Source organism: Canis aureus, chromosome 13, assembly GCF_053574225.1.
Source record: "Canis aureus isolate CA01 chromosome 13, VMU_Caureus_v.1.0, whole genome shotgun sequence".
Taxonomy (NCBI): Eukaryota; Metazoa; Chordata; class Mammalia; order Carnivora; family Canidae; genus Canis; species Canis aureus.
In genome coordinates, this window is record NC_135623.1 from 59,930,842 (window position 1) to 60,072,631 (window position 141,790).

The 141,790-nt window shown below is 37.4% G+C and overlaps 2 protein-coding genes and 1 pseudogene across 3 annotated transcripts; 1 reads left to right on the forward strand and 2 right to left on the reverse strand.

Annotated features, from left to right (window-relative positions):
* Positions 1 to 2,123: 2,123 nt before the first annotated feature.
* GUCY1B1 (guanylate cyclase 1 soluble subunit beta 1) lies at positions 2,124 to 49,272 on the forward strand. 2 transcript variants are annotated; one of them, XM_077846485.1, is made up of 14 exons: positions 2,124 to 2,219; positions 2,597 to 2,670; positions 18,700 to 18,800; positions 20,279 to 20,397; positions 32,470 to 32,667; positions 36,090 to 36,320; positions 37,794 to 37,910; positions 38,830 to 38,963; positions 42,298 to 42,495; positions 44,327 to 44,564; positions 45,581 to 45,721; positions 46,270 to 46,424; positions 46,768 to 46,894; positions 48,085 to 49,272. In XM_077846485.1, the coding sequence occupies exons 1-14, from the start codon at positions 2,217 to 2,219 to the stop codon at positions 48,106 to 48,108; spliced, it is 1,860 nt and encodes a 619-aa protein (XP_077702611.1). In that variant the 5' UTR covers positions 2,124 to 2,216; the 3' UTR covers positions 48,109 to 49,272. The 2 variants fall into 2 exon arrangements, with proteins under 2 accessions (XP_077702611.1, XP_077702613.1); XM_077846487.1 differs by lacking the exon at positions 2,124 to 2,219 and adding an exon at positions 2,398 to 2,415.
* Positions 49,273 to 59,790: 10,518 nt separating this feature from the next.
* LOC144281729 (trifunctional enzyme subunit beta, mitochondrial pseudogene) lies at positions 59,791 to 64,931 on the reverse strand (annotated as a pseudogene).
* Positions 64,932 to 79,262: 14,331 nt separating this feature from the next.
* ASIC5 (acid sensing ion channel subunit family member 5) lies at positions 79,263 to 112,916 on the reverse strand. The gene is made up of 10 exons (XM_077844407.1): positions 112,496 to 112,916; positions 109,400 to 109,706; positions 99,089 to 99,326; positions 96,922 to 97,047; positions 94,219 to 94,368; positions 92,473 to 92,620; positions 91,268 to 91,324; positions 89,090 to 89,258; positions 83,178 to 83,269; positions 79,263 to 81,094 (listed from the first exon to the last, which is right to left on the reverse strand). The coding sequence occupies exons 1-10, from the start codon at positions 112,533 to 112,535 to the stop codon at positions 80,904 to 80,906; spliced, it is 1,518 nt and encodes a 505-aa protein (XP_077700533.1). The 5' UTR covers positions 112,536 to 112,916; the 3' UTR covers positions 79,263 to 80,903.
* Between the last annotated feature and the right edge of the window lie 28,874 nt (positions 112,917 to 141,790).

Genomic DNA, 141,790 nt, shown 5'->3' on the forward strand with positions numbered 1-141,790 from the left:
CAAGGAACAGCAGTAGCAACAATGGGTAGGGGGTTGCAGAAACAGAGTGACCCCCTTTTGGGATCCTCCCTGGCTGGCGGGCACCCACTGTCTCCCTAAACATCTGTATCCTTTGTAGTAGCATCTTCTGGGCCAAACAAAAGCTGGCAAAGATGGAGTGAAGAGGTCTTCTTTTGGACTCCGAGTGAATAGGGGACAATTAGAAAACAGAACAATAAAATATACTTACAACCGCAAATAGAAGTGTTGGACGGAAGGGGAACCAGTGCACAAAGTTACCAGACAGAAAGAGCAATGATGGGGGCATTTTGAATTTTGGAGAGAGAGAGAGAACAGAATTTGACAGGGTGGCTCATCCTCCACTTCCTCTCATATCTCTCTCCAGGTAAACTTTTCTCATTTTTCATCATCAGAGAGCAGTTTCCTCTCCTTATCTTTTCCTAGGAAAAGTCCAGGGTAGTGCACCCTAGACTGAGGCACCGCAAGTATCTACTGCTGGTCAAAAGAAGATAGGTTGAGATATGATAAACGTTCTTTTTAACAAGTCAGAGAATTATCACATCCTCATAGAAAAATATCAAAAGGTATGGAAGGTCATAATTCAAAACGTAAAAGTCTCGGTCTCTCCAGCCACCGGTTCGAATTAGAGACAATAGGCATATCGAGACTTCCTGTGCATCTCCCCAAAGGTCATGCTTACAGCAATGTGTGTGTGTCTTGTCAGCATCCAAATAGCATTTTATCCTATGAAACCATTAAAAACCATTAAAAAAAAACCATTAAAAAATCAAGGATAATTACATTCATGTGCCATTTGCTTATTTAATAACAAATTTTTCTGTACCGTTATGTATCTATCTTTACAGAGCTGCATAGAGCAACAGGCTATTTTAATGGTTAAAAATTAATAGTTAATACTATATAATGGTTTAGCCTTTCATACATTGTATAAAGCGTTCCTTTGTACGGATCTAATTTATTCGATCATTTTGTCATTGCCAGAATTAGTGTTTTTAGAAGTTATATGTTGTTTTATTTTCTAGACCATTATTTCTTTAACAATTAGGCCTCAGCATAGACCTCAGTACAGTTTTCTGGCTTTGACATTTTCTCTGCCAATTGTTGTCCCAGTAAACTATTCATATTATAGAAGAGAATCCGGGCTTCTCAGCCCACTTGAGACTTAGAAGCAATACTTGCTTTTCCTTCCTCACTTTTGACCTAACCTTCGTCAATCATGTCCCTCAGGGCAGAGTTTTAATCCACAGAAAGTTCCAGTTCCCCTCACCTTCTCCAGGTGGTGGGGCTCAGAGCACTAACGGAAGTGCCCGGAGGATGCAGGCTGGGAGGCAGGTTAGTTAAAAGGTTGCTCATTTTGAGCTGGGTGCCTCCCAGTTCGGCTGTTACCTCGGGGAAGGGGGGACCCGCGTCCCTTCTGGACAGGTGCAAGCCCCCCTGGAGTCACGGCTCGCGGCTATGGGGCGGGGTCAGGCGAGCAGGCTCCAGGTGGACCTCGCAGGGAAGTGCAGCGACGGGGACAGTCGGGGTGGGCAGGAGGCTCGGTAGCCACCGATTCAGGGGCCTCCCTCGCGCAGTCCCGAAGTGCGGGGCCTAAGTGCCAAGCTTGCAGGTTCCCGGAGCTGTTGAGGGGTCAAGCCACGGAGGAAGGCGACGAGGAGGAGCAGGAGGATGCGGGCCACGAGGGCGTGCGCCTTTTTAGGACTTGTCCGGTTGCAACACGCGCGCGCACATATGCACACACACGCACATGCACACGCGCGCACACACGCGCGCACACTCCTCGCAGCCCCGGCTCCCCCTGCAGCCAGCGCCCCGGCCGCAGCGCATTGGGTTAGCGCCGCGACAGCTGCGGTCTCCCTCCCGCAGGAGGGTTAGGACCGCGCTCGGGGTGGGCCCCGCACTGGCCTCAGGTGCAAGCCCGGCCCCGGGGCGGGGGCGGGGGCGGGGGCGGGGAGGCCCGGAGCGCCGCGGCGCCGCGAGCACCCGAATTCCCGGGTTCAAAATCCCGAGGCCGCGACCAGCCTCCGGCGGCGCGAGCCCTCATTGGCTGAGCCGAGGTGGCAATCAGGGGCCGGGCCGCCGCGCCGCTCCCCGCCCCCGCCCCCGGGCCCCAGGCGCTGTCGCCGCCGCAGCCGCCGCCCGGTCCCTCGGCCGCGCTCGCGTGGGGGCCGCCTCCCGGCTCGGGCGCACGCACCATGGTGAGCCCCCGCCCGAGGCCCCGGCCGCGCCGCCAGCCGTTCTGCCCGAGTCCCGGCGGGCTGGGGGGGCCGCGCCCTGCACCGACCCGCGAGCGCCCGGGCTCGGGAAGGGGACGTGCGGCGGGGGCGCGCGGGGGTGTGGGAGGCGCGGGGGGCGGGGGGCGGGGGCGCCCCACTTTCCCGGGCGCGGCGACAGGTGAGCGGAGGGGAAGGCGGCGGCCCGGCGAGGGGGCGGACGGCGACCGGGAGGCTCAGTCCTTTACCGGGGTGCGGGGGGGCGCCCCGAGGCCCCTCTGGACGGAGCGGAGCCAGGGGGCAGGGGCGGGGATGCTGCAGCCCGCCGGCCCCTGACGCCCGGGTGTCCCCTGTCCCTGCAGTACGGATTCGTGAATCACGCGCTGGAGCTGCTGGTGATCCGCAACTACGGCCCCGAGGTGTGGGAAGACATCAAGTAAGTGTGCGCGCGCGTGTGTGTGTGCATGTGCGTGTGTGCGCGCCTGTGTGTGCATACGTGTGTGTGCGCGCCTGTGTGCATGTGAGTGCGCGTGTGCGCGTGTGTGCACGTGTGCGTGTGTCCACGCGGGGGTGGGGGGTCCCAGGGCGGCCCCGGCGCTGCCCCCCGCGCCGCGCCGCTTCCCCCGCTTCCTGCCGGGGCGCCCTGCCCGCGCGCGCATCCCCGGAGATGCCTCCCCCCGCCGCGCCCCAGCTGCGCTCCCACGCTCCGGAGCGGGCCCGGGGGGCGGGGGCCGGGGCGGGGCCGCCGGGGCGAACGGCAGGGGCAGGATCCCCGGGGGTCACGGCGGCCTGGCGCCCCGGCCCGGGCGTGGGAACGCTCTGCCCGCCCCGGCGGCTCCCACGCGGAGGGGCCCGGGGGACCGCGGAGGCCTCCGCGACGTTCAAAGAGCCGGAGCCTGAGAGCGGCAGGAAGCCTCGGCTCCTCGGTCACCTCGCACCTCGGGACACGGGAAACAGTGGAGCCCGGAGCCTGTCCGTGTGCCCAGGCTCACTGCTCGGGAGGGGAATTCTTGAGCAACTGGATCAAGTGCATTTACTCATCTGAAATAGTAAAATGGGAATGTTTATTGTCTTTTTTTTCCTTTCATTTTCTCAAAACCTATCCCCTCCCCCCCTTTTTTTGGCTTCCCCTGGGGCGAAGGCTGCCTCGCCCGGGAGCATCCTAGCTCCAACCCGGCGCTGGGGCCCCGCTCTTCGCACGGAGGGGGAGATAAGCACAGTCACTTGAGACCTTAAGGCCGCTGCAGTGATGGATGGGTCCTCTCTGCCGGCGCGTTGAACATTTCGATGGAACAAAATTCCCTTTTTCTTCCCTGTTACTATGCTGAAATTTGCATTTAACGTGAGCACAACCAGCTAGCTGCACCAGAACGACATATATGGGTTTTCAGGCTGGAACAACAAGCTGTCACACTGAAACGGGGGTAGAGGGACTTAGAGGGATGACCTGGGTGGGCAGAGGAGAGCACATTGGTATCTTTTACTTTCATTTCCTGACCTCATCGATTCCATTTTGTTGTAACAAGTGGGTGATGTTTTCATGCTATTTTTCCCCCCAAATATATTGCAGTTATTAGCAATCAATTCTAACAGGTCTTATTCTGCAGTTCCAGGATAATGATTTCTTTTAAACATCTGTTTCCATGGAGATGGCCTGGGTTAAATATTAAGCACTTAGGATGTGACTTTTCCCTTCCTAGGGTCGGTATGGCTGAGCATGATTTCATGTTCCAGGAGCGATTTATGTTACCCACAGGGCATATCTACATATTATAAAGAGAAGAAGGGATTTGGAAATTATGGATTGAATCAAATGAGTGTTGAGGCGCTAAAACTTACTTTAGGGCTTGAATCTATTAATACCTTCATAATTTGTATTTTGCTTGTTAGAGTTACAGAGAAGGCGGGCATCAAAAGCATGATTTTAGACAGTGTATTTTAAGTATAGGATTATTCTTAAGCCACTTTGAGAATTTATGAAAGCATCATGCATACCCCCCACATGTTTTCTCATCCGTAATGTAGAAATCCTCAAATTTCTGGGTGAATATGCTATGACAATATGTTTAAAATTTTGAGAGCACAACAAAAGATACCTATGATGGCTAAATACATGTTTTGACCAGATGTAGAGTGAATGTCCTGCGCATTACCATCTTAAACCAGTTAAATAGAAAGATGAAAAATTATACTTTACAGAGAAATGTATCAGAAATCTTCAAAAATTAAATCATCAAGTGATCTGTTTGTATTGGCCATATTTTCCCCAGAGAAGGTCAGACTATCTAAAAATATTCAAATTCCAGTGGTATGAGAACTTAATTCTGTTGAAGTAAGCTAAGAATATTGTTACATTGTATTTTTAAAAACAATATATTAATTTTTAATTAAACACCCATATCTTTTAACTCATTAATTTTATCTTTATTTCTGAACAGTGTTCTTTTTTTTTTTTTTTTTCTGAACAGTGTCCTTAATCTGTTAAAGTGTTAATAGCTCAAATCATTCAAAATCGTTTTTTCTGGTAAAGGAAACAAATCATATGGGTCTATTTTAAAGGTACCCCTGAAACAATTATGTAGCCCTGCAGAAGGAATACCATTAGTTAAACTAGTGTTGTAATGCAGGTGTTAACTTTGATCCTTTTTTGTCTGAGCATCCTTTTTGGCGGAGCCCATATTGTCTTGGGCACCACTTAGTATCTGGAATAGAGGTCATTGTTCAGTTTTCTGTGTTGAGAGGGATGAATGCAATTCATTAGTTTCCAAACCCAGTCAGAACCCTGGAGGGGTTACTTCGCACTCCCTGGAGGATCATTTGCTTAGCACAGCCAAGCAGTTCTCACTGGCTATGGGAAGGAGAGGAGAATTTGGAGGAGCTTCATTTTAAAATGTTCCTTGGAAGATTCTGATACCTCCTCTCGACTTCATCCTCTGCTCCAGGGAAAGTCACTGCAACCAATGGTTCAACATACAGTATACTTTCTGTTTTAACTTTTTATGAAAAAACAAATGTGTGATTTGGGGGGCGGGGTGCAGGGGCAAGGGTGCAGAAGTTTTAGTGAGTATCAAACGTCTGTGAGAAACTATATAAATTGATGTTTATAAAACTTTATATAATGCTTTTTTCGGTTTAGTAGGAAATGGCCATCCATTCTTCCTGAGAAAGGATGCCAAACATTTAATGACAAATAAAACCGTAAGTAACAGATTCCAGACAGAAAATTCTGAGTGGTAGGAGCCAAAAATGCTTCATTGTAAACTTTGTATCCACTTACACTCTTACCAATCATATAACCATTTCACACAAGCCTTAAATTCCTTTTTAAGAAAAAAAAAATCGTCTAGACTGAGGCTCTGCAAACATTCTCTTAAAGGGCTAGATAGTAAATAATCCAGGTGTTGCAGGCTGAAAGTCAATATTGAGGATATTGTGGAGAGTCACTCATAACTTAAAATGTAACTATCTAAAATGAAAATGATTCTTTGCTCTCAGAGCAAACAATCCCGCCAGTGGGCTGGATCTAACCCATGGGCTGTAGTTTGCTAACCTCTGATCTAGGCCATAAATACATATGAACAAGCAAAAGAGACCTCTGAATCTACTTTAAATCTTGGTTTTGTTGGCTTCTTTTCAATTTTCAGATAGTACAGTCCTTTCTTGGGATCATCACCATGGTCCCAAGGTGATGATCAAAACCAATCATCATTTTAGAGAAAACATGAAGTCAGGATCTACATATTAGAAAAGCACCTAACTGCTATTTAATCATTTCTATTATTCTTCTGTCATCCTTGGTGAAACTAATCACTGCATCAAGTTAATGGGTTTAATTTTAGATTGGTTTAACTTCACGAAAACATAAAGATGGATTCAAAAAACTAAAACCTCAGATGGTTAAAATTGTATCAAAAACAAAGAGACAAAATATTTCTCTAAAACCTAATTATTTTGCCTAGAGTTGAACAGGCCAAGGAATAGATTAAAAATAGATTTAACACTCCCTAGTGCTATACAGTACATGGCTTAGCCCTTCTCTGTCTTACTAAAAGGTATGAGATAAATACTTGAATCAAAATATTAGTATGTGATTTGAAAATGATATAATCCCACTGTTAGTTGATACATGTTGGAGCAAATTCCTCTAGAAGGTTATTCAATCGTCTTCCTTGAATAAAGAATTCATATTTATTTAGTAGGGTAGCATATTTTTTCACTCATTGATTTAGTCCTTTTTTCATACTCTGGTTAAGCTTATGATTATTATTGTTATTATTATATTTTATTTATTTGTTTGACAGAGGGAAAGAGAGTGTGCTAGCACAAGCAGGGGAACATCAGGAGTAGGGAAAAGCCAGAGCAGAGAGTTAATGGACTGAGCCACCCAGATGTCCCTAGAAGCTTATTTTTAATGAGCGTAGTGTAGTGCTTTAGGCATCGGAGGGTAGAAAAGTAATATATACTCCTTGCCTCCAAATAAAATCTTATCATGCTACTAACTCTTACCAGAGTTATCAGGATTTTTTTTAGTCCTATTGTTCCTTGATTTTTCTCCCTGTAGCTCATACATGAAAACATTTCTGCCTGTAACTCAAGCATAGAAATATGCTGATCATCCAGTTTTGAAGTAAATACATCTAGTTGAATTTGCTAGTCACAAATTAATCGTTCATTAATGGTTCAAAAAGGCGAATGCTTTGCTATAAGCTGGCTGTGTGACTTCCCCAAGTTGCCTAAGCTTTCTAAGCCTCCCTGTGTAAGGAATACATAATACCTATTGTGTAGAGTTGTCGTAATACGTTGGAAAATGTCTGAAAATGCTTAACACAGGTTTTTTAAAGAAACTCTTAATAAATGGTAGCTATTCTTAATTTTACCCTAGATCCCAATTTTTTTTTTTTGACTTTTCTCTTCCCTAGCTCACCTAAGAGGTACGAAAGCAGCAGTAGCTCATTCAAGTCTACATAGACTAAATGTCCTCCCATCACTCTACAAGAAGTAGTAACTTCCTTTTCATTTTCACCTTTTTTTCTCTTTGGTCCGTTCTATGCAACTAGTACCAGTTCTTTGAATTTGAAGTGCCCCTTAGATTCTCGTCTTCTTCCGTTCTGGCTCCTAGCACTTACCTTTGTGCTAATCTGACAGCACTGTGGCTGGCTTCTCTGTGTCTGACTTGTTCCTCCCTCTCCATTCTGCAGATTATGGGAAGATTGTTACTCTCCTGATGCTGGTTCTGCTTTGGAATCAATCTTACATTTTTCTAGCCCCCCCCCCCATCCCCTAATCCCTGTTTATTATTTGAAAATGTAGCATATGCTCCTCATATTCATTTTATCAAAACAAATTAAAACAAAGTAATGCACCATGGTTGGCCATATTTTCATCAGATTTTCATATTCATGAGGTTATAGAATTAAATTTCTATACTTTTCCATACACTTGTTCAAGTAGATTTTTATAGGTTACTGGTACACTATATTATAAAAACTATTTAAAATTTTAAAAATCCTTTCCTCTGTGCAGTTTCAGTTGAGTGCAACAATACCCATTTGAAATTGAAAAGGCCCTTCCAGCTCAATTTTTTTTTCTTCTTTATTGAGATATAATAGGCACATAGCATTGTGTAAGTTTAAGGGGTACAATGTGTTGATCAGATGCATTTATTAAGCTGTCCTAATAGTTGCCACCATAGTATTGGCTACCACTTCTAACACATAGTTAGCATTTTTGTGTGTGTGTGGGGGGTAAGCACATTTAAGATCTACTCTCTTAGCAACGTTCAAGTATATGATACATTGTTATTAGTTATACTCAATTTGTTAATCTTCTAACTGGCTGTCTTACCCCTTGCACAACAGCTCCCCATTTCCTCCTACCCCCACCCCCTGGTACCACCACTCTACTCATTTCTCTGAGTTTGTCGTTGGTAGATTCCACACGTAACTGAACACAATGTTTGTTGTTTTTAGTGATAAAGCTGAGTTTCCAAGAGATTAAATGACTGTCCTAGGGGATTATATCCAGGAAACTGAAAGGTCAGGACTCCAACCCTTCTCTTCTGGTGCCAGGTTAAATGCTTAAGATAGAAGTAGGAGCTAATGTAATAGACATACAAAAATGAAACCGAAAAAAATAAAAATAAAAATGAAACCGTATTGGACACCTAGGTGGCTCAGTAGGTTTAGCATCTGCCTTCCGTTCAGGTCATGATCCCAGGGTCCTGGGATCGAGCCCCACCTTGGGCTGCCTGCTTGGTGGAGAGTCTGCTGCTCCCTTTGTCCCTCCATCATCACTTGTGTATGTGCTTTCTCTGTGTCTCTCATAAATAAATAAAATCTTGAAAAAAATGAAACCGTATTCATTGTCATACCCAGAAACTTCTTCAGCAAAAATAAAAAAAAATAATATGTAAGATAAAAATTAGGTAAATTAGATAATTGTTAGGATTGAGACCTTTTCCTGTAGAAAGACCTGCCAGTTAGCCTGACAGATAGAGGCAGGCACAGCATGTTAGCTGATAAGCTCACCAGCATTTGAAATTATTCCTGCAGGTAGAAGTAGGTGTCTGTATGCAAACCCCTTCACATGGCTCCCAGGGAGGTCTTCACATAGGCTGTCCTGGAACTGGAACCAAGTCTGGTGAGCAGCATGATGTGTAGGTGATAGACCAGGTCACAGCTCTACCTCAAGGTTTTTCTTTGATGTTTTGAAGTATCCCCCTGAAACTAAGCTAGGTCTTTGTACTTGCAAATACTTTCTGCATTTTTTGAGAATGAAGCAAAAATCATAGAAACATATTATTTAATTAGCCATTTCAGCAGAGGAGCTTTGCACATTAAAATCAGAGCCAGAGGAGAAATTCAAAAATCTGTATTCTCCCCTTTGACCTCCTCAACATATCTGTGGCAGATGTTCACTAGACGTTGCTACTGTTCACAAGGAAAAATGTCCTTCTGACTCTCTCACCTCTCTGCTGGATGAGGGGCTTGAGCACATGTTTCTCCTCAGTGTGTTGGAAAGCAATAGTTATGGGCCGATAGTGTGAAGACATTAACGGGAAAACACACTTGGAGAAATCTGTATAACTGGCCCAGTTCAGAAGGTGACAACTTAGGAGACATGAGTACTAGCAGCTTTTCCATCTGTTTCTTTGCCTCTTCATTCATTAACAGTGGGAAAATGATGTTTTTGTGTCTAGTGAAAAGGAGCACCTTTTTTTTTTATGTCAAAAGATATTGAGGTTAAAGAAGTTTCTATCCCAGGTAAAAGGCAAATATTCTGTAGTATTTTTTGTACCTCTTTGATACCGTGACTTTGGATCCAATTCATATTCTTTTTTTTTTTTTTTTTTTTAATATTTTATTCCTGAGAGACACAGAGAGAGAGGCAGAGACACAGGCAGAGGGAGAAGCAGGCTCCATGCGGGGATCCCAACATGGGACTCGATCCCAGGACCCCGGGATCACGACCTGAGCCAAAAGCAGACACTCAAAACCACTGAACCACCCAGAGGCCCCACCATCTCATACTCTGATCCACTTGCCATTCATTGTCGAATCATGAAATATTAAATTGTTACTTTACTGAAATTCCTTGGGATCAGTTTTCAGATTCACTCAAACAACCTGGGACCCTTTCAGTCCACCTGCGCTGCTTTCTCTTTGCACTCCAGCCTCGTGGGCCATGCTCAGTCCCCGAAGGCTTCAAATTTTATGTGTCAGGATAACACCTGTGCTTAGCATTCTCCTTCTCTCCATTCTCCCCATCCCTTACCCAGAAATGGAAACGGGTCTCAGCTTCGAGATGGCAAAACAAATGTGACTTCTTCAGGGAAGAAAACCTCCAAAACTGATTTTTCTTCAAAGTCCATACCAGAGTTTATAATTATGCTTTTCTACTATTGATTAATGTGTGTTTTGTCTTAGTAGATTCTAGCCTTTGTAACAATTACCTAGGAAAGGGTCTGCTAGATTGTTGTCTTTTTCTTCTCTTTTTCCCGTGTGTGTGTGTGTGTGTGTGTGTAAAATCCTTCACATTTTTAATTTCCAGAGAGTAGAACACATGCATATTCACAGATTTTTTTTTTTCTGTAACCAGGACAGAAAAAAAATGTCATCATTTGACATGACATGTGTCTAGTGAAGGGGAGCACCTTTTTTTATGTCAAAAGATATTGAGGTTAAAAAAGTTTCTATCCCAGGTAAAAGAATGATGACATTCACGACCACTATATAACACATTATAAGCTCTGTTGAGATGGCCTCTCTCTCTCTCTCTCTTTTTTTTTTTTTTAATCACCAGAGGCAGAAGATAGAGCACTGTGTTATAGCATCTCCTTTTAGAGGAGCCCCAGTTCATTTACGTCATCTCCGTATGTGTACGGATATATAAAAGGATTAAAAAACCCTACTGTTGGATTACCAATTGCATGTACCAAAAGCCAGTTACTGGATTGGATTCAGGACAAGATCAAATCCCTTAGCAAGTGTCCAAAAGTCGAGTCGATATGGTGCTGCTTAAAGTCAGTGTTATAAACTGTGGATAAGTGTTTGTAATATTGAAATTAAATGTAAAAACCAGATGAGAATGCTCATCATGTCATTCAGTTTGAATGTTACAGCTCATCTCTGCTGCACGCTGACCTTAAGGTTGCTCAGTCCCAGTCCTAAGTGCTCTGTACCCATTGTCTCCCCAGTCCTCACAGCCACCATTGAAAATAGGGTTGTTCATTGTCCTCATTCTATAAGTGAGGGAACCGAGGCTTCAAGATTTTAAAACCTTGTCTCAAATCACTCAGCTGTTAATCATCACAGTAGGGATTTGAATAGTGGGGATTTCGAATGATCATATTATGTGCTTTTCCTCAAAGAGAAGGACTTATGACCTTCCTTCCGAAGGCGGCCAGGTTAGCGTGGACCTGGGGCAACGTGGGTGTGCATTGTTACTACTCATTTTTTGTTTTTGTTTTCCTGGACTTTTCAAGCACTGATACAGGTGATTTTGGCTATGACATTTTTAGAGGTAGTTTTATATTCACCAACTAAGACATCTACTAAAGAAAACCAGAGCCCCAGAAATTTTGAGCAACCTATTTATTTTTAGAAGAGCTGTGACTCAGCACACTCACAAGGTGAGTTCATGATGAAGTGCACCCACAAAGGTCTAAGTGAGTGCATTTGTCTGATGAAGCTACTGAAAATGGTCCGTGTGAGATGTTTATGGATGTGTCCTCAGAATTTGGGCAGTTACTGATGAGACTCTTGTGGCAACCTGTACAAAGGGAAAAAAAATCATTATAAATCAAGAGTGATGTCACTTTGCCTCAATCTGTGTCACTCTTGACAGCATTTACTGTTACTGTTTACAGTACTTGGATGAGTGAACACATTGACTTAAGGAGGGACTGTAGGAACCCAAGGAGACTCCAAGCAGGAAGCTGTCGCTGCGTTTCAAAGGCCTGTCTCCTCTCCTCTCTTCCCTCCGCAGCTGCCTCAAAGCAGAGTTTCTCCTTTGCAGATTCAGACTTTAGTGGGAATCCACTACTGACGATTGAGATGTCATTAATACTTCACAACCACACAGAAAAAAAAATAGGAATTTTTAACGTTTTAATATTATATATAGTTATCTGTGGTTTATAAGTGGGGGCTTTAATTTTAGTACTGGTTGGGCACAACTCAGCATTTATGATGTCCCTACAGTACACTAAAATAGACCATTCTGTCTTTTAATTAAACATGGTTTTTAAAGATAATTGGTCAGGTTGATTTTTTGACGTGTGCCGACTTTTTCTTTCTGAGATCAGACCCCGTTTTGAGACTTTATTTTTAAGATTCCTATATTCAGGATCTAGCATCACAAAGCACCTGTTTTCATACCTCGATAAGAAACCTCTTTACCTAAAAGCCAAGTCCTTCTAGTATACTAAACTTTTGAAAATTGTATAATGACAGGGATTCAGTGTCAGAATATGAATTCAGTTTTTGTGCATTCACATTTCTTTTTTTTTTTTTTTTAAGATTTCATTTTTTTATTCATGCGAGACACACAGAGAGAGGTAGAGACACAGGCGGAGGGAGAAGCAGGCTCCCTGCGGGACTCAATCTTCAGGATCCAGGATCATGACCTGGGCCGAAGGCAGATGCTCAACCACTGAGCCACCCAGGCATTCCAGTACATTCACATTTCACAGTTAAGGAATAAATATCTCCTTAAGTATGGAGTTATGAGAAATGTAGCCTGGATATTTGTGACAAATTATGTACCTAATCCTTAAAAATTAAATAGTTTGAAAACAAGCTGCTCACTTTCACAACAATGTTGGATTGTTCGATTTTTAGTAGGCAGTTTAGAAACACATGAGGGAAATATGTTTAATTAATACATTCACTTCTTTTAAAAACATAGATACATTGATTGAGCGAGCACATGTTCTGTTCCAGCTCTTGGGTTAGGCATCAGAGATTGAAAAAGCAAAAGGCAAAAACCAAAACCACAAAATACCACAATATAAATAAATACCTGCTACTCTTTTGGGGAAAAGCAATTGGTGTAATTAAATGATCAATTCAAATTCTAACAAATAGCCGGTCTTTAAAAGTAAGTAAGTAGGGAATTGCTACTAGGAAAATTTTTCACGTATGCCTACTTAATTTTTAAACACTTATTGTGGCTCCAAATACATGGAATGTGAGAGCTTGGTCTGTATTCTTGAAGCCCTTAGGGGAGATAGGCTTTATTTGTTTTTGGCTATTTGAACATAGAACACTTATCATTTAATCAACAAATTAAGTGCATCTTTAGTATGACTCTTCTGATGCTAAATAAAAATTCCCAATATTTGATTGTCATTTCTTTCCTTCTCTTCTTCCACTTGCCATTTTGTCTTCCTCCTCTTGCCCTCCTCTTGCCCGATCCTGGGGTCAAGTCCCACATCGGGCTCCTTCATCTTCTTCAACAAGTAGACTATTACCATTTGGATGTACTGAGCAGTAAGTGGGTGGGGAACACTATTCTGACCCCTTCACGTAGACTCACTCTGCCAACCAACATGGCTCCAGGTAATACTGCTGTTCCTCTATTTTACAGATAAAGATACTGAAACACTTAGAGATGAACTTGCCCAAGCTTAGTGCGACTCCATATGGAAGTAGCCTAGCTGCTTCTTTGGCATAGTGAGGGGGAAAACACTATGACTTGTGATACAGATGAAACCAGATGGGTTTTTCTCTATCTAGGTTTACTTGTTAACCAAAGAAAGTGCCTTCTTTTCCCACTTCATCCAGTGTCATTTAAGCCACTTTAAAAATAAATCTCTCAATATGTCTTACCGTCTGCTGACTTCTTTTATTGAGTAATGCACCAAGTAGAAAAATGTAATTCTTAACCCAAAATACAGTTTTTGAGTATATGTAAAGATAACACAGACTACTGCAAAGGGGTACTATTTGGGAAGGATGGAAGACTGAGCACTATTGAATATATTTTAATCCAATTTACCTCTGGTGTCATATGATATTTGCTGTCATCTGAAATTTATTGGAAAACAAAGTATGTCCAAAGTCTTTCATTTTTGAGAAAATTTAAAATTGTTTCCTAGAGGAACCTGTGGCTTTTTTTACATGTAAACTAAATATGATTTAAATAATAGGGAATTACATACTTGCTTTGTGTGTGCAACAATTTAAACAAAGTTAATACTTAGAAAATATATTCTGAAAGATGAGTGAGTCTGGAAAATTTGGTTAGTGTACTTGGCTGAATTCGATAATTTAAGCACGAAAGAAACTCTATCAAGAATATAAACCTTAAATATTGTTAGAAATGTTATATCTATGCATTTGATGCATCCTTTACTTTTGCTTTTGAGAAAAAAGCTGGAGGGACATGAGGGTGCCTCAGTGGTCAAGCGTCTGCCTTTGGCTCAGGTTGTGACCCCGGGGTCCTGGGATCGAGTCCCGCATCGGGCTCCCCGCAGGGAACTGCTTCTCCCTCTGCCTATGTCTCTGCCTCTCTCTCTGTCTCTCATGAATGAATAAATACAATCTTAAAAAAAAAGAAAAATCTACAAGCTTACAGAGAATTATGAAGTAAGCTACTATTGCCTGAATTATATAAATCATTTATTTAATCTGAATATCAGCTTACTTCCCAGCGTTTCTTTGCTGATCACCCTCTGTGGTTTTAAGTAACTAGTGAAAAAAAAAATCTCCAAATGGAGAAAAAGAAGAATGTAATGTCAGAAGGGATCTCACTGAAGTTTCCCTCGAAAAAATAGTGGCAGATATATCTTGAAGGTCTATCTGAAAGATTATTATCATGTCTCTGCACCACCTGGAGGCCAAACTGTTTGACAGCATAAAGTCTGAACAAATAGAAATTTGACCAGAAGTTATAAGAAGAGTTGTATTGAGATTTGAGACACATGAAAAAAAGCACTTCTAGTAGCTTCATTGAGCATATTTCATGAAATTAATTCTTTAGCATACTATTCCTTTTGCACTGTAAATACCCTGCTCAGTTGAATGTATTAAATCATCTCCTACTAAAGTGTCTGTAATCTCTCCAATTCACTTTTCCCTTGAAAAGAGAAGATAAATGATTTACAGAAGAAAGGAAAATGGGTCCAGAAAGATTAGGTCATGGAGATCAATTGTATCCCTTAAAATCTCGCTGGGAAATTAATTAACTTCTCCAAGGAAGTCTCTATAATCCGTATATTTAAGATCGCATCCTTCACCTTCTGCCTACATCCCTAATCTCATCCCTTAGCCTCATCTACCTTGTTCTGTAGCGTTCATCGCCTCATGAATGATTATAAAACTGATTATATATTTATTGCTCATTGTTTCTTCTAGTTAAAATGTAAGCTCTTTGAGGGCAGAGATCTTTATTTCCTTCACTGATATATTAAAAGTACTTAGAAAAGTGCCTGGGGCGTAAAAGGTACGCAAATATTGATGGCAAACTACCACCTTTCCAGGGTGAGTTGGGGGGGGGCAGTAATTAAAGGGCCACTCAAAATTCCGAAATATTTCTAAGATAAATGTAAATAAGGAATCCTAAGTATTTTAAATAATTCATTAGAATTTAATGTGACATTTTTCAAAGAAGATGATTATTTCCTTCCATGTACTACTGTTTAATTTATATTTCAGCCTCCCTCCAGGGAGCATGTTGGGCTGATAATTTCAGGAAGTAAAGCTTAAACGATAAGGGAGCTTATTTTATTAAAGCAGAAAGGAAAGAAGGAATGCATTGACTCATGGTTAGGGGATTTCTAGGGAAATGGCCATTCTTCTATTTTATGCACAGGGATTGAGTACTCTCTACTTCACTCGTTTAACTATTGTTACGGTTTGGTGAGTGTTTCTGAGGAACTGAGTTTATTATAAGAATTTATGTCACTTGATTTCTTCCAGTTAGAAGAGAGAGGATAGGGTATGGTGAGAACATAAGTTAATTTACACTTTATTATATATTTAATTAAAATGTATCTATATTTTATTAGAATGCCCTAAATTAGAAGCTTCAAAATTCTAATTGTTGACCAATGCTATTTTGTAAGAAAATGTTAGCGGCAAAATGAGAAAAAAAAAATAGGCTATCTGTATCCTTCAAATCAGAAATCCCATTTCTAGGAATTTATTGTTTTTACATAGAAATACAATTATTACCTACAAAGATACTCATCACAACACTGTTTATACTTGAAAAAAATAAAAGCAATCTAAATATCCACTAAACCTTCAATATGTTTATAACAGTGCAATTTTATGCAAAGTATAGAAATGTATTTATTGACATGAAGAGATCCCCCTCAAATGCTAAAGTCAAAAAAGGAGGCTTTTAAGGCAATATAATCTGGTGTATGTCATACATACGAATATATTTAACCATGAACTACTTAAATATACTTGACTATAGCATTAGCAGTGGTTATCAAGGTAGTGGAGGATTCTTTAAATGTTTTCCCTTCCTATATTTTATATTTTTATACAATTAGAAATTAGAATGTGTGAGACACATAACAACATTTATCAAGAGATAAGTCAGTGTTTGTACATTATTTCTTCATAATTTGGGAATATTTCATTGACCTCTTGTATTAAAAAGGCTTGAGGTCTGGAACATGTGTTCCCCTCATTTAATAGTTGTGTATGTTCACCAAAAGGGAGACTTCCACATCTGTATATATACAGCTCTTTCATTTTTTGAATATGTAGACATGGGAAGCACTATGGCCATTAGTAATTAATTCATATATATAATTAAACCATATATATTAGTCATTAGTAATTAATTCATATATATATATATATATATACACACTCCTCAACAACTTAGAACATACTTTGGCACACTGTATCTCTTACAGTGTGGAAACTGGGTTATATTATTGCTCTTGGTTTTAAAAAGTAGAGCTTTAATTCTCATAGGCTTTGTGTGAGTTGTCCAAGTTCATTCAACCGATAAATTCTGGGCTCTGAAATTCAGATCTCTGTGCCTACCATAATCAGGCTTTTTTTTTTTTTAATGCACTGTTATGCATAACTGCAGGCAAAGTATGTTCTTAAGAACACAGGGTATTTTTTTTAAGAATATCTCATCCCACCTGGACCTAATACATACCACCATTTGGAGTTTTTCCCTTGAGCAGACACTGGTATTCCAGCCATGGACAGCAGCTGTGATACACAGCTTCAGAGAGAGAGAAAGGGATCATGACCTGCCTTGGCAGCATTTCATAAGTAGCTATTCCAGCTACTGTGTTCCAAGTTCACCTGATGACAGTGGCTAGTTTGTCTTGCATTCTCCTGGCACCCTACGGGGATTTAGATGAATTGGACTGAGTCAGATTGATTTCCAAGCTCCATGTATTTTTGTGAATTTAACATTGGAAAAGATCTCTGCAAACTTGTCAGTTTTTTTCTACAACTGGCAATATTTTGAATAATAGATTTCTCCTTTGGACACTTGTTTGAGAGAAATAATCCAAATCCTATCAAAATTAATATATTTATATGATCATGACAACTATTAAAAATGGTAACTATAATTTCCTTTTATGAATACTGTAAATATTTTGACCTACTGTATTTAATAAGCTAATGATATATTAGGAGGTTTAATCAGTCCACTTGGAAACTCAAACGTAATATGTTTAAAACATAACCATTTTTTTTAAGTAGGCTCCATGCTGGGTGTGGAGCCCAATGCAGGGCCTGAACTCACGACCCTGAGATCAAGACCTGAGCTGAACCCAAGAGTTGGCCACTTACCTAACTGAGTCACCCAGATGCTCCTAAAACATAACCCTTGATCTAACCCACCCCCCAACCCCTACCCTCCTGCTTCAGTCCACTTCCAACAGCCTCTCCTAGCTCAGCCATTGGTGACAACATCCTTCCAGTTTCTAAGGCCAAAACCTCAGTGCCAACTCTGTGTCCTCTCCTTCTCTGACATCCTGTATTCAATCTATCAGCATATCATGTTGAATTTGCCTGCATTGCCTGCAGAATATATTCCTTTTGGACCAGTTCTCTCTCGGAATCAAGTTACCAGGCTTCCTCACCTGAGAGTTGATGGTAGCCTCCTAACTGGTCTCTTTGCTCTGCCCGAGATCAGCCTTAATGCAACAGCAGGATTGATTCCTTTAACCCAAGTCAGTTCCTCTCTCGCTGCTCATATCACAAAGGCCAAAGCTATCCATCTCTTTCAAGTAAATGCCACAGTCATCCTAAAGTCCACCCGACCCTTGTTACCACTCTTACCCATTCCTTTACGGCTACGCTGCCCCCTCTCTGTTCCGCTCTGACTTCTGCTGGTCCCCCAGGGCCCCAGGCCTCTCCTGCCTAGCCCTCTTCCCCACACTGCTCATGGCTCACTCCCAGAGCTTCCTTTAGATTCTATTCAATGCCCATATCTCAGGGAGGCTTCCTGGCTTTTGTACTCAAGCTCTCTACCTCACTACCTGTCTTTATTTTTCTTCAAACTACTTACCATTATATGTTACTTATTAGTTTTATTCCCGATCTATCTCCCCTCCTAGAACGTGTATGTTGGAAGAGGTCAAGTATTTTTGTTTATCTTGCTAAAGGCTCCATCCCTAATGCCCGGAACAATGACTGGCACGTATAGGGACTCAACCAATGTTTGCTGATTATTTGTTAAACCCAAAGTTATTTCTTGATTATATTTAATATCAGGCATTGCATTGGGCATTAGAGTACTCTATAAATGGCAGTCTTGCTAAAATATGCTTAAACATATCATTTTAACTTGAAGAGGGGAAAGTGAAATGATTTAAATCTCCTTAATCATTAGACTTTTAGGCACATGGCAGTGATTTAAACAAACATCCCATTTCAGGTGTAAAACCATTGTTTATACAGTAGTTTTAACCATACTAGCTATTCTTTTATTTCAGCATTTTCCCCCTGTTTCTTGTTTTTTTGTTTTCCAGAAAAGAGGCACAGTTAGATGAAGAAGGACAATTTCTTGTCAGAATAATATATGATGATTCCAAAACTTATGATTTGGTGGCTGCTGCAAGCAAAGTCCTCAGTAAGTTGAATGTGACTTTCCTTCTTTGGCTAAGTTACACAGAGAAGCCCAGAGGAATAATAAACCAAGATCCCATTGTATCGTTATGCAGGGTGCACGCTGCACGATGGTGGAGGGAAGGCTCAGGCTGTCCTGAGGCCTAGTTTTCCTTTACAAGCTCTTTAGAGAGTGGAGAGGCTCTCAGCATTCCTTCACAGAAAACCATGTGTCAGGGTGGGAAAAAATTGTTGACACTTAATGTGATGATAACTTCAGTTGTGATGTCCAATATGGTAATTATGAAAGTGTAGTGTGCAGAAACTATTGTTTTTGAATCTCTCTTGCAATCACGAATTCTGTTAACTATTGGTGAAAGGAACAAGAAATGGAGGTATACATTAGGGAAAGCTCATGCAAAGTAGGCAGGGTTCAAAACCAGCTTCATGGAAAAAAAAAGTTGTTCTCAAAGTTAATCTCATGTGCTTAATTTGCAGCTAGGCTACAGTTTGGGTAGAACAGAAAGCAGCTTTTTAGCTTTGCCAAGTATAATTAGATGAGTAAATATCTATTATAGAATACAAGGATCACAAAGAAAGAATGGTAAATTGTTAATAATAAAAATATTTAGCCTCATTAGTAATCAAAACTGAAACAAATATGAATTTTTTTCATAGAAATGTACGAATTTTTAAAAGCTAAATGTCTAGTGTTGTCAAAAGTAGAGTTAAAGAGGAAATCACAGATATTGTTAATCTGATGCTAAATAAAGACAACATTGTAGAGAATAATTTTGCTTCATTAGTCAAAGTCTCTTAAAAAATGTACAAAACCTTTAGGAATTTTTCTTAAAAGAATTATTAGATCTACTTAGGTTAAGATTTCTGAATATATATATTTTTGATTTATGTATATTTTTATCTCAAGATTACTTGTACTATCAAAAATTGGAAAAGTCTACATTTTTGAGAGGAGTGGATTGGTTAAATAAATTATTGTGTCCCTATGTTAATGAGGTTATTAAAATTGATATTACAGAAAACATGTAAAGATTTTAGGAAATATTAATAATTGAACAGTAAGTAAAAAGCATGATATTGGGGTACACGTTATATGTAACCAACTTGTTAAATATGCATATTTACATGGAGAAAACCATTTTTCATGAAAATATGGTCATGTGCATTCTTGATGATTTTTTCTGTGTTTTTCAGAAAAAGTAAGTTAGTACATTAAATACAGGTGTCAAAATTAGTTAAGTAGTTTGCTGTGAAAGCTGAGAAACTGATTGTTTTGCATATAAGTACCAGTCTATGCTGCTGACATGTCACTGTGTTGTCTTCACAGATTTCCCTATGAATTTTTCTTGTGGATCTATGTCCACTTGCACAAAAGTTGGGGATATTTTAATTTTTTAAATTATGCACCTATTTTCATTCTTCCCATTAACAATATTCTAGCTATAATATGTTCTGTTGTTGTTCTCTCAAATCTATAAATAGATCTCAATGCTGGGGAAATCCTCCAAATGTTCGGGAAGATGTTTTTTGTCTTTTGCCAAGAGTCTGGTTATGATACAATCTTGCGTGTCCTGGGATCTAATGTCAGAGAATTTCTACAGGTAAGCAATTTGAAGTTCTGTAGTTAAAAATTCTGAATTAGTAATTCTTAAACGGAGGCTCTAGAATACTTTTGCACAGCCAGCTAGATGACAGTGTCTTGCTACTGAAATGAAATCACAGTGACTTTTACTTTCTTTTTCTTTTTTACAGTGACTTTTTCTAATTCACATAAAATAACGGTTATAGGGTGGTCTCGAATACATTTTAACATTTTTTGTTTCTTTTTTTTTTTCCCTTAACTTTTGGTTGCCCACCTTGAACATCCAAGTTGGAAATTAACATCCTCTGAACATCTCAACATGGCCTATTGTGATGTTTAACTGCCCTCCTTTTAATGGTTTATATGTGCTAATAGTGGTGGGTTTATGTCTTAGCTATATAAGGTGGTCCTATTTTCTCTTTTAAGGTATTCCTAGTTTGTATAGTGTAATTAAATGATATGTCAGTATTGAGATTCTACTGGGCTCAAAGTTGGGGGAAAGCACCATGGCTTTCAGGTGCTCTGCCACCAAAACAAATTCGAGAAGCATCACTCCCAGTTCCATATTAATCAAGCTGCTGTACAAAAGGAAACCGGAGAGCCCTCCCAAAGGCATTTTCAGGTGAAGTGAAAGAAATAAGGCCCCCAAACACCCTTGTCTTCTATTCTTGTCTAAATTACCTTAAAAGTTTTTTACTAGTAAATTACACATTCGATGAGAGACTATTTTTGGATTGACTGCCCTATTTTAAGCACAGGCATTTGTAAGACCCTCTTCTTGAAATGTGTGAAGGTTGAAAAATTATGTGGCTGTTTGTAAAGGACATTTCTAAACTGGCTGCTTAAAGCGGCCAGATCTTGCTGGTAAATGATGTCAGCGCAATACTAGCTGAACCCAAGCCCAGTTTTGAGGGAATGTAAACTACTTTCAATCCAGCTGCATTATTGATTTAACAGCCAAAATAAGAACTATAGTGTTTAATCAAAATGTCTGTTGTTTACATAGTGACATTTTTCTTATAAACTTAAAACAGCATTAAATCAAGATGGAAACTGGTCTGCAATGCCCTGCCGTGGGTTTATAGAACTACTGGTGTCAAAAAAAAAAAAAAAAAAAAAAGCTGCCAATTCCCAATGAAGGAGCTGCCAGGCGATTTTTAAATTAAGCTTTAACAGGCTGTATTTAAATGAGTTATTTTAAATGGATTAAAGTTTGATATTTGAAGTTTATTGGGATTTTGGATTTTTGAATACATACTCCATTTTTTAATACTTTTATTAACTTGCATTATTTTATGGGCAAAGTTGCGATTTGAAGTCCCTCTGTATTAATTTTAACTTTTATTCTCAATGGCCACGTCTACATAACAAAACAACCATCCAAATGTTTTTACAAAAATTTTTGTCAATCTTTACTCATTGTTTCCCTTTGCTAAATTTGTAATGGCACAGGAAGAGAGCAAGCGGCCTCCCCGTGTTTCTCTACGTTCCTGAGCCCCATCCTCAATAGGATAGCCACTAGCCCCCTTGGCTACTAAGTATTTGAAATTCGATGTGCTATGGGTAAAATACACAACAGATTTCAAAAGCAGTACAAGAAGAATACAAATAACTGATATTTTATATTAATTACTTGTTGAGATGGTAATATTTTTGATATATTGAGTTCTATAAAAATGTATCATGAACATTAATTTCACCTGTTTCCTTTTTTCGGTTTTTAACCATCACTACTAGAAAATTTAGCATTACTTATGTGGCTAGCGTTTGTGGCTTGCTCTAGTGGCTTTTATTGCCTTTTGTTTCCATTGGGCAGCATTACTTTAAGTAGCTCTAAGTCCTTTTTCCTCAAAGTCAATACGCAACTTTAGTTAATATATCTTTAAATTACATATGATTTTATTTTTCTTTCAGTGTGAACAATGAAGAAACTAGAAAGTTAGAATTTTGTGAAGTTTTCACCAATATTATTATTTTTTATCCAATTCCTTTTTGTCCTGTTTTTCAAATTGCATGTCTTACCAGCAAATTGAATGGATTAAAATACCGTAGGCATTTATCTTATGATTAGGCTATTTACATAGACATTAAAAGAATATTTTTTTCTGTATAAGTGATTATAAAATAAAGCGACTGATTTTCATAAACTGTCTTTTTTTTCAAAGATTTTATTTATTTATTCATGAGAGACACACACAGAGAGAGGCAGAGACATAGGCAGAGGGAGAAGCAGGCTCCCTGTGGGGAACCCAACACAGGACTCGATCCCAGGACCCTGGGATCCCGCCCTGAACCAAGACAGACACTCAACCACTGGGCCTCCCAAGTACCCCATGAATTGTCTTAAGATCCTCATTCCCATATAAAAATTTACATTTTTCATTATATAAATAAATAAAACATTATTTTTCGTAGACTTTAATCCTTCATTAAGGAGTAAGGTAAGCTGGGTCTTATTTTAAAGAGAATTTAAAAACTTTTCTTTTTCATTCTGATTTCAAACAAGCATCAATCCTTAGAGTCTATTTCCTAAATTTTGAGAATTCTATCACTTTTCTTTATTTTCTCTATACTTTTGTGGGAGCTATCATTCTCTAGAGATTGGATGGTTTCCCAGCCTCCCTTCAAGACTCTTCCAATCTTTTCTCCATTCTATAACCCTACTGTTTTTTTTCTGAAAGTTCAAATATATCTCATTAGACATTTTCTTGCTTAAACCCTTTTAATGATTCCCAATTCCTCACTGGAAAAAGTAGAAAGTAATTAAAATTAGTGAAACTACTTACATCCCCTATCCATCCTTATTCTTCCTCTACCAAAGTCTGACCAAAGAGAACTTCTTTTACAGTCTTTATTATCCTGCTCTCTCTATCCTCTGAACTTTTGCACCTGTTCTTCCCTTTATCTAGAACACTGTTACTGCTGCTTTCCAGCTAAATAAATCCTATTTATCCTGTTGGTCAAATTACTCCTTCCAGGAGGACATCACTCCCCTCTCCAATCTCTGCCCTTTCTGAGTCAGAGAAATTGGCATTTCTCAGTTTTTCACAGTACACTCTATTTCCCCAGCCCTCATATTTCTCACACTGTACTATCATTTCCTGTTTATTGGGCTGGAATGTAAACTTCATGGAACCAGAGACCATGTGTAATCTCTTAATGATGGTATCTCCACAGATACATATATGGGAATGAATAAATACCATTTTTGAGGACTGAAGAATGAAGATTTGTTGTTTGTACAAAAGTAAAAAGCAAATACACCAACAGCTCAAGATTAATTCTTTTATTAAAGATAACACTTATTTTATTTTCATGTTATTATTCTTTTGATGAAACTATATAACTTTATTTAGAGATGAATTACAGTTTGAAATGTATAATAATAGGCAATTTCCACCTAGAAATTTCCATCTAATGTGGACATGGCAAATTACTATTTATTAATGAATATACAAGTTACATTATTTGTATCTAGAAACTTTCAAAATGATCATTCTAATATCTCCATTTGGAATTTCCAGGCAACAATAAAGTAGCTACTGGAATTATAACATGGGAAATCATTTGATTATGCCTTAGGCTGGGCAGCTCTGACCACTTACCATGCTTCCAAGGAGAAATTCCTTGGAAGTTGTCTTTCTTCAGCCTCTCAGTTGGATACATCATTAAGAATGGCTCAGGGGGCGCCTCAGTGGCTCAGTTGGTTAAGCATCCGACTCTTGATTTTGGCTCAGGTCATAAGATCGAGCCCTGTGTTGGGCTCCATTTGGGACATGAAGGCCTCTTAGGATTCTCTCTCTCTCTCCTTCTGCCCTCCACCTCGCATACTTGTGCTCTGTTTCTCTTTCTCAAATGAATGAATGAATGAATGATGAATGAATTAATAAATAAATACATACAAGAATGGCTTTCTATTAAACATACATTTTTGCTTTTCTTGAAATAATTTCCAAAAGTTCTGAATACCAGGCACAGCCTATAATAGACAATCTATAGAGAATCTTTGAATGTTAGAATTAACTAATTCTGAATTATATGTTGTATATATATGTGGCTAGTATAATAATATGTATATATTATATTTTTGGCCCAGGATATTTTATTGATTTAGTAATATTTTTATTATATATATATATACACACACACACACACACACACACACACTTAATTTGGCCCACGTGATTTTATTGAGATAATATTCCTGTTCCATTTTTAGAAATCTAATATTCAAGGACACACTGAATAGAAATTATCTGTAGTTTAGTTTCAGAAAAATATTTCTCATGTAAAGTTTTTCATTTCCCTGGATCAGTCAATGTAAACAATTTAATGACCTAAATTTAACAATTTGAACAGTTTAAATAATGGACAATTCCCCTTTAAGAGGCTTTGCCACTAATATTAAATTCAAGGCCCTGCTTATCCAAACTCTCTTGTACTTCCAAATTCAATTTAAAAAGTTTCACATTATGCTTATTTTTAATCTACCTCAAGACTTTAACAAAAAATAGCTAAAAATACTAAATAGATTAAGTATTAATAAAGTATGGGAAACATTTTTAGAGGAAACTTCTTAGAAACATTGTGCTTCTAAACATTACATAGTTTGGGATTGTTTTTCTTAAATCTCCTGTGAAACCATCAATTTGTAGACTGCTGATGAAAGTAGATAAACCTTGGGGTGCCTGGGTGGCTCAGTCAGTTAAGCGTCCAACTCTTGATTTCAGCTCAGGTCTCAATCTCACAGTCATGACATCAAGCCCCGAGTGGGTCTCTGTGCTGGGCATGGAGCCTGCTTCAGATTCTCTCTCTCCCTCTCCCTCTCCCTGTGGTCCTCCCAGCTTCCTCCACTCTTGCTTTCTTAAAAAAAAAAAAAAATATATATATATATATATATATATATATATGTGTGTGTGTGTATATATATATATATAATATTAAACCTTGGAATTAAACCTTTAGTTAGGTTTGTAATGGAATATGATTTATCAAAAAGAGATAAAGAAAAAAACAGGACATTTTTAGTTTTGAATTTTGTATATTTTACTTGCATATATCATCTTACAGATAAGACCATGTTTCAGCAAGAATTTTTCTTCTATTCTGTCATTTTCTTAATTGTAAATTTAGGAATAAAATGTGGGGTTTCATGCTGTCACTGTAGTAAATTTCTTTTTTTTATTTTATTTTTATTTTTTTATTTTTTATGTAAATTTCTATTTGAAGCTTCTAGTGTATAGATTAAAACACTGCAGAAAACGTATAGGATTTGAAAGCTTCATTTAAAAAAAAGAAAAAAACCTAGCTAGTAAGGAATGGCCAACTTGACAGTACTTCCACCTTAATCCATGATCATCTTACTTCCATTGTCCTGTTTGCATTATTGCCGATTTTATCTTCCAAAAATCATTGCATTAGTATCTCCTATGCTGCTCCGCATTGTGACATTGCCTTCTCTTGAATCTGCGTTGGCTTTTGTGATTATCTGCATAATAGAACAGGTGGAACATTTTGATACTTCCCTGGCTTGATCATAGTAAGTCTTCAAGTCTCCACCTGAGTATCTTGGAATAGTTGCCTTTGGGATGCTCCCTGCAGGAGCCCAGCATCATGAAGTGAGAAGCCCAAGCCACATGGAGAGGTCCTGTGTAAGCTTTCAGACAGCAGCGCTAGCTGAACTCCCATTGAAGGGCCAACTACTACCGGCCTTTTGGGTGACCTGTCCTGGGAAAACAGCCCGGTAGAGCATTATGATGACACCGTCCCCAGCTTCGTCTACTCCAACCCAAGAATTTCCTGAGTCCAGAAAATTCACAGAATCACAAAAGATAATAATATCTTACTGTTATAAGCCAATAAGTCCGGGGCACTTTGATATGCAGTAACACATAATTGGGACAGCACTCTGTATTGTTTTCCTCTTCATTTTTTATGTCTATGTTAGTGTGTCCACGTACACTTATATACGTATTTATGGATGAGTCAGGAGCTTTGGGCAGATCAGGTTTGATAAGAATGATATGTAGCCTCGAGGAATGAAACCCAAGTCAATCTACAGTGGAGCTACCAATTCATTCTCAGGGGTGTGATATTCCTTTACATTGTATATTCTCTACTTCTCAATAATTTATAGTGGTAAAGTGAAAATTAAATAAGCATGGGAAGCTACCAGGTTGAATAATGACAACTAAGTGAGCAATGCACAATCTTAGAGGTTAGTTAGAATTTAAGTGATGAGCCTGCTTAAATATGCGTAGGAATCTCAGTTGGATATCAAGCAAATATTCTGTTATCTTTTTTTTCTTTTTCTGTTATCTTTTGCTTGGAAACACTGGTTCCTTCCACTAACCTTGATATGGTGGTGATTTCACTCCTTCATTCAGTTCTCATACATGAATGTCCCTCTACCAGCACCTCTGTGCAAACCTCAGTGGGATTTTCTTCAAATTCAGGTTGACCCGAGGTTTTGGCCTTTAAAGCACAGCAGTGATTTGGCCAGCCCACCAGGAGCACTCTGGGATTGATGACAGATCTAAAATTCTTAAATGTTTGTGCAAAGTGTTATTTTGGGAAATATGAAGATTTTCCTGAACAGCTGTGAAATTCTGATACTTCTCTAAATTATTTATAATATTTCTTAGACAAAAATGCACCATTCATTTTATTTTTAACTTTTGAACTTCAAAAGGAAAACTTTTTCTCAACATCCAAAATGCCAGTTTCGGGCAGCCCCGGTGGCTCAGCGGTTTAGCGCCGCCTTCAGCCCAGAGCCTGATCCTGGAGACCTAGGATCGAGTCCCACGTCGGGCTCCCTGCATGGCGCCTGCTTCTCCCTCTGCCTGTGTCTCTGCCTCTCTCTCTCTCTCTCATGAATAAATAAATAAAATCTTAAAAAAAAACAAAATGCCAGTTTCTATAACCTGCAATTTTAAAATTGACAAGTAAAGACTTATAAGGGAAGATGAGTATTTTAGAATTGTAAGATTGTTTTCTGCTTGGGTAAATGATATATATGTTCACAATTTTACAAAATATTGTCAGTTGCAGTATATAAATTTTTTAGACATGCATTTAAAAGCAGTATAGTAGGTAAAATATTTTACTCAGGTAATGCTATGACTTTTTGCCTCTTTTTTCTTTAATTAAAATATTTTTCTTGAGAAGATGGTGTTGATAATTATATTGTAGTTTTAACAATATTAAGTGAAATAATTTTAGTGACACCAATACAATTTCTTTTGAAATAAGATATTTATATTTTTTCTTCCTAAAAAGATTCTCTTTTCAGTTGAAAGGCTATTTCCTACAAAGTAGCTCCAAGAATAAGAGGCAGGAGTATCATTAAAGCATTAACCTTACTTGTTCTGATCTCATGCTATTCATACCTCAACCTTGGTGCTTCCCGTTATATGGGTTTTCCACCTTTATTTAATCCTAGTTGTTTAAAAGTTTTTATCCTCAAATTCTAAAATGACTTACTTCTTACAAAACTTGACAAAATATGTTTCAGATTGCATGCTGCTTGTAAACAAATGCCGGTGTTGGCCGTATTTTTCAGAAGTATAAGAAATAAAAGGAAAGGAAATGCTTTATCTCATCCTCCTTCCTAATAAAAGAGAGGTTTGAAATGACTGATTTTTTAAAAATATTTTATTTATTCATGAGAGATGGAGAGAGAGAGAAAGAGAGAGAGAGAGAGAGAGAGAGGCAGAAACAGAGGGAGAAGTAGGCTCCCCACAGGGCATGGAGCCCGCCCGATGCAGGACTTGGTCCCAGAACCCTGGGATCACAACCTGAGCCAAGGGCAGATGCTTTGCCACTTAGTTACCCAGGTGCCCTGAAATGACTAATTTTTTAAGATTTCTTCTCAGTCTAAACTTCAGTAATGTTCTCCAGTAACACAGGCAACTCCCTTCTCCCCATTCAGTAAGATAAGGGTCCTTGGAGACCAAAAAATCTCTCTTAAAACTTTCAAGTCAAGGACTCCACCCATGTAACATGTGCATCATTTAGAGATTTTTTCATCAGATGCTGAGAAAGCAGGGGAATGAGGTAGTTAATTCCTGGAAACTCTGCCTCTATAATTATGTGTGAACTTATTTTTACTGTGCATATTACAGAGACAACTTGCATTTAGTTTGAACCATTCCAAGATCCTTGAAAATAGGGAACTTCAAAGTTTCTCAAAGGAATAATAAATTCTCATTTGTTTCCTGAATCTGTGGATTGTACTAAATCCAGAACTCCAGCACAGTTTCCCAGGATGCCAGCACTAATTTTTCTTCTGCAAATAATAAATGCTAGGTGACAAGATGCATTGGAGTTATGGATAGCAGGATTCCTGAGTAGAAAAAGTGTATTCATTTCACTTGTAGAAAAAGCAGTAAAATGATATCAGAACATAAGAAGTGAAATGAAAACCTGACTACCCTTTTTGGCATCTTCAGAGAAAATAGATGAATGGACCTGCTATCTATCCCTTTCTTGTATTCTAACTTTATAAAGCTAAGAAGAATGAAGTCAAAGCATATTTAAGGTTTGCTTTATTGTTTGCTGGGAATCTACTGTGCTGAAATATATATGTTTACATTTTTTATGTCTCTTTTATGTATGTATACTTCTTTGTAAACTGGCCATTCGGGTCTTTTTTTGTATATCTATTCCCATGGTATATTTAGAAATAAAACAGAATACCAGTTTTAATATGAAATTCTTATTCTCCAGGTACATTGCCACACGCATGTGGATGAATAATTAGCTTTATGTCGATCATATTATAAAAGGTGGACCGAGTTTTCTTCCCTTGGCTTTTTGAGAATCTTTTTTTATGGTCTTCCAGGTTGCTGCAAACAAGCACAGTCTAACAATGAAGAAGCACACTTTTAGCAATATAAATGTGCTCAAATGAAATCAACTTAATTTTTAATCATGAAGTCTATTTCTAATAATAGATAAGTTGTGGACATCACTTTAATTTTAGGAGAATAAAACCAAGTAAGAAAAGCTGTAACTAAAGAAATCCCAAGAGTATTTTGTATGTTAGATGCTCTCTACAGAAAATCAATATTACATTAAGTGGTGTTAAATCTTTTATGCCAGGAAAGCACTTTACTTGTCCTTTTAATTAATTCAAATTCAATAAAACAGTAAGCCCCTGGAGAGTTGGTTACCACAAAAACTTAAAAGACAAACATTCTGAGTTGGTGTGTTTTGGTATCCCACTTGCTTTGCAGTGATCAATTTAAGCAGTATTTTTGTTATCAATTGTAATACCTCATATCATTATTTTTATTTAAATTAAAATGGGTCCCCATGTAAGGTACCGTGTCTACCTTTGTGTGACTCATGGCAAAGTGGTCTTGGGCTATCCTGGCCAATCTCTGGCCTGCATTAGCATCAATGATGCTGCTAATGTAAATGTTACCAGTTACTACTGCCTCATGCCATCTGTGTAGCTACATATAGAAATGTGCTAATGGCACAATATGATTCGAGATGAAAATAGGTGGAAATGGAAGTGATGTTGGCATATTGATTTATGATATATTTGAACATTTTGTAGAGGAAAAGTGGGAAGAAATTAAGATACGTATTTCAAGTTATGGTTAGACTCAATTTCTTTTTTTCTTTGAAATCAGTCACAGCCTAGTACCTGGGACTACCTACATTAGGAAGTTTCCTAAATGCTGCAACAAGCTCAATTCTTACTTGTGAGAAATGGAAATAAGTATTAAAACTTTTTTCGTGATTTTTCTCACCAGATTTTTCTATCATTTTTTTTTTTTCCAACACCAGTAGTTGTACAAGGGACCTGGACGGGTTATAAAGGAACAGTCTTCATGTCTTCCCTTTCCAGGGAAGAATTTACATGAGGAAAACTTATAGGAAGAACTTCCTACCCCTGAACCAAGTAAAATAGTTTTAGGTCTTCATTTCATTGGCTGTCTGCCATATTGGATTCCTTTTACGTGGCAATAGCAACCTCTAGAGGCAATTAGGATGAATTGAAATTTTTGTTAAGAGCTGGCCTGATGGGATTATAACAGGTGTAATTTTCAGGAAGAAAACAAAAATCACTAGGCATGAAGGCAATTAACAAAGAAACCAGATTCACCCAATTAAGAAGACTGTTGAAACATTTATTTGAGTCATAAGTCAACCTTTCATGACCTAGTTTCAGGGCTTCTTTTCACTTTGAAGCCTTTGAACCCTATTCTTTCAGTCTGAGTTATTGGCTCCCATATTTATTCATCAAAAGTCACTCTACACATTTGTTTGTGGTATGAACTATGAGCTATTTAAAGTCAAGTTCCATGTCATGCAGATTTGTGTCGGATCCTCTACCCTGTCCCCGGCCTATACCGCAGACAGCTCATAATATGTATTGCATGTGACTTAGCTATAGAATAAATGAATCATTGAATGGAGGGGACATAAAACTAAACCACAGTGCCATTGGTGCCCTGGTCGACCATTTCTTGAATTTGGGCACCCATGGAGTCACCTTGTACTCACTTCCTAATAACTTACTGGATACTTCTGTTTCCCTAAATTGGCTTCTTTGAGACATTTGGAACCAGAGCCATAGTTCAGTTTTGGCCTATATCCAGCATCTTCTTTTTTTGATGCATTCTTTTATGCTATTGCATTCTGAAACCATTTTATCCATTTGTTTTTAGTGATAATCACCAGTTACTGATAGATTACTATTTGCTTGGCGTATTAGCTTTTATTGCTACCATAACAAATTACCACAAATGTAAGTGCCTTGAACAACATAGGTTTATTATCTCTCTCTCTCTTTTTTTTTTTTTTTTTTTTAGATCAAAGTCCATTAAGGTCTTGCCAGACTATGATGAAGGTGCCAGCAAGACTACGTTCCTTTATGTAGTCTCTAGGGGATAATTGTTCCCATGCTCATTCAGGTGTTGACAGCTCAGTTCCATGCTGTTACAGGGCTCAGGACAATGTCATGTTTTAAATCAAAGTCGGCTTAATTCTAAAGCTACTTCACTCTTCATTCATATACCGTGCTATGCCGTGTGTATCCTACGCATATGTGTAACACACACCCGCTAACACATTATGAGCTATTATTTGAAAAACCATGTTGGACCAAATGAAACACATCGTTTGCACCATTTCTCCTGGTCATCTTTATACAAATAAGTTTTGTGTATTAGTGAGTAATGCAGGATGCTGGGAAGTTTGGTATGTTCTACGTTAATGACAAAACTACAAGTACAGAAAGTATTTATTGGTAAATTTATTAGTTTTCCAAGATTTGGTTCCAAAAGATAATTATTTCACATGTCAGCTGTGAAGCTGTATCTTGATTGGCGGCTACTAATAAATATGAAACAATCCTGCTACTTTAATTTATAAAAAGGTTTTCAGTCCTAAAACATTACCTCACAAAATAATATGCTTATGTTTTCGTATGTTTATCACTGATACAATGTTTTGAATTAATAATTGTTAGGACTGTAAACAGTAACAGTCCTAACAATTTATATAGGGTAAATTGTGATCACTTTAGGCATTCATATTTTTCTAACATAACATGCATATATACCTTCTCCAAACTCCTATAAATATGCATATCTTTGCTTTAGCCCATAATTATGTTTTTCTTGCTTCAGTCATTCTTTTTACAACCCGCTTGTTTATTTATCCTTCTTTAAAATATATTAACTGTTAATAGCCTCAGATTATTTTTCTTTTTTTCTTTTTTAAAATTTTTTTATTGGAGTTCAATTTGCCAGCATAAATCATAACACCCAGAGCTCATCCCATCAAGTGCCCCCCTCAGTGCCCGTCACCCGGTCAACGCAACCACCCACTCTCTTTTTTCTTTTTATATTTTTAAAATATTTTTTCTTAATTATACTACTTTAGCTTTAAGTTCTCTATGGTCCTTACCTTCAGTTGTCTTGGTGCACAAGGGAAGATTGTGCTATGTGAGTCCTCACTCAGTCATTCTGCCAACTAACCACAGATTTGAGCCCTGCTTCCCTACCTTGTTTTCTCAATGTTAGCTGCCATTGTGGAAGCATCGTTTATTCATCCCATCTCCCCTTTATTGCAGAACCTTGATGCTCTACATGATCACCTTGCTACCATCTACCCAGGCATGCGTGCTCCTTCGTTTAGGTGCACGGATGCAGAAAAGGGCAAAGGACTCATTCTGCACTACTACTCCGAGAGAGAGGGACTTCAGGATATTGTCATCGGAATCATCAAAACTGTTGCTCAACAAATACATGGCACCGAAATAGACATGAAGGTAATGGCTGGTGATGGAGACCCTTCTGAACACATCAGATATATAGAATATTAAACATGATACTCTGTGAATTTACCTTTAATTATCACTCCTAGTGGACCTCATCAGAGGTATACTTGAACCAAAACAGTGCTGCACGAGCAATATTCTATATTTGACCGTGGAAGTCATTATACAGGATATTTTGTCCTTGTGACAGCAGATAATCTCTTTCCATAAGGTCACATGAAATCTAGTTTGCATCTCCTGTGAGCACACAAGAACTGGGGAGCAAAAGGATATGTAACTGGCTAGGTTGTAGCCTCCAGAATACAAAAAACCTCATTATGTGGGTAGTCAGATTCTAAGATAATATAAACTTAGATATTGTTTTGCTGTTCATTATTTCTTTGTAGATTTTTTTTTTGCCTGTCCCCGAAATATAGTTGGAATCTCTCACTTTGTGACCTAAATGTTTTGCTTTTTTTTTTTTTAAATTAGATTACTAGGTGAAAGAAACCAGGTTTTATACTTTAAAAGTTGTGTTGCTCTTGATAACACTTGCTCTTAGCTCTGAGTGATATCAGAGTACTCTTACGACAGCCAGGCAATAAAGAGAACCATCGTTTTACTCTTTGTAACCCACGTAGTCTCTCCTGTTCAGCTGTTTGTTGTGCGCTCAGCATGTTCGGCCTCAAGAGCCATTTTTCAGCGGCCCTGAGTCTGAGAAAATTAGTGAGAGGGATATCTTATTTCAGCTTTTTTTCTTTGTGCATATTTCTTAGGCATCAAAGTTATGTTCTAGCACATATGGAAAGCCCAAACTTTGGGGCACCTGGGTGGCTCAGTGGTTCAGCGTCTGTATTCGCTCAAGTCATGATCCCGGGGTCCTGGGATCGAGTCCTGCATTGGGTTCCCCACAAGGAGCCTGCTTCTCCCTCTGCCTATGTCTCTGCCTCTCTCTGTGTGTCTCTCATGAATAAATAAATAAACTCTTAAGAAAAACAAAGGAAAGCCCAAACTTTAAGTACAGCATTATGGCAAATAAAAATTGTAACATTTAAATTGATTATATTGGGAAAGCGTCCCATATATTTGATCTAGTAATGTCATGTTAGGTTTTGTGGTTTTCTTTCTTTTCAGGAGTTGATGTCAATACTTTCTGTGGCACTTGTTGGTGATTCCCAGGTGCAACCTTAGTTTTTCCACAACTACAAAGTGGGATTCTATGTAACTTGACATTATCAAATCCAGAGACATTTTAAAGTTAAATTAAAACCTTCGGTAAAGAATCAAAATGTATCAATGATTAAGAATCTCACTGGAATTTAATAGTCAAACTATTTTATGCCTTTCATTTCTGATCTTTGATCATGACACCAAACTAACACTACATCTATACTAAGTGAGCCTTTATGAGGGGCTATCTGCACACTGTGTCTATCTACTCTTGGTTTTATTTTTTTATTTAGGCAAGTTGAGCAAGAGACAAATACATAGACACTTTAGGAAACAAACTCAAATTAGGGCATACTTAGATACTGCAGTTGCTATGGTTATTAATGTATTTGTCATGGAAGGTTGACAGCCATTAGCAGACTCTATATAAAATTCAAGTTTTTGCTTAATTACATGGTTTACTTTATACAATATTTAAGTTGCCTTGTGGTCTCTATTTATTCAAGTACTCCATTACGAATTCTGAAATATTTTCATTTTTAGTTATGTTTTATATATTTAATTCTTGTCAAAGATACTGTTTTAATTTCCTTAAGTATTCTTAAGTTGGATCTGTAAGTTTAACAGGTCCAGAGCTACCAGACGATTTAACTACTTAAGGAATATTATACCATGTAAAGAAGTAATATACCAAGAAGAGATTAAAAATATGATCAGAGAGCAGTTCATTTTGACATTTTAATCAAAGCAAAAGAGCAGAATTGAGGAATTAAATAGTAAATTGAAGTTGCATATAATTCAGTTCCTATAGCTAAAATCAGAGCAGAACATCAAAATTAGGCTTGAATTTTAAGGTTGACCTTATTTTGTTGATGAAACTTTAGAGAAATCAGCCTTAGTGGGGCACAATGTTTAAATCATAAATAAGAATACTACTATTTAGCCAGTGTAGTAGATTAGTATGACACTGATGGTAGTAATACCCTAATTCCATCAGGAAACCGTTTTTGAAAGAATATATACAATAGCATCTGTGTTAACTGTGATTTGTTCCGCAGTCTCAAAGTGTGCTGCAGTGAACTCCTGAACAAACAAAAAAAGTGAGAAAGAGCAATATTCTGCTTTCATTTATAGCTTTAACTGAGGAACTATTGCCCCAACTACTTCCATTTGGATTTGGCCACAGTTGAGATATAGTACTTCCCTTTCTAAGAGGATGTGTTGCTTGTAGTTTCTTGAACTCAAAAGAAAAAACATCTTTTCTATATCTTAGTAATGTATTTGCCTATGAATAATATTTTAGAAATGTTTTACTTATATGTATGTAATAAATATTTATTTGTATTATTCTATATTTATTATATATATTATTTAGAGTATTTTAGAAATGTAGTTATTTCTTTAAATTATAGAGCTTTACCCAGTATTATGATAACTTCCTTAGATGAGTTCCTAGATTTTTAATTAAACCAGAGTATATATAACTTTTTAAAGGTTACTTGTATATTATCAATCTAATAACCTAACAATCAGCAAGTTTAATCAAGATCCCCTCACACTAGTGGTATTTGAGATGACTCTTTTTCTGTGTTTTACCCAATTTGGTATTTTTTTAAATTGCCATTTGATGGATAAAAATGACAGTGCATGTATTTTTTTTTAAGATTTTATTTATTTGTTTGTTTAGTGGGGGGGGGGCAGAAGGCGAAGAAGAGAGCCTCTCAAGCAGACTCCTCGCTGAGCTTGGAGCCCAACATAAGGCTTGATTTCATGACCCAGAGATGATTACTTGAGCCTAAATCAGGAGTCAGGCACTTAAACCAATTGAGCCATTTAGGCAGCCTGATATTGAATGTATTTTAAAATATATGTCTCTATTATTTCATTTCCCTCTGTTTGTGAATATCATTTTTTATCATATTAAATAAAGCCACTTTGTATGCTTTATAGATCACTCACTGCACAAGTATACCTGGCTGAGTAGGCTAAGCCTACCTGGACAAGATGGTACTTTTCTAATTCTACCCAAGAGGCCATCTGGGCTACTAAGGGACTGATACTAGGTTTGCAATTTTATTATAAATAATTATTCAGTCTTCAAATTGCATAAGACAATGTCCAAGGCATGCATAGTATTTGCATATATTCCTATTTTTAAATTAACCCTCTAAACGCAATTCTCATACCCAGTTTCTTAGGTATTTAGATATCTTAACCAAACTGAAATGCAAACAATCAACACCATCTCCCCTTTTGAAATCCAGGTTATTCAGCAAAGAAATGAAGAATGTGATCATACTCAATTTCTAATTGAGGAAAAAGAGTCAAAAGAAGAAGATTTTTATGAAGATCTTGATAGATTTGAAGAAAATGGTACCCAGGAATCACGCATCAGCCCATATACCTTCTGCAAAGCTTTTCCTTTTCACATAATATTTGACCGGGACCTAGTGGTTACTCAGTGTGGCAACGCCATATACAGAGTGCTTCCCCAGGTAAAATGACCTCGCACTTTCTTGAGGCCTGAAACTAAAGGCCATGGGGGGATATTGTTACCAAAAAAATGACCATTTATTCATTCAACACATTGACTGTGTATTAGGTAATGTGCATCATATATATCACATGAATTCTTCACAAGTGAGTTACATATATTTGAACATACTACAACTTTCCCTAGGACGGCTGGCTATTTACTTATTTGTTTTTGTTTGTTTGTTTGTTTGTTTTAGTCACTTACAGGATGGAAAACTAAGTGGGAATGCTGGTTTTTTTTTTTAATGAAAACATGGGTGATTTTCTAGTAATAAGCATCTTTCACTTATTCATTCATTCATTCATTCATTCATTCTATGCTGATTGGAATAGCTTCCAAAGTCAGCCATAGACATTTTCAGGGAAAAGAAGGGAATTTCACAAACGCTAAAGAGGTAAATGATAGATTCTCAGGGGGTTGAGCAGACAAAGCATCAAAGGACAACATTTGGGCTGATGATGAGAATCTACATTTGACTTGCATTATCCAAACCCATTTGGAAAATCCTTTTTACTTCTCCCCTTGCCTGCTAACTTTTGAACTAGTATTCAACACATTTTGAGATACTTTCCACTTATAGTTAAAGAGACTTATTCATTGAGCATTTGCCCGGATGGGCTCTGTTGTGAACCTCTACATCCAGAAGCAGGGTAGGGTACAGCATGCCTCCTCTGCTGGCTCTGCCTCTCTCTCATTGTATGACCATGAGCACATTACTTCATCTTTCTTGGCCTATTTTCCCTGTATTTCAGTGTGAGCATACAGAGTGCATAAAGAATATTCAGTCCAGTGTCTAAGCAATTATTAACTATTACCTGTTATTATTATTAGTCGTCTCTTAACAAACTATGAGTGTTTGCTGGTGGTTTTGCTATTTAAATCTCATTTTAAGCCACAGGCATTTGAGATACCTCATACTACATTTTTAAAAGATCAATTTCTGGGGATCCCTGGGTGGCTTGGCGGTTTGGCACCTGCCTTTGGCCCCAGGCACGGTCCTGGAGTCCTGGGATCGAGTCCCGCATCGGGCTCCCTGCATGGAGCTTCTTTCTCCCTCTGCCTGTGTCTCTGCCATTCTCTCTCTCTCTCTCTCTCCTCTCTCTGTCTATCATGAATAAATAAATAAATCTTTTTAAAAAAGGATCAATTTCTATTCTTTCTTCTTTGAAAATGCTTCCCTTACTTACATTAGCTTATACTTGAATGTGTGAATACTCTGAGACCATATTAGGTTTTATGTTCATGCAGCATGGGACACCCATTCCATCGCTGAGCGACATGGGTCAAGTAGGAGTCCATGGTTGAGGCAATTGCCCTACCAAATGATAACACTTTTCTATTTTTAAGTCTTCTTGAGTCGGCTGAATCTAATCTCAAATCCTAAGAATTATTTTGGCTAATCACATGTTCTCTCCTTTCATTGGCATTGTAGCTCCAGCCTGGGAACTGCAGCCTTTTGTCTGTCTTCTCTCTCGTCCGTCCTCATATCGACATTAGTTTCCATGGGATCCTTTCACACATCAATACGGTTTTCGTATTGAGAAGCAAGGTAATCTAGCTATTATTCCTTTCAATGTGAGTAAGGAAGGTTACTTAGAAGCATCCCTGTGGGAAAGTTAGCTAGTCCACCATTCTATGACATGGAGAAGGTGTAGACAGATCCCAACTGAAACCTCAGAGGGAGCCCTATTTCAAAGGCAATGCTAGTAGTTTCTTATTTGCCTGAGGGGCGGTGGAACTCCTAGCAACTGATCATAATTAACAAAAATAAGTTTTGAGACTGTCTTACTGGGATGGCTCAGTTTCACATAATAAAACAAACATCTTTTACTCCCTAAAGCTGCCATCTGCTATTTTAGAAATCAGAACAGATAAGGAATTTTTTTTCTAACTTCAACCAGATCCCTAATTTAATTCTTCCTTAAACTGTTGTTCTGAATGTCATTTTTGTGGGAGAATAAAAGTGATAAAATATTCATTTAGTTGATTACTTAGGTAGTCCCCAGACCTCAGACTTGCTGTTCTTTTGACTGAGACAGCAGAAGTGTCCTACAGTACACCTGTTGTCCTTGCAGCCCTCGCAAAGGTCTTACCAACACATACATTAGTGTTTGAAGCCACTCCCCATTGTTCTGTGAATGCAGGTGTGGGGAATGGAGATGCTTGGTTTATTTTTCCATATAAATTAGTATTAGATATTCCAGCCATACTAGAAAATCAGAAATAAGATTCCTGGAGGCTTTAAACCAATACGCAAACAGTAGTGTGGCTCTCGTCTTTCTGGGTTCAGAAGCTACTTTGCTTATGACCCGTTAGCATTTTGGTGAAATGCTTTTCCTGATCTTCTTGGTGCATTTATTCTCCCTTACGGTTTGGTGGAAAAGGAAGCCCGTGTGTCCTTGTTTTTTTGTTGAATTGCTAGGTAGGGAGAAAGGTACTAGTTAACGGTTATGTCTTGCCTTTTCAAGGAAGGATTGTTGGACGTAGAGAAATTAGAATGTGAGGATGAGCTGACTGGAACTGAGATCAGCTGCTTACGTCTCAAGGGTCAGATGATCTACTTACCTGAAGCAGATAGCATCCTTTTTCTGTGTTCACCAAGGTAATCATTTTTAGATTAATTACAATGGTTATAAGTACCCTCAGCTCACAGAGAAATTCAATAACATTCTATTTAATCATGTCTACATGTTCTAAGCATAATTAGATTTTACAGCCCTTGTCTATACACTTCTCTATAACAAGGATAATTTCATTTGACATTTGTAATAAGCTCAGAAGAAATCAGGTATTCTGCTTGATTTGTCCTGTCTGAATCAGTTTGCGAGTGTTTATACCGTTAAATCATGGAAAAATCTAATCTGCAGGTAGCTAATTCTATAGTTTGATACCTTCCAAAGAGGTGTCACATAGCAAAGCAATTCCGTAGAGCATCTACTATGATGTCATGGATACATGGATATTTGGTACCGAGAAATTAGTTTTTAAAATTATTTGTGGATTTGAACTATTTTATATTGCACATATTTAGCTATTTTAATCTGGATTCACCGTTCAATACATATTATTACATTGAAATTTATGTAGATTATGTTATTTATAATATACATCAGAGGGAAGTAAAACTGGAGGATGCTGTTTTTTCTAATTTGACAGAACACTTTACTGAAGGAAAACTCAGTACAGGGGAACTCAGAATAACAAAATTATATCTAAATTTACTTAGAAATATAGAAAAAGACAACTGGAACTTGTTAGGTGATATTTTGTATATTTATAACTTTGTATAACTGAAAGCCATGCATGTTATTTAGTAACATACTCCATAAAGCATGTTTTGGTGAGCTTTTGGCTAAAAATTTAAAGTCCACCATGAACCATGATCAGTTTTCCTTTAAAGATAATGCCTCGATGGGATCCCTGGGTGGCTCAGCGATTTGGTGCCTGCCTTTGGCCCAGGGCGCGATCTTGGAGACCCGGGATCGAATCCCACGTCGGGCTCCCGGTGCATGGAGCCTGCTTCTCCCTCTGCCTGTGTCTTTGCCTCTCTCTCTCTCTGTGTAACTATCATAAGTAAATAAAAATTAAAAAAAAAAAGATAATGCCTCGAAGCACCTGGGTGGCTCAATGGTTGAGCCTCTGCCTTCAGCTCAGGGCGTGATCCCAGGACCCTGGGATCGAGTCCCACCTCAGGACCCCGCAGGGAGCCTGCTTGTCCCTCTGTGTCTCTGCCTCTCTCTGTGTGTCCCTCATGAATAGAATCTAAAAAAAAAAATAGAAAAATAAAGATAGTGGCTTAAAATTTCTGAAAAACATAACCTTGTAACAACTTCTTTTAATGCACTATTAAAAACTATAAGACAATTTTTTTCTGAGACTATGTATCATGAAAATAGAAGAGACAAAATTAGAGAATATAAACAAACTATATTTTCTAATTCATCACTTGTACTGATCTGACTATATCTTCATGTGCTGTCATAAGTGTTTGTTTCTTCTGTCTCATTTCAAGTTGAGCTTTAGTGGAATGACAGCTTTTCAGTAGTGACAACTTCTATTCACAGAAATAAGGTCTCTTTGGAAGCAGAAGCAGAAAATTTGGAGTCTTTTTGTTCATTGCCATATGTGGAAATTGGTCACGTAGTAACACACTCACAGTTTATCCTATGGTACCTGTTCATGTGCATAGAAAGATTTGTACTCACATGAAAATGACATCTCCTAAAAGCAGTTTTACCTGTAATGTAAATAATTTCAAAATGAGTAGTTAACTTTAGAAAAAAATGTTAATAGTTCATTAAAATCATAAGTAACATTTTTAAAAAGTGAGACATAATTTGATTATTTCCTAACTCAGTGTCAGTATTTTTAGCCACTTTCATTTTTGGCTCATAATCTTTTTTTTCTCTGCTCAAGGGCAGGTCTTGTGTACCATGTGGCGGAGGACTTGGCCTCTTTTCAAATGGGTCTATTCTGAAAGTGAGCTGTAACGTACATATGCATTTTAACAAAATCTAAAGAGACCATAGTGGTTCATTAGTAAACTCTTTGATTATTTTATTTTTCAGTATTGATATGCTAATTTTTGCCTTGATTTGTGGACATTTCTCCTGAGAACGTATAACAAGGAGACATTTTATCAATCCAAAACTCTTCTGTGAAGTCACAACTCATTATGTCATTTTAGAGAAATTCTTATGGTGCATGCCCAGAAGTAATTACCTTGTATTTAAAGAATCCAAACCAATAGCGTAACCTTAGGACATTTTAACCAAAAGGTAAACTTAAAAAGCAATCACTTACCAGATTATTGCTGAATCAATAAATATTAGTGTGCTATTCTAAAAATAATTTAGGTAAAAAAAATAGGTTATAGAGGCACATAAAATCTAGCAAGTTTAAATAATGTTTCAAAAATGAGAAAAGTGGAACACCTGGGTGGCTCAGCGGTTGAGCATCTGCCTTTGGCTCAGGGTGTGATCCTGGAGACCCGGGATCAAGTCCCACATCGGGCTCCCTGCTTCTCCTTCTGCCTGTGTCTCTGCCTCTCTCTCTGTGTCTCTCATGAATAAATAAATAAAATCTTTAAAAGAAAAATGAGAAAAGTTTTAATGAAAACAAGAGTAGTAGAAGAAATTAGAACCAGAAGGAAGAGTAGCAAATAAAATACACATCAAAAAGTCAAAAATACAAGGCGCCTGGGTGGCTCAGTTGATTAAGTGTCTGCCTTCAGCTCAGGTCATGATCCCTGGGTCCTGGGATGGAGCCCTGCTTTGGGCTTCTTGCAGCGGGCAGCCTGCTTCTCCCTTTCCCTTTGCCCCTCCCCCTGCTGTGCCCTCTCAGGATCTCTTTCAAATAAATAAAATCTTATTCTTAAAAAAAGTCATAAATACATAAAATACATGTGAAAGAAAGGTCATAAATCTGATTGTACACTTTTAGTCTAAAAGAGGAAAGTAACCAGTTACAAAAGTCAAAGAATCCACAAGGCAAAAATGAACTGGTTTCTCAAAAGAAGCACTATTATCCCTGTTACAGAGGGTAAAAAAAATTTTTTTGTTCTTCATCTCTTTATAATGAGGGGAAAATGTGATAGCAGTGTATAACAGCCTTGTGTTACAGACCAGGTTGCACAGGACAGGTTTCTATCTTATCTTTCAGTTTAGGATGATGGCATCAAAAAGTGTGATTTTTGATGGCATAGGCAATACCTATGTCGAATTCAATGCTATTTGATAGATTTTTAAATACATAAAAGAATAAAGTAATATTTTTCATGTGACTCTCCAAATTTTCTTGTCTTTAGCCTGACCTATTGAATGGTAGGAACTGAATGGTAGGAGATGACAGGCTTCTGCTCCTTGACAGTTACTGGGCTCGGGATTATCGTGTAGACAAGCTGGCACTGATTTTTGCCTCACTTCCCTGTGTAACAGTGTGATGAATCTGGATGATCTGACAAGGAGAGGTCTGTATCTGAGCGACATCCCCCTGCACGATGCCACGCGTGACCTCGTTCTTTTGGGAGAGCAATTCAGAGAGGAATACAAACTGACTCAAGAACTGGAAATCCTCACAGACCGGCTGCAGCTCACGTTAAGAGCCTTGGAAGATGAAAAGAAAAAGACAGACACGTAAGAATGTAACCTTGTGGTGAAGGAAGGGCATCGTGTGGTGTGTGTCCACTGTAGTTAAGTCTGATAAGCAGACTAAAAAGGCACGGGGCCTGTAGAAGCTCTGGAGTAGTCAATAAAATCTACATCCCTTAAAAAGAAATCATGCGTACAGAAATAAATCCGTCTTAATGATAGTGGAAATCTGTCTTCTGTTTTTACAAACCAAGTTGAATGAACAGATGCTGAAATATCTCTCTCTGAAAATCAGCGTCTTTAAAGTTGAACAATCCATTCCTTCCCTCCTTCATATGAAGGCCGTGTGCTGGGGCTGGCTGGATTCTCAGGGTTACATTGGCCCTTGCCTTTTAAAAGATATCTCGGAATTGGATTATTATTATTCTAGGGCTTGACAGATATGAACCGGACAATTTTGATGTCATCTGTAATCACAATTACATCTATAATGACCCAGGTTAACACAAATAGCAAAATCTGAGACACCTGGTTGGTGCAGGCAGTTAAGTGTTGGGACTCATGGTTTCAGCTCAGGTTGTGATCTCAGGTTCATGAGAGGGAGCCCTGCATCAGGCTCTGTGCTCAGCATGGAATCTGCTTCAAAGACTCTCTTTCTCCTTCTGCCCCTCACCTTTTACTCGGTTGAGTCATAGGAAGTTCTTCCTATACGTTTTCCTCATGGAAAGGGAAGATGTGAAGGGTGTGTGGTCTCTCTCGCGCTCTCAAATATATAAATAAACCTTTAAAAAAACACATCAGTTAACTATTTATTAACAATGGGGATGACATAGAAAAGGCCGTTTAATGCCTATCTTTATCCATAGCTTCTTAATTCACTTGTCTTGACTTTTGTATAAAGAAGCTCAAAGCTATGTTTAGCTGCTCTCATCCCTTTCCTTGTGGCCCTAAATGGACCCCTTAATCTATCCAGGCATTTTGCAGATTTCAGAAAGCGTAGAGGGCAGCCAACTCAAATTCCTCCCTCTGCTTGAAAAACAATTCAAATGCTATGTTTTACTGGTAGGTGGTACAACTTCATCCCTGAAAATAACACATTGTATGAAGCCTGCAAGGTTAAACTTTGCGGGTATACACTGTGGCTGTGGGGAAGAAAAAGGCAGAGAGGCATCACTTGTTCCCCTGGGTCCTCACCCCAAGAGACATCGATCGGCCTCATTTCTGCTTCTCGCTTGTCAGTTCCTCAGCCATCATCCCCTTCCTGTTGTGCTTAGCACCCTTGCCCTTCAGTGTAATCCCTGAAGCCATCAGAGTAATCTCTGTAGTGTCTATAGAAATACACTCTTTCCTTGCCTAGCCCAGTCTTCGTCCGTTTTATCAATTTCTTCCATGGAAGAATGAGGTTGAATGAGACTAGAGAAAAATCTACTTCTTTTAATATAATTTACACAAATTCAGGTAGTCTTCTTACTCCTAAGAGATAAACAAGGTCCTGATATTAGGCTACGCAGACAGTGTTTTAGGTGCTAATGATGACAGCTTTCCTACTGTGAGGCCATAATAGTGGGTCAGAATCAGGACCACAGATGAAAGACTTTGACTTCCAATTGCCAGGCTTCCCCCAATGCCTATTTGTTTGTTTGGCTTATTTCCGTTTGGCTTGGTTTGGATTTGGAGATGTTGTATGTCATTAAAACAAATAAATGATGGTATTTTTGATACCTGCCTCACACATATGGGTAATAATGGGTGTCCCGTACGAAAACCAGGTTTTTGAAGTGTGTATCACTTCAAAGCTCTGTGAAGTGGGCAGTAGGAGCCCTGAGGCGATGCCCAGCATTTCTTACTGTGGCTTTTCCCCCTTCCCACCGAATAGGTTGCTTTATTCTGTCCTCCCTCCATCTGTTGCCAATGAGCTGAGACACAAACGCCCCGTGCCTGCCAAAAGATACGACAATGTGACCATCCTCTTCAGTGGCATTGTGGGCTTCAATGCTTTCTGCAGCAAGCATGCATCCGGAGAAGGGGCCATGAAGATTGTAAACCTCCTCAATGACCTCTACACCAGATTTGACACACTGACCGACTCTCGGAAAAATCCATTCGTTTATAAGGCAAGTCCAGGTCATACCCTAAGGCGGTGCTCTTCAGAGTCTGAATTTTGAGATCCTAGGCTCAGAGGGTCCGTTCTCTGATGGTAGCCCTACAGCCTCCACGCAGTCACTGTTTATCATTTGCTTAAGTAATTAGCTCTTGTTATAAAACTTTCCCTTGCTTGTAACCAAAAGAAAGAGAACCAATGATTCCCTAGTTAAAATGAGATGTTCAGCAAATGTTATTTGCACTTACATTAATGAATTTGCACCCGTTGTTTATCACACATAATATAAACATAGTATTCATTTTAGTGCTCTGCAGGAGACAGTTTTACCGAAATATATAAATGCTTTGCATAGTAAAAAGTCAGAGAGCATGAGAAGGGTGCTGGGGACTCAGATTTGCTTTTAGATAACACTGACTTGAAGATAAACATTTATAAGGCATTTCTGCTCTTTGTTTCAATTAAAAAACAAATATTACATTGGAAAAATGGAGTCAGAGCATTCTTGCTTCATAAAAGCAAGAATGTTAACTACACCATCTCCAGGCATCTGGAGTAACAGGCGTGCCGCAAGGACTATTTATAGTGGTCTTCTGAGATACAATATAATGCTTTGTGAGCACATCAAAATATAAATGGTTAATGAGCATGACAAATCACTGGACTTTGGGCAGTGGCTCTTGTGCCGTAAATCATCATTATTTTAGGGAGATTTTGATAATCAATTGTTCTATTGAATGATAAGGGTATCTGAGGTGAGAAACCAGGCGTTACTAGGGAGAAAATAATGCTGTGTCTGTACCTGCCTGTAATCAAAGACCTCAAGTGCCATGTGTGTAAATTTCAAATAATCACAAGATTTCACCTTGTTGGAGTTGAATGTGTTAGAATTTTAAAAGAATTCAGAGAAGGAAAGTTGAAAGCTACTTGTAGCTTTGCAAGAATATTTTATTTATATATATGGGTAGCAAATGAAATGGCAATGTTTATTCTAAACAATGAACACGTAAATTGTATGTGCTGTGTTAGGTGGAGACAGTTGGTGACAAGTACATGACAGTGAGTGGTTTACCAGAGCCATGCATCCACCATGCACGATCCATTTGCCACCTGGCCTTGGACATGATGGAAATTGCTGGCCAGGTTCAAGTAGATGGCGAATCTGTTCAGGTTAGTAAATAAAACAGATATTATAATAGTAGTAGGAGACCTCTGTGGACAACTGACTCACATTTTCTACCCAGCAATCACTAATTATGTATAAGGAAAGACACCTTGAGGGCAAAGACAATAATCTTTTTCAAACCCATTGTTTTACATTTTTTTTCATAGAAATGGGAAATCTGTCCACCTGTTTGAAATTAACCTCTCTGTTCTATATACTGAAGTCATGAGGATGAGATAAAACTTCCTGTCCTTTCTGATTTATTTTTTAAAATCTGTTCCCTGTGTCTCATTTAAGTTGCCAGATCCACATCTTTGAGATCTTCAGACTGAGAAAAATGTTTCCTTGGAAAACAGATTTTGTGAGGGTTTTTTTTTTATTTTCACAAATATACTTGGAGTTCTATTTTATAAGTATGCTGCAATACACTTGGAGTTCTTTTAGCGAATCCTTATGATTTTTATATGGTGACTCTACATTCTGTAATATAAAGTAATCAAAAATAATTATTTTGGTGATCGAACTTACTGAAACAAAGTTTTGATTTCTGCAGATAACAATAGGGATACACACTGGAGAGGTAGTTACTGGTGTCATAGGGCAGAGGATGCCTCGGTATTGCCTTTTTGGAAATACCGTTAACCTCACAAGCAGAACGGAAACCACTGGAGAAAAAGGAAAAATAAATGTATCTGAATATACATACAGGTAAGAAAACATGTCTGATTTGCAAGAAAAATGTGTTGTTACGTGTGGTTTAATTCTCAGTGTTTTTAAACAGCCATCACTTATGCTCTTAGGATTGTTTCTTTCTTATTTGAGAAGAATGGACCATTATTCCCACTTTTAATGATTTCAGATCACCTTAGGAATTCCCTGTATGACCGTTCTTACTAAAACCTTGCATTACCTTTAAATACAACTTTACTGTGGGTCGATCATTATTGTGTTGAGCTCTAATTTCATGCTCATGTCACTTTCTCCATATGTCCATATTCCATATGGACATATTCCATACGTCTCTCCCTGTTCTCTGTCCCCTGTTTTTCAGATGTCTTATGACACCAGAAAATTCAGATCCGCAGTTCCATTTGGAGCATAGAGGCCCCGTGTCCATGAAGGGCAAAAAAGAACCGATGCAAGTTTGGTTTCTATCCAGAAAAAATACGGGAACAGAGGTATGACTAATCAGCATGTAATTCCTCTTTTTTAAAGACAGAATATGAATAGAGAGACTAAAGATAAATAAATAAATAAATAAATAAATAAATAAATAAATAAAGCTAAATTATGATCGCTGAAAATATGTTTCATTTGAAAAGAATTCTTGCTTACAAACATGAACTCTCCAGTAAAGCAGCGGAAATACTGAAACATTAATGAGCCAGTTAGAACAATAAAAAGTTCTTAGGGGATACTTTATGGTTGCCAGCTTTTGTCCTCTAATGAAATTAAAGCCAAAAGCACCAGATGGAGAAGACCTGTTGTTTGCTCTTCCTCCATGATCTGGCTTGAACACAGCTGAGGCGAGAGGGCTGTGAGGGCCTCCGCGGCCTCTTCCCTTAGCTCCTTAAGCTGTTCCAAGATCACCATCTGGGCAGAGTCAGGACCACAATTTATGAGAAGTTTCTTAATCATGGAGCTTCAGATCCTCTGAAGGGCCACGCGAGCTCCCTGTGGGATGTTTGGCAATTTTTAGATGCCCTAGTCCCTCGTGCATTTTTCCTAGAAAGGAGTGACTTAGAATGTTCCTGAACCTAAAGGATTGCATAGGGGAGCTTCCGGTTCGTGCTAATGCCATGGTCATGCTCCAGCTGGGACGCATGTGCTAGAGTAGACCTCAGACACTGGTCCTCTGCATCGGATCCCCACTCGCACTGGCTTGTCCACACCAAGGTTATGCCCACTGGGATCCCAAGCACAGTGCTCTGCTTCAGGAGCCAGTTTGATACTGTGTCCCCCTATTGATGTGCTGGTTCCTTAGAGGGGTGAGACTAACTGATTATATTTCTTTTTTCCGTATGTATACATGCCCTGAAAATGCCGGTACAGCATAAGTCCTAAAAGGAATGGAATGCCAAGTTTTAAAATATTTATCTTTATCTTCCTTCTGCTCTTTTTAAATAATTTACTTGTGGGGTTGGCATGCTTACAGATGTTCTTTGAATAAGTTAAACTCTACCTCAAGTGTTGCTCATTTTAGATGGGTGGCCCTGTTTCACCCAGAATTATGGTGGGAAGACAGAAAAACAGATATGAATGCCGATCACATTTTTGTGTAAAAAGAAAAAAAAAGAGAATATTTGGGGGGATATTACAAACTTTATTACCCCTGAAAATGAATCCCTGTTTATTCCACTCTTCAAAGGAAACAACACAGGATGATAATTGAATGTTAGACTGTGGGACGAAGAGGACTGCAGAATGGGCTCCAGTTGTCCCCTGTCACACACCAAGCCTGGGAGCAATTAGTCCCTGTGGATAGATTTCGCTTTGTCCTTCGCGGTTACCCCAAGCCTTTCTCCTAGGTATAGCTTTCATGATTCATTACTCAACCTTAGCACTTCTTCTGATTATTTTCAAGGTTTCGTATGTTACCTGAAATTTGGCTTTAGATGTGAATGATGTGAGCTTCATGCGTCTTAAGATCTGCCACAAGCGTTGCCAAGCATGGTAATCTGCAAGTGGTAGGCACCCAATAAGTATTTGTTGAATTTAATTAAATGACACAGAACAGTATTTGGTCCTGTGTATATATCATATCATGGCTTACCAAGTCTGTTTAGTGTTCGATGTATATGTACATGTATATTTTAATGACTATAATGACACATAACAAAATTTATATCGTGTTGGTGTACTTCATTATAGAAATCGTTTTCTACAGGAGTGAATTCTGTTTTAGGAAAAAATGCAATTTATTTTCAGATTCCCAAAATAAGAATGAATATACCATACTAAGAAAATAGTGACTATTTTGAATTGTGCTAGTTTTCCTTCAAAAATGTAGGGTGCATATTTCTGTTACTAAAATCTTTGGTGGCTCACTCAAATTATGTGGCATTATAATATCCTCTACAATTCTGTTGTTTGTATTAAATCTTATTAACCACATGCAGCTGTTATAAAAAGCTGTACTGTTTCACACTGAGCTATTACATTAGCTTGGGATAAATGTTAGGCGCTCTGACCACATCCAAGAATAAAATTGAAGACACTGCTGGGATACTCCTGAAAGAGCCATTTCTGGCTTTTTATTTCCAGTAATGAGCTTCTTTTTCTTTGCTTGGAAGAATGTGATTATAACCAGGCCATCATGTTCAGAAAAGTTACTTTAATTTTGATGTAGACTGCATTCCTATTGGAATAATTGGCCTATCGCTCTTAAATATATCTGATAATTTATTTATACCTACCTTTATAAAATATAGTGCAACTACTTTTGTGTAAAAATGTCTTTAAATTTAGCATTTCGTATCAGCACATCTGTATATGTATAAATGTTCCACGTTCATGTGTAAGAGAGTCTTCAATAAATTATTTTTTCCACTTGTCATCAGTTTGTATTTCAACAAAAATAATATTAATGTTATTATTGGCCATATTATTACTGTCATTTTTAGAAGCACATTGCATAATCTCCCCGATTCTGCACTTTAGTATTATTTTTTTTGATTCTGCACTTTAAATTAATTTTGATTCACTCTTGTTAATACCGTTGATTGGCTCCTCTTGGATAGGCTTATCCTCAAACACTGTTTTTCTTTAGTACCAACAAGGTGGCAGAAGCAAGACTAGACCTGGAGGGACAGATTCACAGATCAAGAGGAAATGACATCAGCCCTTGAGGACCTGTCTTTTAGGAGTGAAAGACACATAAGCAAGTCATTAAAATACATGATATTTGTAGTGATAAAAAGCATAGCTAATGGGGCACCTGGTGGCTCAGTGGTTGAGCGTCTGCTTTTGGCTCAGGTCGTGATCCCGGGGTCCTAGGATCGAGTCCCACATGGGGCTCCCTGTAAAGACCTTGCTTCTCCCTCTATGTCTCTGCCTCTCTCTGTGTCTCTCATGAATAAATAAACAAAATCTTTTAAAAAACAACATCGTTAAGATACTGAAAGAATAACTTAGAAAATGAGAAAGGAGTGGATGAAGGTAGGATGGGAATAAGGAGTCAGCAGCCAGATCGGGGACCGTTTTATGGGGGTCTCGTTTGAAGATGAATTAATACCATGGAAACAAGGCTCCAGGCCAAGTTCAGCAGCCTGTGCTCAGGGTCTCCAGCCTCTCCCCTGTCTAATCCTCATGCATAGCACGGAGTCTGTGCATTGAGTCTGCTTTGCAAAAAGTTCTCTTCCTAATTTTAAATTCCTTGAAGTCTCTCTGTGGCACTGACCCTGTTGAACAACTTCAAGTTTATTTTCATTCTATATTATTATTATTATTATTATTAATTATTATTATTATTATTATTTCTGTTCAATTACTTCACAAACATTTTCTGGTAAGAATTTTAAAACATAAAGAAAAGGTGAAAGGTCTTGTAGAGGGTACAACCATTCACCTACCACCTGGATTCTAGAGTTATTAAAAATTCACTAAATTTTTGACAATTCTCTTTTAATCCTTTTTCCAGCTTTTTGTGGTCTGCTGGATTTCATTTATTTTGTTGAGCTATAACCTACATACTATGAAATTCCATTTTTATAAATGTACAATTCAGTGTTTTTGGTATATCCGCAAAGCTGTACAACTAATTTCAGAATACTTTCATTACCCCTCAAAGACATCCCATAACCATTAGTAGTCAATCCCAATTAACCGCTTCCTCGAGCTCCCGGCAACACTGATCTACTTTCTGTTTCTAAGGATTGACTCATTCTGGGTGTTTCATATAAGCCGAATCCTACCATAGGTGGCCTTTGGGGTCTGGCTTCTTTCACTTAGAGTAATGTTTTTGAGGTTTGCCTATGTTGTAACAGATCAGTATTTCCTTACTTATGATGGTTGAATAAGATTCGGTTGTCTGGCTAGACCACATTTTCTTTATCCATTCATAAGCTGATGGACGCTTGAGTTGTTTCCACCTTTGGTTAATATGAATAATACTGTTGTGACCATATGTGTACAGGCTTTTGTGCACATATGTCTTCAGTTCTCTTGTGTGTATATCTAGAAAGTTAATTTCTGTGCCATATGGAACTCTAGGTTTAACTCTGTGAGGAACTGCTAAATGTTTTCCAAAATGCCTACACCAACTTTCTTTCCCACCAGCAGTGTATGAAGGTTGAGATTTCTCTACGTCTTCCGCAGCACTTGCTATTGCCCATCTTTTTGGTCTAAGGCATTCTGGTGGGCGAGAAGTGCCATCCGTCGTGGTTTGGGTTGGTGAATCCCTAATGACTAATTACGTTGACTGTCTTTTCATGTGCTCAGTAGTCATTTTGGAGTAGACCAAATCAGTAGACCTGATTTGGAGAAACTCCTGTTCAAGTTATTTGCCCCTTGGGTGAGTGGGGGATGACACCAGACCACTCACTGGGGTCCCTGTTGATCTCCTGCCCACTACCCTCTTCCCTGAAGGCGTGGAGCCAAGGGGCTGATCCAGAGCTGGAGGGGGAGTGCCCAGATGCTGGCTGGGATGCCCAGATGTGCTTCCCAACTCACTCCATCCCCACATTCCTACCACAGCTGGGCACATCTCTGACCCTGGCACCGTAGTGGGCCTCCCACAGCTTTCACAGCTGCTGGGTGCCCAGGACAGGAGGCTGATGCAAGAGGGGCCCACAGAGCACAGGAGCGGTGGTGATGGTGGGGAAAGTGGAGCTGAAGTGCGCTGGGCTTTGTTGAGGTGTGACAGTTTATCATGACTGCGGTCAGGCAGGAAAGCATGGATGGCACCCATGGGCGAGGAACTTGGCAGGGGCCCAAATCAGAAGGCCTGGAGAGACCTTGACATCATCATCTGTAGTGCAGGAGGGATCATTTTCTCCCTGTGGATTTTTTCACAGGGAATGAATGGGTGGGAGGGTCCTGACATATTGTTTTCTCTCACTATTTTGTGGAATTTTTCCTATTCTTGTGTCTATTCTGCAAATTATAAGCTTGATAATAGTACCAATAAAAGATATTTGGCTATTGAGAAGTTGGGGGAAAAAATTATTTGCCCCTTTATACATTGAGTTATTTTTTTTAATTGTAGAGTTGAAGGTGTTTTTATATTCTGTACACTAGACCTAACAGATCATGATTTGCAAATATTTTCACCTAAGATGTGGGTTTTTTCACTTTCTTGGTAGTGCACTTTGAAGCTCAAGTTTTGTTTGTTTATTTCGATTGTATTTTATTTTTTATTATTATTTTTTTAAGATTTTACTTATTTATTCATGAGAGACACACAGAGAGAGGCAGAGACATAGGCAGAGGGAGAAGCAGGCTCCTCGAAGGGAGCTGTGTGCAGGACTCGATCCTGGGACCCTGGGATCACGACCCGAGCAGAAGGCAGATGCTCAACCACTGAACCACCCGGTATCCTAAAGCTCAAATTTTTAAATTTTGACCTAGTTAAATTTCTCTGTTTTTCTTTGGTAGCTTATGCTTTGGATATCTTTAAGAAACCATTGCCTGATCCAAGGTCACGAAGATTTATAACTGTGTTTTCTACCAAAAGCTTTATAGTTTTAGCTCCTTACATTTAGGTATTTGGTACATCCTGAGTCGGTTTTTGTATATAGTGGCCCTAGGGGACAAACTTCTTTCTTCTGCTTGTGGAAGTCCACCTTTCCCAGCGTCATTTGTCAGGAAGAACATTCTTTCCTCATTGGATTGTCTTGGTATCCCTCTTGAAAGTAAATTGACCATAAATGTAAGGGTTCATTTTCAGACTCTCAATTCTCTCTCATCGATTTATGTCTATCCTTATGCCAGTACCACACAGACCTGTTTACTGTAGCTTTGTAGTGACTTTTGAGGTTGGGAAATACGAATTTTCCAACTTTGTTCTCTAGTGGCTGGTTAAGCATTGATATTCCTTGATTCTTCCTCACCTTCTTTAATAAACTCACTTGTCAAATCTGTGACTACTAAGAGTCATGACTCACAGTGGTTGCACATTTACTTTGTGCGAGATTTTATTCTTGCCACTTTATATGGTTTATTTTACCAACATCCTAATAACCTAAATAAGTGTGTTTGGGCAGTTCCAGTGGCTCAGCGGTTTAGCGCCGCCTTCAGCCCAGGGTGTGATCCTGGGGACCCGGGATCGAGGCCCACGTCGGGCTCCCTGCATGGAGCCTGCTTCTCCCTCGGCCTGGGTCTCTGCCCCTCTCTCTCTCTCTCTCTCCTCCCGTGTCTCTCATGAATAAATAAACAAAATCTTTAAAAAATAAAAGTGTTGTTTAAAAAAAGTATGTTTTATTTTTTACTATGCCACTGTATTTAGTTTGCTAACATTTCACTTTGATTGTTACGTCGTTTTTATAAGCAAGAACAGTCTGTAGTTTTGTATGTTTTGATGCTGTCTTGGTCAGGTTTGGAGAACAGATCATAGATTTCCCCATATAACAAATATGAAAGTTTGCTTAATTTTTTCTGGAATAGTTTAACTAACATTTTCATTACCTGAGAAACAACTTCCTGTGAACATCTTCAGATTTAGCGCCTTTGGGTTTTTTTGTTTGTTTGTTTGTTTGTTTTTTTCCTATGGAATAGCTCTCTACTCCACAATTCTCTCTGTCGCTTTTCTGGGAACTGATCTCTTTAAGTTTTTAACTTATTAGACTTACTATTAGTTTTTTTATAAAAGAAAAACCCATCCATTTCATTCAGATTTTTAAAAGTATTTTATAGACGTACAAAGTAAACTTATGATATTGAAGTTTTTTCTCACTTTTGAAGATTGTTTTGCCTCGAAGAGTGTTTGTTCTCTTCACTTTAGGCCTGTTAATTAGTGACTTTTTTCTGTTTCATACAACTGGCTTTTGGATTGGTGAGTTTTACTATTTTCCAACTTTCAAATTTCTTTTTTAATCACTAATTTCTTCTGTTTTATTTAATTCAGGGTTATTTTTTTTGGTACCACTTTTTTTGAGTTATATGTTTTGTCTTCAAAATCAAATGCTATAAAATGTCCTCTGATAAAAACATTTGGACCAAGTATTCTGATAGATCATATTTTAGCTATTAATATTTTTTCATTATTATTATTTTTTAATTCTCCAATTTTACTTGGTATTTTCCTTTTGTTCCAGGACTTGTTTAATCATGTGTTTTAAGTTTTCTGTATCTTCTCTTTCCTTTGCCCCAACTGTTTTGTCCTGCTCAATATGGATTCTGTCTCTAGTGCTTTCTTTTCTGTACTGGTATTTGTCCTGGGAAGGAGAATTTGTAGGTTATTTTTAGTTTCATAGATTCCCGTCCCACCCCATCATCATCAGACCTTCCCCTGGTCTCCTTATACTCAACTCAGTAATTGGTTTCTGTAGATTGCTGTTCTGTTTTGGTTGCTATAGCCTCAGGTGGGTCAACTGGGCTTTCCAATAAGTATGTATTTGTGATATCCAGATTCTCTGAGTTGGAGCACCAGGTCCTTCCTCCTATTTCTTGCCTCATAGATAATAACACCATCTGATGGTTTTAGCTATCATTGGTTCCCAACCTGTAGGTTTGGGGTACATTTGGGTTGCAATTAAGTGTTTGTGTTTTGGTATAGGCATCTGTGAGTTTTTGACTTTGTAATTTTAATTGATATGCCTGTTTTGAAGGGACATTCAGGAAGAATCAAAAACTACAGCAAGCTGCCATCTTTCCAGAACCCAACATGCATTTTCAGAGCATCTACTTGTGACAGGCGCTGTTCTTGGTATTGGGGATGCATCAGTGAACAATCTTCCCTGCGTTTGAAACACTTAAATTCCAGTTTTTTTGATCTTGAATATTTTAAAAATCTATTCTACCTACACCATCCTACTTCAGGCATTCATCATCTCTAACCCGGACAAATACAAGATCTTCTTTATATGTCTTTCTACTTCCTGTCTTTCCCCTCTCCATTCGTCACTCCCAGAGGCTGCCAGAGCAGTCTTTCTCAAATCAAAATTACTCTCTTGCCTAGATCACTTGTTAGTCATTGTCTAGACACCCTAGGAGCATACACAATTATCACCGTTACCAGATTTATCTGTTAGTCTCTGCCTTTGTAATTTTCTACTTAGCTCTTTCTGGAATGTCTTGTACCCATACTCTTCCAGCAAATTCCTAATTTTCTTGGCACTCAGTTCAGCCATTAGAGATTTCCTAGACAAATTTAGTTCTTCCTTAGCTTAGTACTTCACAGTACTTACCATGGTTAGCACATGTTTATATGTCTGTTTCTATATTAGGCTTCAAGTTTTTTGAAGGCTAAAATAGTTCCTCCTTTCTTAGATTTATTACTTGAGCCCACCACAAAATGGGCATTCAGTATTTGTCGAGTGAAGGAAGGGAGGGAGCAGTCTCTTTGAGTGGTGGGGGCAAAAACCAGAATACAAGGGCATGACAAATGAGGACTGGACAAAAAAGGAAGCCAAAAAAGACTTCAAAAAATGCCATTATTCAATTTGTACTTGAATTGTACCAAATGACATTTGCACCATAATGTCATTGGTGTAGGGGCTGATTTAGATAGAGAAGAATCAGGATTGGAACTAGGGAAGCTCTCATACAGGAGTGTATGGGTCTGCTTTAATGTGGTGGCAGGATCGAAGGTTTATTGAGGACCGATCAAAGTTCAGTGAAACAAATCCAATGAAAACCACCTCAAAAAAATTAAAGCGGAATGCTTGATTGAAGATAGAAGTACATGCTTTGAATTGAAGATGTAAATACATGTTTTAAAACTTTCACAGTAGAGTGCCAATTTTTATACACACACAAATATCTTTCAGAACTAATTCTTTATTTCATTTAGATATATGAAATGATTCATCAAATGACATGTTATGTTTTCTTTGTCATTGAAGTATGAGATATTGAAATCGATAATAAGAATATATATTTCATCTCTGAATTTCCTATGTGATGAGACTGAAGAAGGTGTCTTTTCTACATTAATGAGGTGACTTTTAGACCACAGCCACAGATGAAGACCAGTTGCCAGTGGAACCAACCACTGCTTAAAGGGTTCCACTTTCAGGGATCCCTGGGTGGCGCAGCGGTTTGGCGCCTGCCTTTGGCCCAGGGCGCGATCCTGGAGACCCGGGATCGAATCCCACCTCGGGCTTCCGGTGCATGGAGCCTGCTTCTCCCTCTGCCTATGTCTCTGCCTCTCTCTCTTTCTCTCTCTGTGACTATCATAAATAAATAAAAATTAAAAAAAAATTAAAGGGTTCCACTTTCAGTACCACACCTGTGCTCCGAACTCCAGGGAAGACAGAAGGGCTGGAGGTTGAATCGAATTGCCAAATGGCCAATGATTTAATCAATCATGCCTATGTAATGAAGCCTCCATAAAACCCCGAAAGGACAGGGTTCAGAGAGCTCCTGAGTTGGTGAACGCATGAAGATAAAGGGTTAGTGGTGCCCTGGGAGAGGGCATGGAAGCTCTGCCCTTCCCCCTCCACCATCTTGCCCTATTCATCTCTTTCATTTGACTGTTCCTGAGTTAATCTCCTTTTATAATAAACTGATAATCTAGTAAGGAAATATTTCTCTGGGGACAGTCTTGTAGGACTGAGCCCTTGTCCTGTGGATTCTGATGCTGTCTCTGAGTAGATAGTGTCAGAGTTGAGTTGAATTGTGTAAGACACTCAGTTGATTCCCTGAGAATTACTTGGTGGTATGGGGGGAAAAAACAAAAACAAAACCCAGATTGTGAATGAGTGCAGAATTCTTAAAGGGGAAAAGTCATTTATCTGCTTACCCCTAAATAGGTTTCTTTTTGCTGTCCTCACTAATGACTCTTAGAAACTCTAGAGGGCAGCAGAGAATGCTATTTAGAATAGAAGTCTGGAAAAATGGGAGGGACACAGGGTATCTCTCAAAAGTGCAGTCCACTGCCTTGGCTCCCACCTGACTGTCACTTCCTGTGTACAGCCTTGAATCCATCCCTTCCACCCATCCGTCCTCTCCCAGGTTTAAAGAATGTCATAAAAATAATTATTTCTATTTCATCATAACCATTTGTGTAGCATGGAACCTATTCACACATATCTTGTTCTAAAATTTCACCCAAGTATTTCCTGCTAATTCTGTAGGAAGCTGTCCAAATTTATTAAAACAGACAATTATGACAGAAGCTATAATTTTGTACAGAATTATTATAGACAAACTAGGCTGTATTTGTCTCATGTTAAATACAACTACAAATAAGAAAGTGCTATTTACTTACAGGGAGAAAATTAGAAAACTACTTTTGTATTAATTAAGGGTATATTTAAGTGATTCTTCCTTGCTACCTCTACCAAATGGAGAGAGGATATAGCCTAGGGTAGATTTAAAACAAACAACAACAACAACAAAAAATACTGGACAGAAAGTTAAGAATTTGAGTCTAGTTCTTGCAAGGTGAGGCCTGTGGTCTTGAAAAATCATTTACCTTCTTAGGAATCATTTTCCTAATCTCCAAAAAAAGAAGTTGGATAAGATGATATCTAAAGTTAATTATTACTCTAAAATTCCACTATTTCTTTGTTAAAAATTCCGGTGCAGTGATGCTGTGACTTTGGCCTGGTCCTTTTGAAAATACAATCTGTCCTTAACTGTACTCACTTTAATAGTTAAGGAATATTGAGTAAACCAGCTGAGAGATTTTATTTTTTGTTTTTAAAGATTTCATTTATTCATGAGAGACACACAGAGAGAGGCAGAGACATAGGCAGAGGGAGAAGTAGGCTCCCTGCAGGGAGCCCAATACGGACTCGATCCTAGGACCTGGGGATCATGACCTGAGCCAAAGGCAGATGTTCAACTACTGAGGTACACAGGTGCCCCTCACTGAGAGATTTTAAAGGTAATTAAAACAAATCCAAGGCATAAGCCTGGTGTGGACTTTTGGCTGCAAGCTAAAATCAGAATGACTATATCCTGATCAGTGTATAAAAATATTAACGTATGTGCATCTGTTAAAAATTGGCCTCATGTTATTTACCTAATTATGTTACATAAGTATACATTTTTAAATTAAGAGTTGTGTTTTTGATTCTCTAAAAAATAAGGAGAGTAAATGTACCTCTATTTCAAGCAGTGATCCTTTGAATAGAAAATTACCCCTTAAAAGTTAAAGACAGGAACTACCAGTTTTACATGTAAGATTTTTTAAATTATTACTAGTGAAACTTATTGCTCATTTTGTCTTAAGAAGCACTTCCCCTAAAAAAAGGAGAACTCTATAACTGAAACATGGAAACAATCTGTGACCCTCAGTGGATGAATGGATAAATAAAATGCAATACATGCATATAAAGTGGAATATTATCAGTCTTTAAAAAAGAGAAATCTACCATTTGTGACAACATGGATAGACTTTGAAGGCATTAAGGTCATTATGTAAGTGAAATAAGCCAGACACAGAAAGGCAAATAATGCATTATTCAGCTTACATACAGAATCTAAGGAAGGTGAACTCCGAGAAACAGGGAGTAGAAGGTTGGTTACCAGGGAACAGGGACTGGAGGAAACGGGGAGATGTTTACAGATATAAACTTGGGACACCAGGGTGGCTCAGTTGGTTAAGCATCTCACTTTTGATTTTTGGTTTAGGTTATGGTCTCTGGATCTGGGGGGATCAAGCTCAGTGTTGGTAACTGAGCTCAGGAGGTTGTCTGCTTGAGATTCTCACTCTCTCTCTACCCCCCATCCCCGCTCACTCTCTTTCTCTGTCTCTCTCTCTCTCTAAAATAAATAAAAACTAAAAAAAACACAAAGGTAAGATGAATAAATTCTAGAGACCTAAGGCACAGCATAATAACAATAACGATGTATTGTATACGTGAAATTTGCCAAGATCTTAAGGGTTGCTACACACACACACACACACACACACACAAGGTAAATATTAGAAGTGATAGGTATGTCAATTAGCTTGATTGTGGTAATCATTTCATAATCTATGCATACATACATCAAAAAGTCATGTTGCATGCCTTAAATGTGTACAATTTTAATTTATCATTTATATCTCAATAAACTGGGGAGATATGGTTTTGTCAACTTAAAAAAATAAGTTAAAAAAATTCTTAAATACTTTCCCTATTGTGGTTTCCTGAGTCACATGAATAAGGTTCAATATAATTTATATACACTCATGAATACTATACAATTATAAAGTTCTGGGCAACCACAGCACTAAAATCTGGTATTGTAGTTCAAACATAACCAAAGGGATTTGGGTTACTTTTGTGGAAAAATCATTACAGTGAGAGGCAAGGCTGAGCCAGCTCCTGGGCAATTGGCATTCTGAATGGGAGTGATTATGGTGCTTCTCTAGGAATGAGGGGTTTGTTTCCTGGAATCTGGGACCAGGTGAAGACAGGGTCTGGAGAAAATATCAGTGTCGGGAAGTATGTAGAAATCAAATTTAGGATCTGACAAGAAAGCCTAGTGTCTTACAGATAGAAGCCAGTAACCTAGAGAGTTTGAGACAGGAAAGATTTGGGAGTTAAGTGTGTTTGGAATCAAAACCTTTTAAAAGCACTGTGCCAGTGTGTACGTGCATTGATATTTTTGAAACATATATGTTTAGTGATTTTATAACCTCAATTTTAAACATACAGCAGGCTGTAAGATAACAGGGTGTTCATAATTCCTTGATGCATTAGTATAACTATTTCTTCCACCAAGGCACCATTTTTTGGATACTTCCTTACTTTATTAAGGTTAACAGTGCACTTATATATCGAAATGTTTACAAGTTTTCAGTGACATTTAAATTCTGAATTATCTTTCCATAATTAAGTTTCTTTAGGCCCAGTGCTTTGCGTTTTATAGAAAACACTTATCCTCAGGTCACAAACAGGAAAGAGGATAATTTGCAAGTGGTTCAAAGATGATTCCAAACCTCAGCTGGCCGGTTTCCCAAATTGCAACCACTCTTATTATTTAATGAAAATAGAGACCAAAAACAATTGCTTAAACGTTATCACTGTGTGATTCCGGTGACTAAGAAATCCCTAACATTCAAGCAGTAAGCTGTGATTCGGCAACCTCAGAACACTAGCAAGGCTTCGTTGTGAAGTATTTTAGCAGAAGGCCACAAATCGTGTTTTCCTAAGAGGAACAAGGAACTATGAATGTCATTTAGTAATGCATCGGAATGGCATTGCCTAGTGCGAGAGCTGCACAGAAACTCCTGGTCACCTCTTCTTCATCTATTATTTTGGATAAGCTTTCACAATCCTGCCGTGGCCCTGCCCACCAGCTACACAGGCAGCCACCAAGCCATACTGGCCCCCCTCCTTCTGTAATCTTTAGGCAGCTGCCATGGCCACCTGGCAGCCGGTAGCTCCAGATGGGTGTCCCAGGGACAGCGATCCACTCCAGCTGTTAAACTTTTCCAGAAGAGGTGATCCAACCTTGGTTTTTCTACCAATGTAGTTTTGTGCAGACCAGTTAGAATCCATGGCTTTAAAATTAGCCAAAATCAGACCTGAGAATGCTTCATGAAATTCAAAGGCATCAATATCATTCATCCTTAATCCTGCCCTTTCCAGAACTTTTGGAGCAGCATATGTTGGCCCAAGTAAAAGTTGATCTTTTCGATTCTGAGACGCATACACAAAATCCCTCAGATACGCCTTCAGCTTACAACCCATGGCCAGAGCTTTTTCCTCTGCCGCAATCAGCATTGCAGGTGGACCATCAGATAGAAAGCAGAATTTGCAGTTGTCCCAGTGCCAGAGGGCTTGAGGAATGCAGGTTTTAGTTTGACCATCTGTTCCCAGGAGGAAGGACCAATACCATTATCTTTGGTAACTGTATCTTTTCCTGGTACTTTGAAGGGTGCAATACCAGACAGGAATCCTTCACCCTGTGCCTTCTTGGCCAGCCTGCGTGAGCATGTACTTATCCTGGTCCAGTCGAGAAACAGTCAAGGCAACACGAGTTGGTCTGTAGAGTGGCCCCTGGTCTCACTAGTGGAAAACTCAGCCACTGTGGGGAGCTCAAGCCATAGACAGGAAATTCAGTCTGAATTTCGAGATTAAAGACAGTCACTGACCCAAAGTCTTGGTCTTACTGAACTCAAGTACCATTTTCCTTGAATGATAAATAGGGATGTCACATATTAACTCTACACCACCTACCATGACCACATCACACTGCCCAGAAATGATCAAGCCAACAGCTATGTGGGCTTGGTTGGCAGAGAGCAGGAGTCTTGTCAGGGGAGCCAGCTCCAAAGGCAGCCTCTCTAGCCACATTGCTAGTTTTCACTTCTTGTATAACTGTGCCAAAGATGTTATAATCAGCAACATCCTTTGGAACATTGGTCCAACGCAACAAACTGAAAAGTACCACTCTAGCCAAATTAGGTGGCATCAGATCCATATATGATGTGCATGACTGCAAAAAATGGAATGCAAACACCATCCACCACTATATTCCTTATGTTGGGTTTGGCTAAGGTGTTCTTTGATTTGGTCTGGATGACTGGGGCAGCTCCTAGCTGGGAGGAACAGCTCAGGGTCTAACAGAAAATCAGAAGGCCCATTTTGATGCATTGGGAAGACTTTTAAATGTGTAAATCAAGATGGAAATCACTCTGAAATCTTAGCTTTGTTCTCTCAGGCTCCTCCTGCTACAGGCACCAAAGGTTCAGCCTCAAGTCCCAGAACTAGGCATCCAAAGCACCATATTTTTAAAGTTTGTTTAGAAATTGCAAGAGTTGGTCTCTATCAGCATAGTCAAAAATAAATATAAGGTCAGATGTAAATTTGAGTCGCATTAGATATGTGAAATTTTAAATTAGAAAATGTCTGGTGGGGATCCCTGGCACAGCGGTTTGGCGCCTGCCTTTGGCTCAGGGCGCGATCCTGGAGACCCGGGATCGAATCCCACGTCGGGCTTCTGGTGCATGGAGCCTGCTTCTCTCTCTGCCTCTCTCTCTCTCTCTCTCTGTGACTATCATAAATAAATAAAAATTAAAAAAAAAGAAAGAAAATGTCTGGTGACCACACTTTAAAAAGTAGAAAGAAACAGGTGCAAGTGATTTGAATAATATGTTTTATTTAACCCAATCTATACACGTAATCCATATATGATATGCCTTATCTCAACCTAAAACTTTGAAATCCAGTGTGTATTTTATATGTGCAATACATCTCAATTCAGACTAGTGTTAAAAGGTAAACTAAGGTTTATTAAATATTTTGAGAATTTATTTAAACAAAAATCTATTCCAAATGGGTAGCACCATTCTGAGAGTGGTTAGGAGCTCTCCACTGATAGGAGGCTTTTCTAGAGAGACAGTGGAGGCAAAGTAAGGAAATTATTGATTGGGTATAGTTTAAAGCCTACATAGCTGTTTGTGATTGGTTGTCTTTGGGTTTCAATTTCATAACCTAGAGGCATTTAAAGGATTAGAATCTTGGGTCGTTCATGCAAGCTTCTATGGCATTCTAGCCACATCAGTCTATGGCCTCCTCATTTAATTAACTTAACACCAGCCACTTTTCAAGCACTCAGTGGTTACTAGAAGCTGATGGCCATTATTGCACAATTCAGGTCTAACTACACAGGATATTGATGGATCTTCTGTACAAAGTGAATATTCACCTGAAATATTTGGTTGTTTTGTTTCTTCCTTGCCAGCACATTGAATAATACCTTGTTATTTATGAAAACAAAACAAAAAAAATTGCTGAATTGTTGAAAGCGAAAGGGGTCATGGGATAAAGAAAAAAAGTATATACATGCTTATGTTTTTTAATTTAATTTATAATATTCAGTTTTGAATAGAGCCTTTGAACTTTAACACTCCACGTATTATAACATAATATAAATGGTGATAAGAGTAATAAAGGAAAATGAGCTCTAGCTGAGAGATTCTTAGAAAAATATTTAAGGAAAGAGAAATTGGACCTTTTCATAAGTTGCTAACAGAAGCAACTTAATGTTCTAATATTATAAAAATTATAAAGAATGTTGCATTTTCACTTGACAATTCTCTTGCAAGGTTTGCAAGAAGAAATTATAAAGCACCAAGCAGCACCTATTGTCTTCTGACAAAGCTAAGACTATGAAGACCTAGTTTCTCATTGAGTAACCACCCACATTCCATTTCCCTTTTCATTTGTATTCCTGTTAAAAGTTGCTCTTTCCCTGTCGACTGAGCCTATTTTTACACTTGACAAGAATATTACCAAAGTACTAACTGAAAATGAATTATGCAACAGATAACTACTAACCATTTTGCACACTTGTGGAAGCAATTTTTACTTCACTTGGGCTCAATAAAATATCCCTGAAATGTAGGAGCTCTTCAGACATTTGTGGGATAAAATGTGCCTATCATACTGACCACATGCTCTTCTCTCTCATGCTAAAAAGTTGTTCCTGATTTATAAATTTTTAGAGATTCGCAGCTCTTATAGATAACTCATTGCATCTGTTAAAATGTTAATCTCTTTTAAAAGTTCTTTTAAAAATAGTGTTAAAACTGGAATAAAAGATACAAACCTTGGGACACCTGGGGGGCTCTGTGGTTGAGCATCTCCCTTTGGCTCAGGTTGTGATCTTAGGGTCCTGGGATCGAGTCCCACATCAGGCTCCCCACGAGGAGCCTTCTTCTCCCTCTGCCTATGTCTGTGCCTCTCTCTCTCTCTGTTTCTCATAAATAAATAAATTAATTAAAATCTCTAAAAATAAAAAAAAAATTAAAAACCTATGCTACTGATGACAGTGAGGGGTAATACCACCTACCATGCCTGTCACTGGTTCCCTTATGAGCCCAACAGTATTTTGGACATTACACATGTGCTGATCCTTACAGTAACCCATTGGTCAATACTGTTATTCTCACCTCCAGTGTATTTTATTTCATTTTTTTCAAATGGTATCCAGCTTTATTAAAGATACTTGTCGTAAACAATCATGGTACTTCAGGCAGGACACGAGCAGACAATCCTTAATAGTATACAACAACTTTCGCACTCCCTTCTTCAGTGGGCTACCGAAATCAGTGAGCCACTAGAAAGCCCAGTGAAGTCTTCATCGGATGCTTTGAACATCAGAATGAGGGTTCACAGTTTCACATTTAGCATGTTGTTGAACAACTTTCCACAAGACAACCCTGCCTTTGGGGAAATGAAAGTAGCAGAATCATCAATTTGAAGATCCACAAGCTAAAAAAGGAAATCCTTCGAGGGAATGACATCTCTGTGGTGACACTGCAAAGTCCAGATTGCCTGACATACTGGGAACCATGTCTGGGGGTCAGGTTCCATCAGGCCTCTGGGTTTAAGGGAGTCAAGTCTGTGGTGAAGGCAGAGAAGAAGAAGAGAACATAAATAATGAATTTTGGTTTTTCACACTATAATACGTTTGTGCCAACGTGGCTAATGTGTGTCAATATTAAGGAATCCCTCCTCCTGGAAACCCAAAAGAAGTTTCTCAAAACTAGAAGGGAAAAGGAGTTTCCCCCCATATCAATCTAGCTTGGGGGATATGGTATTAGTGACATATGCCTTTCCTCCAAAACAGCAATGAAATGCTCTGTGTGCTAAAAAAAAAAAAAAAAAAAAAAAAAAAAAAAAAAAAAATCCCACATAGCTTAAAACAATCCCACATTTTTATATAATTTGATAAAAAAACAGTATTTCAAACTATACAGTCACCAGAGGTACACCGTTATCAAAAGTGCATACATTTTACGTGGCACGGCCTGCGCGCTTAGCTTTCTGTGTCTGGTCTGTTTGGCCACCCTCATTTTCTGTAGGGTTATTTCCTCTTGCCAGCATCAACTTTCACCTTTTTTCCCCTTGAGCACCTTCTCTCCTTTCTTTGCAGGGGGTTTTTAGGCTTGGGCTCGGGCTTTGGAGGTGCAGGATAAGGCAACCTTGCAGATCTCTCATCCTTCACTCTGACTTTATGTCCTTTAGCATCCCCTTCAGCCTTCGGGCTGAGATTGGTGACAGTGGCAGCAGAACCTTGGCACTGGACATGGGGAGGCAGTGGCACATGGCATTTTGGCTGCCCTGGGCTCATTCTTGCCTCTTGCTCTTCACACTGCTGTACCTCCATTCTACTTAAAAGGAAATGCAGCACATCAAGTTTGCATAACTTGCCAGAAGTCAAGCAAAGTGAGTGGAAGAGCAAATAATTACACATGGCAACTAGACGCCAGAACCCAGGCTGCCAACCAGCATGCTCTGGTGACTGCCAAATTATAGAGAAGCAGAGCAGTTGGCGAGAGGTCAGCTTCTGATGGGAGTTTTAACATTAGATTATTATCTGTCAGGTGATAGAGTTCTCGTTGGACAAGTGAGCATGGAGTGTAGGGAGATATGACAGGTGGTTTTAGCCTCAAATCTTCAGACTAACACTGAATGGCAGGATTTGGAGGCACTGGGGACACTGGCAAAGGGCAAAAGCAGGTCCAGAGAAGGGACACATGATGAAACTCAGAGTAGGTCACAAGACAATGATCACACATATAGACCGAGAGGATCATCTGCTTTGCAGCAGGAGATTGGTTGGAAGAGCACCATGGCCCATTTAAGGACAATAGGCTTATGTTTTGCCTGCAAACCAGATTTGCCCAAGACTTTTCAGGTTGTAGGAGTGTTTTATGCCAGTACTACGCTCTGATGGGCCGTACAGGTAGGGATAGAAAGTCATTTACTGTATTCCCCATTAAGGCACTTTCTAGGAGTGCGGGCTCCTTGGATGTTGAGTGAATGCTCTGTGAACGCATCCAACTCACTCTCATGCACCTTGCCTACATCTAGGAGCATTTTTTGTTTTATTTGTAGGGGTTGCTGACCCAAAGAACTCATATTTATAAAAAAAAATAACTCATATTTATTTTCCTCCTTATGTCCTCTAGCAAAGTGTCTCAGAAATACAGAAGAAATTGTCCTGATTTCCCATACCCTAATTTAGGGCTTTGCTTCCATCGTACTTGGGCATAATCCATGGCCATTCTTCCATTTGCTAAAATTTTGTTGACTTGCTTTCTTGTCAAATAGACTGAGAGAATGCAGGTCCAAGGCTGCGTATCCAGTCTAGTCCCCACAGCCAGGCTAGAGCTTTGCCGCACAGTAGGAGTTCCGGATTGTTGTGTGTCCTTCTTCCAAATACTGGAGAATCCACTGGGAAGGAAGTATGATATTTGCATAATTTCTAAAACATCTGTGTTTTCCACTTAGCACTTTGTTCTTTGAGTGATTGTGGATTTATTTATTACAGCCTTTTCTCCACATACAGATTCTACAATCTGTTGTTATTCATTTAAATTCACCTAGATTTCCCTATAAATACCTTCCACTTTCCCCACTAGTGCAAGTGTGTACATATGTGAATATATGTATCTTAAAAAATTTATAAGATGTTATTAATCACATTTTTATTTGCTTTGTTTTTTAAATTTAAATTCAATTAGCTAATATATATACATTATTAGTTATAGATATAGTTTTCCATAATTCATCACTTGCATATAAGTGCTCATCATATCACATGCCCTCCTTAATGCCCATCATCCAGTTACTCCATCCCTCCACCCACCTCCCGCTAGATTTAAAATTGTAATTGTATGTACTAAAGAAATTGAATCACAGACACAAAGATTTGAATTTTATTTTATTTTTTAAAAGATTTTGTTTATTTATTTGAGAGAGTGCATGTGCACCTGAGTGGGGGAGGAGGGCCAGAAAGAGAGGTAGAGGGAGAAGCAGACTCCCTGCACAGCAGGAAGCCCCAGGAGGGGCTTGATCCCAGGATCCTGAGATCTTGACCCAAGCCAAAGGCAGTTGTTTAACTGACTGAGCCAACCAGGCACTCCCATAAATCTATATTTAACATAGAGAGCAAAGGACAAAAAGGCAAAGTCTTAACAAGTTCCTAAAACTTTTAAATATATGAGCTCCCAACAGACAATTTGCTAATGGATTAGCACTTTAATTAATATTTTGTATACTTAAAATATTTTATTGTATTCAACATTTTCTTTTGTCAAAAAAAAATCAAAATTATGCTGACCTTCATTCTAGAACTAAAACATCTATTAGGTTATCTCAGAAATTTAATCACCCATGGTTTTTCTCAAAAATTTTTAAATGTGATGAACTGGGTTTGCCAATGCACTTGTCTTTTTTCCCCTGGCAATTTTTTTCAGGTGTTTGCCGTAAACAACAACTACTTTAAGTGTGAAGATGAAGCATATTGTCCTCCTGGTTCTTATGCAGAAATTTACTTAGGAATTACACATTGTTTACATGGGATTATATATCTTCATCCACATTTTAATGACACAATTTAAGTAGATTTTTCAATTGTTTTCTACTATATTATGTTAATAATTCAAAAATCATCAAATTGTTAAAAATCATTTTTGAAACGTTACTCCTTATTAAATTAAAGAATGAATAAAGCTAAATAGCAACAAAAACAAAAGTATCAACATTAATTTAATATCACTAACATGGAGTAATATATTTCCATAACAAAAAAGTACCATTTCCCAGGCATAAGTTATTTATGTGGCCAAACTTGACTAAAAACAAATATCTCTATGACACTGAAATATGAAATCCTTACTCATTCTTCTGGTGTTGAGCAGGTTCCAAGTGAAGAAAGGACCTGATTTCTTTAGTGATTCATATTATGACTCTGACTTGAGCAGCAAAGTAAATAATGATATTAGATTATAACCAAGGCTATAAGAACAAACTTCCTGAATCCATATTCATATAAATAAATGACTGAAAAAATCAAATAAATGAGGGAGAAGAGACAGCTCTTCCTCCCAGAGTAATGTCAGTAGAAATAATTATTAATGGATCAACTACTTAGGGAGAGAAAGGAAGAATCTAGAGTCTAAGTACTAGATCTAAAATGAAATCAAATTAACCAACAGGTACCTGGAGCAAAACTATTCCATATTTTTGGCTAGGAGATTCCTTTAACTGTAAAAAGTAATTTAAATACTTAAAAACAGCTTACTGTGTTATGCTCTACTTAGTTTAATAAAAAAATTTATTTCTCAGAAAATACGCTCGCTATATATATATATTAGTAGTATTTTTCTGTTTATATTTTTTGTATTAAGAATTACAGGGGGGATCCCTGGGTGGCGCAGCGGTTTAGCGCCTGCCTTTGGCCCAGGGCACGATCCTGGAGACCCGGGATCGAATCCCACGTCGGGCTCCCGGTGCATGGAGCCTGCTTCTCCCTCTGCCTGTGTCTCTGCCTCTCTCTCTCTCTCTCTCCCTCTGTGTGACTATCATAAAAAAAAAAAAAGAATTACAGGGGGAGCGTTGTACAGGGTGGCTCAGTAGTTTAGCGCTGTCTTCAGCCCAGGGCCCGATCCTGGGGTCCTGGGATCGAGTCCCACATCGGGCTCCCTGCATGGAGCCTGCTTCTCCCTCTGCCTGTGTCTCTGCCTCTCTCTCTCTCTGTCTCTCTCTCTGTCTCTCATGAATAAATAAATAAAATCTTTTTTTTAAAGAATTACATAATTTTGTACCTACCCTTTTTACTCAATGTAAAATATGCAAGCATTTTTCCTTGTCTTTAACATTTTTCATAAAGTGGATATATAATGTTTACATAAAATTTCATCTAATGGATGGACTATGATTTTTCTCAACTGGATTAGCAGAGCCAGGCCTCAGCACTAAGACACTGGAGACAGAGTGAGTAGTGAGATCCGGCCCATTTTTTCTGGTGTATGTGGGTTACCCTACTACACTACCTGCTCCCTCACTCAGCACATGTTAACTGAGCTCCCACAATAAGCCAGACTATAGTCTAAGAGGAAGGGATAGATCAATGGAAAACGGGCAATGTTCCTTGTACCCTGGGAGACTACATTCTGGGAAAAGGTGACAGACAAGAAGTAGAGCATTTACTAATACAAAAGTATACTAAAGAATAGAAGGTGATATGTTTAATGGGTAAAAAAAAAAAAAATAACAGAATAAAGGAGATCAGGAGTACAGGGGCTGGGGCTGTTTGCAATTTGAAAATGGGAGTTGAGATTGGCCTCAGTGAGAGGCACATGAGCAAATACTTGAATGGTATGAGGTAATCATTGCAAATTTTTGAAGGAAGAACACCCCAGTGCTTGACCTATGGCAGGTTCAAGTGACATGCATTCCAGAAATCAGAAGGATAGTGTACCTGGAGCAACCAGGCCTTCTAGGTCTTTCTAGTTTCCTTAAGTATGAGAAAGAAGTATGAGAAAGAATGTATATGCCAGGGTGTCTGACACAGTTCATAATTATCCCTTGATCCAGTGTAAGAGATTTTTAAGATACCCAGCATACACTGCTACCCTCGGCATGGAAACTGCATGCTTTTGGCAACTACCTGTCCCCTAGCTCCTGGTCATGGTTTTTATTTTTAATTAATTAATTAATGTATTTATTTGTTTATTATTGGAGTTCAATTTGCCAACATATAGCATATCTGGTCATGGTTTTTAATGACTAGTTATTTTTTCATTATATAGCTGATCCATAATTTATTCATAGTTGGTCACTTGCTGGGTATTGGAATTCCAACTTTTACATTATTGTGAATGATGCTACAATGATGTCCTTGCTTATAAAGCATTGGCTTCTTCGTCATAGTTGTGGCAAATATTTTTCTCAGTTGCTTGGTTGTTGTTGAATACACTTCATCATATATCTCATATACAGGATTTTTATGTTGTTAAATATACCATTTTTACCTCTATGATGTTTCTTTGCCTCTACATGTAGGAAGTTTTTAACCATCTGAAGAGTGTATACTTGTAGTCTTTTACATTTTATGGTTTTCCCTCTTGTATTCATCTTGATTGATATTGAGTTTATGAAGGTATATAAGAAATAAGAATTGAAATTGTAAAATCCAATTAGCTGGCTGCAAATTCAAATATGCTTCTTTCCCCTAATGTGTTGTAACGCTGATTTATTAGGTACTGAACTTTTACTGGGTTTTGTTTTAGGGTTATCCAGCTGTGCCATGTACCTGCTGGTCATCTCTCCAACAGTACTATGGTGTTCTTTCCACAAATTCTTTTTAAAAAAATATTTTATCTTATTATTTATTCAAGAGAGACAAAGAAGCAGAGACTTAGACAGAGGGAGGAGCCTGTTGTGGGACTCGATTGCAGGACCCTGGAATCATGACCTGAGCCAAAGGCAGATGCTCAACCACTGAGCAACCCAGGTGCCCCCTCTCTATGTAAATTCTTAAAATACTTTTAAACATCTGGTAAGAAATATTCACTATCCCTTACCTCAAAACTTACTGCTTTTTTTTTCCTCTGAAATATAACTATGTTTATATTATTAAATAAAGATCAATCTTAGTATTATTAAGTTTCTAAACAAAACAAAACAAAACCATGAGCCCAACAGGCTACTGATTAGAATAATAAACCTATTTAATAATTTAGCAAAACGCATTTTTCAATTCCTTTGTCTCATTCAATATGTGTTTATTTTACATCTTTCAATATATTTTCATAACTTTCATCATAAAAATCCTGAATATTTTTGAAGTTAGTTTCTGTACATTCTGTATGTTAGTTTTCATAATTTGCACTAGATTATTTTTTTTCTAGGTAATCATTACCTTTACAAATAATATTGTTTTTTTCCTGTTTCCAATCGCTATATCTAATAATTATCTTTTTAGTGACTCACTGAATTAGTCAGGACTTCCCACACATGGTGAAACATTAATGTGCTTCTCTGTTATGTCCCAATTTTAATGGCAAAGCTTCTGGACTTTCAGCAAGAAGTGTAACCCTGGCCAGCAGCTCAAGTTTGTTTTTTTCTACAATGTTATGAAAATTTCCTTCTTAGTTTTTTTAAGCCCTTTGTATATCCAGGCAAAGATGCTGACATTTATCAAATAACTTGTTTAGCATTGATTAAGATAATAAGCTGTTTATATGCTTTGAAATCTTATACCGTATCAATGAATTACTACATATTAAACTACTCTTGCCTTCTTAAGATAAAAATCTACTTGGCCACAGTTGATTAATCTTTTAATTAGGTAATTAATGTGATAATACTTATAATTTTATTAATTTTTTAATGATTTTTCTTATATTTAATCAATATATAGCATACTGTATATTTGTTCTGGAGGCTTCTCTAGCTTGTATGCCTAAACTACCATTCAGTTCCTGTTTTCTATTCTCCATATTTTATATGTTTTAACAAATATTGAAATTTGTCTTCTAATTAAGCCTCACATATAATCAAATTTTATATAGTCTTTCATAAAATTTGAATAATATTATATATACCATTTATAATCTGTGAGAATTTTCCAATATCATTCCAAAATATCTCTGGATAATCATTAGTTTAATTTAACAAATTTTTTAAAATTAAATTTGTTTCCATTTTTTTAACCATTACAAATAATGCTACCATAAGCCTCCTTAATCATAAATTTTGGTGCCCATTTCTTCTTGGTTTCAGAGAATAAATTTCAAGAAGAGAAATTTCTTGACAATGCTTAATGTGTTTCCAAATTACCTTCATAATGAGATGAATTAGTAGTTTAAAAATAGGTCTGTGTTCCTGTACTGTCGGTAACTTCAAGTAGTGTTGTTAGTATTTTTATATTTATTAAATCTCTAAGGCCCTCATTAATTGTCTGTGTCTCTGTGAGGATTAGTGAAGCTGAGTACATTTGCATGTATTTCCAGATCATTCTTATTCCTTCTCGGGGGTATGACAAGGCCCCAATGAGTGGAATGTTTGTTTTTACAAACTCTTTAGAACATACTACGTAATAGAGATATGAGTACTCTGTTAATATGGACATTTTTCTCTAATTTTTATTTCTATTTCTTTCATAATTTTTATTTGCAGTTGAGCATTTACTACTAGTATGTATCCTGAATTGGATTTCTCTTCCTTGTCTTTTACTTATTTTTTTCTTCTTATTATTTTTTCTTCCTTGTCATTTAGATTTTCTGACAACCTCTGACCTGTGGAGAGTCATACTCTGTGTAGTAGAAGTATTTTACATTCAGTTCTTTGTCTCCAGCATGCCCAGATCACAGAGATGGATTTCTTCTACAGTTGTCTGCATCATATTTATGAGACCATGTGTCCCACCGTGCAGCATGCAACTTCGTGTCCTTTCCTTCTCTAAATCATGTTTAAAAAATGAGTGCTGTAGACAGCTTTTAAAGAATCCTGAATGATAACAATCATGCAGTTCCCATGTAGTAGAGGTAGCCATCTAGTTTTCCTCCTTCCTCCCTTTCATTCCTCCTTCCTTACTTCCTTCTTTCCTTCTTCTTCCCTTCCTTTGTCTCTCTCACTTTCTTTCTTCTCTCTTGTTCTCTGATTATTCACACGTATCTACATAAATTTAATCCTCTTTTTTTAAACTTTAGGGCTTAAAACAACATATTAATCTTTGTGCTTCTCCTACTCCATGTGGCTCTTAGCTGGACACTATCTAAGAAGAGTTTATTCATTTATTAGGTATCTTGGTCCTCCTCTATGACTTTTTTCTCTCTGTGTGTCCTACACATGGCAGCTGGACTCTCAGTGTTCCAAAGGGACAAGCCCCAACATACAAGGTTTTAAAAGACTTCTATTTATATTACACTTTGACTCAGTCAAAGCAAATCATATAGTAAGCCCGGTGTGGGAGAAGACTACCCATGGGTATGACTACTTTGAAGGATGGTTTATTGGGGGTCATGAATATGAGCCCACAAAATAATATTTCTTTACTAATGGACTTCCAAAATATCCCCAACTCCCACTGTTATATATAATACATATTTATGTCTCTAAGAGTAAAATTGTTGGGTCATAATTATGTGTATATTTAATCTGCCTAAGTACTTGCATATTGATCTCCAGAATTTTATCTGTTAACAGTACTGTTGGCAGTGCATGGAGATTTCAATTCTTTTCTGCTCATTCTGTCTCCAACCACAATCTAACCATTCCATTTGAGAAACAATAGTGGCTCTTTCTCAATTTCTATAGGGTGAAGATCAATGACCTTAGATAAGAATTCAAGGAGCCCTATAATCTAACCACTCCAACCACTCTTTTTATTCAAAACGATCTCCAGTTGAACTTGATTTGCCTTCCACTCTCTCTAAACTAATCTTGATATTTGGCAAACACACTGTAAAAATCTGCAGCTGTAAGCTTTTGTTCCAAGCCTCTATGCTGAAGGCCTTGCCTTCTCTCTGTTACCCAAGTTCTACCAATCTGATCCACAGGATTCAGCTCTGTTTTGATATCACCAACAATGCAAAGTTATTTCTTCTCACCTTCTCTGAACTATTTTCTTTCAGTAAGCATTCTGAAACTTAACCACGTATTAGTATATTTATGCATATAATCATAGTATTAGAATATATGTATATATGTACATATATCATCATGTACTTTTTTCTCTGTCTTTCAAAACAAATGATTTCGTGCATTTTTTGAAGATTTTATTTATTTATTTGACACACATAGAGAGACCGTGTAGAGGGGGTGGCAAGGAGAGAAGGAAAAGCAGGCTGCCAGCAGGGAGCCCAATGTGGGTCTTGATCCCAAACTCCTGGGACCATTATCTGAGCCAAAGGCAGATGCCTAACAGCCTGAGCCACTCAGGCACCCCGATTTAGTGCATTTTGTTTTAGGAAATCTCCTTTTGGTTCAGGAGAATAAAGAAAATAATCTGAAGGTGATTTTAATTTACTTCTAATAGAGAGAGAAATTATGCCAGTGCCTTAGAAGAGTGTACTAATTTATTCAACACATCCAGGTCACCAACAGAATTCATATTGAACTGAATGGTTTACTGTGATTTGTCAGCATATGAAACATTTAAATGACATTTAATACTCAATTTCCATGAGTATGACATCACTGGGGAATTTTCAGTTAACTTCTGAAAATACAGCCTCATCCTGGGATCATTGCCTGTCAAGTTTCATGTACCTTTAAATCCATAATTAAAACTCTAAATCTTTTATTATAACATATAGCTGTGGTGAGAGATTAAAAATCGGCTTTCTTTACCATATCTCCCTCAAGATTACCATGTTATTCTTCAAATCTTCCCCCAAAGATTTCCTGTATAAAAATGCATTTCCTATTACAAACACAGATACCAGAGGCCACTGCTCACTAAACTTCAGGCCCCATCTGGGATAAGGGGAGCAAAATTTAAGAAGCACTTTTTAACAACACAGGATTCCAGGTAACACTTTGAAAGGCTGACCCTCTGCCTGCTGACCAACCTGACACCTGGATGCATTTGGATGCACCATAGGGAAAGTTCTTGGTTGATTCATGGCATTATGGCCAGGAAGTAGCAATGATATGTCGTGCATTCTTACCTACCAGGAACACATCTCATTTTAGCCTATACATAGTGTTTCCACAAATACATCCCTCTAGCCTGAGTCCAGCACCCCTAGCCATGGCCCCTTAAAAAAATAATCCACTTTATTTATTTATTCTTAGCTGTTTTATGTATCCAGAAAAATTGAGTGGGAAGTACAAAATTCCCCTATACACCTCCTCCCAGCACTTCCCCTTCCCCCTATTGTTGATACTTTGCGTTAATCTGGTACATTTGTTACAATGGATGACCCAATACCAATGTATTATTATTAACTAAAGTCTGGAGTTTACTTTGGGGTTCACTCTTTGTTTGACACATGCTATGGATTTTGACAAATGTCTAATAACATATGCCCATCAGCACAGTATCACACAAAATAGTTCCATTGCCTTGAAAATCTCTCAGGCATCACCTACCTCTCTCTCTCTCTCTCTCTCTCTCTCTCTCCCTCTCTCTCTCCTGGAGCCCCTGTCAACCACTGATTTTTCTTTTTACTGTTTTCAGGGTTTTGCCTTTTCCAGAAGGTCATATGGTTGGAATCACACACAGTATGTTGTCTTTTCAGACTGGCTCCTTTTACTTAACAATATGCACTTGAGTTTCCGTCATGCCTTTTGATGGCTTGATAGCTCATTTCTTTTCATGCCACTGAACTTTTAATACACGAGGTTTCCTTATAGCTAAATCCTTCCTGATTAAGGATACAAGCCCTTTCTCAGAATGGTTAGCCAGTATTATGCTCCATCGGTTTAGAAATCTCTGTAGTCTTTCGTTTCTATACATTACCTCTCCAAGCCAGGCAGCCTCTGGTAACACCTAAATCACTTGGCTCCACACACCAAATCCTGTTTCTCAGGCACCTAGTCTCAGGAGAGTGAGACAACGCTGGCTAAACTCCATAAGTGCTGTTGCTACTTTCTACCTGCTGTATTTTATGCACCTCCATGAATAGTGCCCCTAGAGAATGGGAATTCAAAATACTCTGCTTCCAGTTTCAGTCCTTCCTGAAGATTCTTTGGGTGAATCATTACTGATTTATGGCTATACAAAAGTATGAATAGGATAAACATGACTCAAAACACAAAACCCAAACTTGGATAATTCCAACTTGCTCGAAAAACAGGCAGGCCTCCAAGGGACCCCAGTTCATATCTTTCTCTTCAAGTACCTCAAATAGCATTATTGGGTCAACTTTATAGTTTGGCACCAGGCCACTTTTCTCTCTCAGAGGAAAGCAAATGAGCATAGGACCCTTGTTTTGAAGCTGCCTCTCAGGAATAAAATGGTGATAATCTTTCCCAATGTTACTTGTCATTTATGTGCTGTTTTCCCATCTTGCACGGTTTCTACCTATCCATTTTTTTTTTACCTGTAACACAGACTTGGCCTCTCTAGGTGAGAGTTTCAGATTCCCCCATAATATCCCCTCACAGGCAAGTAGAAGAAATAGCCTTCCAATAGTGTTCCCTTTTGTCCATTTCCAAGAAAAATGTACCATTAGGAATGTAAAGATTATGGAATTATCGCTACTACAGGCAGTGGGCCAGCACTTCCAGGTAGTCCCAGGTGAGCCGCATAATGTGGAATGGGTCCATTTGTCCCTGTAGGAAAATTCATACTTTCAGAGTAATTGGCATTATGGTATCAATTGTTTGCATAGTGGCTCTTCCCTCTTCCAGCACATACAAGTACAATCCTCGACCTGGTACAGCTAGATCCAGTGAAATGAGGAAATTATTTTTGAGATAAGAAAATAGATATGCTTGCATCGTCCTCCAACATTCATTCTAATCCCCATATTCTTTCAAAAGAATCCTTTCCAGAGGTGTTCCTCCTCCACTATCCCTCACATTCTGATAAGGTGTGCATTTACCCATAAGTCAGATCGGCTTTTTGCACCGCTATCACACTCTCCTCATTTTTAGTAAGTTGTTTTGATGCCAGTTTGAGGGTGGCAGGAGATTAACTAAATTTCTCACCTCATCTTGGTACATTGATAGCAGTGATGTGTCTCCTTGATCTATGAAATGTAGTTGGTAGAATCAAACAGGAACACAATCTGTTGTTTCAAAGCCTTGAGGGGATTGGCTTCAGTCAAGGGTAATAAAGCCCAAAGTAGGAATCATGCCTGTTCTGATCAGAACCCATTTGAAGTCACCTGGTATTACTGGTAAGGGTTCTATCTGGGGTTACTGGTAATCTACCTACCAGCTCTTGTCCTTGAGAATGGATTGGTTCATTGAGGGCCTATTTGATTGGCTATACAGCTTGGCTATGAACCAATCCATTAATTTATAAATATTTAAATATTATTCTGGGGATGAGAGTCCCAAGCTTTAGTATTTCTTTTTTTTTTTTAAAGATTTTACATATTCATGAGAGAGGGAGAGAGAGAGAGAGAGAGAGGCAGAGAGACAGGCAGAGGGAGAAGCAGGTCCCATGCAGGGAGCCTGACACAGGACTCAATCCAGGGTCTCCAGGATCACACCCTGGGCCAAAGGCAGGTGCTAAACCACTGAGCCACCCAGGAATCCCCTCACGCTTCAGTATTTCTAATTATAATGCCTCCTGTTATGTCCATTTTATGGACTTACCCTGCCTTCTTCAACCAAAGATTCACCGTTCATAGGGTGAATGGGGTTGATTTCCAAACTGACTCATATCTATCAGTAAAGAGTTTTCCGTCAGTGTATCAGGCTGCTAAAACAGAGAGGAAACAATGATATCTGAAACATTCAGCAATAAGAGATCACTATTTGGGGGATTTTTGTCATTGGCCCTAAAACGCACAGTTACGACCTATTCTTAGATGCAACATACTCCCACGCTTCCCTTCCTTCATTGCTGCCATCAAACATGCTTTTGTGTGCACCATTTCCATTTTATCAGTGAGTTGTTCTGTCTTCATTGGACAGAATTGCAACTGTACTAGGGTTTAGAATTATTTGATGTCTCAGTGGCAGGATCTGTCTCCACCAAAGCCTGGTAACAGACAATGTTAAGGATGGTCTGTAGTTGCTGCAGTCAGTGATTTGCAGGCCTAAATTTCTACTCTTTTGTGCTGAGGTGCAATACTAGACCTCTGTCAGGAAGATGAGTCTTCAAACACCCATTTGACAATACTTCCAAAATCATCTGTGCTTTATTTAAAATTAAAATATTAACTATGGGTAAAAATTGGGTAATCCTAAAGTTCTTATTTAGCATGATGAATTAAAATTGAGCAAAAGGTGAAACTGACTTATTTAGGCTATAAGCCAGTAATGGGAAAACCGTGTATTTTATATAATAAGTGCATTCCCTTATGGGTTCAAGTATAGATAAGGCCACACAAAATTTTTTTTTTTTCTTTTTAGCTCTCCAATCTGCAGTTTCTTGTTAGCACTAATGTCATCCCCTGCAGCACCGATGCACACTCCCAGTGGTTCTTTCAGGTTTTTGGGTATTCACCTTCACAGCTTCAGTTGAGTTCCTATATGACCCTGTCCCCTCTTAACAGGAGGGCTATGTAAGGGGCCCAAACCTTTATTGACTTCCACTATTATTTACCCCAGGGTTGTATCACTGGAGGATGGTTCATTATCGGTTATCGTGTTACAAGCCTAGGGTTGCTCATACCCATATTTCAAATGCTTCAGAATAACTCCATTTTTTTCTGTAGGTGACAGAGCTGTAACTTTGTCTTTCAAAGCACAGACTCTTTGTATCCCCACCTTCATCCATTCCCAAAGAAGTAATACTTGTATATTTAAAATTCTAGTAAATTGTTCAGATGCTGACCGTGGCAACTAACCAAAGATTAATGCTCATCCCAAATAGTCTCCTCCGTTCCATTGTGTTTTCTACTCAGTTATTTTCCCCTTGATCATTTAAGCAAAAAAAATGAAGATAGCAAAGATCCATATGGAATTGATGGTACTTTTCAGCCAAGTGGTCCAGCTCTCCTCTGACCTGTTACCGAATAGTATGAAGATGGTGAATTTGTAATAGTCATGAAGTAGCCTCATGAGGGAGCACTGTATCTTCACAAGTTCCCACTAGAACTTTGGGCAAAAAATAAGGCCCATTTTGTTTGTTTGTTTTGTATACCAGTCTCGATTTTACCTTGTTTTGTGTTTCATTTTCTTTCCCTTTCCTCATCAGTAATTTCACTTTTACAAAAGCGATTAACAGAAACAGCAGTCTCCTATTTTCCATCATTTCCCCTTTCATTCAACTTCTTTCTTTCAATCAATTTTTCCAACTTTCCAAAGCTGTATCATGCAAAGTCTATGAATAAGATTGGTCTCTGGCAATCTATTTTAGAGCTTTTGCTACTCTAAACCAAGGTCATGATGACAACTGTTAGGCATCAAAATCTCACGAGATCCATAATATTTATTGTTTTCCCAAAGTAATTCTGATCTATTAAGGATTCAAAAGCTACTCCTTATATTGCTCTGCATTGCCCAATTCTCTTGACTGGCATTGTTCCCGGGTCTAGAGTCTTGGATTTTGGGTATTAATTAAGAGAAGTGGAGCTTACATTCTAAGAATCTCTGTTCTTAATCAATTACCTTTTTCATTATAACAATCCTTATTTAATTGTTTTTAAACAATATATACTTGTGATTTTTAAAGCATAGGAAGATAAGTTAGTGAAAGTCATGTGTAATACTTAGAATTTCTTATAATTCAGGATTCATCAAGTCCAAAAAATAGGAGGCATCCCAATTATATTCTGCTACTTTCTCATTTTATGTTAGGCATGCAACAATACTTATGAAATCCTTCTTCCATGACTCACTCATAATACAAATTATTTAAATAATATTTTCAACATGTTGAAAAAAGAATAAGAATATTATCTCCTAGGTTTTGCTAAACAAATTTGGATAAGCAGAGAAGAATTATAAGTGAGAAGCTGCCTTGTATTAAGCCTGAGATTCAGTCATACTAATATTAACACAACAAATGATTTTTCACAAATATCAAAACAAAACAAAACACATGGCTTTGCAGCCAAATATTTTATTCTAATTTTTTTGGTCCACAAGACAGAGAAATGGGTGAATTTTCACATTGCACTTTCATCTGTCTTATATTTTCTGTTAATTTACCTTGTTTATTTCATTTTGTTCTATTTCCCCATCTCTCATTCCCCCTTCCACTACAGGCAATCTTTCTAATGTGTTTTTTATGTAAATATTTAATGCTATATTTTTGTTTACTTTTTAAGTACATGTTCTCTTAAGACATATATATGTTCTGTATACATGTATATTTGATTTACATGAACTATTGCATGATAGCCTTTGGGAGTGTTCTATGCATTTAAGCTTTTTTCTTTTTTTTTAAAGGGAACTTTATTCTTTTTAAAAAATTTTTTTTTACTTATTCATTTAAGACACAGAAAGAGCCAGTGAGAGAGCATGAGCTGAGGGGAGGGGCAGAGGGAGAGTGAGGAGTAGACTCCTTCCTGAGCAGGGAGCCCAACTGGGGGCTCGATCCCAGGACCCTGAGATCATGACTTGAGCTAAAGACAGACGCCTAACTACTGAGCCACCCAGGTGCCCTTTAAGCTTTTTTCTACCTAACAATTTTTAAGATTTATCAGTGTACTAATATTTGAGAGTGATCACATTTAATCCATAGTGTCTCTCTGCTACTTTATCTTCCATAGCATGTCCTCACACAGCTGACAGTGGGGAGACACTGACTGCTATGTAGATGAGGAAACTAGTCTGTCACATGTCTGTGAGAGAATTTCTATGAAGTATTTATCATGGTTGGGATTTCCAAGTCATGAGGTATACATATTTCTCATTTGCCTGAGTCCTGTCTGATTGCACTGGCTTCATTTCCAGGGCATTCACACTTGCTTATAATTAAACTTGAAAACAACACCTTAAGATTTTTCAAAAATTATTATCATGTGGCCAGAGAGGAAAGAAGATCCAGTAATACTAGAATGAATTTGGGGGAGAATTTTATGACTCGATAATTATTTCTTAAATGTATTTGACATGACCTTTGAATAATTCAGCATCAACTGAATATTCTGAGAGGCTAAATCAGGTTGATTTTCCAAAAGGGAGATGGGAACACTGCAAATCTTGAATTTTCTCTCTAGATTAAATAAGTAGATGGAGATACTTGGAGGAAATGACAAAATACTATGTGCTCCCAGTATACCATAAATTTAACTTTGTTTTTAAGTAGATTTATTTTAGGTATTCACCTGAGTAGGAAATAGAGATCCCTGCCTCTCCAAAAGTTATATAGACAGTAGAAGTCTCCAGACAAAATAAAATTATGTTGAATTTTAGTGAAAATAAAGATTATTTGAAATGTTGGAAAGCACAAATTACATATATTCGTTTCTCAATAAATAATTATCTTGTCTCTTCATAGAGTTCATTTACCAGGTCCAATTTGCATATCCAGTCATAAAGCATGTCTTTTTTGCATTACACACTCATTCATTAAAAAAAAAATTATAAAATGCCTACTACACAATCTCTACTGTTACAGGTGCTGGGAATTCAATAGTGAAAAAACATGACAGTACCTAATATATATATATACATATATATATATGCTAAAGTTATATAACAATGAATTAGTCATGAATAAATCTGAAGGTATTATGAAAAGAAGACCAAAAGCTTTTGTCCCTCATGAACATTAGCATTCTTCTATGTGATTTCTCTTCTCCAGATGATGCCCAGGTGGAGGAGCCCCCTGTGTCATTTTGGGTATCTTCAGCAAGAACAAAATGCATATCCAGTAGAAATTGGTGAATATATATTCAATAATTTCTATAATTGTAATCATACTGGCCCCACAAAATAGGCCCAGCTGGCCGCCAACATCTGCTGCAATAAAATCAAAAACTCAAAAATTGAATGAATCATTTTTGTAATAAAAAGCAAATTAAACATTACTAGAATTTAAGTTATTTGAAGCTAATAAGTCAATTGTAACTGATATTACATAAGATAAGTTAATTGTATTATTTTAAAAGTTTGGTATGAATAAAGTAATGGGCAACTAATAATATCTTAATATTTATATAAATCATCCCCAAAAGGAAAAAGTTATAGAGAAAGAATTAACCAACCAGTGCCTTAAATAAGAGACAGGGGAGAGAGAGAGGGAGAACGAGAAAGCAATTATAAAACCTTTCCAAAAATATAACTCAAAGATTTAGGAAGACATGAAATCCAGGCAAATTATTAAAACATCCTAGACAATTATAAATCCATTTCCATGTGTTGAATGCAGAACAGAAATGTAACCTTCAGATGGCTTTCTTGAGTGATGATGTTTTCCAGCAACAAATTCCAAGCAATTTGGAAAACTATTTCTTTTTAAGCATTTGTAATATTTCATCCAACAACATATTAACACATATTGAATTAAAATTTTTATGTTTAAGAAATTTTAAAAACCTATATTTATCTTTTTTCTTTGTGCTTTTTTTGTTGTAAAATGTGACATAAAATTTACCATTTTAATAGATTTTAAGTGTATGGTTCTGTGGTATTAAGTACCTTCACACTTCACCTTAACAACCATCCCCACCATCCATTTCCAGAACTCCTTCATCTTTCCCAACTGAAACTCCACACCCCATTAAAAAAATCTCCCCAATCCCCCACTCTCCCTAGCCCCTTGCAACCACCATCTAACTCTTTGTCTCTATGAATTTGACTATTGGAGCACTAACTTCTTAAATAGATTACATTATGAATCTTATTCTCATTTCCCTGGGCCATTTTAGGATCATGCTATTTTTGTAAAGCATGGTAATCAAGTGTCAATTGCCCCTAGAGCTTTGAAGAATTTATATATTTCCTCCTCATTCAGGGCTCAACTGCCAGTGTGTGACTGCTGTCATTTTGCCTGTGTCTGACTATCGTCTCCTATATGACTTCCTCTAAATTTTAAATGAGATCTAGGAAATCAACAAATAATTTGTTAAGGATGTGAGCGGACAATTGTTGTAACTTAAAGGTTGAATTTTGCTTGCTCAGTCTCTTCAACCCAGTCTGGGTGGAGGTCTGAGAAGCCTGATACTCTACTCAGAGGTAGGATTGTTGAAACACTCAACAGTAGTCATTTGCTGGGGAAGGGGGTGGTGTCTGAAGGGAAAGTAAGATGCTGGGTGTGGATATGAATGTCAGCCTCTTCTTTGTGAAAACGGGTGTGAGGTTTACTGGAGGTGTGTCTGAGGAGTGGGAAAGTGTCAGATTTCTTTTTTTTTAATGTCAGATTTAAATGACAGATGAAAGACAAGCACTAATATTTATAGCACAAATGTCCACAGTAGCCAAACTACAGGAGTCCAGATTTCCATCGACGGATGAATGGATAAAGATGTGATATATATATATATATATATATCATATTCTATTCAGCCATCAGAAAAAAAAAAAAAAGAAATCTTGCCAAGACGTGGAAGGAACTAGAGGATATTATGCTAAGTGAAATAGGTCAATCAGAGAAAGAAAATTACCATATAATCTCACTCATATGTGGAATTCAGGAAACAAAATAGAGGATCATAGGGGAAGAGAGGAAAAAATAAAACAAGAAGAAATCAAAGTGAGAGTCAAGCCATAAGAAACTTTTAATCTTAGGAAACAAACTGAGTGTCGCTAGAGGGGAGGGGTTTGGGGGAACAGGGTAACTGGGTGATGAACATTAAGGAGAGCATGTGATGTAAGGAGCACTGGATATTATAAGAGACTGATGAACCACTGACCTCTACTTCTGAATCCAATAATAGATTATATGTTAAGTAATTGAATTTAAATAAAATTTAAAAATAATAAAAAAGAAAGGTAACTACTATCTCTTCTTCTTCATTGATAAGCTAAAAGCTTAAGTACAAAAGGACAAAAAAGCCTGATAGGAGATGTCTTAAAAATTGAGAAATGACTAAAGAACACTTACCAAGTAACTCAGACACACTCACTGCTTTTTGCTGCTGAGTTATCTTATAGTTTAAGTCACTATAGTTTATTTCAATGTTCACGAGATTCTCCCTGAGGATAAAAATAGAGTTAATCTAGCTCAAGATTGTCAGCACTACTTTTAATTCTTATTTGATTAAAGTAATATTCATTTTTAATTCAAATGTCATGTAATGTTGAATGAAACACAGCATTATGGTCACAAAGCTCCATTTGGAAGTTACACTTGTCATGTTGGTATTTAGAGAGAAGAATTTTTTCCAAGATCCAATCATTTTTCTATGCCCTATTCCTGAGAAAATTGGAAAAAGCCATTAAATGTAAATATCTATTAAGTAGATTGGAATATTTACATACATTTATGTAAGTAAATGAGTGTCTAATTTGAATTCAAATCTGTGTCCTGGTTTGATCCTGGAGAAACAGCATGGCCTTCCTGACTCTTGGTTTCCTCATCTGTAGTAGGGATTTTAAAGGGGGGATTTTAGTGTTGTATGAGGAGAAATTAAATAATGTGTGTAAAGAATGGCACAGAATCTGGTATATACCAGATGTTCAGTAAATGGTAGTCTTTTACTTTATATCAATAATATATTAAGCAGAGATTCTGCTTTCTTAATATTTTCTAGAAATTTTTAAATGAGACTAGAGTGAATAAAAGCTATTTTAAAATAACTCTTCAGATAGTCTTGGATACCCTCTCACTCTCTGTCTCCAGCTTAGACCTTACTTTGAATTTCCATAATATATCCAATTGTCTTGTCGTATTTTTACTTGAATATTCAATAGGTATTTCAAATTGAACATATTCAAGCCAAGCTCTTGATATTTCTTTATTTATAATGTAATAACACTATATAGCCAAGTTCGTGCATAAATATTAGTTTTCTTTTAAAAATATATACAAAATCCAACCACCTCTCACCCTATTCACTGCTATTACCTTTGCCTAAACTCTTATCCCTCACCTCAATTTTTTCAATAGTTTTCTGATTGATCTTTCCACTTTCAATTTTAATGTATTTCTCTGCAATATATACATATCTTCTTTTCATCACACAATTACTAAAATAATACTTCTGCAACTTGCAAATCGTATCATTCTTTTGCTCAAAACTCCCCAGATATGTCCTAGTATACTCTAACTAAAACTCCATCACCTTACCTCTGCCACCTATCTCACTTTGAACTGTCTCATTCCCTACCACTTTTAGCCATTGCTTACAGTGTTTCCTGTCACACCAATCTCCATTCTTTTCTATCCATTCATGAAGCATGCTGTTGGCTTAAGATCTCTCTCCGCATTTGATTTCCCCTCCTTCTGGGATGTTCTCCCACCATTTACTGAGGCTAGTTCTTATATCTCCTTTACATCAGCAGTTTTAAAAGTGTGGTCACAGATACTTAAGGGTGCTCAATATCTTTATTGGGGGTCCACAAAAATAAAAATTATTTTCATAATATACAAACATATTATGTGACATTTTCACTGTCATTGTTATTTATATAAAGTTACAGTAACCACGTTTACATGGAACATCATTTTTACTTGAAAGGATGACTGGAAAACTATAGTTGTTTAGGCTATGATATTTGACAAATATTGTCACAAAAATGAAGAAAATGACTTGTTGCTTCAAGAGAAATAACTGATATGATTTGTAGCTAATAATAAATTTCAAGCTTAGCTTTTATGTTGCAGTTATAATTTTGGAAAATTTCTGTCTACTATGATGAGCTTGATAACTCCCAACTTTTAAAGGCTCTTCTGATAAATAATTAGATTAAAACTAAATGTATATTATATAAGAAAATGGATCAATATTTGGAAGATCTGCACAACTTAGAATTTTTCTAATGATCACAAAAATGTTCAAAATCATTCATGAATGAAAGATCCATTGAAAGTACAAAATCAATAGATTTTAATATATTTAAGTATGAAAACTTCATTGATATGTTTTGACATTTCATTATTTTCAAATGGCAGCTTTCAAATGCCACCCTTCCCTCTTCTTGACCCATAAGAGATAAGCTGATAAGAAAGTCCATGTACTTTCTTCACTGGCACCTGGGTAAGCTCAAACCCTGGGATGAGACCTCTCATCCAAGTCCTACATCATGACCACAATGAAAGGCAAAGCCAGTTGCCTCTCCTTATCCTTCCAAGTCAAGAGAGAATTGGCTTGGGAGATCCCAGAGGCTCATTACATGACCAATGAATTTTTTTCATACCCCCTTGCTGCATCTGTGGCATCATAGGCCCCAACATCCAAATCAAATTTTGAATCAAGAGTTAGTTCCACTCCTCATGGGGCAACCACAAGATTCAATTTACAATTAACATTTAAGAAATTACACTTACTGAGTTTTGATGTGTTATCAAAGAAAAGTGTCACATATCTACACAGGCTATTAAAATATATCTCTTTCCCAACTACATATCTGTTTGACCCAAGATTTTCTTTATATTCATTAACCACAATAACATAAATCAACAGATTAAATGCAAAAATGAGAATCCAGGTGTCTTTTGTTAAGCCAGAAACTGAAGAAATTTTACAGTATTCTAAAGTAATACCACTCCTCTTCCTGAATTATTTTTTGTTTCAGAAAATACTCTTTGTAAAAAGCTTTTATCTATATTGCCATATAGTACATTTACTATTGTCATTTTAAATAAATGAATATATAACATTTTCATAGTTTAAATTTCTATTGTGACAACTATTGATACAACTCACATAAAGAAAAACTCATTAAACTCATCAGTAACTTTTAAGAATGCAAAGGGACCTTGAGATCAAAACATTTGAGAGCCACTGCTTTAGGTCTTCGACTTCCCAGGACTTCGATTATCAGCTTCCTAGGACTTGATTGCAGTCCTCAACCCTGAGAACAATCCTCCGACTTTAGCTTCCTCAGCCCCTTTTTCAATTCCTTTCTATCCACAGCGCTTAGCACTGACGTGACTATACATATTTATTGTTCATTTTCACAATGGAAATAAGTGCCACAAGACAGGGTTTTTGTCTTTTGCTCATTGAGGAACCCTTAACACCTACAACACCCCAAATCTTGACACAAAATAGGTGTCCACTATATATTTGTAAAATGAAAAAAATACAGGAACAAATTGAAGATGAAAGCAATGAATGAAGGGGTAAACAGTAATCTGCTGTATAAACTGAGGTGGAAACCAACCACCTGATGATTTTCAGATGGCAACAATAGTTGTCATTCAGAATGAATCCTATTAGCAATGTTTCCTAGAACTACATGGCGTCCTCTAATATATCTTAGGAACATGGCTGTAAATCACTCTCCTAATTGTTCAGTTTTAGAAATCAATACTCCCAAATACACTTAATTCAGAATATATCATTAATATGTTTACTTAATCTCTATTGGCTTAACCCAGGGTAACAGGAGAATGTACTATGTTTAAGTAGATAATTAGGGGGTACTGTCATATTTACAAATAATAAAACAGTTGCCAAAGTGAAGGAAATAATAAAGTTGTCTTGGAAGTCCAGTAATTTAGTAATACCGCAATCTTTTTGTCCTCCATCGTGCTCCTAATCTGCATGTACCCTGATAATAGTGTTTAATTTCCCAAGCACAAACCTCATAACCACTTCCAATCACCTTCTCTCAGGCAGGCGACTTGCCTAGTAATTTAGGTTTCACTGAATCTATGCCTCATGTTGTAGTGAAATTGTTTAGGATTTAAGCCCAAGAATATTTGTTTGTGTCAGGAGAGGCACAATTATAAAATATTTGGATTTTAAAATGCCAAGGAGATCAAGGAAAAATTGTTTATTGCATTTACAAAACGATAAATACTTCCAGTTACTTGAGTATGAGTGCTATATTAAGGGGAATGGATTAGTTTGGGATAAAACGATTTCATGCAATTTTTGCTTGCAAAATTATTAGGTCAAAACAGAACAATTTAAAAATTTCACTTGTTTTACAAATTAAATTGGCCAAGATTCAGCCAAAATTCATCCTTATATTCACTTCCATACTGCCTGCCTCAGTCAAGCTAAGCTTGCTATCATCTTTGTAATGTGGTTCAGCAACTGAGGCCCTAGACTGACCTGGATTGGTCTGAGGTTGGTTTGTGTGCCTGGAAAAAACACCGACACTCTTCATGATTCAGTTAGGGGTTGCTTTGCCTCAAGTCTTACTGCTGCTAAGATTTCACATCTGCTCTCATGACAGACTGTGTTTGTTTTTTTGATTTACTACTCTTTGATTTCTGGTACCTGGGCCCAAACCAGTTTCTTAATTATATGTGTGACTTCCAACCACCAGTTCCATCTATGATTGGAACACCCTCGCATCCTGCTGCATCAGGTCAGCTACTTGCCTTATTCCTCATAGTTAGCCTCTACTATTCACAACTGTGTAAGGTTCTCACATGCCAATCATGTGATAAGATTTACGGGAGAGCCGTTTATAATAATCTAAGTTTTAGGAGGAAAAGAAACCAATGTTCTCTAAGATCATCTCCTTTATACATGGGTTCTTTTCTGATTCGCCAGTCTGTCTCCAAAATCATGCCTACGTTCTCTGCATATTACGTAATGATGAGATTCAGGAGATCTCTATCAGCCAAAATGCACACAAACGGTACTTCTCAGTCATATTTATGTATAACAGAAATAATACCATGAGTAAATCACTTTCCCATATTAAAATGGAATACAAAGAGACATCTGTACCAGATAAAGAGTGTTAACAAAGAAATAATTGCAAGTGTTCTTGTCTTTCATCTTTTTACCTGCTAAGTGTTTGAAATCATACCTATCAACCCTGTCTTGAGGAAAGTACTTTTTCTTCCTGACTTTTAAAGATCACTTTACTATCTGGGCATTTACATGGGGAGACTACTTTATTTCATGACAATGAATACCAGGCTAAAAGTGAAATCAAAATGTGCTTTCAAAGTTAGATACCTGGCTGTGCAAAAGTAAATCAGTTTTTAAGTAGTTAATACGTATTCATTTATATCACATAAAAGTACAAACACCCTTGTACGATGTTGCTGTTTCAGGTGCTCAGCTTAAAAATATAAGCAAAAAACAAAGAAAAGTGTTAAGGTTGCTCCCTTATTTTTAAACAAAGAGTTCTCTATGAAGTTTGACTCGTAATTTTGAAGAGGCAGCATGGTGTAGCAGAAAGAGACCTAATACAATTCTCGGTTAGTCAAACTTGGAAGTATATATATCTTCCTGGAAAAATATGTGGGACCCAGTGCCATTGGTCTCGGACGTAAGTTCTTTCTGCACCACTGACTACATTTGCAGGACAGTTACTTGAGATACAGTTTCCTTGCCTATAAAGTGATAATAATAATTTGTGCTTCATCAACCTTATAGTTATTAAAACATTCAAACTATCTGCTATGCAAGTCAGTAGTTTTTGTATTTTAAAGCATCAACTACTATTAGCCAGAACTTTTTCCCCAGTTGGTCAACAAATTGAGCAAGTTACTCAAGCAGGCTTCAGTTTACCTTTCACACAATTGAATTGAAGGATTGAAAGACATGCTAAATTTCCATTATTAATTTAGTGGCAGGGATCCCTGGGTGGCGCAGCGGTTTGGCACCTGCCTTTGGCCCAGGGTGCGATCCTGGAGACCTGGGATCGAATCCCACATCGGGCTCCCAGTGCATGGAGCCTGCTTCTCCCTCTGCCTATGTCTCTGCCTCTCTCTCTCTCTGTGTGGCTATCATAAATAAATAAAATTTTAAAAAAAATTTAGTGGCATAAGCCATTGCCTCCTTGGACTGATCAGGATTTTGTTTTCTTGGCCTTTAAAAGTTTTGAGTATATAAAATATTCATTTTAATTACAAATAATTTATAAGACTGAAAAGATTACCTGATATATTCCTGACTTTGATTTAACTTCTTCGAAAGATATTTCAAAGCATTTTGGCTTGGAAAAGTAGAATAAGATATAGTAGCAGGATATTCTGTTTCTTCACAAGAAACAGGGCAGCTAGAATTATGTGTTCCCATTGTACATAATCCCTTCAATTCAATGAGATCTGAAATGAAAAACAGGACAGGCTACTCAGAGAAGAGGACTGCTTTACAGCTAGGAGGACAGAGTTTTTAAAAACTATATCATTTCACTTTCAATGCTAAAAAAATGGTTAACGAGTTCTATCATTACTTTCTTAACAAATGGTGTTTATATTTTATTTATATTTTATTTTATTTTTTTAATTTATATTTTAATATAAATGTAGCAAAGAAGACAATATGAAACATAGGAGCTGTTACCTTTTAAATTCATTGAGTCACTGGATTCTGATCATTGTTAGAAATCAGAAATCTTTCCAAAAAGTCTCTGGACTTATTTCCATAAAATAGTACTCATTCAGACAGGAGAAAGATGGAAAGTTGTTTGTGTGATGTTGTGTTGCTTTGAGAACAAATTTCAAACATAATCCCGAGAGCCAATGACTCAGGTTTAAAGTAAACTTATCCTTGGGTTTATCTCAAATTCTAACAGTGTGAGATATGTGGCTGGGTGTTGAGATTCTCTTGAATCTGTGGACCTAGTTCTAAATCAGCCACAGGGTTCTCTGTCCTCTGTCTTCTCTTGATCTCGGCAGAGCAATCAGCAAAAGTATATACTATGCAAATGTATACTGGAAAAGTCCCCAACAGGAGGTGATACTTTCTCCAGGGTTCCTTCGGAGCACATCCCAGTGCCCAATCTCACTGCTCCTCACACTTGGTGGATATTCAGGTTCCTGATTTCCCTGTGGTTCTGCCATTGAAACTCTTTGTTCTTGTGAACTCTTTGTTCACCAAGAACTCCTGATTAATGATCAACTTTGGGCTTATTTTCCAGAATCTAAATTTGATACTCCTTCAGGGCATGACTTTTGCATGCATCCTCTAGTGCTTTATTTATTGGTTAAAAGCACCACTCCTTCCCTCTACTCACACAAAAACATCCACTCACAAGCACATACTGTCACGAACACACACCTGTCTGGGTATTCCATTATCCTACAACACTCCCTGAAGAAACTGCATGCACAATTTGTATCTCCAAACTTTCTCTCTAGCCCCCATCAGGGATAGGTGAATGATAAGAAATTTGATAATGTAACTCCTAATCCCACTGGTCACTAATCTGACTTCTGCATATGCAGCTTGAAAGCTACTAAAAAAAAAAATATATATAAGATCCTTTCTACCCATACCCGTTCCATGAAATACTTCACAACAATGGAAAAGAAACTTAATTCTATTCCTGGTTTCCTGGAGGTATTTCCACAATGGGAGATAATTTCCACAAGTTTTATAGAAGAGTATATAATATTATTCTATTTTAATAAAAAAAACCCCAATGATTTGGTGTTATAAATATGAAGCTACACATATGTGGAAAAAAATAAAGGTAAAATATGCTATGTTAACATTGGTTGGGTGTTAAGATAAACAATATGAAAGCAAAAAAGATGTTGCTTAAGAAGAAGTTGTCCCCAGTAAATACGGCATGTATGGTTTGATCTCATTTGCATAATTTTTAATATATGCATTTATATGTATAATGAAATGAATAAACAAAAGAATGGTCACCTAAATAATGACAGTAATTCTCAGAGTGTTGCAACTTCTACTGATTTCCACAAGATTCTTCTCTGTTCTGAAATGTTTGAACTAGTCACAAGAAGCATGCTTTACACAATAAGAAAAAAAAAGCTATTTTGATTATACAAAATATAAAATTCAAAACACAATAAAATAGAAATAAAAATCAAAACCCTCTTGCTGTTACTTTGTCACAGAAAATCTTTAATTCAGATGTATCTTTAAATCAGAGGGTTTTGTTTTGTTTTACTATGTCTCTAAAAGCTACTGTTCTTAATTGTTTTTTGTTCTTAATTTTAAAAACACTAAAAAACTCCCTCTTTTACAGTCTCTATTCTATTTCATTTCTGGACTAAGCCATAGTATGATTTAATGACTTGTATAACTCTGAACATGTAACTGCCATGTAACTTCTGAGAATAAAGAATTACATTAAATCACTTACCAAGTGTAGGAGAAACACAGTTGTAAAACTTTTGTAGGTCACACTCTATCCCGTTTCCTTAAAAATAATAAGTGTAAACATAGAGACTTTACATTTTATGAAATAAGTGATGTAAGGACGAAAATACCTTTCATCCATCCATCCATCCATCCATGCATCCATCCATCCATCCGCTCTTTCGCAAAACAAAACAAAACCTATAAAAACATGCTAATATCTAAAGAAAATATACATGGGGAGGAAAAATTTAAAGAGCCAAACTGGTATCTCCTTAATGCACTCTACATTTCCTTATAAATTTACTGGAGAAAAGGGATGAGGCAATTCTGAATAAAAATGATCGATGCTTATGTAGAATGTATTCTGTATCACGTATGTTTTAAACCACTTACATACTCCTTTCATCCTTATGACAATCCTATAAGGTAGGACACTGTCAGTATTCTCCCCATTTAGTTTTTTTTTATTTTTTAAAGATTTATTTATTAGTTTATTTATGAGAGAGAGAGAGAGAGAGAGAGGCAGAGACACAGGAGGAGGGAGAAGCAGGCTCCATGCAGGGAGCCTGACGTGGGACTCGATCCCAGGACTCCAGGATCATGCCCTGGGCCAAAGGCAGGTGCTGAGCCACCCAGGGATCCTTCTCCCCATTTTAAATACAGAAACTACAAAGAGGTTTAGTTTAAGGTCATGGAGAGGAGAAACTGTGTAGTTGAGATGAGGAGCCTAAGTCAGAGTCTATTTCTTATCCATCCTGCTCCACGCCTCGGTCAGTGCCTGCTTCCCATATCCATGGCCCTGGAAATGTTTCAAATTGTATGCAAAGGGAGCCTGGGGTTGTTTTTCTGACCACAGATAAAAGGATTTCCCAAAATGAAATATTCAGGGTTGACTAAGATTTATATAGACAATCTAATTTTTCTTTTGAATTGAGAAAATTGTGATGATTAGTTTGAGATATTGAAAAGCACCCAATTTTACAGCCTGAAAATAAGAATTGGAGACTGGCTCAATTTTCTTCTCCGGAAATCTCTCCTATGACTCCATGATTTAATATCTGTCTGTTGAGGTTGTATTTGTCAAGTAGATGACTTTCTGGCATAGCTTTCATAAGAATGGAAAACAATTTCATGATGTTATTTCCCATGATTCCAATTAATTAAAAAAATAATTAAATAAGAGGAAATTTGTCATTCTTTATTTACCAGGAAGCAGATAAGGTATGCATCCACATTGTTCTTGTATGTGCTGAGCTTTGCATTCCTTCAAGCAACCAGAAGTGCTGTAAGTACTAAAATTCTGTAGCTTGATGTTAGGGTTGCATTCTCCCCAAGGGTGTTCTTGATGAACTGTCTTAAGAGAAAATAAACACCTAGTTCAGGAGGTTTATCTGAGTCAATCCACACCTTTGCATCCCAAGAAGAGAAGCTAATATACATTTTTTACTTTTCTCTCAGAGTTCTTTCTTTCTTTCTTTCTTTCTTTCTTTCTTTCTTTCTTTCTTTTTTTGTCTACATTTTCCCATGTTACTTAATCTATTAATCTGAAAATCCCTGAAGGTAAATATAGCAGTGCCTTTAACACATATCCTAAATGTTCTGTACGTAAAGTGAATCAATAAATTCAGACTGCTCTAAAAATTAACTCATGTAAGAAAAAAATAGTATAATTTATGGAAATAATGTTGACATATTCATCAGTCCACTCACAAAACAGCAACCAAAATTAAACACCAAAAATATTTTATTGAGCACTTATTATGTGCCAGACAATATGAAGTGTTTTTTTTTATTTTATTTTAAAATGATTTTATTTATCCATTTGAGGTCTCTTGGGGGGTACGTCAGTTAAGCATGATTGGCTCAGGTCATGATCCTGAGGTCCTGGAATTGAGCCCTGCACTGGGTTCCCTACTCAGTGGGGAATCTCCTTCTTCCTCTCCCACTGCCACTCCTCTTGCTTGTGCTATCTTTCTCTCTCTTTCTCTATTAAATAAATAAAATCTTTTTTTTAAAAAAAAGATTTTATTTATCCATTTGAGAGAGACCGCACAGGGGAAGGGGCAGAGGGAGAGGGAGAGAGAGAACCCCAAGCAAACTCCTTGCTGAGTGCAGAGCCCAACATGGCGCTTGATCTCAGGACCCTGAGATCATGACTTGGGCTGATATCAAGAGTTAGATGTTTAGGGGGATCCCTGGGTGGCGCAGCGGTTTAGCGCCTGCCTTTGGCCCAGGGCGCGATCCTGGAGACCCGGGATCGAGTCCCACGTCGGGCTCCCGGTGCATGGAGCCTGCTTCTCCCTCTGCCTATGTCTCTGCCTCTCTCTCTCTCTGTGACTATCATAAATAAATAAAAAATTTAAAAAAAAAAAAAAAAAAAAGAGTTAGATGTTTAACCAACTGAGCCACCTAGACACCCTGGTAAGTGCTTTATGTTATTTCACTTAAACATCATAGTTATTACAATAACTAGGAAAAAGAGATATTATCTTTATCAGAGGGAGGAGATGGAATTTCAGGAAGTTAATTAAGGAGATTGCAGGCAAATGGCTGGCAAATGGAAATCTGCCAGACATGCCTGATTCTAAGATTCCTCTTCTTCCCACTTATTTTTCTTCTTCCCAGGACATCTCATTGGGAAAATGCATGGCTCAACAACTTAGGGGTCTCTTCGTATTTACTGACCCTTTCCATTTCTAATGCAATTTAGTTACTTTGAATTTGTCAGGTTTCCCAGCTTTCACTTACATTGTATGTGTGAATTCACTGATTTTACTACATATGGACCTCCTAGTAATGAGAAAGAATGTGATATGCAACTAACTATAGAATTTCCATAGGTCTTCTAAAGGCATGGCAGAAAGGGGTTTCTAGTGGAAATATTATTTTTGTGTATATACAGTTATTAACCTACCTGATTCCTTCACACTACACCTTGCACATATTATTTACCTTGACTTGGCGGATTGTTACCCGTGCGTGCATTCCCACAGGTGACGACAAGCCTAAACCATCAATCTGTGGCACCTTCTTTGGTGAATGGATAACAAAGATGATTCCAGCATCAACAAAGCCAAGGGCTGGGTCATCAGTGAATTCCCCCTGAAACAAACAAACAAACAAAAATTTTCCCAAAATACAAATTGATATCAATTCTACACAAATTTAAGATTTAGTTTTATTACCTTGTGATGGCATTTAACTGACTTAAAATCAAATATTTCATATCACGGTTCAATTTCTTTTTATGTAAAAACTGAAAATTAAACAGCTAAGACATACTTTTCATGGTTGAATCACATGTTCAAGGTGTCAACAGTTTCCATAGATTATTTTCGCCTTGGATGAATACTGTAGTACTTGCCATAACTATTAATGGTCTGTTTCCCTAGGAGCCCTCTCTTTACCTTGTTGCCTTTTAGTTGCTTCTTTCTTGGTTGTTCTTTTTGCTTCATTTGTTTTAGAAAATCATTTGGCTCCTTTCTTCTCCTTGCGATTAAAATCTGGCCTTATTTAAAATTGAAATTCATTTCCCCCTAAGATGAAGACTTACACTATGTCTTTAACAGTGCTCTTCTAGGGGATCCCTGGGTGGCGCAGCGGTTTGGCGCCTGCCTTTGGCCCAGGGCGTGATCCTGGAGACCCGGGATCGAAACCCACGTCGGGCTCCCGGTGCATGGAGCCTGCTTCTCCCTCTGCCTGTGTCTCTGCCTCTCTCTCTCTCACTGTGTGCCTATCATAAATAAATAAAAATTAAAAAAAAAAAAAAACAGTGCTCTTCTATAAATCCTATGCCAGTTGAAAAAAATTAAACTGAACTTTGTTATATATTCCTTGAATTACAAGGAGGTTGCATCTGGATAACCCATTGTAAGATGAAAATATCATAAATCAAAAATGCATCTGATATGCCTAACTTAACATCATAGCTTAGCCTAGCCTACCTTAAACATGCTTAGAACATTCACTTTAGCACACACTTGGGCAAAATCATCTAACACAAAGCGTATTTTATAATAAAATGTTGAATATCTCATGTAATTTATTGAAAATGGAACTGAAAGTGAGAACCAGAATGGCTGTATGGGGGCAGTATGATTCTAAGTGTATCAGTTATTTACGCTGGTGATTGCCTGGCTGGCTGGGAACTCCTGCTGCCCAACATCATGAAAGAGTGTGATACCACATATCACTGGCCCAAGAAAAGATGCAAATTCAAAACTTGAAGTATGACTTTGACTGCATACAGATCAGTTTTACATCATTGTAAAGTCGATACATTGTAAATGGAGACATTGTTAAGTTGAGGACTGTCTATAGTTGTAATTTCAGAAAATAAGGGGAAAGAACGGGCTTGGGAATATGATGATTTTTCCTTCAAATGGGTCAACTGCATATGTAATTACATTTAATAAACATGCTTAATATTCCATTTGTAACTCAGGAATCTATTTCTCCTGAGTCTGTTATGACTCTTTAAGAAACACTCAACCGGCTAGTCTGGACAAGTATTTAAGAGCCATTTACTTATGGAATATTATTTTGCATTTGCAGGTTTTTATTACATTCTAAAAATATTTGGGAAATTCCAGTTTGTAAAATTCATGGTATAATATTTGAACAGACTATAAGACTAATATTTAAATGACCTGGAAATATTAATCAAACATATGTTCCAGTAAAAAAATATATATTTATATATAAAATCAAATATATATACATGCATTACACTGTGCAGTACTGTGTTTGAGCAAAAGTAATGAATGGGGTACAAGAGGAAATTATGAAACATGCCTTAAAGAAAAATTCTTTGGAAGTAGCCAACAGCCCCATTCACTTGGATTGGGAGGTAGGATAGTTCAATGGAATTTGGGGTAACTAGGTTTATTTCTCCCCTGTGCATTAATTGTATGATTTTGGATGCTTAATTTGTCAGCATTTCAGAATCTTCATTTACAAAACCAAAATAATGAAGCATATATCTCTAAATGTATAATACTAGAAACAGTTGTATAAGATAGAACATGAGAAATAACCTTGGTAGGGTGCTATACCAGGTACCCTTGAAGATGCCAACTGCTGTATTCCTCTGGTGTCTGGACATCTGCCTCTCAGACCTAATACTTAAGACTTCTTGGACCAAGTACAAATTTGCAGAAGCTAGGCTTAAACAAAATTAATTTATACAACATTCTTTATATAACAAATATTTTTTAAATCATCCTTCAGACTATAGATTCCATGGCTTGTCAAGTGTGCATGTATGACTCTTCTCTAAAACATATTGCCTTTTTTACATAAAACTCTTTCTAACATATTCTTAAAATAGATAAAGTCATTTTAAATCAACTACATACATTGGAATTTGGAAACCTCTGGTTTCATGATTTTGTGGCATAAACATTTCTGGAGTCACAAAAATGACAGCTAATAGTATAGTTGAAAACGTCCAGGTTATGCCTCTAAATTTTGATGTTTTTAATCTGTAAAGTCAATGTTTGCATCTATGGGGCTCCAGACTACATTAACAAAAACTGAAATAATACCAACTGTGAGAACAGTTTGATAGGGCAAAATATTTTGGTCAAATCTCTTGAAACATCTGCACATACTTGTTTGTCTTGACCCCTGACTAGGTTTAAGAAAATTCAGTACCTGATTGACATTGAAGAGCAAGCTTAAGCCTCTTCCAGAGACACTCACTTTTTCCTTTGCTTGAATATTTTCACCATGATTAAAAGTAAAACAATTTCCATATTCAGTGAATACATGTGCGAAGTCCTCCAATATGAAAATGAACCAAAAAAAAAAAAAAAAGAAAAGAAAAGAAAATGAACCAAACTAAATGCAATTAGTTAGATATTTTGGTCATTTTTGAAGTTTAGATTGCTCTTTTTTTGTTTTTTAAATAGACATCTGTCTAATGAGAATGCAGAAATATCAGAAGAATAGATAACAGTGATTCTGGATTGTGTTCATTAATAGTTTTTTTGTAATATGTACTTGTTAATTAATTTGTGATTATCTAATGGAGACTTTTTTATGTAAATGAAAATGTTTTAAAAAGTTATTTGTTTTATGTTTAGTAAGGATTCATGGAAACGTGTTCTTACCTATGGAGAAGGCTCTCACATCCTCTCTTGAGGAGTTTACCCCCTCCCCCCCACCATGTTGGGACAGCCAATCACATTGTTCTGCTTTTTTGGTGATCTTTTTCCTCCAAACGCGGATACTACAGAGGTGAGCATAAGATAAAAACTGGGTCAATCTGAATACCCTACTCTCACCTCAGTGATTGGTTTAGGAATTGACATGTGTCTTAAGTAAACCTAATCAGTTTTGCATGGGATTATTGAAAGGATACTGGAGTGTTAACCTATGATAATAAGAGGCGAGGGTTGTCAGCAGGCATCATGGCTCTGGGAGGAGAATTCACACAGGAAAAAATCAATGTGAGTCAAGAGAGAGAATGTTAATGAGGTTGTCAAAGATCCTTGGTTGAAGCTTTTCTGAAGCCAGTCTTACTCTCAAGAGTTCTCTGTTCATTACACTAATGCATTCTTTTTACTCTTTAGCTTCCAGAGGTGGGTTTCTGTAATTTGCAACTGAAAAATTCCCGTCTGATACATGTCTAATACAAAATTTTTTGGTGACAAGTTGGTTGAGGGACGCCTCGGTGGGCTCAGTGGTTGAGCTTCTGCCTTTGGCTCAGGGCATGAGCCCGGAGTTCCAGGATGGAGTCCCACATCAGGCTTCAGGCTCCCCGCAGGGAGTCTGCTCCTCCCTCTACCTGTGTCTCTCTGTGCCTTTCATGAATAAATAAATAAAATCTTAAAAAAACAAAAAATAAACATGTTGGTTGGTAAATAACAAGCAACATAGAAGAACTTCTCTAAGTTAAGAGTTTGGAACAGGGCTTCATCTCTGTCAGAGGTCTGTCAAGCATTTTTTTTTTCTGTTTTCTGTGCACTAAGGAAGGCTACCAGAAGGATAAGGAATTGTGTCCCAGAATCATGAATTCGTGAAGTTTGCTTGGGATCACCTAACAACACGTGCTACAGAATTGCTGATACAAGAAACAGGGTGTTGAAGTGCCTACATACCCTTTGCTAATAGTTTCCAGGTATACCCAACACTATCTTAAATGTAAATTACACTAAGTATAAAAACAGGATGTTATGAGTGATTAGAGAAATATATATAGTTTATAATATATTTATAATATATTTATAAATAAATAAAATAAAATACATATATAAGTAAATATAATATATAAGTAAATATATAAGTATATAAGTAAATATATATATAAGGAAATATATATATAAGGAAATATATATATAAGGAAATATAAGTGTGTATATATAAATATATATATATATATATATACATATATATATATAGTTACATAGTCAAATGCCAGCACCTGCTCATTTTCTACTGCCTCCAAGCAAAAAGAAAAACAAACCTTGAATGTTGGCTCCTTCATGATAATAAAATTGCTGTCTTGGCATATGTTATCAAAGAATGGGAAATATTAAAATATTCCCTTGGGTTAAATTTTTTTTTTTTGAGATTGTCCTGAAGTAAAGGTAATCAAAATTTCTGTTCTCTAGTTTTTCTTATCCAACCACTTGGAAAAAGAAATATGTCTCAAGTATATTCCACGCCCCCTGATGTCATAAGGCTGAGCTAATGAAATATAATCTTTGAGTAAATTTAGATTAATTCCCTATGAAAGTAAACTTTATCTCAGTATGAAACAGTACAGTTGCAGTAGTTTCTTATGTTGATGATCTTTGCAGAAACATCAAAGTGTTACCTGTGGACCACATGGCTTTCCAAAAAAGTTACATTCCAACAGAGTTCTATTGTTGAGGTAAAAACCATTTTTTTTAACAAACTCTGTAATGCTGAAGTTTTGATGACTTTCAAGAAAATCAGTAGCATCTTTAAAGCCAGAGTAATTGGACCTGATTTCCTGAAGATGGACGACTTTGTACACGATATTCCATAAGAAAAAAATAACACCAAATTTGGCTGCAGCCTCTGTTCGGAACCTATGAGTAAAAATAAAGGCAATATTCAGAATAGCAAAAAATTTCTGTTATCTAGAGGACAGACACCAAATATCCCGATCCTATCAGCTTCTCCAGCTTATCTGCTACGCTCTCCTTCGTTCATAATACGTTCAAGCAAAATGGAATTCCTAAGAGGTCTTTGTCATTTCCTGCATTTGCTTTGTATTTGTGCATGTAGTTTCATTTATCTAGAACACTTCCAAACCTTGATCTGGATGCATCCTAATGGATCTTGAAGACCCCGCATGAAGAGAGAGGTAGGAATGTGAAGCTGCTAAGAATAGAGACTCAGGGGCCAGATTTCCTGGGTTCAAATCCCAGCTCTTCATTGTGGCTTTGCCCTGCACCCGTAAGACTATGTCAGAACTATCTTCCAACATCTCCATAGGATGTATCTAGTTACAATCTCAAGTTCATCGTAGAGTAGGAACTTGGGCCTCATACCCATTTGCGGTACATCTCCTGACTCAACTTGTTGATATGGGCCAACAGCCAGGACTGTAGCTCCTCCTTCCTGCCTCCTTCAGCTTCTTCAAATCCTGGGTCAAATGGGAGTGCAACCTGGAGAAGGTGCCAGCTCATCCTGCAAGACGCCTGCACCACAGAGATCAGGGGTAGTGAAAAAGAGAGCCGTACCCTTCTAGTTGGTATTTCTTCCCTTTGCTTCAGATCAGTGTTCCTTTCGGACTGTAGATCTTGCTGACTTCAAGCCCAGCACCAGAAATGGAGGCAAGAGACTCAGAAAGACAGCTTACCCAGCCCTTACATGCAGTGGGCTTAATCCTTATAAAAAAAGTCCTTTCTCTGTGTCACTCACAGTGCTTCTTTTTCTCTGATCAAGCCCTGACTGTTGTAGGCATTTCATGGTATGACTTGGCTAATTTCTTCATCTCACTGTGACTCAGCTTCCTCCCTTGTAAAATCATGGTATGTTAAAAAAAAAAAAAAAAAACTTACCTCAAAATGTTATTTTGTGGATTAAGTTATTTTTCCTAAAACATTTAGAAGAGTTCTTGGAATTTAGTGAGAGTTAGGTAAATATTCATGAAATTAATGCCTCTTTTATTATCAAAGTATTTTCCTGGCAATTAAAGCAGAAGGAATCTACTTGCCCTAACTACAGTAAGTACTTTCTTCACTTTCTATTATCTTTTATATAATTTTGCTTTCTCATACAAGCCACATTAAACCCTTCCTCAGTCAAGGTAGAGTGCCCTACATGGAAAATAAAAAAACAAACCCAAACCAATATCATACATTCTTTTAGAGGTTTTCATGGTCAGGTCCTAATACAATATCTTACATAACCAGCTTTGAACCTAGATGGCCTTAAGGTTCTAGAATCCTACACATATCCTCCTTTGACTTCCCCTTTTCTTAGAGAAAAGGAAATCCATGGTGGTATTATACCTAACAGGAGTATATCCAACAACCTTGCTTCTCTTGATCAAAATTTGGGGAGTTAACAGTCCACATCTGCAAGTGATTTGGGGGAGGATCACAGTGTTAGGCCTAACTGAACTTCCTTCAGCTCTCTGTTTCTGTGAATGATGACATACAAGGGACCTGCTCCCAAGCCCTGCAACTTTGGAGTTTCTACCCAAAGAGATTCAATGTTCACTGGATTCTTTTCAAAAGCGCCTATGGAAAGAAATGAAGGAATTCTCCCACATGTAAGAGGTATAAATACAATAGCTAAAAAGGGTAAAAGGGAGGGCATTTTAAAATATTCTCAAAAAAGGTTTTTTAATTATAATAATAATAGTTGAGACCATGAAGGTGAGTTAGGCAGATGAGCTAAACTTAATGAATAAGGTCTAACAATATTTGGAACAAAGGAAGTAAAAAAAAATTGTGAGACGTATTGTTCATCATAAAACCAAAGCGTCTTGATCTGAGTGTATTTTTTACTTTAATTCAAATTTCTAAATCTTCCCAAGTCTATTCTTTCAGAAATCTTGCATAATTAGAGTTTGCCTTGCTCTTTTATTTAACATACACTGGCAAGAGGCTGGCAAAAGAAAACAGGAATAAAAATCCATTGATTTGTTTAAACAAGTTAATATAATAGCTGGTTAATGAATCTGTCCTTGCATGTACTAATGCCTCTAACTACACATCCCCAGGTTTTGTGACCCAAATGCACACATTTCATCTGATGTCCAAGTTGATGCCTGACTCAGGCCCTCATTGAATCCCACCAAGACAGATTTAAGTCTACCATGTATTAACAAGAAATGTATATTTTGCAGATCATTTTATGGGAAGGAAAAATAGGTGAGAATATCTTCTGTTTGGATTCTCCTGGGAGCCAATTTTAATATCTCACAGTTCTCTACTAAAATAAAATCTTTGACAGGTGTTCATTTTATACTTGTGTAAGAGTCATGATTTTATCTTTTAGTTAAAATCCCTTACTGGGACGCCTGGTTGGCTCAGGGGTTAAGCACCTGCCTTTGGCTCAGGGCGTGATGCCAAGGTTTCGGGATCAAGTCCTGCATCAGACTCCCTAAAGAGAGCCTGCTTCTCCCTGTGCCTCTCTCTCTGTCTCTCTGCGTCTCTCATGAATAAATAAATGGAATCTTAAAAAACAAAAAACAAAAAAATAAAATCTCTTACCTCATATTGTTTTTGCATTTAAATAGTAGATTTGGAATAAACAAAAAAGCACAGTGACTACTGTGATGATAAAGGAACGGAACTCGAGTTACTCATTCTAATACAATTGCTCAAATAGTATCCATATTCACTACATCCAGTCATTATCTCTGTTTTTATTTTTTATTTATTTTATTCCTGCATTTAGTAGAAGGAAACAAATTTCAGAAGTTTTTACCAAATATAAGGGAAATCTGTGATTAATTTTATGAAGATAGTTTAGTGAGAATGTTTGACACAGGAACATCTGAAAGTCTCTAGAATGGATCCCACAGGAACAAAACCATAAGCAGTACTGCAATTCCTGGAATTTATCATGAAGTGTAATTTTTATAAATCTCTGCCAAGTGCATCCTGATGAGTTTGTCTTCTTTGTATAATCTTTGCCTAGTGTGAAAGAAATTTTCAAAACTAAAATTAATAAGTATTTTTCAATCAACTGTGAATCAAACTGTATCTACAAATCTAGCTCTATTGAACATGAATATATTAAGAAGGTTAATTTTGATGAAACCATTGGCAAATTTGCAAAAGGCTGAAAAACTGGAAGCTACAATGCTATTATTATTCATAACTGCAACAGATGCAAAATACAAACCTTTTCTTTTTATTTCAAAAATACATTAATGTTAAAAATTATCAATGCATTGCTCCCCCCTCCCATTTTTGTGTTATATTTGCCTAATTAAAAACATTTTTAGAACAAATACAAATAGGCTATTGTTGCCATATATTTAATTTCATAATTGTAACTGAAAATATATTTTTTTGTATAAAAGAGGGGAATGGTACAAAAATTATGTACTCTAGGCTGTCATATATACTGCATAAGTCCCATGATTAAAAGTAAACCTTTTCTAATAATTTGAGATCCTTTGGCAAAATTTCTTGACCGCAGGTATCCATTCCTGCTGATAAGGTAGTTTAGCAAGACTACAGACAGTAGGATCCAACAGCAGACATCTTTTGCAGAGGTCTGGAAAATTGCAATGGTAGGCCTTATTTTCTCTCATGTAAATTGGAGGTGATGAGTTTAGCTTAGCTTGGTCTTCAAACGATGTGCATGGACCTGAAGGTACTCATGAACAGTCAATTTTAAGGGAATAAATTTCCAGATCTTCAACTTTCACCTGAAGTTTAAAAACAGCCTGCATTCACCATGGTTCTTCTCTCATTTATGAAAGACTTTTTGCCTGTCACCCATCACAAATCATAGCATATAATGCATACTGGTGTGTGACAAACTCAGGGCTTCTGATAGACCGATTCACACAATTAAATTGTATCTTGCTTCAGAAAAGACTCTAAGAATTAATTTATCAAGGCTCCTTAAATTTTGTCTTGCTTTATCATGCACATATTTCTGATTAAGGTGAAGGTTGGCATTAGACACAAGGTGCTTGAGCCCTTGCTGGGATCTTGTGAGTTGAGAAAAGCTGTAGTAGCACAAAGCAGTATGATTTGTTATTTTAAATGTAACTAGGTTATTCTGTGTGACTTCTAGATTATTGGGAAAATCAAGTAAAGTCCACAGATAACTATTTATGTGATTTATATCAATGTGGTTTACACAATAAAATTCTTAAAACTTCATGGAATCAATTAAAATATTTACTCTTATCATCAATGATTCTTCTCCTACTCTATCTCATAAAATTTACATTTTTAATCTCCTAAAACAAGAAATAAACTTATTTACAGATATGGTTTAAAATTAGATATCAATTTAAAATATGCAAGAAGAATAGTTTTTCAAGTTTCCATTATGTGGCCCAAGAACCAAAACATTTGAAGACCAGTGGCTTTGAGAACCAAACAGTAGACAGCTTCAGTTTTTTCCTGACCTGCCAATAATCTGGTGGACTATATTGGGTTAGATGCCCATGTATTGGGATTCAAATTATATACCTATAAAATTAGACTTTGGGAGATGAAAATTCTGTAACCTCTACAGTATAGATGTCACCTAAGTTCTTTGTCACATAAGAAAGAATAATTCCCTTACAATTAAGAATTTCCTTATTCAGTAATTATAGTTTCTAAAATATTGAATTTTGTTTTTGGTCTGGGTATTTCCTGTATCTAACTGAACTAGAATACACTAGCAGTTTTTTGAGATAGCACCATCTAACACAAGAGCCTAAATCATTGATTTGCAATTTGAGCTATGTAAAATGAATTAAATTTTTATACTAAAAGTTATGAAAATACTTAAATCACAGAGTATTAAATATTTTCTCTGAGATCTTTCTCTTTGTTTAAGATTTTATTAATTTATTCATGAGAGACACAGAGAGAGGCAGAGACACAGGCAGAGGGACAAGCAGGCTCCATGCAGGGAGCCCAACATGGGACTTGATCCCAGAAATCCAGGATCATGCCCTGAGCCAAAGGCAGACGCTCAACCACTGAGACACCCAGGCTTCCCAAGATTTTTCCTTATTTCTAAATTAGGTGCCCTCAAATTTTTCTGGCAGTGTGGTTTCAGTAGCATCCCATAATTTTTTTTTAAGATTTTATTTATTCGGGATCCCTGGGTGGCGCAGTGGTTTAGCGCCTGCCTTTGGCCCAGGGGCGATCCTGGAGACCCGGGATCGAATCCCACATTGGGCTCCCGGTGCATGGGGCCTGCTTCTCCCTCTGCCTGTGTCTCTGCCCCTCTCTCTCTCTCTGTGACTATCATGAATAAATAAAAAAAAATTTTAAAAATTAAAAAAAAAGATTTTATTTATTTATTTGAGGAGAGAGAGAAAGAGAGACAGCACAAACAGGGGGAGGAGTAGAGGGAGAGGGACAAGTAGACTCTATATTGAGCTTGGGGTCTGACATAGGGCTCCATCCCATGACCCGGAATCATGACTTGAGCTGAAATCAAGAGTCAGATCCTCAACTGACTGAGCCATCCAGGAGCCCCAGAATCTCATGAGTTTTTCTATGTTGTATCCTTATTTTTCATTTATCTCCGAGTATTATCTAATATCATCTTATTTCTTCTTTGACTTATCAGCTATTTAGGTGTGTGGTGTTTAATATCCATATATTTGTGACTATCCTGAATTTCTTTCTATTAATGATTTCTAATTTCATTCTATTGTTGATGGACATATTCTGAATGATTTCAAATCTTTTTAATTCATTGAAGCTTATTTTATGGCCTCGCATATGACCTAGCCTAGAAAATGTTTCATGTGCACTTGAGAAGAGTATGGATTCTGCTGCTACAGCATAGAATAGTCTACAGATGTCTTTTAGGTCTAGTTTCTGGTTTATATGGCTGTTCAAGTCTGCTCAGGCTTCTGTTTTCTTGTTGAGCCTCTGCTCAGTTGTTCTACTGATTACCGAAAGTAGGGTACTGAAGCATGCAACTATATATGCTGAATCATATCTTCCTGATAGATCACCCCTTTTATCAGTATAAACTGACCTCTTTATCTCCAGTAACATACTGTGTTTTAAATTCAATAATGAGAGCAATGAATGGGAGTTCCTGTAGCTCCACAGTCTCACCAAGATTTGAGGTCTTGTTTTAGATTTTGGCCATTGTAATACGTGTGTGGTGTGGTATCTCATTGTTATATTAATTTACATTTCTCTGATGACATATAATGTGGAGTGGAGCATCTTTTTATGTGCCCCATTGCCACCTGTACATTTCTTTTTGGTGGGGTGTTTGTTGATGTTTGGACTCATTTTTTAATCAAGTTGTTTTCTTATTTTTAACAGTTTGCTATGTTTGGCTAACTGTCCTTTATCAGATATGTCTTTTGCAAATACTTCTCTCATTTTGTGGCTTGTCTTTTCCTTATCTTAATCTCCATTGTTTTTATTTATTTATTTTTAAAGATTTTATTTATTTATTCATGAGAGACACAGGGAGAGAGACAGAGGCAGAGACACAGGCAGAGGGAGAAGCAGGCCCTGTGCAGGGAGCCCGACGTGGGACTCGATCCCGGGCCTCCAGGATCATGCCCCGGGCTGAAGGCGGCGCTAAACCGCTGAGCCACCAGGCTGCCCTCCGTTGTTTTTAATAATACTGTGAGGCATAGATTTCTCCACAGTTTAATTTAATTGAATTCATGCCCCTTTAAAGGAGTAAATTTTGAGGCCAGTCTTTGAGAGTTCTTCTGACCCTGGGAGAATTCTTCTTGTATATCTCTTTTCTGCATTCTTTTTTTTTTTTTTTAAGACTATTTATTCACTTTAGAGATAGATGGAGAGAGAGAGTGAGAGAAAGCATGAGCAAAGGGAGGAGCAGAGGAATAAGGGCAAGCAGATTCCCACATGGGGCTCTATCTCACAACCCTGAGGTCATGACCTGAGCCACAACCCGAGTCAGATGCTTAACTGACTGAGCCACCCAGGTGCCCCTCTTGTTTTTTATTCTTACTGAAAAACTAGCTGGCCTACAATTTAGCTTGTTGGTCTCATGAACCTGCTAACCTCCACTTAATCGTTTACCACCAAAATCGATTCTGTTTTGAGGGCATCCTTAGGCTTGAGCCATATACTCTGTTAAAAGAAAAGTTGAATTTCACCACACTCTGTTACAAGAAGAGTTCCATTAGGGAGAACGTCAGAGTTCTTTGTTCTTATGGCCTGCCCCTCCCATTGGGCAAAATATTTACCAGCAGCATTCTGGACAAGACAGTGGTTTTAGTCTTCTGACCATGCCTCTCTCTCAGTGTGGAAGCTCCACGTTGAGGTGAAGGTAATTAAGCATTACAGCCCGCCATGCCTGGGGTAGAGCTTCCACCCTGTAAGAGGAGGTGACATAGAGGAAGGGAACCCATCTTTTACCTCTTCTAGTCTGGAATTTAGCCTTTGCAGTATGAGGTTGAATTGGATGGAATGTCGGCTGCCTGAATTTCCTGGGCATAATGTAGCCCTTTACTGGAAAGGGGGAGGAGAAAGAGCCCTTCTTTTTGGTCAAACCCACCTAGAATGTAGCTTCTATCATGCTAAGACAGAAAGAGAGAAGAACTAAGTGGTTTGTGAAGCAAGTTCTACACTGTTCTTATTGGGATTTAGTGGAATTTTTTTTTTTTTTTTTTTTTTTTTTAGTGTTTCTTCATTTGCTATATTCTCTGAGGACAATTTCCTGATATTTTATTGGTTGCTTTAGAAAACTGTATTTAGGTATGTTTTATTATATTTAGGTATTAGGTAGTAGATACAATGATTTTCTCTTTTTTTCTACCAGTTTTTTAAAAATTTGATTTTATGTGATAAGAACACTTAACATGAGATCTACTCTCCAAACAAATCTAAGTGTACAATACAGAATTGTTGACCCCAGGAACAAGACAAAATGGTGTATATATTATTTCATCTAACGTAACAGCAACCATGTTATAATATTATGACATTATAATTTATACATACAAGAATTGAAGCTAAAGATTAAATGAGGTTGTCCATGATCAAGTAGTGGATCAGTGGTAGATCTTAAGGAAATCACCCTCGCCACCTCCCAGATAAATCCTACATGCGATCTTTCAGGCTCATCCATGGGCAAATACGGAGTTTTTCCCCAGTACAATGATGATCTCTTTGAGATCTTGTTTTAAATTCTTTTGGATACACACTTAGAAGTGAAATTGCTGGATTATATGGTAAATCTATTTTTAATTTTTTGAGAAGCCCCTGCACTGTTTTCCATAATGCATGTTCCCTTGAGCATTCCTACCTACAGTGTATGAAAATTCCAATTTCTTCACATCCTCACCAATACTTGCTATCTTTGTTGTTGTTTTAAATTATTTACTTATTACTCTTTTAATTTATTTTTAATTTTTTTAATAATAGCCATCCTGACAGGTGTGAAGTGATATCTAATTGTGGTGTTCATTTGCATTTCTCTGATGTTTAGTGACATTTGACAGTTTTTCATATACCTGTTGCCCATTTGTATGTCTTCTTTGAAGACATGTCTCTTCAAATCCTTAGTACATTTTTAAATTGAGTTATTTTTGTTTGCTTGTCTGCTATTGAGGTGTAGGAGTTCTTCATATTTTGAAGATTTAACCCTCAATGATTGCTTTTTTACTAGTTATGATTGTTTTCTCTGAAGAGATCTGTGAAGTTCCTCAGACTGCCATTTTCAAAATAGTATATACATTTTATTTTAATAACATATCTTCAACCAACCTTTGCTTATATTAGAATGCAGGCCATTTAACATGGGCAATAGTATAGAAAATCTTTGGGGAGTGGGGTTGATTTGCTTTTACTTTTGGGACCTTGATACACACACACCTAGACACTTATGTAACAGTCACACAAACATGCTATAATACCTAATATGTATGGAACACCTATCCAAGGAAGACCCCAGGAACAAGACAAAATGGTGTATATGTTATCTCATCTAACATAACAGCAACTATGTTTTAATATATATATTACATATATATTATATATATACATTATAATTTATACATGTAAGAATTGAGCTAAGATTAAGCGAGTTGTCCAGGATCAAGTAGTGGATCAGTGGTAGACCTTAAGGAAATCAGCCTCGCCACCCCCCAGATAAATCCTATATGTGATCTTTCAGGCTCATCAATGGGCAAATACAGGGTTTTCCCTGGAAGGCCTCGTGGGGGATAGCTGCCCTCCTACAGGACTTGGGGTAGTTGTTGAATTGCTGTTTTCTGGAGGGACTTGTAGTTAAAGACTCAAAAACAGCAGAGCATTAAACCAAGGGTGAGGCTCTTCTGAGCTCAGAGCCCTCTGTGACTGCACAGGTCACACACCCATGAAGCTGGCCTGCCTCTGTTACATTAAAGATCTCATCACGGACACATCAGAACATTTCCTGTCTCCAACTACTTCTGCACAGTGGTTCCCTCTTCAGATTCTTCCTCATTCCCACCTGGAAACTGCCTAGTTATCCTTGATACTCTGACTCCTGTGACACCAGATATAGACTGTCACCTGCCCCCTGTGCTAGCATATCCCGTGTGCATACTTTATTGTACTGCACAAGCGCCATACATATTGCATTGTGGTTGCTTATGTTTCTTTCATTTTTGCTAATTAACACACTCTAAACACAAGGATCAGGACCTTTACATTTACCGAAGCACAGGATTTGGTGTGATGTCTAGTAAGCAATTGGGGAAAGAAAGAAAGAAAGAAAGAAAGAAAGAAAGAAAGAAAGAAAGAAACAAAGAAAGAAACAAAGAAAGAAACAAAGAAAAAAAGAAAGAAAGAAAATTAAAGAAGAAATCAAATAAGCTTCTTTGCCCTCCTAAATTTAGGTTTTTAGGTATAATTTAAGAACTTTATGGTTTCATATACATTCAATATCATAGAGTGAAACTATCTCAGTGATATAAAGTCATGCTAGCAAAGTTATAGAGACTTATGACTACTGAAACAGGAATTTTTACCTGTTTAAATTACAAAATGTCACAGCTGGGAACTCGATCTTTTCCACGTACTGAACCTCTATAGATGTTGTGGTGGGCCATGTGAAGTAGTTGACCAAGCGACTGTAGATCTGCCATACGACGAGTGAGACTGAGCCCAAGACTATCACCGACCAGATCAGCTTGCGAATTTTGCTCTGGTTGTGAACAATATTGTGGACCCCATGAAAGGAAGTAGAGATGGCAAAGTCATGGTCAAACTTCTTCCGTTCAGTGGGAGATGGCAGCGGCTTCTTCGAAAGGCATAGCTTTATCTTTTCCAAGAGTCCTTAAGGTTTAACAAAATAATTAAACAAACAAAAGTAATGCCATCTGTGAGAAATATAACTCAAAGAAGTTCAAGCAGGTTACCCTTTTTATGCATAATACATAGATTTTCAAAATCCATCTTGGTTAAATGATTTCTTTAGGAATCAAGAGGTAGAAGTGTTGATGGCATGGGTCTGATAGAATGGGTGGCTTGCAACTCATAATCTTCAAAAAAAAAAAAAATGGCTCTTACTTTTGAAATACAGTTTCTCGGGGCACCTGAGTGGCTAGTTGGTTAAGTGTCTGCCTTCAGCTCAGGTCAAGATCCCAGGGTCTTGGGATTGGGTGGGGCTTCCTCTTCAGCAGGGAGTTTGATTCTCTCCCTCCCTCTGCCCTCCCTCATCCACACGCACGTGTGCTCTCTCTTTCTCAAATAAATAAAGTCTTAAAAATTAAGTAATTAATCAATTAATTTAATTAAATTTCTCACTGAAGAATCACAGAGTCCCTTAGATGTCATGAGCAAAATCAGGCTGATTCTTCTGAGAGTCGTAAGTGGGGCTAAAAAGCAATCTTGTCTTCAATTAATTTTAGTCCTACAGTAATGTATTGTGGGACTGAACTTCTGGAGTTTCGCTGGCTTTGAAACACAATTATTTTACTTCAATTGGTTAATCTAGCCTGGAATATTTAAAGTTGCACCATCAGGTGAGGAGTCTATCGTCAATCTCTTTAGACAGTGAATTAATTCTTTCAATACTACCAGTGATCATTCAACTCTTGTTTATTTGTATTGATTGATAAGGACTGGTAAAAGGTGGCCCTATTTTTTTTTTCTGGCAATATAGAACATATTCCATATTTTCTGTTGGTTTAATTCATTTTTATATTTCTGTAGAAGACATGGAGAGTTTCTTTGCTGAAGGAAGGCTGCAAACATCTCAAAGGATGGGACAGTCTTTGAAATGGAAATATCAGCCTCCTGATTCTAGGCCTTGCCTCTTATAACCTGTGCTATTGTTCAGACACTGTGCCAAGTTTCTCAATCTTTCTAATACTTGGTTCCTCTTCTCTGTGGGAGAACAGTCTTTTGCCTCAAGAGTTTGTTGGGAGTTTTAAATAAGATAATACCTGGGATGGCTTGGCATGTCATATGAACCATAATAAGTCCTCAATTTGTCTTAGCTATTTTTGTTATTCTGCTAATTTACTAGTGACGGGGCAAATGGTTAAAATATTTTTTAACATTGTCTACAATTTTAATTTAAGAAACTAGTTCTTAATGGCCTCAAAATGCTCAGAATTGGGATCCCCGGGTGGCTCAGGGGTCTGGCGCCTGCCTTCCGCCCGGGGTGTGGTCCTGGAGTCCCAGGATCGAGTCCCGCATTGGGTTCCCTGCATGGAGCCTGCTCCTCTCTCTCTCTCTCTCTCTTTCTGTGTCTCTCATGAATAAATAAATAAATAAATAAAATCTTTAAAAAAATGTTCCTAATTTAAAAAATTGACTTTTATATTTTTTACTTCAATTCAAGAAGTATTATTTCTGTCAGCTGATCAGCATTAATTTATTTCTAAAAGGTTTCAAGTGTGGCTTATCATTAAATCATGATTTAATACTTCATAGGTCCCAACCAATTAGCTGAGCTTCCATTATGATATATAAAAGGTACCTATTAAAACATTTTCTAAGATACCCCATTTCATTTGCAAAGCACAGATTATATTATGATTATTTTATAGACTATCCACTAAACAGGAAATTTTGTATTAATCTGATTAGCTTGAGTTTAGACAAAACTTTTACAATAGTCCCACATACTGTTGTTTTTATACAAAATTAGGTAATGTTTATGTAAAGTAACTGGCACAGTCCCAGGGCAAAAAAAAATATAAGAAAAGTTTATTGTTATTAATATTTCCTAGCAAAATAAATTTAGCAACACTCTTTTGTGTATTACTTAGCCATTAGTTACAAACACGAAGAATTGACTCTTACAGAGGGACAACTCTGTTTCTGGGCATTGGCACCCCTCCTAGTAGAGGGCTCAATGCTGTTAGAAGGGGAAGAGTAATCTAGGAATCAGTAACTGGCAAACCAAAAAGTATTGCCGCTTGCAAGTATTACCTTGAAAAATAAGTTTCAGGCTTATTTGTTGAAAATCAGCTTGTTTAATACTACTCCTTGACAATTGCTTTGGTGTTACTGGAATATTCTTAATCATTTGCTAAGGTTTTAAAAGAGTTTCATAAATAATTTATTATTGTACACGAACAGTGAAGAAACAAGGTAAAATATTACCATGAGGAAGGTTAAAATTGACTTAATAAACGGCACATGAGCCCGCAAAGCTAGGGAAATGTCTTACTTCCCTGACCGAAGTAAACACTACACAGTTTTTGGAAGTGGCCTTTGTATTGAATACTGATCCTCATAGAGGCATTTCGAGGAATATCAAACACTTTTTACTGTATTTTAAAAATAAAACTTGTAGGCACATGATCAATAGAAACCCAAACCAAACCAAACCGAAATAACCCCAAAAAACAACCACAACAACAACAAAAAGAAACAAAATAAAACCAAAAAATAGATTCTAGCATATAGTAAATATTTTAAAACAATTTTCATTGGTTTCCCTCATACAAATTACTTCTTTCCTATATAACAGAAACTATGCTACTCATATCCAAGTAATAGCGGAAATCAGATTTCCCAAATGAAAAACATAATCCCCCTTCCCTTTGGCTGATGTCTAGCCTGTGGGAATGAACGTAGAAACTGCTCTGAGCAGTTGACTCCTTACCCACCTTTCTCAGCAGATGCTTTTGGTTTCTCAGTCTGCTCCATTCTCAAGTTCAGCGTGCAGAGTCCTTGGGGTATATCCGATTTTCATCGATAACCATATTCATTTTGTGGCCTTTATATAAAATACAGCAGTTGAGGTCGTAAAACATGGGGGTAATTTAAATGTTTGTGTTGCTATGTTTTGCCTCATAAAGCATGATCAGCAAACCAAAAATGCTGCTAGAAACAGCTATGGGTATTTACGGACTGAGGAGAAGCCATCATAGAGTGAAATGAAAAAATATAATTTGGAAATCGTTTTCTCAGAATTAAAGAGAGAATCCCAACAAATCTGTGATTTTAGAATCACCCCTGAGGAGCCTAGGTGACACTCATGTGATGCGCTTGGAAGAGAGTCTCCTTCACTCTTCTATCTACCTCTCTCTTTATCCTGCTTTCAATCAAAATGCAGTTGAACTGAATTTTGGGGGATAAAGATGTCTTCTCCCTGTTGAAGTTACTTTCTTAATAACAAGTGAAGATGTTTTAAACAGAAATAATAATCAATGAAAATGACAGCATAAAACATAAAACTTCCTCAAGAGGTAATGATTGCGGGAAGCATACAAATTTAATAAAGCACAGAGGTCAATTATTTCTTCTTATTAACATTTTTGAGAAATTATTAGAATTTATTATATTAAATAATAAACTGAGAAATATGCATGATTGTGTATAAATGGCACCACCTCTTGACACAACTGAGGAACTGCATGGCTCACTACTTCCAGTCTTTTTAGTTACCATAATAGTGTTTTAACCATTAACATGGTCAGATACATTTTACATATATTTCCTTGGAAACTCAGGACTATAAGTTAAGACTAGTGTTATATGGAAGCAAACTAAGAAATTTCAAGTGATGTAAAATGAAAGTCATGGGATGATGTTCTCAACAAATGAAAGATATTAGGAAGAGGGTCAATCTCATGATGTATGGATTTCTCCATGAAAGGGGTCTTTGGGGATTCCATTAGAACCTCAGAGAATTTTTAAATTCAGCGGTTCTTGAGAGGAATGGCAGCTGACTTACCTCTTCACCTTTTCTTCCCTTTCCTGTCTTCCTTGTTTCTTCATCCTACCATTTTTCCACAGAGGCTGGGGAACCCTTGGATGAACCAGGTAATGGGTTAGAATGCTAAGTTGGCTTAATTACCAGTTATCCACTGTTTGAACTTCTCAGGGCAGTCATTAGCTGACACAAGTTGGGAACAGCCTGGTGGGAAGTGGAGCTAGTCCAGAAAGAACAGGCCAGGTGGAGCAAGAGTAATAAAGAGGGAAAGGAGAGGAGTTTCTGGGCAGAGATGGGGGAGGGGGATCAAAGGAAAGTCTTCTAAAGCTATATGTTATCTTCTTCATGATTTAACCAAGGCTCAGAAATAACTAGCAATTTTCTTAAAGTGTATTCATGTTTTCATATTTACTTCTTCTTCTTGTTTTCACTTCTGCTTCACTTCCTCTTTCTGGAGCCTATACCTTGGGTTACTTCCCCACAGCATCTTCATCCATCAGAGAGAAAGAAAAATAGAGTGAAACAGAAAGAAAGGAGATCTCTCAATTTCTTCCCTATTTTTACTTAACAAAAAAGAAAAGAAAAGCATTTTCTTATTTCGTGTTTGCTCAAACTTCTCTGTCTTTTCTGGGACATTTAAAAATGATGAAAGTATTTGCTCCTGCTTGCACTCATCGCCAGTGCATTGATCCTCACCTCTCTTCCGCTTTAAGATGAACTTTTCAAGGCTGCTTTCTTTTCTCCTCTCTTTCGGTTACAAATACTTCACCCTCTCCTCCATTCTATTAACAACTTTTAGTAGACTTAAATTCCATGAGAAATGTCCAATGAGAAAATCTCCCACCCATTTGCCCTGTTCTTCCCTGTTTGATTGAAATTAAAATTAAGTGTCCTTTCCACCATTATCTCCTATTTCTTCTTCTGAACTTTCTTAACTCTCTGGGGGATCTCATTAAAAATACAGAAGCTCCCACTTTCCTTCCTCCTACTTTCTGGGCTTCTTGCAGTTGATTTGCATAACGAGTGCATTTGATAAAAGACTGATTTCCTGATCCCTTCCAACAACACCCCATTACATGCACACATACAAAGGTGAGTAAGCACATGGCAAACCAAATGCAGTGAGGATCTACAGTGTTCTGAATTGTCATAGCACAAGTAGCGTCAACAGCAGAAAGTCACTCATTACTAATAAATGCAAAAGGTAAAATAAAAGAGAATGGAGAGGAGGGGGAAAAAACCTTTCATCTGACCTCAAATTTGAATTCAGAACATAACATTAAGAATTTTATGCAGTGTCTAAAGAAGTATATTAGGACCTAGTACCAATAATATGCCACATGAATGTGTCTTATTCAAGTATTTCCTATTTATTCTATTTTTTTAAATCTCCTATGTTTTTCATAAAAATGTTGATCCTATTGAACTGGCATATATCTAAAGGTCTTTTATTTTATTTTTTTAAATAGTTTTTTTAAGATTTTTATTTATTTATTAGAGATACAGAGAGAGAGAGGCAGAGACACAGGCAGAGGGAGAAGCAAGGCTCCATGCAGGGAGCCCGACGTGGGACTCGATCCCAGGTCTCCAGGATCCTGCCCTGGACCAAAGGTGGTGCTAAACCCCTAAGCCACCCGGGCTGCCCTCTAAAGGTATTTTAAAGGATCATCTTTGGCTACGACTTTTGAATTTAGCTTTGAATTAAAACTCTGTATTTTACACTATGTTTGGGACAATGCATAACCATTAATAGTAAAGCATTTTTGTTCTTTTTAGACAGATTTGAAAGACTATAGGATCTGCAAAAGAAGAGAAGGTAAAGAATACTTTATCTTTTATTGGAAATAGATATTTTTTTTCTTAATAATTTTGGAAAGAGAAACTAAAGCAAACCCAAAACTTAGCATGTTTTCAATAAATACTTTGATGATGTCTTGCTTTGGTTTGCAATAATACCAAAAGCAGAAGTGATACTGCTATTTTCTGTTATACCCTGTGTGTAAGCCTTGTTGGTTAGTGTTTTTGTATTCAGTACAATATAATCTTTTCTAAAACACTAAGTGTTTAGCCACTCTATCATATCTACTCAACACAAATAAATTCATGCATCAAAAATGATAGCAGTTAGTGTAGAAAGGGGCCTTACGATGGACATCACCATGTCTCACTTCATTGCCATCTCCCACCCTCACCCATGTAACAGGGGAGGAAGCTCAGACATGAGGTTAGAGAACAGAAATTCTGCAAAAGGAGGGCTCTTTGCCTGTTTGATTCTCTGGAAGAATGTCTGGCAGATAGGAGGCAGTCAATAAATATTTGCGAATGAATATAAAGTTTCTCCTAGCCTTGTACTTTCCTCATGACACACAGAAGAAAATTATTGCAATTTTTTCCAACCTTTCATTTTTAAAAGTGCAGACTGGGATGTGGGTGTCTCCATCGGTTAAGGGTCCCACTCTCAGTTTCAGCTCAGGTTGTGATCTTAGAGTGGACAGATGGAACCCCACGTGGGCCTCATGTTGGCCTTGGTGCTGAGCAGGGAGTCTGCTTGGATTCTCTCTCCCTCTCCTACTGCCTCTTGCATGTGTGTGCATGCTCTCTCTCTCAAATAAATAAATAATCTTAAAAAATAGTTAAAGTGAAGACTTAAAATTACAAGAATTGTGCAATGAATATCTAAATATTTTTTACTATAACTCACTAATTATAAACATTTTCCCATATTTGCTTTATCTTCACTTCTAAATGTATCATCCTTTTATCTCTCTCTCTCTCTCTCTCTCTCTCTTTTTTTTTTTTTAAGAGAGAGAGAGCACACACAGGTAGAGGGAGCTGCAGGCAGAGGAAGAGAGAGAGAGGCGGGCTCCCCGCTGATCAAGGAGCCCTCTGTGAGGCTCCATCCCAGGACCCTGGGATCATGACCGGAGTCAAAGGCAGATGCTTAGCTGACTGAGCCACCCAGGTTCCCCCATTCTCTTATCTCTTAAAAAAAAAACAAAAAAAGATAGGACATCCTCCTGAAGAAATATAATATAAAAATCTCAGTCAGGAAGCTTTACTCCAATACAGCACCATTATTCATTATATATTCCACATTCAGAATCTCCAACTTCTTCCCCAAACAGAGAACACTTTATTTATAATGTTTTATTTCCCCAATCCAGAATCTTGTCAAGGATCATGGATTGCATTCCGTTATCCTGTCTATTTAGTCACACCATTAATCCAGAATGGTTTCCTAACCTTCAATTTATTTTTGTCTTCTTGTTACATTGATGTTTTTGAAGAATCAATGTCAGATGTTTTGCATAATACCTTTCAATTCTTGGTTGTATAGTTTCTTCTTCCTGATCAAGTTCAAGTCAAATGTTTAAGGTCTCTGGAGTACCAGAAAGATGTGTGTTCTTCACAAAGCATCACATCAAGAAGTACATGATCTCAGTTTCTCCTATTATTGGTGGCAGCATGTTTGATCTCGTGGCTAAGGTGCCGTCAGATTTGTTCTTATAAAGGTACTTGTTCCCTTTTGTAATTAGTAAGTAATCCTAGGAGTGATTCTTTGAGATTAAAATATCTCCTTTTCAGCATTTCATGCAATGAGTTTCAGCATAAATCAACACATCTTGTCTGAATTCATTATTGCTATGATGTTTCCAAAATAATGATATTTTCTTCCTATCATTATTTCTGTGGGGCTTTTTTGCATTCTTCTGTAAAAAAGAGCATTCTTTTCTGATTTCCCTGCTTATTTTTTTTAGCCAATGGATTGTTTCATTGTTCTGTACATGAAAATGTAGTCCAATGGTTATTCATCTAAGGGATTCTTTAAATTGGCACCTTTTCTGGAAGGACTAACTAAAATAAAATTAGTAGGCTTACTGCTGTCCCATTTTCTATTAAAAGCTAGTAACTCAAATATGTTTTAGGAGAAAAACACGGTCAGTTTGAGAGACAAACTTGTGATGCTTTAGACTCAGATTAATCAACTTAAAGCACTAAAATAATTAGCTGTAGAAGAAGGGTTAGGATTCATGGCTCTCAATTATTTGGGTGGTTATGAAAAGTGCGGTTAAGACAATATATAGACATGCTAATTTCTGGTTGTTCCTTTTAAATAAGTCAACAATTTGCTTGTGTTATGTTTATTTTATGCTTTCCTAGTAAAGGTACTAGAAACCAAATTTCTTGGATCAGTACAACAGTGAAGAGCATACGGTGTATTTCTTTATTCTATTTCTTGTTGCCTTAGTTTGTCTAATAAGACGTTAAACTTGTTATCCAAATGGAATTCTTCTGACTTATGTTTCCATGTACTGATTGAATGAAATGTTCATCCCTAGATCTTTAAATATAGGAAACAACTGCTTTATAATTTATATAGGAGTAGTATACACAAGAAAATGTTACATATCTGTGACATCATCATTAGCAAACATATCAAATGTACTATGGGTCTATTCCAATTATTCATGTATTTAAGAAGTCCATCCCTAGGGGTATCTGGGTGGCTCAGTCGGTCAAGCATCTGACTTCAGCTCAGGTCGTGATCCCAGGGATCTGGAATGGAGCCTAGCATCTGCTCTCTGCTCAGAGGGGAGAGAGGAGCCTACTTCTCCCTCCCCCTCTGCCAACCATACCCCCTGCTTGTGCTCTCTCTGTGTCAAATAAATAAACAAAATCTTTTTTTTTTTTTAAAGCCCCTCCCTCACTGGTATGCTTAGCTCTCTGAAAATGAAAGGCTTTTGAGAATCTGCTAATGAGTTTCTTATTCCATTTCTCTGCCATAGTCTGCTATTGGCTCAGTTTGTGGGAGGTTTCTGTTTGTCACTCAACTGCAGCCACGCCTCTGTTTATACACCTTTGTGGTTTTCTGCACAGTATTGAAAATGTTCCTGTTATTGGTCAATGGAGGGGGAAGGACTCCACTAATGCTTAACTTGTAGGGCCAGGAAGTTGCAAAATTATGTGTCTGCATAGTACATAACCCTGTGGGTCAAGGTAGCCTGGACAGGGTCCAATTATACAAACATTCTAGCTGCAATTTTATGTAGTTTTTTTTTTTTTTTCTGTTTTCTTGACTCGAATCCCTTATCTTTTTGTGCAATAGAACATTTGAGAGAAATGTCTCTGCCTTCCAACTACTTAGAACAAAAATATTTGTCATTATTTCCATACCTTGGAGGACTATTCTAAAGGAAGGTTATAAGTTGTGTGCTTAGTGTATCTTACAATAGATGACAATAAAACTAATCACTAATCACTAAGTAAGTTACCTAATGAGGTGGAAGATGAAATGTGCTATGGAAAAAAAAAAGAAAAGAAATAAAACATGGCAGGAGAGATCAAGAATTCTCAGTTTGAGGAGATGGTGTCAATTGTAATAAGTGGAGTAGGCAGTATGGACATACTTGGGAAGGTCAAATTTGAACAATCTTGAAAACAATAAAGAAATTACTCTAGAGGAGAACATTCCAGGCACTCTGCAGGGCTAAAGTTAAGGTCCTGGGTGGAAGCTACTAGTTTTTGAGGAGGAGCAAATAAGCCAGAGTAGGTAGACTGTGGTGAGAAAAAGAGAGGATAGGTCAGAAGGGTAATGGGAGGACATATAATACTGGGCTTATAAACCAGTGAGAGTTTTGTCTTTTATTTTAATAAAATGGAGAGTTTTTTTCAAGTTTGTTTAAAGAATGACATGATCCAATTTACATGTATTCTTGCTTGAGGTATTGGGAAGAGCATGTGTGTGATAAGTGGGTGGAGCAAGTGAAGGGGTACTGGAGAAGGCTGTAGGAGGCTGTTGGATTCTTACATTTTTAAAGGTAGAGCCAAAAGGATTTTCTTTTTTTCTTTTCTTTCTTTCTTTTTTTTTCTTTTTTCTTTTTTTTCTTTTTCTTTTTTTTTTTTTTTTTTTCCGAAAGGATTTTCTTGTGGATTACATGGGGGTTGTGAGAAAGAGATAGAAGTCAAGGATGACTCCAGGAGTTTTGACCTGAGCAATCAGAAGAATGGAATTACTATCAAATAAGATAAAGAAGACTTTTAGTAGAGTTGATTTTATAGAATGGGAAAGATTAGGTCAGTTGTAGACCTGTTGAGTTTGCAATGTCTATTAGCCATCGGAATAGAGATGTTCAATAGGCTTTGGAGATATGAGTCTGGAGTTCAGAAAAGAGGTCTAGGCTGGAGACAGACAGTTGGGAATTGGTGGTAAATGGATTGTATTTAAGTCCATTAGAATGAGTGAATCACCAACTCAGGGAGTATAGCTAGAGAAGAGGGCATGACTAAGAATTGACCCCTGATCTCCAATCTTAAAAGCTATGGGAAAAAGGAAGACCATGTAGAATGACCAGTGAGAGTGAGACAGGAGAAAAACCAAGAGAGTGAGGTATTCTTGTCTCCAAATGAAGAAGGTGAATCATAGGTGGTGATAGAGTAATCAACAATGTTAAATGCTGCTGATGGTTCAAGCAAGATAAGGCCTGAAATTTGACATTGCTCTAGGCACTGTGGCAGTGTTAGAGAAGTGGCGGGTGGGTATTCCAGTGGCCGAAAGGAGAATTCAAGAAGTTTGAGACAGTGCATATAAACAACTCTCTTGAGGGCTTTTACCACTAAATGGAAAAATAAAATAGTGCTGACATCCAAAATGTGGTCAAAAAAAATTTTCATGAGTTTCAAATATAATAGCATGCTTGTGTGCTTATAGATACGATGCACTTAAGAGTGAAAGTGCAAATATGTGGGAGAACGAGGGCATAATTGTTGGAGCAAAGCTCTTATGTCAGGGTGGATTATGATATACATACACAAGTAGAGAGCTTTGTATGATAGTTCATTTATGGTAAAGGGCTGGAGCACAGGGTATTTGGGGTTGATGCTAGGAGGTGACAACACATTGAAAATGGAAATATTCCTCTGACTGTTTCAAATGTTTCAGTGAAAATGAAATCAGGATCATCAGCTGAGAGTAGATAAAGGAGTGGGGGGAGACGAGAAGGTGTGAAAATTAATAGAATGAATAGCCTGGGATTGTATCATATAACTGCATGGCAATATAAAGAGTTCACTTGAAGTTCATGGTTATGATTTAAAGTGAGTCCAGCAGTGTGGCACTAGTATCAGACAAGTACAACATTTCTTGTGGCTGGAAAAAAAAGGTGGAGACAGGTGAAATTAATTGTAATAATAGATATTATTTAACAAAATAAAGTATTATTTTGACTTGCAATCAAATTAGGTATAAGGGGGAACATTTTCCATTCTTCTTTCAGTGCTGGGTCTTTGGAATCTGATGTACACTTTCCATCTCTGTTTGGACCAACCACATCTCAGAGGTTTAGTAGCCACATGTGGCTAACATTGCTCCTGCACTGGTGGTGTGGGTCTGGGTGATCGGTGAGGAGTGACTGGCTGAGAGACCCTGGAGGTCAGAAGCCTCAGGGGAGGAGGAAAGTTCAGTGAACTAAATGGCCAGGCTGTTGGTAGGATCATCTATACCTATACTGAAAATTCTAAGAACTAACAAAGGAGAACTTTTGAAGAGAATGACAGACAATAAGCAGGTAGGTAAAATCAGTGAGAAAACAAGGAGGAGGATGTGAGAGGCAGCAGGTAATAGCAACAGTGAGGAGGAATGGAATTTTTAGGGAAAAAAGTAGAGCAATCTGAAAATAAGGGAGTAGAATTTCTGTCCCTTCTCATGGTACAAGGGCTGCAGCCATCCTTGAAGAGATCTTCTTTGAGAATCAGTGTCTTCAATAGGATGAACATAACTGGTTAAGCAAGAAATACTGGTTTGCTTAGGATATGAATGTGTCTTGGCTGAGGTTGAAGAATTGTGCAATAGACATTTTCATAGACATACATATAGTTTTCAACAGAAGTAAAGAAAGCTTTGCCTAAAATGATATAAATTAAAATTATAAGTATTAAATTGTCAATTGTTGGTGCCTCAGTAGTTGAGTTGGTTAAGCATGTGCTCAGGTCATGATCCCAGAACCCTGGGATTGAGCCCCAAGTCCTGGCCCCCTGATCAACAGGGTGTCTGTTTCTCCCTCTCCCTCTGCTGCTTCCCCCATTCATGCTCTCTCTTTCACTCACTCTCTCTCGTTCAAATAAATTTAAAGAAAATCTTAAAAAAGTAAAAAAAAAAAAATTTTTAAATCTATTGTTTTTCTGGGCAGGGGAAAATTCAGGGAGGGTAAGATTCAAGTTGATGATTGGTTATTTCTGGGAAGTGGAGCTCCAGTGACTTTCATTTTTGACTTGTTGAATTTGTGTATTAGCATGTTGTTACAATACGTATATTTTTGTTTGAATAAAATATTCAAAAATGCTATTCTTCCCCTGCGGTCTTTATATTTGATATACCCTTTCTCCTGCAGAAAAAAACGGGGTTTTCAAAAGAATTGCTAAGTAAGATTGTGTGTGTGTATGTGTGTGTGTGTGTGTACGTGCGTGTGTGTTAAATAGCCAGTTAGATAAAAATACAAAGAACAACCAAAGTGATCAAGCAGTCATTAGTGAAAGAAACCAGAATACATCATCCCAAAATATACTTCTTTGACTTAAAAGTTATTTTAAGCTGAAGGCAATAAAGAAGCAGTAAATGCAAAAAAGGCTCCCCCTTTTCTGCTTAAAGGCAAGAAAAAATTTCACATTTTACTTGAAATACACTCTTACCAGCTCAGAGAAGTTACCCAGGTAATCTGCAGACAAATTGTTAAACTATTTTTCTAGTTACTTCACCATACCCTTTTGTCTAAATCTCTTTGTCTTGCCAATTCTTCACTTATTTATTTATGTATTTATGTATTTATTTATTTATTTACTTACTTACTTACTTACTTACTTACCTATTTATTTAAAAGGTATAAAACCCTCTTGCTTTGGTCAGTCCGGGTCTTCATTCTCTTATGAATGCCCTCGTTCCCATGTACAAATTCAATAAAATTTGTAAACTTTCCTCTCATTGGTCTGCCGGTCAGTTTAATTTTCAGACCCAACCAGGGACCCTAAGAGGGTCAAGGAAAACTTTTTCCTCCCTTACTATGACAATTCTAAGTGTTCACTGTATACAACGCAAACACCAACCTTCACCTTAACATGCTTCTCAGACTAAGCACCAAGGCAGGTGTCTAAAAGAAAGCTGGAATCTATTGGCATTAAGTGTATTTACAGAGTTGCTGAGAAATTGCTACTGAGGTGTGAAATGGATTTAACAATCAATGAAATACCTCCCCCCATCAAAAAAAAAAAAAAATCAATCAGAGAGCAATGGTTCTTTTTCTTCTGTAAAATAACATCTGCCCCAGGGACGCCTGGGTGGCTTAGTCAGTTAAGCATGTGACTCTTGGTTTCAGCTCAGGTCATGATGTCGGGGTCGTGAGATAGAGCCCCAAATTGAACCCCACATCAAGCTCCACACTCAGCATGGAGTCTGCTTATGATTCTCTCCCAACCCCCTAGTGCTTTCTCTCTCTCTCTCTCTCTTTCTCTCCCTCAAATAAATACACAAACACATAAATACATATTTGTAAAAAAATAAGGAGGGCACTTGATGGGATGTGTACTGGGTGTTATATGTTAGTAAATTGAATTTTAATAAAATATTTAAAAAATAACATCTGCCTCTTGATTGGTGGTAGCAGCTATAGTTTTCAGAGCCCATGGCTCTTTTATTGTAGCCTTTTCTTGCCTGAGATGACCAAAATCTTTTGCTTAAAATAAACCACAGTTCTTTCAAGTTAGAATGATAATTTGACTTAAAAAAAAAAAAAAATCTAGGGCAGCCCGGGTGGCTCAGCGGTTTAGCGCTGCCTTCAGTCCAGGTATGATCCTGGAGACCTGGGATCGAATCCAACATCAGGGTCCCTACATGGAGCCTGCTTCTCCCTCTGCCTGTGTCTCTGCCTCTCTCTCTCTGTCTCTCATGAATAAATAAATAAAATCTTTAAAAAAAAATCTAGAGTTGCCATTATTTTTGTTTGTTTTTATGGAATTCCTTCCTCTTATATCTTGTGCTTCTCCTACTTGCTATTATTATACTTCATTAGGCTAGTTATACTTTGTCAACTAGTTTGGACAAATATCAAGATAACAAATTCACTTAGTGACAAAGTTACTTTATTATTGGAAGGCAACATAACAGATTAGAAAGAACATAGTGTCTGCAATCAATTATTTCTCTTCCAAATTCATGTGTTGAAATCCTAACCCCCTAAGTGTTGATATTAGGACTTGGACCTTTAGGAAGTGATTAGGCCAAAACTCAGAGCCTCTGGAATGGGTTAGTCCTCTACTGAGATCCAACAATGCTCTCTGGTCCTTTCTGCGCTGTGAGGATCCAAGAGGAAGCAAGGCTCTTATCAGACATTGAATCCACCAGTTCAACGATCTTGGAATTCTTAGCCTCCAGGATTACGAGAAGTAAATGTTTATTGTTTATAAGCTACCCAGTTTATGACATTTTTGTTACAGCAGCCTGAGTGGTCTGAGACAGTATTTGAAACCATGCTTGAGACTTGAATGCAGACTCTACATTAGTAACCATGAGAAGTCACTCAAATTCCACAAGGTAGCTTTTCTACGTCTGTATAATAATATAGTGGCAACTCATAAATTTGTCACAAGAATTAAATGAGATAACGTGTCTGCTACGTGTTAAATTCTACACATACTAGCAATTATTGTTATGAATTAGCCCATATTGTCAGGAATGACTTTTACACATTTTTTGGTTAAAAGATTGACAATAATTATAATTACAAGCATATTCCTAATTTTTACATAGAAAAATATCATACCTATTTCAGTCCTCAAAGTCATTTGCAGTCTATAATCTATTATTTGTCTTTGAGTATTATTAAAAAAACCTTCTATGTAATCAAATCACTCATGCAAATATCATTAAATTATGTGCATTAAATGCACATAACTTCATAGTGACTGCCATGAGTAAGAAAATTTATTGTGCTCTCTGGAAGATACAAAGCCTGCTCTTCTTTTTTTTTTAAAAAGATTTTACTTATTTACTTGAAAGAGAGAGAGAGAGAAAGAGAGAGAGAGAGAGTACATGAGCAAGGGGAAGGATAGAGGCAGAGTGACTAGCAGACCCTTTGGTGAGCTCAGAGCCTAAGGGAGGGCTCCATCCCAGGATCCCAAGATCATGACCTGATCACAGTCAGACTTCAACCAACTAAGCCACCCAGGTGCCCTACAGAGTCTGCTCTTTAGATTCAGAGACAAAGCAAACATTTTTCAGAAGAGTTTTATAAATAATATACTTTCAGAAATCATAGGAATTAAATTTTACTATGGATAGATGGTGCTATGAGGAGAAAACATGATAAAGGAGGATTTCAATCAAATCTTCAAGAGTTAAAGAAAGCCTTGGGAAATTATCCATTTTATTTTGCACCCCAAGAAAACATCTAACAAAATTGTGTATATTACATATTGCAGCAAAGGATACTGCACACAATGATTTTAATTTTCCTCTCCTATTAATATGAGAGACTCCTATTTCTCTAGTGAAAACTTCAACTCCACTTTTTACTCCTGCCTCCTGGTTAAAACTTATCACATCCAGTCACCAATCACTTGTTGTAAAATCACAGTGCTTCTCACGGTATTTCATTTATTTTGCCACATTTACACAAGGTAAATTCACCAGTTGAGATGTCAAGATTTTGATAAGAGGTACAAAATATTTAGGATTTTCAGTATAAGATTTTCCAAATTTTATTCTATAGAATTAGATTAGGTCTTTGATAAGCTTATGTGAATTTTTAAAGCAGAATCCCTTAATTTGTAATTTACCATGCACTTTGGCAATTTGAAAGGTTTTAAGAAGACTTGCAGGGCATACGCCTACTTATGTACAGCCAGCATTTGATGACAGAAACTTTTATTTCCATTAATCCTATGAAGTCAGTAAGAGAAGTTCTGTTCCAAACCACCTCCAACCAAAGTGATGAGTTAAGCCTGTAGGGTACGAATAAACCTTCTTAGGCATTCAGTCCCATCATAATCCTCAATGGAATATCTATCAAATGAGACTAGTGACATCCATCCAAAAGCTTCATTCATATTCTAGGTAAACTCCTAAGTAATAAAAGAAAATAATTTTCGCTTTTTCTCATTTGTAGATTTCATGAATAACTGATTTATCTTTATTTTAATAGGACTGTAAGTCAAGTAACTATATTATTTCCTTCTTCGTATTGGCTTCTAGAAAACTTACAGCCAAATTTTGGCTCATCTCTAAAAACTGTCTAGATTCTTATAGCTTGCATTATAATAATCTCATTTCTGGCTTAATCATATCTTCTTACCTTCATTTTCCTTTTGACTTATTCTGTTTATTGGCCTAGTTTTAGCTGTGGTTTTTCTTTCCATGCTCAATTGCCTTAAAGTTTTTCTTTTCTTTTGGAACAAGAGGGGTATAAACAAATACATAACTTTATTTTACCAATTACCTGTATATATTTTGTTTAATCAATGCAGTCTCCTTTTATCCTTTTAGAGAAGTAATGTGATATAGTAGAATGATCATTGTGTTCTTGGAGGTATGTATTTATGTATTTATTTATTTATTTTAAAGATTTTATTTATTTACGAGAGAGAGAGAGAGAGAGAGAGAGAGAGAGAGAACATGACCTGAGGGGCAGAGGAAGAAGGAGAAGCAGACTTCTTGCTGAGCAAGCAGCCAGAGGGCTCGATCCCAGGACCATGAGAGACCATGACCTGAGCCAAAGGCCTACACTTAACTGAGCAAACCAGGCATCCTGCCAAGAGGCTTGAAAATGACTTTGCCTCAATTCTGTCCTTAACTAGTTGTGCATTTAGTTAATATTTTGAAATTCTCTGGGCTTTCATTCTCACAGTCAGTTAGAAATAGACAGCTTAGCTTAAAGACTGCATGCAAGCCAAGTAGTTTGAGCTGGAAGGCACAGCAGAACTTCTATGCCACCTGGGGAAGAAAGTGGAATGGAATGGAGTTAGCTTCTGTCAGATGTGGGATAGAAATAGGGTTGGTCTATGATATGTGGGCAGCTAGAGTTAGCTAATATTTCATTGACTATTTAAATAGATATGTCTTATGGATCTGGTTTTGTTTTCATTTGTTTGATGGGAGCAGGGAAGAACATGTTTTGATTATTTTTTATTTATTTTTATATGTTTTTATTGGAGACATGCTTTGATTTAATCAGAATTATTTTTTAAAACAGATCCACATCATAATTCACTTCCAATATCTGAAGTGGAATGGGTAATTAAAAAGAAAACTTCAACAAATGACATTTTCACTATTTTTTTATCCATTAAATTCTTCTGAAAATACCATATCAAAAGGTTGAGGATTTATATATTGAAAATAAGTTATTCACTCCCATTAAACAGAATATTTTTGCATTATTTGCTTTAAAAATTTTAGCTGACAGTCTTGCACATGCTCAAGGCAAAAATGGTCATGAGCAACAGGTCATGGCTGATGAGAAGTCTGTCTTTACCCTTCCAGCCTGGAGGATGCTTTCTACACAGACAGGGGAAAACTCTGGTTTTATTTCACCTATAAAAAGAAGAGCTGTGCATTTATGTTTATATTCGAGTCATCACACACTACCCAGAATATTTGTAACTGTCCTAGGAAACAAGATACGAACACAGGTGAGCTTAATAGGTGTCTGACTTTTCTATATCTGACACTAAGTAAAACCCAGATATGATCACCATGTTCTTTTGGAACAGATGTTTCACAATCGTATGAATAGACAAAAGTGTTGGCAGAATTAAGCATCACACGTCCCTGTCATCATAGGCAAGCAGAACTCAGAAGGACCTGTATCAAAACAAGTGTAAACAGTCACACAATGGCCTGTCACACAGTTTCAACAGGACACTGAGTTAGATTTGTGAATTTGAATGTATTGAATATATAGTTGTATTTGTATGTTTTTACAAATTTGCTTGAAGTTTAAATTCCATGGAAGATATAAGCATTATATACGTTCACCTAGATCTGGGCCTGACCAACTCTGTCTGGCCATTCGGACCCAGCTATTTGACCCTCTCACAGGGGCCTTCCCTTATCAGTCAAACCTTCCCACTCCATTATTCCTTGTCTAATGACACCATTTTATTTTATTTATAATCTTTATTGTGATCTAAAATCATTATCTTATCTTTAACTTGTCTTGGTTTTTATTGCCATTTCCCTCTCAGTCTTAACTGAGAGCATCAGCTTCATGAAAGAATGAATATATTCTGTCCTGTTCATCATTTTGATCTTATGGCCTAGAACATGGCCTATAGCATAGTCATCATACTCAATATTCTGAGAGAATGAATACTTTTAACACAAATTTAAATAACCTTATAATAAATGTAATTTAAATCAACACTTAAAATTATATCTGGGTACACGGTTTCAAAGGATTCTCTGTTTATTGGACAGATGATGGAACTAGGTGACTTTTAATTCCTAAAACCTAGGCTGTATTTAAAATGCTAAGGAGTGCCTGGGAGTTTCAGTCCTTTAATTGGACAACTCTTGGTTTCAGCTCAGGTCATGATCTCAGGGTCCTGGGATTGAGCCCTGTGCCAAGCTCTGCACTCAGTGGGGAGTCTGCTTGAGGATTCTCTCTCTCCCTCTCCCTCTCCCCTTCTTCCCAGCTCTCTTTCTCTCTCTCTCTAAAGTACATAAATAGATCTTTAAAAAATAAAATAAAATACCTAAGACATTATGAGATAAAAAAAATACTATGTAGAAAATACTAAGCAATTGTTTCTACATCAGAGATACAAGTCTTTGGGTATCCTATCGATTTTTTATTACCTTTGGATATGTTTCTTCCAGTTTGGCTGTTTAAATAGACCCAAGACTTGAAGCCAATTTGGAACTAGTGAGACTTACTGTTTCATAAATGCCTTACTTCCTGGAGAAGCTAGTAAGCTTGCTGTATAGGTCAAATCCTGGATATTGCAATTTTGTTACATCATTAAAGAAAAGTTTAAATCCAAGTCAAATTAACAGATCATTACTGTAAAAAATGATTTCTTTATTGTATGAGACAATTAAGGGTATTCCTAGATTTATAGCAATACAAAACATGGGACTTAATCCTTGATAAAGAGGAGAATCAGTAAAAGTATATAAAAAGGAAAAACTCAGTTTTCCAGCAGTTGTGTGTCCTTTACCTTTACACAGAACACTTTACTTTTGGTCACCAAATGTGTGGAAGTTTTCCCCCTCCAAGCAATTCTCTCTCTCTCTCTCTCTCTCTGTATCTTTCTCTGTCTCCATGTCCCTAGTTATTACAACCAGTGAAGACTTTAAGGCCTCACTTGGATATCAGATAAGAGCAGGACAAAGGGTGGGCAGCAAATTAAACTGTAGATCAAGCAGACAAGAGGCAGGTAAGCCTCTGGCCACTTATTTTTCCACCTGACAATGGCTACAAAAAAAAAAAAGAAAAGAAAAAAAGTGACCCTGATAGGCAGTGTCTCTGCCCCAGAGTAACAGGGTACAGAGGCCATCATGAGCTCCCAACTAAAAACATGAGAGAGACAAGAACAAAAAGCACTTAAAAGGAAGGAACAAGAAAGTTGGATACCAGATGGGTCTCCTATAGTGTGACTCAATTCAACACTATCTACCTGGAGATAGTGTCAGATCCAATAGTTTAGGGGCTCAGTCCCACAAAATTGCTTTTACCCCATTTCTGGTGCCCATCACAAGTGGTAGAGCCCCAGGTTACCCATAACTTCTGTCCAATTTAGTTCCAAATAGGAGTTTCCCATGACCCCCTCCTAAGGTTCAATTAATTTACTAGAGTGGCCCAAAGAAGTCAAGGAAATATTAAGGTTGATCAGTTTGTTAAAGGACATGAAAAAGAATACAGATGAACAGACAAATGAAAGGTGAAATATTTGGGGATGAGTGCAGAGCTTCTATGCCCTCTCTGTGTTTCACTGTCCCCACACCACCATTTCATCAATCTGGAACCTCTCTTAACCTCATACTACTAGAATTTTTATGGAGACTTTATCATATATGCACGATGGATCATTAACTCCATTTTCAACCCTTCTCTCTCAAGAGAATGGGAGGTGGGGCCAAAGATTCTGAGCTTTTTATCATACATAGCTTGTTCTTTCTGGTGACCATCCCTCATCCAAGAACCATCGAGAAGTTCACCCAGAGTGGCCCCATTAGAAGTTGTAGGAGCTGTATCAGGAATAGGGTCAAAGACCAAATATTAGAACCAAAAATGTTCCTAGTGCTCTTATTGCTTAGGAAATTACAAAAGTTTAAGGAACTCTGTGCCAGGAACTGGAGGCAGAGACCAATATATATTTTCTATTATGTCACAGTACGTTATTGAAGTCTAACAATTGGGAATTACAAGGCAGCCTATATGGGAGAAAGAGCAAATACCTCAGAGTGAGAATCTTCTGTTTCTATTCTGGCTCTGTCCATTACCAGCATCTGTGGTCTCAGTTCTCAGAGGACTGAATTCATGAACCTATGGAACAATGCCTGACATATAGTAGATGTTACAAAAACACAGTCCTTTTCTCTTTCTCTTTATTGAATTTTCTCCAATCATTTGTGCAAATCATTTCATAAATATAAGCCAGTTATTTGAGAATGAGCAATTTAATCTCCGACTCATGAGAATTAAAATTGCACAAAAGATCATTAATTGCCCCAGAACAACTTTTACTGAGAAGGTGCTTAGCAAATTGTTGACTCACTGACCTGCTTGCATGCACAGACTAGGTGTAAATATACAACATATGGTACCTGAAGCTTCACCATTTTAAAACAAAGCTCATTCGCTGCCTTCATTGGTTATGCATGTTTTTCCTTCCCATGTTTCTCAATACTCTCAATAAGCTACTTCTCTGCTTGATACTTGAACTTTTATTTTTTTAAAGATTTTATTTATTCATTTGAGAGAGAGAGCGAGAGAGCTAGAGAGAGAACATGAATGGGAAGGGCGGGTGGGGAAAGGCAGAGAAAGAAGCAGACTCCCTGTTGAGCGGGAAGCCCAATGCAGGGCTCAGTCTGGGGACTCCAGGATCATGACCTGAGCCTAAGGCAGATGCTCAACCGACTGAGCCATCCAGATGCCCCAATACCTGAATTTTTAAATTTATCTTTGACTCTGCTAAACAAAGGGTGATAAAAAGATGAGATTCAATTTTATTGATAAATGATTGTGTCTTTATTTACCTGGCCTGATGCAGAAGAGCCAAGGGGAAGAACACAGAGTACTACTTGTCTAGAGGAAATATAGCTTTGTGAACAAGTCAGACGTAAAACCCAAGATAACAATGACATGTGATAAGGCTAAGAAATTAAATACACAGTGTTGTTGAATCACTGAAGAGGAGGTAATTACATCACCTATGGTACATTGGAAAAAGAAAGTGCTATTTGAAATGTGTTTCAAAAAATGAGAAAGAGTTCTGCAGGTGGAGGGGCAGATTACTCTAAGCGAGGAGAATTTAGAAGATTCCAGAACTTAGTAACTATGCTTTGGGTTTATTACAAAACATTTGAGTGGGAAGTGATGGGGAATGAAATCTGAAAATTATACAGTCTAAGAATATGAAGTCTTGGGTTCTCTGCTAATAAAATAAGTCATTCTGCATATTTTGTTGAATATTTAGAGATACAAGTTTATTACAGTAGCATCAGAATTTGTCTCCCTTTTCTTTTTTGAAGAACAAACTTGTCTATTTGAGTATTTTGCAAACTTTCCTGATTCAAAACCCCTTTTAATAGTATTTTTATGTATAGCTTTAATACTACGTTAATGATAATAAGATGAACCATATGAAATTGTTGATATTCAACCATTCAGACTTATAAAAGCAATAATTTCAGATGGTTTAAACTATATGTTATGGCTACAGTACTTAAGCTTTTTCATCATCTCATTGATTTTATTTGGTTGATTATAAAATGTGTTAGTATTTTAAGACTTATTTATGAAGATTATATTATAGTTTGTTTCTGTACCAGTCATACTAAATATAATGTTAAAATCATTTCTCATTTATAAATAGTAACTTAGTCTAAAAAATTCTATTAATTTTTTTGCTTTTTAAATTTTATCTAAATTCAATTTGCCAACATACAGTATAACACCCAGTGCTCATCTCATCAGGTGCCTTCCTTAGTGCCCATCACCCAGTCATCCCATCCCCCACCCACCTCCCCCTCTGCAACGGTTTGTTTGTTTCTGAGTTAGGAGTCTCTCATGGTTTGTCTTTCTCTCTAATTTTTTCCTACTCAGTTTCCCCCACTTCACTTATGGTCCCTTTCAGTATTTCTTATATTCCATATGTGAGTAATACCATAAGATAATTGTGTCTCTCTGATTGACTTATTTCACTCAACAAAATACCCTCCAGTTCCATCCACATCGATGTCAATGGTGGGTATTCATCCTTTCTGATGGCTGAGTAATACTCCATTGTATATATACATCACACATTTATCCATTAGTCTATCAAAGGACATCGTGGCTCCTTCCACAATTGACTGTTGTGGACATTGCTACTATGAATGTTGGGGTGCAGGTGTCCTCTAGTCTCACTACATCTGTATCTTTGGGGTAAATACCCAGTAGTGCAATTGCTGGGTCATAGGGTAGCTCTATTTTTAACTTCTTTGAGAACCTCTACACTGTTTTCCAGAGTGGCTACACCAGCTTGCTTTCCCACCGATGGTGCAAAAATGTTCCCCTTTCTCCACATCCTCACCAACATTTGTTATTTCCTATCTTGTTAATTTTAGCCAATTCTCACTGGTGTGAGGTGGTATCTCATTGTGGTTTTGATTTATATTTCCCTGATGACAAGTGATGTGGAGCATTTTTTCATGTGCTTGTTGGCCATGTGTATGTCTTCTTTGGAGAAATGTCTGTTCATGTCTTCTGCCTATTTCTTGGCTGGATTATTTGTTTTTTTCAGCGTTGAGTTTGGTAAGTTCTTTATTGATCTTGGATACTAGCGCTTTATCTGATATGTCATTTGCAAATATCTTTTCCCATTCTGTAGGTTGTCTTTTAGTTTTGTTGACTGTTTCCTTTGCTGTGCAGAAGCTTTTTATCTTGATGAAGTCCCTATAGTTCATTATTACTTTTGTTTATCTTGCCTTTATAGATGTATCTTGCAAGAAGTTACTGTGGCCAAGTTCAGAAAGGCTGTTACCTGTGTTCTCCTCTAGGATTTTGATGGATTCTTATCTCACATTTACCTCTTTCAAACATTTTGAGTTTATCTTTGTGTGTGGTGTAAGAAAATGGTCCAGTTCCATTTTTATTTCACCATTTGTTGAAGAGACTGTCTTTTTCCATTTGATATTCTTTCCTGCTTTGTCGAAGAAGAGTTGATCATAGAGTTGAGGGTCCATTTCTGGGTTCCCTATTCTGTTCCACTGATCTATGTGTCTATTTTTGTGCCAGTACCACACTGTCTTGATGATCACAGCTTTGCAGTACAGCTTGAAGTCAGGCATTGTGATGCCCCAAGCTTCTTTTTTTCTTTCAACATTCCTCTGACTATTTGGGGTCTTTTCTGGTTCCATACAAATCTTAGGATTATTTGTTGCAGCTCTGTGAAGAAAGTCCATGGTATTTTCATGGGGATTGCATTGAATTTGTAAATTGCTCTGGGTAGCATAGACATTTTCACAAAATTTATTCTTTCAATCAATGAACATGGAATGTTTTTCCATTTCTTTGCATCTTCCTCAATTTCTTTCATATGTGTTCTGTAGTTTTTAGAGTACAGATCCTTTATCTCTTCTCTTAGGTTTATTCCTAGGTATCTTATGGTTTTTGATGCAATTGTAAATGGGATCAATTCCTTAATTTCTCTTTCATCAGTCTCTTTTTTAATGTATAGAACTGCAACCGATTTCTATACATTGATTTTTGTATCCTGCCACATTGCACAACTGCTATATGAGTTCTAGCAATTTTGGGGTGGAGGATTTTGGTTTTCTATATTCAGTATCACGTCATCTGTGAAAAGTGACATTTTGAGTTCTTTGCCAATTTGAATGCCTTTTATTTCTTTTTGTCGTCTGATTGCTGAGCCTGGGATTTCTAGTACTATACTGATTAACAGTGATGAGAGTGGACATGTTCCTGATCTTAGGGGAAAAGCTATTCGTTTTTTCCCATTGAGAATGATATTTGTTGTGGGCTTTCCATTGATGGCTTTTATGATATTAAGATATCCCTACACTTTGAAGAGTTTTAATCAGGAAAGGATGGCTGTATTTTGCCAAATGCTTTCTCTGCATCTATTGAGAGGATCATATGGTTCTTTTCTTTTATTAATATGATCTATTATTCTGGTTGATTTATGAATGTTGTTGCATCGCAGAGATAAATCCTACTTGGTTGTGGTGAATAATCCTTTTAATGTGCTGTTGGGCCCTATTGGCTAGTATCTTGATGTGAATTTTTGCCTCCACATTCATCAGGGATATTGCTCTGTAATTCTCCTTGTTGGTGGGGTCTTTGTCTGGTTTTGGGATCCAGGGAAGCTGGCCTCATAGAAGAAGTTTGGAAGTTTTCTTTCCATTTCTATCCTTTGAAACAGCTTTAGTAGAATAGGTATTATTTCTTCTTTAAATGTTGGTAGAATTCCTCTGAAAGCCATCTGGCCCTGGACTTTTGTTTCATGGGAGATTTTTGATGGCTGCTTCAATTTCCTTGCTTATTGGTCTGTTCAGGTTTTCTATTTCTTTCAGTTTCAGTTTTTGGTAATTTGTAGGCTTCCAGGAATGCATCTATTTCTTCCAGGTTGCCTAATTTGTTGGCATATAGTTGTTCATAATACACTCTTAAAATCATTTGTATTTCCTTGGTATTGGTTGTGATCTCCCTTCTTTCATTCATGATTTCATTAATGTCTTTTTTCTTTTTAATAAGTCAGGCTAGAGGTTTATCTATCTTATTAATTCTTTCAAAGAACCAGCTCCTGGTTTTGTTGATCTGTTCTGGTCTCTATTTCATTGAGTTCTGCCCTAATCTTTATTATTTGTCTTCTCCTGCTTCATTTAGGCTTTATTTGCTGTTTGTTCTCTCTAGTTCCTTTAGGTGTAAGGTCAGCTTGTGTATTTGAGATTTTTCCAATTTTTTTAATAATAAATTTATTTTTTATTGGTGTTCAATTTGCCAACATATAGAATAACACCCAGTGCTCATCCCGTCAAGTGCCCCTCTCAGTGCCCGTCACCCATTCACCCCCACCCCCCGCCCTCCTCCCCTTCTACCACCCCTAGTTCGTTTCCCAGAGTTAGCAGTCTTTACGTTCTGTCTCCCTTTCTGATATTTCCTAACCATTTCTTCTCCCTTCCCTTCTATTCCCTTTCACTATTATTTATATTCCCCAAATGAATGAGAACATATAATGTTTGTCCTTCTCTGATTGACTTATTTCATTCAGCATAATACCCTCCAGTTCCATCCAGGTTGAAGCAAATGGTGGGTATTTGTCGTTTCTAATGGCTGAGTAGAGGCTTGTATTGAAATGTACTTCTCTCTTAGGACCACCTTTACTGTATCCCAAAGATTTTGAACAGTTGTACTTTCATGTTTGTTAGTTTGCATGAATCTTTTTAATTCTCTAATTTCCTAGTTGACTGATTCATTTTTTAGTTGGATGCTCTTTACCCTCCAATTGTTTGAGTTCCTTCCAGATTTCTTTTTGTGATTGAATTCTAGTTTTAAAACATTGTGGGGGCAGCCTGCTTCTCCCTCTGCCTGTGTCTCTGCCTCTCTCATGAATAAATAAATGAAATCTTTAAAAAAAATAAAGCATTGGGGTCTGAAAATATGCAGGGAATAATCCCAATCTTTTGGTATTGGTTGAGACCTGATTTGTGACCCAATATGTGGTCTATTCAGAGAAAATTCCATGTGCACTTGAGAAGAATGTGTTCTGTTGCATTAGGATGGAATGTTCTGTATATATTTGTGAAATTCATTCGATCCAGTGTGGCATTCAAAGCCCTTATTTCTTTGGTGATCTGTCCTTTGCTGAGAGTGCTATGTTGAAGTTTCCTACTATAAATGAATTATTATCTATGTGTTTCTTTACTTTGGCTATTGATTGGTTGATTTAATTGGCTGCTCCCACATTAGGGACATAAATATTCATAATTGTTAGATCTTCTTGTTGGATAGACCCTTTATATATGATATAGTGTCCCTCTTCATCTCTTAGTACAGTCTTTGATTTAAAATCGAATTTATCTGATTTAAGGATTGCTACCCCAGCTTTCTTTTGAGGTCCATTTGCATGGCAAATAGTTCTCCACACCCTCATTTTCAGTCTGAAGGTGTCCTTAGGTCTTAAAAGAGTCTCTTGTAGACAACATACAGATGGGTCTCGCTGTTTTATCCAGTTTGATACCCTATGTCTTTTGATTGAACCATTTAGCCCATTCACATTCAGAGTAACTATTGAAATACATGAATTTGGTGTCATACTAATACCTGTATAGTCCTTGTTTCTGCAGATTGCTTCTTTGGGCTCCCTCTTTGCATACAGGATCCCCCTTAATATTTCTTGCAGGGCTGGTTTGATGGTCACATATTCTTTCAGTTTCTGTCTATCTTGGAAGCTCTTTTATTTCCTTCTTTTCTGAATGACAACCTTGCTGGATAAAGTATTCTTGACTGTACGTTTTTCTCATTTAGTACCCTGATACATCATGCCAGCCCTTTCTGACCTGCCAGGTCTCTGTGGGTTGGTCTGCTGTTTATCTGATATTTCTCCTCATATATGTTAGGAATCTCTTGTCTTGAGCTGCTCTTAGGATTTTCTCTTTATTTCTGAAATTTGCAAGTTTCTCTGTTATATGTCAGGGTGTTGATCAGCTTTTGTTGATTTGGGGAGGAGGGCCTTCTCTGTTTTTTGGATATGAATGCCTGTTTCCTTCCCAAGAAATGGGAAGTTCTCAGCTATGATTTTTTCAAATGTACCTTCTGATCTTCTCTCTCCACATCTTCTGGAATCTCAATAATACAGATGTTATTCTTTTTCAAACTGTCACTTAATTATTGGAGTCTCTCCTTGTGATCTCTTAGTTGTTTTTATCTCTTTTCCTCATTTTCCTTCCTTTCCATCAACTTGTCTTCTATGTCATTTACTGTTTTCTGCCTCATTTACCAGAGCTGTTAGAGCATCCAGTTTAGACTGCATTCCAGTTAGTGTCTTTTTTAAGTTCAGACTAATTAGATCTCATTGTCCAGTAAGAGAACCTCTAGAGTCTTTTATGCTTTTTTCAGGTCCCACTAGTAATTTTATAATAATCCTGAATTCTATCTCTGACATCTTACTTAAATCCATATTCATTAGATCTGTGGCAGAGAGTATTACCTCTCGTTCTTTCTTTTGTGGTGAATTCTTCCTTCAAGTAACTTTGTCCAAGTAAAAAGGCTGTATGAGTGAGGAGATTCAAAAATATCAATCACAACACAAGCAAAATACACACTAGATAATTACGAAGAGGTCAGTGACCAGAAAATAAAAGAAAAAAAGAAAACAAAAATGAAAAACAAATTAAAAAGTTGGGGGAGGTAAATGGTAGGGAAAAGAGAATATAATTTCACAGAGTGGACCAAAGCAGTGATCCAGTTGGTTCTGAGTGTATTTTGGTCTGTATGTTAGAAAGTACTAAATTCCAAAACTAAGTTATCAAACTACAACAACAAAAATTATATATATACAAAAATTAATTGAATACAGTGAAAGGAAGCCAAAAATGAAGAATATATCTATAACATATAATTATAAAATATGAAGGTCAAAAAAGAAAAAAAAACTAAAAACAGTGAGTTGATAAATACTATAGTTAGGAAAAAAAGAAAGAATATTGGAAAATTTTAATCTTAAAGATAAAGGAATCATAAGGAAAAAACCTTGAGTTCTATATACTATTTTCTCTCAGTCCTGGAGCTTTCCAGTCTGTTTGGTCAGTAAACTTGCTGTTTCCCTCTTCTTCCAGCAGTTCTTTTGAGGGGAGGGGCCTGCTGTGCTGATTCTCAGGTGTCTCTGCCTGGGCAGAGATGCTGCCTCCCCTCTTTGGCCAGGCTCATTGTAAGCTGTTTGCCTTGTGAGGTCTTTTGTTTTCTGGAGGCCTCTCCTCTCTTGAGGGTGAAAGGAAAAACAATGGCAGCAGCCAGATCTCCAGCCCTGGAGCCAAGAGCTCCTACCATGTGCCAAATTGCAAACTCCTATAGGACCCACTAACTCAGATCCTCCTCAGGGGCAGGTTGTGGGGCACTGATTTGTACAATTCCAAGAGCATTGGGTGGGAGGAGAACTTTCCCTGGTTTGTGCCAGGGAAAGTTTGGGTTTGTCCTTTCCAGAGGAAGCAGAGGGTTGCCCCACTTCTGTCTATTGCAGAGCCCCGGTGTGGAGGGCCTTCACCCTATTGAGTGTGTACCCACTCCGCCTCTCCCAGATGCAAGTGGGAGGTTGCTGCATTCCGGTCCTTTGCAGGGACCCAGCACAGATAGGGGTGCCCAATTCCTCTGAGGTTTGTGGTTTCTGGCCCACCAAGTGGAGCCTTCTCCCAGGCTTGCTGATCTAAACCCATTTCCTCAATCCAGTGCTTGGTAACTTTGCTGGTTCAGGTGCCCCTGTTCTTTCTGTGCCTCCAGGAATATTGAGACCTCATTGTCCCTCCTGCATTTCTACCCTATTTCACCACTGAACACTTTTTAAGTAGGGAAGACTCTCTCAGGAGCAGATTGTAAAGGTCCTTATTTGGAGTTCCGGGGTTGTATCACTTTTCTGCAGCTGGCTTACAATGGCTCCTTCCCCTCGATGTTTATCTTCCTATATATCCTCCATTTCTCTTCTCCACACTCCTGCCTTCCAGGAAGTGGTCACTTTTCTATTTGTAGCATTCCAGTTATTGTTTATATCTCAGGTTGAATTCATAGGTGTTCAGGATGGTTTGAAAGTTACCCAGCTAAGCTGGGGCGACCAGATGAAACGAGCACCCCTATTCCTCTGCCATCTTGCCTAATCCTTCTATTAACTTTTATAATGAAAAACATTAATTTTGTGACAAATTTTAAATGACAATATATCAAATTTGACCTGGGGGCAAGAATAAATGTTAAAATGTCAATTGGAGTTTTATAGCAAATTACATCAATAATGGACAAAAGCAGTTTTTATGATCTTGTATTTGAAACCTGCTACGATTTACATTGGATATATTAAAGGAATTATTTTTTCTAATATCCATGGTTTTTAAGAAATGATGAAATAAAATATGAGTTTATCTGTAGTATTTTTCCACAAATATCACATTCCATAGCCCAGGATAACAAAATATCACTTAGTTTTTGGCTCCTTTCTGATACTTTTGCTGTGTGAGACATAAGAGTTATATTTACACAATGGCTTAAAGCCGCCTTACATAGACACATCTCCCAATAAATTTTTCCCTTGGAAACTCGTCATCTTAAATCCATACAAGGGAACAAAATAATCTCTTAATTGATCCATAATTAGTATCATGAGTATCCCTTTCCTTGAAATCAGTGTCCTAATAGTTTCTTGTCTGCTTTTTCTTGGGTCTGTCATAACAAAAACTGAGCAAATATTACTTATGGATGACCATTCCCCAGTTTTACCAGCTTTACTTTGAAAAGCTTCTACTGTATAAATAAGTTCAAATCCTAGCTAAGGGATTTAACTTTCTTTAGATTGCCATCTTGAGAATCAAACAAAACATTAATGACAACAACAGAATAACATCAACAACAAATGACTATTTTATATATCAAATGGTATTTCCCTATATCAACCAAATGAATGGATTTTTGAATGGCTGATATGTTCACAGAACCTCCTTTGCTGAGAAAGGAAAAATATTTTGAAAAACAAAAAAGCAGCTATTTAGTTCCTAAATGTATTAGATCTCATGATAAGTAAGAGATCTGTATATTAGTTTGGCTTTCTCCAAAGCAGAGCCTGAGACAAGGACTTGAGTAGAGGGAACTTATCTGGGAGACATTCCCAGGAATAATAGTGGGAGAGCAGGGGGTGTGAGATAGGAAGGGAAAGAAAAAAAACCAAAGGATTCATTAATGAGGTCAATCCTGTGATTAATAGCATTAATAACTGGGATTAATAACTGGGATACCTCCAGTATATTTGGAGAAGGGTGCAGAGTGCCTTCAGAACTATCCTTGAAAAATAAGATGCTGGAGCATTTATCCATGAGAACTCCCTTCTTGACTTAGTGTTTCTGTGTCTGCCACAACCTTTAACTGTTGACTAAGAAAAATGTGAACAGTTGGGTTATAGAGCAGGGGTGGAAGTTTCAAGAATTCTAAGCTTTGAGGGTTATGGGAAAGAAGATAATGTTACATTCTACAACTGGTTATTTGTAGCCTTTTTTTTTGAAACCAATATCATGATGGTTGAAGGAATAAAGAAAATTCCTATTCACTTTCAAAGTTTATCCCAACACCTGATAGTGCTAATTCTTGTCTCTGTTTCATCTCCCAGACTCACTTCTCTATATTCTAATCTTAAAAATCACAAGGAAAGAACCAGAGATGTAGTCTTTGGTTTTAGTAGTCTTATTTATTTTTTATATTCTTTTATGACATATATGAGAAAAAAAGTCCTTTTTTAAGAGAGAGACATACAGGGGAGGGAGTGAGAGAGAGGGAGAGAGAGAGTCTTAAAAAAGCTCCATGGAGCCCAGCTGGGGTACAATTCCATGACCCTGAGATCATGATCTGAGCCAAAATCAAGAGTTGGATGCTTAACCAACTGAGCCACCGAGGTGCCTCTCAGGTTTTTGGTATTCTTACTTCTAAAACAGATTCAGTGGTTTCTAGAGTTTCTCCTAGGTCTAGAATTGGTCTTGATTTGTATCTTCTAAGTAGACTTATCAGTCAATCCTATCTTTAGCATATTCTTTCTGTAATTAATGTATACACAGAATTAAATGTATATGGATATACAATGGGTTTAGAAGTCACCACAAATCATTGTCTTATACTCATGTTCTCCTCTATTTACTTGGTATAATGCCTGAGGCTCTCATCCTTAAATTTGATTCTTTAAGTGAAAGTGTGTTTCTAGGCATGTTGCCTCATGTTGAGGCATTGCTATTATATTTACTGTCCTGGCTAAAGGCAATAAGTTTTTCTTAGATTAGTTCATAATTTCTCTAATGCACTAAATTTAACTTTGAAAAATCAGTTCCTGTGTTGCTAAGGTTAACCACTGAAATGAAACTACTTAGAAAATCTAAATGGAGTCCTATTTCTGAAGGAGAAGGAGAAAGAAAAGGAGGAGGAGGAGGAGGAGGAGGAGGAGAAGAAGAAGAAGAAGAAGAAGAAGAAGAAGAAGACTATGTTGCTTCAAAATACCTAATTTTTCCAATTTGTATTGAAAAGAACATTTCCTCATTTTTTTTTCACTAGTATATTCATCAATAAGGGAAGAACACTTCTTAGCCCAAAAATCTTACAGGCAGTAGAGTAAATTATATAGCTGTATTCTTTGTAAACACTACTTAGTTGAACAACCATGTGGGAAAAAAGGAGCTAGTAATCATCTGGTCCCAAACACCATGGGTGAGAGCAATAAGGACAAGTGACTCTGCCTCGCTTGCAAACCCCCTTACTCATTGCATGAGCAATGCCAGAGTCACCAGTAAAAACCCAAAGGGAATACAAGGGGTCTAGGGTATGGTTTTGATGATTTCCCAGTTCTCTTATAACATGGCACTTCCATGTTGTCTATCTTTCTGTAAAATTGCATTAAACATGATAATTTGGGATCCCTGGGTGGCGCAGCGGTTTGGCGCCTGCCTTTGGCCCAGGGCGCGATCCTGGAGACCCGGGATTGAATCCCACATCGGGCTCCCGGTGCATGGAGCCTGCTTCTCCCTCTGCCTGTGTCTCTGCCTCTTTCTCTCTCTCTCTCTGTGACTATCATAAATAAATAAAAAAAAAAAAATAAAAAAAAATAAACATGATAATTTATTAAGAATCATAAAATCAGGATTTTATGTTGGATCAAACTAGTTATGACCTGTTTTGAACACTTTCATTTCTTTTGAGAGAGTAGTTGATACCGATAGAATTTAAATCACTTTTCCCTGTAGCACACAATTCCTCAGTGGTGGAGCCATGACTAGAAATGAAGTTTCTGACATCTAATT

Bases quoted from the DNA above. Each gene is read 5' to 3' on its own strand.
- GUCY1B1 (XM_077846485.1), top strand. The intron at 42,496-44,326 runs GTAAGAATGTAA...CCCACCGAATAG, and splicing joins GAAAAGAAAAAGACAGACAC to GTTGCTTTATTCTGTCCTCC. The intron at 45,722-46,269 runs GTTAGTAAATAA...TGATTTCTGCAG, and splicing joins TAGATGGCGAATCTGTTCAG to ATAACAATAGGGATACACAC.
- ASIC5 (XM_077844407.1), bottom strand. From the start codon at position 112,535: ATGGAGCAGACTGAGAAACCAAAAGCATCTGCTGAGAAAG. The intron at 97,048-99,088 runs GTAACACTTTGA...TTCATATTGGAG, and splicing joins GAAAGCCATGTGGTCCACAG to GACTTCGCACATGTATTCAC. The intron at 81,095-83,177 runs GTAAGTGTTCTT...ATTTTATTGCAG, and splicing joins GAGTGTGTCTGAGTTACTTG to CAGATGTTGGCGGCCAGCTG.